Source organism: Labrus bergylta, chromosome 9, assembly GCF_963930695.1.
Source record: "Labrus bergylta chromosome 9, fLabBer1.1, whole genome shotgun sequence".
Taxonomy (NCBI): Eukaryota; Metazoa; Chordata; class Actinopteri; order Labriformes; family Labridae; genus Labrus; species Labrus bergylta.
The window spans coordinates 9129629-9272835 of record NC_089203.1 but is presented as its reverse complement, the minus strand read 5'-3'; the positions used below and the strand labels follow the sequence as shown (position 1 = coordinate 9272835).

Here is a 143207-nt window from a genome sequence, read left to right as displayed (position 1 = left end):
TTCTCTTTTTTGTATTATTTGACTACAATGGAGCTGAAACATGTGTATGACCAGGGCTATGAGAAGTAAAGAATCTCAGGTTGTCTCGTTTTAAAATGAATTATAGCTTTTTCAGTCTACCCCAACTGGCAGTAAAGTGCTAGTAACTTTGATCCCAAACTCTGTGATGCTTGTTCTTTTTTTCAAATCTTCTGACAAACAGGAAATACAAAGACCTCTAAAGAACAAAGCATAGATGAGATGAAACGATGAACAGTCATCTGAGAGCTTGTTGAACTGTAAGAACAATTTCTTTAAAGATGACAAACAGAGTGTTGCTCCTGGATTAGTCAATATTTTAGTTCAACACAATTCAAAAAGGGAAAAGTGTTGGTTTTGGAGGCAGAGAATAATTACTTCCTAACAGTGACAGACAAAAAGCTATTTAACAAATAACCTCCAGACCACAGGGGTGACTGTGGCTCAGTTGGTACTGGTAGAGTCGGTCGTGACCCTAACCGAAAGGTCGCAGGTTCAACCCCCAACTCCTGCAGTCACATGTCAGATGTGTCCTTGGACAAGACACTTAACCCCAAGTTGCTCCCACTGCTTTTTTGTATGATTGTGTAGGAATGGGACACATTACTTTTTTAGCTTTAATCTGAAAAGCATAAGATTTTCTGTTCTTTTTTGTCATTTGCATTTATTAGGTAAGACTGTGGAAGAAGATGGGATTTGGAAGGGGGCATGAGGATGACATGCAGTAAGAGCTGGGGGCTGCAGTTGGACCCTTAACCTTGCAAAGAGGACTCAGCCTCTGTACCAGGGGCAGAAGCGCTAAAAACTAAGCTACTAGAACCCAAGTATGAGCATTTATAGATCAAAGTAAACCTCTTAGTTTATGTCAATGTTGTGTGTGATTGGGAAGAAAGTGCAGCTTTGTCTTCTGCTTGAAAACAAACCAAGTCAGATTAAACACTATGTATAAGGATAGAAGTTTTCTTTGTGTGTTCATAGCAGTGACTGTATAAAATAATGGACTTGTCGTCTCTATCTCCTTCCATTGTTCAGCTTTGAGCTCAATTAGCCCCTAGTCGGGTACTGACATATTGATTCTTTTGTCGGTTTAAAACAGACACTCATGGTATTAGAAAGGGAATGACTCTATAGTTTTAGTTACTGTCCTCCTTTATGACCTACACCAGGGGTGCCCAAACAGTCGATCGCGATCGACAGGTAGATCGCTGACTGATTCTCAGTCGATCGCGAGATGTTTAGTCAATATAAAATACAATTGTAAAATAGAAAAGTGATTTCAATTTCATCTCATTGCACTGTTTCCCACACACGATACCTGTGTTGGGAGCCCAAGTATACTTCGGACCTGTTTGTATTTAATTTTTCATTTATTCATGAAATTGCTGCGTGCATGAGAGAGCGAGCGAGAGAGCGAGCGGGGGAGCGAGAGAGAGAGAGCGCGCGCAAGAGAGAGTGCAGGCATGCGCAAGGACGTGCAGGTAAAACCGGGGGGGTAAATGTTTTACCAAAAAGTCATATATAGAAACTATGCTACGAGTATTAAGCGCATTTGATGAAGCTGCAGCTACTTTTCTCTGCTCCTCTCTGCTGTCATGACTGTGAGCATCGATGAGACACACCAACAAACAGCGCAAACGCACACGCACACACACACGCACACACACACACACTTGCACTGGAGCGCCAGCCACCACGCGAACCTTTTTACTTTTTACTTTTAGTGCTACAGCACACAGTTGATCCGTGATCTTTACGGACCGAGGTGTGAACACACGTGACCCGGTCAAACAGTCGGTTGGACTTTACTCCGTTCACTCTCACCGTGTCTGCAGCTAATTTAACAAAAGCAAAATCATCTCACAGCAGCCTGCTGTAGTCTGTGAACATCTCCACGCAGATTAAAGTTGTTTGTTGTTAACAAAATTAAGGGAAAAACATATGTGATATAAATACAAACGTAATATTAAAATGTAGCCTACCCTAAAATAAGAATTTTTAAAAAAGTATGTCGATATTCATTATTTTTTACAGAACTCTCATTTATTATATCTGATATTATTTTCTGTTTGTTGTGTGAGTATTAAATGCGTTTGTAGGCTGTTGGTAAAGGCTATGGCTCACTATGTGGACTGGTAGATCTCGGCAGACTGGCAACTTTAAAAGTAGATCTTGGTTCAAGAAAGGTTGGGCACCCCTGACCTATACTGTATAGAGTCAGTAGGAATAGCTTTAAAGAAATTTGGCCTCATATTAAAGGGAATATTATTTTGTCTGTGGTCCATAAGAGAGACAAAGAAAATCCAGAGAATGCATTATAGGTAGCTCAATGAGCTATGACTATATATAACCTAACACACATTTTGATTCCAGATAATGCATCTGAATCAAAACACAATTCAACTTTTTGGTTAGTACAGTTTGCCAAATGACTGTTCACAGCTGAGAATTGTCTTAATGCAGGACATTGAAATACTGTTTTTCTAAGAAGCTGTCAAAACACAGTATACTTTTGTAGCTCATGACTAACCTTTGCAGGTATAACTCAGCCTTTTTAAAGCTCCAAATCACTTGTTTAAAAAAACCAAGGGGCGTGGCCACCCCAGGGGCCACCCCAAAAACCTAAACTGTGATTGGCTATTTGCCCTGTAACAGGTAAGATTTATGTTAAAACAAACTATTAAGTATTTTTTTTGCAGAAGGCTGCGAGTAGTTTGCATCAGTGTAGCATTTTTTTCTTTTGTTTGAACTTTAAGGTGTAAAAATAAACTTTGCACATCGATTTCATCACACAGGGGCATAGGAAAGTAATGCACACTGTCTTCAATGAACTAAGTGTCCACGTCTCGGGAGCTTTTACATTTAAAGTAAGACTGTGTAGGAGTTTGCATATATATTTGAAGTACTTTAAATTGTGTATTTTAACATACACCTCTGCTTACACTTTATAATAATAATCATCTAAAAAGGGTAAATTGATAGTTAATTAACTTAGTTAATAGTTACATTACTGTTAACAAACAATAAAATGATTGTTAATAATGTTTGCTAATTATTTGTAATACTATAATTGATGTTTTGTTAACAGTTTTTTGATGTTCACATTATAACATTTTATACTTTATATAAAGTGTTTGAAACAGACCAACATATGGAGCGATATATGAGTTGACCAGACCGGCATATGCCACTCATGTGCTGTGGCATATGCCATTCATATGAGGCATATGCCTTGGCCCATAAGTGGACCAGACTGGCATATGAGTGGACCAGACCGACATATGCTGTGGAACATGTGTGGACCAGAACAGCATATGCCACTCATATGCAGCATATGCCGCGGCCCATGAGTTGACCAGACCGGCATAAGCCACTCATAAACCACTCATGTGCCACGGCATATACCACTCATATGCAGCATATGCTGTGGCCAATGAGTGGACCAGAACAGCACTATACATATGGCATATGGCACTGATATGCCATTCATATGGCACTCGTGATGAGGTATATGACACTCATATGTGGCATATGCCGTGGCATATGCCGTGGCACATGCCGGTCTGTTGAAACTGACAATTATAAAATTTTATTCTAACTTTATAATAACCATCCAAATAATGTTTCTAGATGTGCTACACAGTATTTATTAACTATTTACAAAGTATTATAAACATCAGCTGCAAAATGATAATAATAATCCATATTGTAGATGGTTTATAAACCAATTATTAACCAATGATAAAGTATTAATTATCTATTTAAAACATGTTTATAGATGCTTAACAAAGGATTAACAATGTATTATAATCTTCAATTCTAACTTTATAGTAACCATTAAATAATGTTAATAGACGGTTTACAAATCATTTGGTAATCATTAACAAACAACACAATGTTGTGTGCAACAATAAACTGTTGACATAACATAAATTATAGCACTACAAATCATTAGCAAACATTATTAACTATCATTTAATTGTTTGTTTACAGTAAAATAACTATTAACTAAAGTTAATTAACTATTAATTTACCCTTTATAGATGACGGTTATTATACATGTAAAGTGTTACCCATCCTCTTTTTAAGTCATTAAAACATTAAGCTAATGTTGCCATTATCTTGTGTCAATAGATATTAATGGTGCAGTCAGGTAAAAAATATTTATTTATTTGTGTGTGTTTGTGCAACACAACACACTTCCACCCCTGCATAAGTCAGTGCCCTAGTTGGGTCACCCCAGTCCAAAAAGTCTGAAAAAGGCTCTTTGTGTGATTTTATTAATTGTCAAAAAATCATGCCGCTTATCCCTCTAATAACATGGTGTTGGATTAACTGTAACAAAAGGCAGACTGTTCATTAAGCAGGTCCTCTTTCATAACTGAACTTCATATGTCAATGAATTGGCCAAAGATATACATATAGTGATGTAATGGGATTTTCATGCAAAACAGTGTCTGAGGTCAGATGAGAATGATTTAATGTGAAGTAAATAACATAACACCAGTGCTGTGCAGAACTTCATTTCCGAACAATAAGCATGTTGAACCTTGATGTAATAACTTAAGCAGCAGAGTTCCACTACTGTCAGGTCAACACAAGAAACTGAGGCTCCCCAAAACTAGACATTGGAAGATTGGAAATAAAAATCCTGCCTCAGATTTGAGGTGATTTACTGAATAATGTCTTTGTATCCCTTTAAGCACCCAGTTTAGGCCCCCTTTGTCTAATGGCTACTTCCAACCAGATAAAGCCATGTCACATTGAGCACAACTCAAACTGTTTTCAACAACAACACAATGAGCCCATTGAACTATGATAGTCTCCACAGTCACAATATCCCAGCTCAACAAAACCTCTGGGATGTAGAAGAATGAGACATTTGCAGCATAAATTCAAACCACATAAATCTGCTGCTACTGTGAGATGTGATCATGTCAACATGAAGCAGAATATAAGAAGTATCTTGTTGCATCCAGGCTGTGAATACTTCTGACCCTTTTGACCACTGAGCGTATAAGATTTGAGAAACACAGGAGAAGATGTAGAAAATCCTTTATGTTCAAGCACCTGGTAAGAGTGTACCTGGCTGTGGAATGTAGAAACAGTGGGGTTTTCAAGTGGGCACCTTCCTTCCTCAATGTTTTGTTGATAAGCCCACAATGTCTTAGGAGGGCTCAACAGTGATTTCTGGCATCCCAGAAACACCCCCCTCTGTGCCAACCTGGACTGCTACCTTGGGGCCGAGCAGGAGTCCTGCCTCTTCATCATGAGCCACTGGTTGCTTCTCTCTGCTGCCTCCAAAATAGCTTTGGACTCCTAGGTCTCTGAGAAACCTCAGTGCGCTGCATCCCACCTCCACCGGACCAACTTCAATGCTCCAGCAAGAGATGTGCTTCTGCTGCTAACTCGGCATAGCTTAGCTGCTTCCGCTCATGTGCCTCGTCAGCTGAGTTCTTCCAGGGTACTGTGAGTTCGACAATGAAGGAATTTCTAAGAGAACGAGACCAGAGTACCAAGTAAGGCCTTAGGGAGGTGGTTTGCGACCTCCTGGGCAAATACAAGCTGCCGGCCAACATCAACTAGCATCTTCCAGTCATGGGCTAAGCAGAGCTGGCCTTGATCTATAAAGCAATGGTCACACTCTTCACCGTTGATCAAGTGTACTGCTGTTTAGTCTGCATTTGAAAACCTATGAACTTTTTTTTGTTTTTTTAAATCTCTGTAGACCTCTCTCATGCTTAAGAAAGGGCCACCATGAAGGCTACACATGGAACATAAACTATGCAATACCGTCTTTGCTGTATAGCCTAAAAGGATTAAACCTCAGACTTTCACAGTACTTTAAATCAGCCACTTTATAATTGTATAACACAAGAGGTACAATGAAACTGCATTAGTGTTTAAGTGATTTACCTTGTTTAAAATGTAATCATACAATTTTGATTGTATTGATGTAATGGGACAAAGGTAGGACGGTAATAGCCTTCACCTAAATCACTCAGATCAGGTATGCGTTTTGTTCTACGTAGTTGCTTTATGATGCACTGACATCATGTTTTCAGCAAACTGATGACTTGTATCCAAGGATGATGTCTGCTTGGATGTTTTCTGGATGGTCTCATGTCAGTAAAACAACAACCCTGAGACGACATCATGCACTAATGTTGACCGTCAGCAACATCTTGTCTAAAACTGTTGCACATCACTGCCTTCAAAAAAAGAAGCAACTCAGTGCCTGTAGCACAACCTGGCCCAAAGCTTTCATCACCAGCTCATGTGAGGGCTAAAGGGACGGTGGTTTGTATTTTTGTGAGTGTGTGCGTATGTGTGCGCACATGTGTGTATGTTGTATGCTGTCTTTCTGTCAGAACAGCTGAACACAAATGTTCTTCATCATCTAATCTCATCTGGTCTTGCTCTCTTTCTTTGTTTTCACACACATACACACACACTCACTTACACACCTCAACTCAGGTGTGATTAATCATTCAGTGGTTCAATTGCAGCAGTGGGTAGATGAACGTCACTGTAGCTGTGTGTGTGTGTGTGTGTGTGTGTCTGTGTGAGACAGAAAGTAAGGGGATATGACAGCTCTGTGTCAGGAGCTTTTGCCTCCAAGGCCAGATTTATTTTATTCAGAAGCATGTTAGTTGACTGGTTTGTAGCCTGCAGTCTGAATCAATATGAGACAAGATGCTCACGCAGGACACACACACACCACTACACACACACACACACACACACACGCACACACACACACCACTACACACACACACACACGCACACACACAGTGTGGAAAAGCCCAATATATAATATTGATGACTCTCATTTCCTCATAGTGAATGGATTGTGCAATTCAGCTAACAGTAGGCCACAGCTTATAAAGTAATCTATTTACATTTATGTACTGCATGTGGCTTTATGCATCTGCGCCCACTGTGGGCTCTTTTCTTTGTACAGGACACGTGTGCAGGAGAGGTTTTATTTCCTTTGTTTTTTCTGCCTGTGCATCCTCAACTTAAAAATATGTGCCATATGGATACCCATGAACCAAATTTGTCATATACAGAACATTGTTAGAATGAAATCACCCCAGGTATCATTAAAGTTTCATCTCAGCTGGTATAACACATTCAGGACTGCAGCCCTACTGTGACAGAACCAGGCTGTCCTGTGGGCGGGTCTTGACAGGGGGAGACGTCAAAGGTGTATTTATGGGTTGACAGCCAGCTGGTGAGGTTTGAGCTTGTCCTTCCATGTCTTCTCATCGCCTTAGAAAAGTGAAACTATGGAGTAGTTACAGAGCATTTCCCTTAATGTCGCAGCTAGGACACTCAGGACTTATTTTATGCTTGTCTCTACCAGCACAAAGGGTCACACATAGAGGTTACTGCCTGTGTGCATTTGACCAATTAAATTTTATTTTTGCACGGCTGCCATCGACAGTAACAACAGCCCAAGTTTTTGTAAGCCCTTAGTTTCTAGATACTTCTAAACGGATCTTTGGGGTAAAACTGCAATCCTTCAAGGCAGCAATAGGAAAAAGACAAAAAAGGCAAAGAGTATTGAAACTGAAACTTATCAAGAAACCATAATTACTCTTTGCTAATATCATTTTCTCTCTGTATTCAACACATTGTCACATTTCCCTTTTTATATTTTGAAGTTATTCATAATCTGGTCCCAAAAAGATGTTTGCCTCAAAACGACTTTGGGTAATCCTGAGGTAGAGCAGTGATCCGAGCTAATTTGTTACATTTAATTTCTTGTTTAATCACACATTGCCAACAAATAGGACATTGGTCAAACTGTAAAATCAGATAGCATGTCAAATACATATTTTTCAATCCCTGTATCTCCTTGATAGTAATTATCATACCATTCTGTGTCTGAGTCATCTTTTGTGTAGTAGTTTTTTTTATTTATTTAATTAGTTATTTGATGGCTTAAAACGATACAAGATGCTATGATTGGCAGCATGATGTTTATGAATGCTGCTCCTGCGGCACACTGTGTACGTGTACACTAGCAGAGTACAGCAGATGCAATGAGAGATAATGTAACCCACACCAACACAAGTTTCACTGAATTCCTATTACAATGATTGTCTGCTTTACACTCACACAGGAATCTGTTCTGCTGTGGACTGTATCAACATGAGGAATTTTGGACATTTTACTGGTCGGTAAAATGTGTGTTTTTGTTAGCAGAAGCGGTGTGATGTCAATACTGCAGCTCTTCCATCCAATCCCTACGCAAACTCTGGCTGCAAATTTGCAAGATGTCAGCGCCCGTCACAGAGATATTCTGCCGTCATTTTGTTCATCAAGATGAAACTGCGGCATGCTGTCTATTAGCATACACAGTCTCTGTAAGTGCTGCAGAAAAGCAATGAAGTACAGGGCGGAAAGAAAAAATCTCACCTGGTCAGAAGGCATTGTCATACCTGTGCCAAGATGCTAGCATTAGCAAGCAGCAACACAAGCAGAGACTCATATTAAAAATGTTTTCCAGCCATGACTAATGGGCAGTTATAGCCTGTAAAGTTTCCAACCTTCTTGTATAGTTCAAGGCCAATGGCAATTCTAGAGTCTGTTGGGGCTCTAGGCTCTTCATCACCATTAAGTCTGCCAGTGTTTCTTTTTTATCTCCTATAGACAACTGATTCCTCTGGCAGCACCTCTGACTGAGGCTGAGTCTTTAATCCCACCTTTACGGTCTCTCCTTCCTGTTATTGTCTAGAATAGAGATAAATGACCCAAAATTGCTGAAGTTATTTCATGAAAAAGAAGTAGAAAACGCCTGAACCTGCGACTCTGTCTCTCAAAGTAAACAAAGCAGATGAACTAGATATTTTGGTTAGGTTGTGTGTGCATTTTGGATGCATAACAAATGTCATACCTGGCTTTGACAGAACTGTAGAACTGTCACAATGATGAGTGATTCATAAAAAGTTAACACACTAAACACCATACACGGTGCCTGCAGGAATGTCAGTATATGATGCAGAGGTGAAGAACAGCATAGTTTGAAGAGAGCACTGCTGTTCTTAAAATAAGGAAAGGTGGTAAAAAAATGATATTTTCTTGGTTCCTCTCTACTAAATCCTGTCAAAACATTAAAGTCAAAAAGTGTACAAATAAACTTTATCTTTTTGTGTATACTCTCTGGGTTTTACTGATAAGATATACAGTAAATCAAAGTCATTTTTTAGTACATTGAACAACATTTCAAAGCATCTCCCTCAGAGGATAACAACTGCTTGTGTTGCAAGTCAGACCAAGCAACCAATAATTCAAATTCCAATCTATAGACTTAAATAAGATGTAATAATGTTGTTCCTATGATTCACTAAGTGTCATCAAGTCATTTGTGTATTAATGTCAAATTAGAATGGCAATAGGGCGACCACTGGATTCATGATTCAAACAGGAATGTCTTCTGACTTGACTATTTCAGTTCAGCTCCAGTCTTGGTGTCACTGCTGATGAGAAGAAGGGGGGGACTGTTACAAGGAAAAACCCTCTCGAGGAAGAGGAAGAAACCCTGGGAGGAAACTGGATCTTTAACTCTCTCATCCAGGTCTACACTCCCTCCCACCCACTACGCTCTGCCAATGAAAGGTTGCTGATCCAACCTTCACAACAGGGTCCTAAGACACTGACTAGACTCTTCTCCTCTGTCGCCCCCCGGTGGCGGAATGAACTTCCAAACTCCATTTGATCTGCAGAGTCCCTCTGCACCTTTAAGAAAAAGCTAAAGACCCAGCTCTTTCATGAATACCTACTAGCTTAATGATGATGGTCTCCATATTATTGATGATGATGATAGTAATGATGATGGTTTTTGTTTGATAACGACGACTTATAAGATGGTTTCTATACTGATTAGAGCTCTCAAGAACTGCTGTCAATGTTGTGCTTTGCCTCTGTGCAATGCCTGTCAGCACCTGTGTGTCCAATCAGACTCAAAGCTGATCGTTTGCTCTTACTGACATTGTTCCCTTTTTTCTAGATCCTTGCTTGTGTTGTTCTTACTCTCTGATGTACGTCGCTTTGGATAAAATCGTCTGCTAAGTGAATTGTAGAATTGTAGAATTGAGGTGGCCCTTTCTCCTGAGAGCTATGGGACGCCCTGCTCTCGCTGGTCACTAGGTATCTATTCTTTCCTTCTTTGATTTGTCACCCAAAGCGACTCTCCTTGTTCACCTTCTGCAGAAAGACAAATAGAAAACTGACTTATCTCTTCTCCCCCTGCTCTTCTATTCTCTTCTGGCCTAACCCTAAAAGACAAAATAACCAACACTGTAGCAGCAAATATTTTGCGAGGAAAGCTTGAGACAGCTTCGTCCTCTGGCCATTAAGAGCCTGCAAAATCAATTCTTCGTAAAATGCCCATGGATAACTCTGCAGACTTGAGGTCATGGAGGGCTGAACTTTGAACCTTTCAGTTACAGGGCCAACACTCTAATCACCACAGGTCAACATGCTGCCTCTTTGCCTCAGACGAACAGAACTTATGCCACCCAAGACAACCTGAGAACAAGAGTGTTAACATCGTGTGTGTGTGTGTGTGTGTGTGTGTGTGTGTGTGTGTGTGTGTGTGTGTGTGTGTCTGTGTGTGTAAATAAAGGATGCATGAAACCTAATTTGCCATCTGCTTTTTATGAAGACATGGTACAGAAAAAGGAAAGCAGCAGGAGTAATAACTTGTTTGTTTTTGCCACAGTGGGACTCTGAATAGAAAACAACATGCACACTTGTACACATCAATAAGACTGCACAAAGGCCCATGCTATGAACAAACAAATACTGTGCTTTTATTCCATATTGAAATGGCATTATGATAGATGTCAAATCACAGTTGTAAACTAAAACATTAATTAAGGTTATGGCGTCATTGCCTCATCTTGTAAAGAAATGTATAAACATGGTTGGGAACATTCCTCTGAAAATGGACTAAACGGTGAATTGACTTGAGCCTGTATAGCACTTTTCCAGTCACTGTCCTACTCAAAGTGCTTTTGCAGCGCAGGTCACACCTACACATTCACACACTGATGGTAGAGGCTGCTCTGTAAAGTGACCATCAGAAGTAACTAATCCCATTCACACACGTTCATATGCCACCGATGAAGCAGTAGGAGCAATTTGGGGTTAAGTGTCTTGCCCAAGAACACATAGGACATGTGGCTGCAGGAGCTGGGGATCAACCCCCTGCCTTCTGCTTGAGAGACGACCGACCAACGACCACCAATCACTTTAATGTGAAAGAATAACCTACACTGAGGCTGCTCTTAACGAATAATCTTGAGTATTGCTTAAACCCCGTTCATACATAATCCTGTCCACATATTTTTTTGTATCTTAGACTGCTCAAAGCTGCTTTTAAGCCACCATGTTACATTCACCCATTCACACCCCATTACACATTGATAATAGTGGATGCAACGTAAAACGCCCATCAGTAGGCCTATTACTAACCCCATTCCTACGTCTAGCTCATGCTTCCCCCCAAGTGGTAGATTTAGGAATATTTTAAAAGAAGACACACGGCCTAAACATTGCCAACTCCAGGATCACTCTGTTTTCTGTTGAATAGAAAAAAAACAACATGTTAACATCTGATGTCCATGAAGGGCTGTCTTGACCCTAAAGGTTGACAATGAGAGCTGCAGACCATAAGCCAACTCTAGTGGAATAACATTTCCACTCGAACCAGAACAGCAGAGTCTACGCCGTTTCTGTTTTGATGTACCTTTTCTAAAGTGGTGCACCTACCACTCCACTTTTCTGCTCTCTGTCTGATTGCTATGATCGTTCAGTCGCAGGAGTAATGTCTGCGCTCTGAGGGCAAGACTATTAGGCCCATTATTTTTGGTTTCTTGTAATGTTGGTGATGTTGAACTTTAAGCTCACACTGTGAATTACTCTTGGGAGAAAAATGACTTTTTCTTCTCCCTGTGTTCTGCAAGTTCTCTCACCTCTCATTCTCTCTCTCTTCTTTACTCTCCTTACTTTCTCCCTTGTCCTCATCTTTCCATCCACTTTCAGTGATTAATTATTTCTGGTTTGTGTCGGTTTCTTTTCATAATATATTAGCATATATTTTCCCCTCCCCTCATTGCTCCCTTCTAACCTCTTGCCCTTCCCTCCTTTTCCTCCTAACCTGTCATTTTCATGCCTTCCTCGCCGCCAGTTCCTCTCCTCTCTGGCCTTTTTCTTCCCCCCTCTATATCTCCTCTGCATCTCTTTTTTCTCTCTCACTCCATTCAATGTGATTAATTATTTCTGCCCTATGTGCTGTCCCCTCTGTCTTCTTTAAAAATCATTATCCAATCTTTTATTAACACCGTTTGAGCTTATCTGTGCTAAGCCATTAAAGGCTTGGCTTTTTCTTCGCTGGAAAAATTAGGGCAATTGCTCTCTTGGCTCAGTCGAGAATCACTTAGCTTGAATTTGAAAGTTGGAGAGTTGAATTTGTATTTCTTATGACCATCTAATCCCAAATGTTCTTGGAGAGTTTAAGCCTTAAATGTACTTGGATATAGATCAAAGTACTTTTACACAGAGGGAAATGGCAGTAGGTGCGAGGCCACAGGGGCAATACCTTCCTTATTAAAGTTAAATTAGGCAGGCAGATAGCTCCCTTCCAATCTTTCATACAGGTTCATTTTGTCTGTACTGAATGATGATAATTTGTTTCTCTATGCACAGATCTTCAAAGCTTTGCGACCGTTTCATTTGTTCCTAATGAAAAATAAGTGTTATTTTTAAAGAAGCTGCGTGTGGATGTCACGCGTGAAGAATATGCCGTGATGATGAAAGCTGGAGAAATGATTTGTCCTACAGGAAGTGACACTCCCATTTAAGTCCTCGAGGAGCCATGTTGGGATTCTTATAATTTAGACAACAACATGTTTATTTCTCCCTAGTTTGAATACTTACAGGGTCAAATTGACAGCATAGTTTACCTTAGGCATCTGAAATCAAAGCTTGATAGATATGTGCTTGTTATGGAACAACTTGTCATGAGCCAAGAAAGTCATCTATATCTGAGAATGTTACCTATAAAAAGATATGAATCTCAGCGTAAGTTCAATCAGGACATACATTCATTCATTCATTCATTTTTCTTTATTCAATTGTGTCACTCCTGTCACTCCCTCCCTCTGCCTGCTCTGGCTGATTTTGGGCGTATACTCTTTAACTACTGAATCAACCAGAATCTGCCTCCACCTCTCTAACCCAATCATCCTGCTTCTGTCAAATCTTAAAATATGTTTCAAGTATCTCTCTTTCACAGTCACACAGCTGACGGCTCCTCCTTACCTACACTCTCTCATCCAGGTCTACACTTCATCCCGCCCACTACGCTCTGCCGATGACAGGCGTCGGATCAAACTTTCACACCAGGGCCCTAAGTCTCTCACTCTTCTCCTCCATCCCATCCTCCCATATTGTCATCATGGGCACATTCTGTACAGGGGGCTCCGTTTTGATTTTATGAATGATAAGTGTTATCCATAGCTAGGTGTGTGGCTGACTTGATTGACAGGTGGGTGCGATGGAACAGTTTGACAGGAGGCTTAAAACCCGCCTCAGCTCCAGCTCTCAGCCTGTCGTTAGGTTGACTGAAAGTTAGGTTGACACAGGATTTCCAGCCTTTGGAGACTGCTGACGATGAGCCTCCGGAACCCCCTGCAGCGACAGATGGCTGAAGTCACTCAGGCTTCGTCCATTCATATTTTGAGTCTATGATACCTACGCACTTTGTGATATTATTGACGATGATAATTATGATGATGATGGAGGTTTTGTTTGTTAATGCCGATTTAAGGATGGTTTTGATGCTGATAGAAGTCTCAAGAACAGATGTCCTGTTGTGCTCTGCCTCTGGTCACCTCTATCAGTACTTGTGTCCGATCTCACTTAAAACTGTTTGTTTGCACTTACTGATGTTGTTTCCTCCTTTCTATCCTTGCTTGTGTTGTACTTACTCTCTGATGTATGTAACTTCATATGTTTAGAGTTGAACTCGTACTACAGCCTGTTGGCTTCACTAAGCCTGCTAACTCAGACTCTAAAATGTTTGATGACTAAACACTAGACTCCCGCTGAATATGAAGTAAATAAATGGCAAATTAGTTACTCTGTCCTATTTGTGATTTGATTTTTTTGATTTTTTGTAAGGAGGTGGCATTTTCTTTTCTGGATGTTATTTTCCACGATGCATAAAGTCCCCACTTGTCTGCCATGTCTCTTCAAAGTATTCTCTTCAAAATATCTAATTCCCAAAAAGGAAATTGTGGACTTCTACATCATTATACTAAAGAAAGAGGCAGCAAACCATCAAATCAGGAGACATTACAAAGTGGGTCTCCAAAAGGTCATGCATTTTATCCAGTAAAAACATTAATTAAACTAATGTGAGAAAATGGACTAAAATCATTCAGAAATTACACAAAATGTTCAAAAAGCCAAGGCTCTGAAGGCACACTGAGTTCCTGCTGTGGTTGATGATCATTTAAAATGGACTTTCAGACGACTCTCCGGCGTACAACAACATTTAGTCCAACACAGTAAATAGAGCTAGAGGCTGCTGAACAGATGGTTCATAGCTTAACAGAGTATTCCAAGATGAAGTCGATTTTTCTGCTTTGGATGTCAAGGCTGGATGACGTCACTTTTATGCAGCCTCTTTAACCTGGACTTAAATGCATAGATATTCACCATACAGTGCTAAATGGTATGGAGAACATGGACAGCTATGTGTTTATGCTTGGGTGTGAATTGCTATGTTATTTCTCGTAAACTCCAATGTGGCAGAAGCACGAGTCAATTGGGATAACACGTGTGTAATGTGTGCGTGTAAATGTGTGTGTGCAAGCTAACCTTGAAAAAGCACATGCACATCGCACTGACGTATCAAACTATTGCAGACTGCTTACAAAAAAGTAAATTTAACAAACCACCTCGAGCACAATCACTCTCCCATCCTCTCTTTCCTTGTGAATGTGGGTGTGTGAGCGTGTCCTAAGTGCCCTCTGTGCAGGACTTCCTCTAGTGTCCACAGCATAATTAGATGGAGCTGAGACCATCTGCAATACATCCATCACTGACACACACACACACATACCCCTGCACCTGCAATGAAGACAGAACGAGTGAGAGAGGCCACAGTCCACCTCTAATCAAGTTAACTCAGACATATCCAGGCTAAAGGAAATTAATATTTGCCGTATGCTGCTTTCACAGATTCCAATTCAGCAGCTCTCACCTGCCTGGGGACTTTACTCAAATGTCAAGACAATCAATCAATCTATAACAAATACATTGCATTAACATCATGAAAGTAGACGGTTCTTTCATAGATCAGCGGGAAGGGCAAGACCCAAACACAGCTGGGGTCAGGGCTTCATTTCCCTCAGGGACGTCGTGCACTGAAAGTGAATGTTGTCGCAGTGATGCAGGTTGCTAATTCACCATTAAATGGCAAATGCTTGCTGAAAGGCAAAACTGTTGACTGTTCACTGTCTGAACTGTTGTTAAGAAAACCTGTGAACAAGTTGTACCCCATAGTGAGCGGTGCTAGAAGTCGGTTTCTAGCACCGCTTGGTGCTAGAAACCAAGCGGTGGGTGTTGGGGGTGTTGAGAGAAGTCTTCCTTGAAGTATTGAATTTGAAGCGCTTATTGTCATTTTATAACAGGATACAATAACATCAAGTCATACTCTGTGCACACAAATTCATATTTCATAAAATCATTTTGAATGTTAAGTATTATAATACTTCTAACCCTAAGGGTGCAATTCTAAAAGCCTGCACAGGGGGTGAAATGCAAACTGCCCTGCCTAGCAGACAGTGTCCTGGTTGCCCCAGTCCAATATGCGTCTGTGAATTAGAAGAAAATTCTAAAATTTGGTGCAAAATTGTCCCCTTCCTGTGCATATAAGCTCAGTTGCCAGTACCCTGTAATTCACAAAGACCAGGGCTAACTGCCACAGGCAGATAAAGTGGTGCTTCTTAACTGCACTGAGAGCTGTGTATTAAATCATGGCAATTTCTTTATCTCTCTTTTTCTCTCTCTCCACTTGCTTAATTAAACACAAAAGGGCAGATTGTTCTCAGCTGGTGTTCACTGTGCAGGGTATTTATAAGGGATGTCACACAACTTGAACAGTGATCAGGAGAACAATACAGCCTTTGTTTGACTTCAAATAAATGATCTGTTAAAGTCTGTAATTATTATTTATTAAAAAAAACAGGCTTGGTGCATATGCGTGGAGTGGCACTGCAGGAACTTTCAAGAAACGGACCATGGCGTTTGCCTGAATATCATATGTGATTGGATGGCCAGCTACAATGCTGATGTTATGACAAGAATAATCAACTAAAACTCTAAATTCTAGAGAATCATTGAGTTATGCTGCTCTGTCTGACAGAATGATCAGACGTCTCTGATTATCATGTTGAAAACCTCAGAAACACCACGATGTGTGCGCAACAATGGCAAAGCGCTGACCTGCTGTGAGTTGTATCACTCTGCAGGAAGTATTATAAACAAGTTACAGACAATTAAAGTAAATGCACCACAAATAGAAATCACACATATTGTAGGGCTTTTACACTTGCACAAAGCTCCTGAAGTTTTCAGGGTGAGCTGCATGTGTGAACACAAACAGCCACATTTTTCAATCTGACTTTTTCTGCAGAGTGAGCTGATGTGAGAAATCAGCAGGACATAACAGGGAGAAGTCAGCGCAAGAGAGTGGGAGGGGGTGGTGATGTTTATTCCCTGCGATCGGTGCACTACTATTGACTGTATGCATGCGACCATTGAGATCTCCATGCATGGAATTAAACTGCAGCATTATATTTTCTGTTGATATTGTCATTTCCCCCCCCCCCCAAGGGTAGTTCTATTCTGTCCAGCTTGACGTGTGCCTACAGCGTACTCTGTTGTAAATAGACTCGCAGCATATTACAAACGGTGCAGAGTGTAATGGCGCTGCTGGCACACTCCAGAGACGGCATGGCGTCAGTTAGGCCATATTGTTTGTTACATACTATACCATAATGCTGACACAGAAACAAATTACAATGTGATTTAGCAATGCTCACATCAGTCTTTATAGCAGGGAGTTTGGTCAGAATTAGCCTAAATGCATCGTGAGGATATAGTTTTACTTTGCAGTTTGATATGTATAGCTTCCTTTAATAGCGCTGATTTGTAGGTAGCAGTAGAAAGTCTTTGACAAAGGGCAAGAGAGACATTATAGTCCAGAGACATTTAACGATGTCAGACGGACATGTCTACAAGGCGAGAGAGTGAGAGACCCTGCTGAAGTGACTCGCCTGCAGATCCTGGTTAGGAAGTTACTTTGCAGCCTTCACTGACTTGCACATGATCCTTAACTGACAGGATAGCTGACACAACTGGACACACACACAAAAATACAGCCAGGCGCACACACAGCTGGACAAGCTATGTCTCTTAAATGACACACATGTACACACAGGCCATGACAGTAAGGGGAGCTGACACGCTTTGTAGGCTGAAGTGGGGGTTAAGGACAGTATAGTGACAGGTGTCTAATGAAGGAGGAGAGAATTAAGTAGAGGAAAGTGGACTCTGAATAGAACCGAACAGAAGAAGACAACCTAAGCAGGGAGGAAGGATTGACTGAAGAAGGGGGAAAAAAGGAGGGGCACTGACAGGTGCCAAAGCAGTCAGGGAATCACAGCTGATCTACGTGCCACGACACATTTCCATCCTAACATTTCTACGTTCAGTGTGTGTGTATCTGTCGACTTACATCCCCTTCCCTGTGAATGACCGTGACTAAACGCAAAGACGACAGTTTGTATTTTCAGCTCAACTGAAATTCAGTCTTCACTTCACTGCAAAGAAGACTTTTCAGGTAACAGGAAATAACCAGCTGAATTTCCTAAATAGATAAGGCACCTGAAAGAGTTTAGAAATGATCCTCTCTGCTTGTTTTGTTTTTCAAATGATTTTGATAGTTCCAAAAGAAAACATCTGGTGATGTTTCTTTTTAAATAAAGCAAATTTAAAAAAAATGAAAAATGAATCCATCAAACTGTCAGTCAATTTCTTGACAGAACTATTACCACCTGACTCTGGCTGGTAACAAAGAAGGAGGCCACGCAGCCAGAAATGGATCCACTGGGGCAGGGGTCATGGAGTATGTGGGGTTTGGGGGTCAGTGTGTGAATGGTTGTGAATGGGTAGGTGTGACCTGTGGTGTAAAAGGGCTTTGTAGTTTCCTAGTAGGTACTGGTTGCATACAAAAGCAAAATGGAAGACTATCAGGACTGGAAAATCCAAAAAGAGGAAGCTTTAACAAAGGGTTCGTCAAGTTTGGATTATCATTTAAAAGTCAATTGCTTTAAGAAATACAACTTTGAGAGACTTCTTGTTCAGCTTTGCCAGCTCGCTAAAGCTGTTAAATTATGTTGGCAGCATCATCACTAAGCTAACAATAAATGTCTGAAATGAGAAGCCTCGGAGCAAGAATCCAGCAGGAGAACTTTACAGATCATTTAGTGGATAAAGACAGATACTTTATAGAGAGCAAACTGGAGTTTAAGGGGAGTTTTTATTATCTCAGTCAGGGGTTAACCCGGAGGGACTTATGTATTCATGTTTTTTTGATCGACCTATAGGCGCTTAAAAGGAGAGAAACTGGGTCCATAAAATTGTTCCATTTAAATCCAAGTAAAAAGAGAAGTTGAATTTCAATCTGTGCTTTTTCGTTTATAAAACATTCTGATAAGACGGTATAGTCAATATTTGTTACCCAGCAGCTTTAGAGCCAGGTACTTGTTATACATATCCCAAAGAGGTTGACAGTGCTTGGTTTTTTTATTGGTCCTCACCACACAGTATGTCAGCACAGTCTCAGTAACCCGATGTGTGCACAGGATTCAACTGGCTGCAACATGCAATAAAGCAGCATACATCCAGTGTTGGTTCTGGAATTAGAGCACATTGTCATCTGGTCTTTTTCCTGTACATATTTAGCATCACATTGCTAGAACAACAAACCTTTCCAAAACCATTTCCATCAGTCGCATCACGGTCAACCTGAACCTCAGCGTCTGAAGAATATAATTTTAAAAGATAACATTAATACAATGCTTTAAACATGATATAAGTTGACTTTTTCTTTGGACAATGGGTGTTGTTTGTTTTTTTCTTTCAGATATTATTTTGGGGCTTTTTGCCTTTGTTGGAAATGACAGAGGTTAGAGTAGGAAACCAGTGAGACAGAGTGAGTGGAGAATGCCTGAAAGGAGCCACCGGCGGGACTTGAGCCCATTCCGACTGCTTGGAGGACTATAACCTCTGTACACTCTGTATGGCCAGACCTGTTGTGAGGTTATTCACAATACACATGAGACAGACACATACTTCCTACAACAAAGATTTAAAACAGTATTTAAATCTTCTGAACAATAATTGAGGCCTGGCCTTGTGTTTTTCTGTCAGCTTGTAAAAACATTCAGCTCTTCATCTACTCCCACCAAATACACATTGGGTTCCATCCATTCATTATCTATACTGCTTTTTTCCATTTGGGGTTGCAGGGGGCTGGAGCTGATTGCAGCTGTCACTGGACGAGAGGTGGGTTACACCCTGAACTGTACACCAGTTAATCACAGGGCTGACATATAGACAGGCTGTTTTCAAAACCACATACTATACTACTAGTACATACTGATTTGGCCAAAATGCAGTATGCAAACAACTGCGAGATCTGCAGTATGCCAAAAATACCAGGATGTCATACTGATTCGGGAAAAATGTACAGTATGCATCAAACCAGTGTACCTCGCATACTGTTTCCCACAATGCAAAGTGTCAGGTCAGAGATCAAAATGACGGAGCGCAGCTGTTTGAACTCGTCGGTGGTGGTGACTGAATATCTTGCCACATTATGGGCATGCACCAATAACAAATATGACATGTTCATATATTTATAAGTCTTACCACCTCAGATTTTCCTGCTTTGTAGACTGTACAGTGCATGTGCCACAGCTGGACCAGCAGCTGCAGTTACAGGGTCTTTGGCTTGATCTATTACTACATATTATTAACAGCTGAGTAAAAGTTGAACCTGAATGTCTGAAGTATACTACAATTTTAATAGCATGCCAATCATATTTCAACCCAGGGCATTGTGTATAAATGACAGAAGATATGAGAGATTGTAGACTTGTTTTATTTTAATTATGTTAATTACCTCCAGATGGGCTGTTGTTTACTTCCGCATTCCAGGACCGGAAACCAGTTTAACCGTGCCGAGCATACTGCAAAATAACCGACGACTGGCAGTCATACTACATACTACTGTTGAACTCAGTATACAGTTTATACTGCATACTGACTTCAACAGTAGTATGTAGTACGCGGTTTCAAAAACAGCCACAGACAACCAGCCACCATCACATACGGGCAATTCAGAGTAACCAATTAACCTAATGAGCATGTCTTTGGGATGTTGGAGGAAGCCACAGTACTTGGAGAGATCATGCAAACTCCACACACAGAGGCCCTGTCAGACAGGGATTCAAACTAGGAACCTCCTTGTTGTGAGGCAACAGCACTAACCACTGCACCACCATGCAGCCTAAACATTAGATTCCCCGCACACATTTTCTTTTTAATGGTTGGCAGGTGGACAGTAACATTTTTGTGCAGTTGGAGTCAACAAAATAGTTCTACTCAACTGGATAACCACAGCTATGAATCCATTCGAAATATAGAGAGCAGCATGTATCCATGGCAACAATATTTGCTAATGTTTGAGCCTTCCATTTAGTACTTTCTGTTTGCTAAGTAGCATTAGTGTAATAATGCCTCTCTTGGCTCCACACAGGTCCATTTCTGACTATTGCATCCATTGTTTGTCAAAAACTAACCAATTATCTTATTAAGCGATGAAATACGCTGTGATAAAATGGAGCAGTGGTTGGTGCTTTGTGGCTTTTTGCAGGCAAAATGCATAATGTAATAGTGGAGGGCTTCATTATAATGTGTTCAACTGTGAAACACATTTATTTTGAGGCCGACTTTTATTACAGTTATTCTAATAAAACTGCAGCCTTGTGCATTTCAGAATGTGTCCCCCGGTAGAGTACATTATAGTATTTTCCAGTATTTTATCCTCTAATCACCCTGGGGGATCATTTTAGCCTGTTTCCAAACCACTGAGTTGTCAACTCCTCACAGCTAGCAGAAATACTGGGGCAGAGGAAAGAAACATGACTATTTTTTATAAATACCCCAAAGACGTGACTGTGTAAGGTAGCATCTGGGAGAGAGAGACAAAGAGGTCGTATTGTCACACATCTCCTCTCTGCCGTACGTGTAAAAAAAAAAAACAACGTCTGTCCTATTTTGGAGAACAAACATTCACATTTATTTTAGAAGAGAAGCTGATGAATAGGCAACTCTCAATCACATCCTCCCACATGTTCATTTAGATAGTACTAAGTTGTATTCATAAATCTGAAAATAGCTTTTGTTTTGTTTGCTTCACATCACACTAAATGTGATAAATATTTCACTCTCGGGTGGTTTGTTCCTACAGATGAGAGTATGTGTTTGCACTGTGTCATTGGCTTCCAGACTTGTTTTGGTAAAGGTTTTCATGTGTTGGATTTATTTACACGAGTGTTAAATATAATAAATTTTCTGGTCCAACAAATGTGATCATTTGCCACGATATTATTCTTTCCCATGAGTTCGATCCCAAGCTCCTGCAGCTACAAGTCCGATGTGTCCTTGGGCAAGACACCTAACCCAACCCTCCCGCTGATGTGATTAGTTACTGCTGATGGTCACTTTACATAGAAATCTCTACCATCTGTGTGTGAATAAGTAGAATATATGACATGTGGTGTAAAAGTGCTTTGAATAGTCAGAATGACTAGAAAAGCTCAAGTCCATTTACCATTTACCATGTAAGCTTGCCGGAGTGTCACTGCACCGTGCTCCTTTGAACGCCTCATGGTATCAGTTGCACTGCTTTTTCGCTAGAGTTGTCACAATCAACCTCTCCAGATTTCCCCGGTGTCCATGTGTTCCCTACCCCAAGCATTTGGTGACAAATCAGAGCTGCTTCAAATCTACACAACATGACTGAGTTGTCCTCTGTTGTCTGGAAAGAAGGGAGGCAACAAGACACATACACATGTGTGTGTGTCTGAGCTTTAAACAACTCTTATCCCAGTTGACGTTGTCCATAGATTCCCTGGGTAAGTAGGGGCGCCTTTAGCAGGCTAGAAGTAATAACTCTGAACTCTGAGTTGCTTTAAATCCTTTGACAATCAGTGTGCTACACCTCTGAAACATTTTGAAAAACTGTATTGCTGGTTCCGAGATGGGAGAACCTATTAAAATGATAAAAACTTTTTTAGAATGGTCCTGACTTATTGGATTTCATACCAAACTTTATTAAAGAAAAAAAAACATTTAGACTCTCACACTGTAGGAAACCTCTCAGGTTCTGTGTTCTCACATCAATTAAAAGCATAATGGCTTTTTTAATGACTTGAGGTGCACTCAATTTTCTTCCCTGCAGTGCCTGGTGAGATGCTGTTTTCTAAATGTAATTTTATAGACATTCATTCAGTTTGAACTTCTCTTCTGGCTCTTTTTCCAGGCTTTATGTCTTCACACCCTGGGGTTCCATATATTCAAATTACTACATATAAACACAATATAATAGGAGGTCTTGTTTGTTGTTCAAGCAAATCTTATGGAAGTTTGCATTAAGCCACAGGAAATGGAAAATTGCATTTATAGTTTATGAGCAAATAAGAGAAACAGAAGCTGGCCTCATGAGGGATATGGAGGGTGAAATTTGCTGAGCTACAGATTATGAATTCAAATGAACAAACAATGGAACAATTGTGTTTCTGTTTAAAGTCTACCCAATAAAAAGAGATTACAATAATGGTATGAAATGGACAGTAAGTGGAATGATGTTAAACCAGTTTGTGAAAAGTGCTTTGTAAGCACATTGGCAGAAGGGGGGGTCTTCACTGAGATACTTATTGCTAAAGATATGATGGCAGGCATTGGGGCGGTTTGCAGCAAAAAAAAGTGCAATGCGGCTGGGATGAGGGTCAGCACCACCAAATCAGAGGCCATGGTTCTCATAGATTGCCCCCTCCAGGTGAGTCTTTGCCCCAAGTGAAGGAGTTTAAGTGTCCCGGGGTCTTGTTCATAAGTTAGGGTAAGATGTACCGTGAGACTGACAGGCGCATTGATTCAGCGTCTGCATTAATGTGGGCATAGTATCAGACTGTCGTGGTGAAGAGGGAGCTGAGCCTGAAAGCAAAGCTCTCGATTTACCGTCAATTTTTATTCCCACCCTCACCTATAGTCGACAGTTTTGGGTAGTGACAGAAAAAAATACAATTGCAGATAAAAGAAATGAGTTCCCTCCAGAGGGTGGCCGGGGTCAGCCTAGGAGATAGGGTGAGGAAGTCAGAAATTCCTGGGGAGCTGGGAGTAGAGCCGCTACTCCTTCACATCCTAAAGGAGCTACTTGAGGTGGTTGGGGCATCTGATGAGGAGGCCTCCTGGATGCCTCTCTTCAGAGGTTTTCCAGGCACACCCGACTGGGAGGACTTCACGGGGTGGACCCAGAACAATAAAAAGTTATTATATATCCCACCTGGCCTGGGAAGGCCTGGAATCCCCCAGGTGGAGCGGTAAAACATTACTTGGGGAGAGGGAAGTCTGGGTTAACTTACTTTGGCTGCTTAGAGAGTTGGAAAATTTATATTGGACTAGTACAGTATCTCAAAAACCCCACTTAAAGGAAAATAAATAACCTTTTAATCAGGAACAATTATGTAAGAGCTGGGGGGGAGTTTTTCAGGGGCACCCAAATCACTAAGTCCACCCCTGACCAAGAATAAAATAGTTGTTAACTTATGGTGGAAGTGTCTTCCTTCTCTCCAGCTGTGATATTTGAACCCTTCATACTGTCCATGTCTCAAGAAGAAGCTCCAAAGGCCTTACTCCGAAAAATAGCAAGTACACGTCGTTGAAAAGTAGGCCTGTTCCCAACTAAGGACTTTGTCAGGTTTTGCCCATCTGATTTGGCCATCTCATTTTGCCCACCTCATTTGGCAAATGACAACCTTCAATACACCATATACAGTCTTTAACAGAGAACGAGAGCCTGAGTTGATAGAAGGTGTCTGACCCTGTTCTGACAGCCAATTGCAAATGATCTGTCACAATGACTGAAATTTCTAGTCAGTTGACTGACGCTCGCTTGTCGAAGATTAAACTATATGGGGTCACCCCTATTGAATAGCCTAAAACTTTGACCACACGTGCGTGCAGACAGGATGCCCACATGATGAACGTGTCACTTGAACCTGGATAACCTTTTGCACCAATTAGCGTCACATCCCTTCTGAAACCAAAGGTGTCCCTGCACACACACACACACACACACACACACACACACACACACTAACGCAGAGGGACATTAGCACACCTAGGTAACGATGCAGACACACAAACACACACTTTCATTTCTCAACCTCCATCCCCATCTGTTGCATGGCCCCTGTCAACTAAATGTCAGCCGATGACATCATAAGCCTGCCAACCTTTCCCCTCGTCTCTCACAAACACACACGCACACACACTTGGTGCTCACACTTGGCCTGACACAAACAAAAACCCTGCATGTGACACGTCCTGCCTTGTCCTTTTTATTTTGTCCCCTTCACCCACCTTTACTCATCTTTCTTCCACATGTCCTCAATTCGTCTTCTCCCCCCCTCATCACCTTTCCTTACACTCAGGTAACTTTCTGGTTACCACTCCTCCTTAACCCTCCTCTCCTCTACTCATCCTCGCTTCTGATTTTACTTTTTCCCCTAACTTCCATAGTCTTCCCAGCAGACTTGTCCCGTCCTGTCCACCCCCTCTTTTTCAAACCCCTCTTCTGACTCCCCCTGCCCCCTTTGTTTCACTTAACTCCCATACTCTCCTCGTCTTCCCTTCCTTCATCTTCTGTGCAAGTTTACTTGGCAAGTCTGCACAGAGGATTTTGACTGTTTAGTTGAAGTGACACAGAGGGGTTATTCACACTGCTGCCTGTCTTTTCTCTCCTCCATCACCTTGCCAACATACACACATGCGCACACACACACACACACACACACAACAAGCTCAACACTAGCAGACACACGATTGTTGTAACATGTTGACACCTCAGTGGAAATCAGACATGCAAGAATAATTTATAGGATGGTATAAATGTGGGTTAACATATGGGCACAATATGCATGCATGCACACATTCACAAAAAAAAACAACCTTTACCCCCCCACACACACACACACACACACACACACACACACGCACGCGCACGCGCGTATACTCAGGGCTGTCTGGCTGTGTTGCATTAGTCATATAGTCAAATTTCTTGCAGAAATATAACTTTCTCCTCACAGGGAACAACTTGGGATTTGATCAAATGGAGTTTCCTTTAAAGTCAAGTAGTCGTCAACAGTTAACTATTTAAGATTTTGGTCTGAAGATTGTTGTTGATAATAGATAAATGAGGCTTAAGTTATGGTGGCTGGGAAGTTCTAACCAAAATTAAAAAGTGTGAAACACTTTTGCAAAGCTGGAGACAAATGTACACTTTTTAAAATATTTTCACATTTTATAAAACAAAATGAAAATAGTAAGACACATTTACCAAGGACCGAAAAAATGTACAAGATGGCCGGAAGTGATTGAGTGAGCTGTCTATTAGTTTGTTTTGGCATAAAGACTGTGCTAAATGTGTTGTAAAGAGTGTATGGTGGTTGAATGATGTTTTTCTGTTTTATAGACCCCACCAGTGACATTTAACGCACAGTCTTTCCAGCAAATCAAATTTATTGACTGCTCACTCAATTACTTCCAGCCAGGTAACTTCCAACATTTGGTACAGTCTCTTTCCGGCAAGATTCTGTGGTTTGTACATTTGTTTGGGGACTGGTAAAAGTGTTTTGCATCTTGTAATTTTTTTTTTACAAAATGTAAACTTGTCTCAAACTTTGTAAAAGTGTTTCACACCTTTTAATTTTTTTACTTTTGGTTTTCACTTCCCAGCCATCGTATTAAATACACCACATTTGGATCAAACATGAACAAAATGATCAAAAATCCTTCAAATCAAAGTAAAATCCAGAGTCAGCATTACACTGGTCTTACATGTTGAAGAAGGGAAAGCAGACAATCTGCATTTCAAAGGACGTGTTAATGTCATTATATCTGCCACATTATCAAATGTAAATAAGTAGGAATAGTAAGAGGCTGTTGTGTATTGTTTGTATATTTCATGAAATGTATTTATTGCACTGTTTTATTATTGATTTGTATTTAGTTTGCTAATTAGTTCATGTGCACTGGCAGAGACCTTGTTTGTGTGCACAGAACACACTCTGCTAGATGGGGTGGTTGTGGCTCAGGTGGTAGAGTTGGTCGTCTCTCAACTGGAAGTTCGAGGGTTCGATCCCCAGGTCCTGCAGCAACATGTCCAATGTGCAAGACGCTTAACCCCAAATTGCTCCTGTAGCTTTGCTGGCGGTGCATGAATGTGTAAATGGGATTAGTTACTTCAGATGGTCTCACTACACAGCAGTCTCTGCCATCAGTGTGTGAATGGTTAGGTGTGACATGCGGTGTAAAAGCAGTCAGAAGGCTAGAAAAGCGCAATATAAGCTCAAGTCTATTGAGATGAACCTGGACTTATATGGGAGTTTAGCATAAAATATGTGTCTGAGTCTGTTTGTCTTCATGTGTCTTAATGTCAAATTTTGACATCTATCAGGTAAAAGTTAGTTTTCAAAATGTGTTTTTCTACACAAATAGGTTGACCAATGGCTCATGTTTGGTCTAATCAGACACCTTTCAGTTGCACAAATATGCATCATTAAGTTTTTGACGGTGAGCCTGCACAAACCTGGGCGCAATATAAACGTTTAGTGTCTAGTTTTTTGTAAAAGCTGGGAAAATCCAAGACTCAAAGATGAACCAAGAAACTGGCACATTAAAATAGAACAGAGGACTGATTTACGTGGCAGTTCCAGTGTGAGTTAACAGGGATATGAACACATATTTGTTGAACGGTCTTCAGAAGCAGTACAAAACAGAGCTTCTTTGTACCACATGTAAAATATCTCTTTCACTGTTGGTGAAACAGTTCTTCACAGATCACAGAGGCTGTTATTAAAGTATGAATCCACCAAAAAATAACTGAAGATGCATCTTTCAAATGTGTGAGGATTTTGGTGTGTGTTTTTATTGAAGTCCCAGAGCGATCATCTACATTGCCTTTTTATTAAAACATCTCTGCTCAAGCATCAAACAGTAAACAACAACAAAGAGTTTGCATCTAGCTGGTGAGGTTATTCATCAGCAACCGAGTCAAATCATTTCCTGAGAAGTTAGTGGGTTAAAGGAGAGTGAATATTGGCCTTACAGTTGGTAAGGTTTCAGTTCGATGGACTCGTAACAGAAATACCAAAGTTTTAGCTGGTTACAGATTTGATCACTATAACATGCTCAATGTTGTAAAGCTTCTCATTGCAGAAGCTTGGCCAACAAAAAGCTACAAATGCTGCCCAAACAACCGTACCCAGACCATTTCAAAAGGCTGAAGTCTTTCCACGGATTCAAAGATTTTTTTAACTTCACAACTCCAAAATTACAGTATTTATTTTAATACCAGTATAATACATAGACACATATAGACATATAACAAATGTCACTCACAGCGTTTTCACACCTATAGTTTGTTCGCTCTGGTTTGAATCATTGACCAATTTGTTACATTGTTGCATAATTACCTTAACTCTGGTCTGTGTTCACGCCAAGTGGCAACCGGTGTTGAAAAATGAAGCCAATGCAGAAGTGAAAAATCCTGCAGTTCGTCGAGTGTCTGTTTCAGGCTGGCTCCAGGAACACCTAAAGTCACATAAGTAGACATGTTTACATCCTAGTTCAAAAAACTAAATATGTCTGATTAGTTATTGTCATCATGGACACACATTGTACAGGGGGTGAATTCTTTTTAGACGGCTCTGATTTGATTTTATCAACGATAGGTGTAATCCTTAACACTGCTGAAATAGCTCCTACCATTGGACAAAAGCAGCTGTCAGTAAAATCACATTGGACATTTTCCATTTCAGTGAGTCTCACCGGTGTTCAAAGTCTTGAAACAAATCCTCCACAGCAGCAGCAGCACATCGGCTCATCTAGCTCGAAGTCTCTGGTAAGTGAGTGTAGAGGACAGCTTGTTAGCATAAGCTTCACTTAGAATGAATGCTAATTGATAGGGAGATTTGACTCACCAGGTAATGGAAAATGTTAAGCTTTGTTTCCAGGGTTCCAAATAAGTTCTAACTTCCAGAATTCCACAATGACTGTTTGGGAGATGATTGCGTTCTGCTACCTGCTGACTGACTGCATGTGAATGGGTTCAATTAGGTAATTAGTTCACTTGGGGAAAGGGGGCCGATGCAGGTTGGCTGCAAACTGCATCCAATTGATTCAGGTGATTTTACTGACAGCTGCTTTTGTCCAATGGTCGGGACTATTTCAGCAGTGTTATACATAGTTAGGCTCGTAGCTTACATGATTGACAGGTAGGTGTTATGTAACGGTTTGTCAAGAAGCTTAAAACCTGCCTCAGCTCCAGCCTGTTGTTTGGTTGACTGAAAGTTAGGTTGAGACTAGGTTTCCAGCATGGCGACTGCTGCTGATAAGACTCCGGAGCCCCCTGCAGTAACAGATGGCTGACTTCACTCTGGCTTCTTCCATTGATATTTACAGTCAATGGTTCAGACCGCATGTTAATGCTCTCTATGAGCAACAGCACCTCCCTACGAGTCCACATCCGTTCAAGACTAATCGTGATGCTGTTGTGGTATTGAAAGTCATACAACCCTACCCATAATGCATTGTGCGACTGGCTACGGTAGTTAGTTTAATCTAAAGAAATGCATTGCTTTATGCAGTTAGGTTGGATCAGTTTATGTTCTTACTACAAAAGAATCAGTCCGAAAAAAGTGGGCCAACACCCACCTTTTGAAATGGTCTCGATACGGTTGTTTGGTCCGCACCAGCTTTCATACCAGCACATACTATACTTTATATATATACCTATATCAGTACTATATCATGTTTGAAAGGATAAATATTCAGTCATTGTTTTAAAATCCAATCGATGATTCACAGTGACTTTCAATTCAACATAAAATAATATGAAAAATAATAAAATATACCCTCATGGTAAGTCCAATTTCATTTCAAAAGGAATTTAAATTTCTCTCATTTTTATCTCTGCTGCCATGGCAATGTCTGTCCTCTGTCCAGTGTTACTATGTTCTGATGAAATATTAGAATGCTGATAGAAATGCAATCTCCACAAATCAAAAACCAAAGTGCAACAAATTCTGACAGGAGATTCAACCTAAAAGGAAAACTGCAAGGTAACAGTATCATCAACACCCAGCAGCCCACAGGAGAAGATTCCAGTCAAAACAGAACTGAGAGTTTCACTTAGAAAGCTTTTCTTTTTCAGGAGACTCATGAGAAGTTCACACTGCTGTTATAGGAGACCAAAAAAACCCTGATCAGGCACATCATTGGGCGGCTGTGGGTCAGTGGTAGAGTCTGTTGTTTCTCAACCGGAAGGTCCAGATCCAGCTCCTTCAGCCACAAGTCTGATGAATCCTTTGGCAAGACATTTTAACCAAAGTTGATCCAGCTGGATAGAGTCGGAAATCTGGAAGAGTGAGTGTGAGGAGTGACATGCAGGAAAGGAGTCACAGATTGGATTCGAACTCTGGCCCCTTGCTTGAAGAACTATAGCTTCAGTACATGGGGCGTGCGAACAAACCACTAGGTCACCGGCGCCCCGTGTGAATTCAGATATGACTGTCAATAACAACATCAACGACCCAAAGCAAAATAGAGCCCAAGTTCCAGGGGAAAGTTGTGTAATGCAACATAACTTCATGTGCTTTTCTTTCCTTCTTTGTCTTTTTCTTTGCTTCTAATCAAAACATAAACAACTTGGATGACTAGCATTGGACAGACTCACATTTTTGGACGAGAAAACTCCTGTCCCTTTCATAGTCTTCTGTTTTTCTGTCCTGTCACAACTCATCATATGTGTTTACGTCATTTGGAGAACAGAAATACTTTTTAGGGGGGGTTACTCATGGTGAAGTGTATAATTTATGAACCCCTTTGCTGCTCACTTGTGTAAATTGCAAAGTAAAACTAATTCAGTATAACTCATTATAAGACGATCTTGTAATGTGATACATACAGCCATTTCATTTTGAAAGTTATATAATATGTCGGTGCTCTGGCTGAGCACCCAGCTTTCTTGCTTTACACTCAGACACACTTTCACAGCTGGAGTCACAGCCTGCTGCAATCACAGTGTGCTACCGCTGGCCCTCTAACAACTCTACAATCCCAAAACCATCAACATACAAGTGCTTTTCAAAATGAAATCACTGCCTTTCTGAAAATAGATGACATTATTCATCAGACAAGACTGGTAATCACAGTTAAACTGCATGTGTTTGCATGGCTTGTAGCCAAGCGGCAACCTCCGGTGTTGAAAAATTAAGCCAATGAGGACGTCAAAAAAAACATGCATCGAGTGTCCACTTGAGGCAGGCTGCAGAAGCCACAGAAGTCACATACTGTACACAACCATTAGAAAATGCCGATTATTGCAGCAGAATTAAAATGTTTACAGCCTGGTTCAAAATAGGAAACTGGTCTGATTAGCTCATGTCTCTATCATCACACACTGTGCATGGGGGGGGGATTTTTTTCATAACTCACACCTTTTAATTTTATGAAGGATAATAGTAATGCATAATTAGGCGATGGGTGGCCGAGTTGAAGCTGTCGACAGGAGGTTCAAGACCCCCTCAGCTCCAGCTTGCAGCCTGGCGTTAGGTTGCGACAGCATTTCCAGCACAGCGACCACCTTGGACTGGCTCCAAAGCCCTCTTCAGTAACCAATAGGTGATGTCATTCAGGCTTGTAGAAAAGGTTGGATGGGGGGAAAAAAACTGCAGCTGAACATCAGTATGGAATGATCCAAAGAGGACTTTTAAACTCTTTATGAAACCCCCTCAATGGTTTCATCTCCTTCTACAGTGTATGAGCTACAAAATCAGCCAATGGTTGACTATATCTGTATAGTTATTCCTTCTCTGCTGTAACTAGATTTGATGCAGATGAAGTGATTTATAGCATGCAGAACAAAAGGACGTTTGTTTAAATGATTAGCTTGTTTCACAGTGAGTAGCCAGAATTGACAAAAATGAATGTTCCCCATAGTTGCTATAAGAATATCCCAGCCTGTTATACTCCTGCTTCTTCACAAGCTCTCACTGGCTACAGTACAGCACCTCACAGCTCTCAGAACTTTGGCCTTATGTCCCTTCACCACAAAACATTGATGCAAGTAAAAATCAAACATAGTTAATAGAATTGGATCACTACGGTTGCTAATTTGCTTTGGGAAAAAAAGGCTGTTGTCCCTCACCGACTTGCGTAGGATTTTGCGTAGGATAAAATATGACAGCGGTGGGAGGAGGCATGGCAGCAACAACACGTTATGGGCATTATGAAAATCCTTGAGGAAACATGGGGCTGACGGAAAATAGTGATGACACCGGCAGCAGGAACTAGTAGTTTTTCAAGTAGTCTTGAAAAATTAAGCCAATGCAGAAGTGCAAAATCCTGCAGTTTGTCGATTTTCCGTTTGAGGCTTGCATGGGCACACACTGTGCGGGGGGTGTATTTTTTGTTAACAGCTCCATTTTGATTCCTTTGATAGTTGCTATCAATAGTTAGGCATGTAGCTGACCTGATTGACAGATGGGTGCAATGTAACGGTTTGTCAGGAGGTTTAAAACCCTCCTCAGCTCCAGCTCAAAGTTAAGCTGAGACAGGATTTCCAGCATGGCCGTGGCTGCTGATGAGCCTCCAGAGCCCCCTGCCGTAATAGGTGGCTGACGTCACTCAGGCTTCATTCAGTCTGTCTATGGTTAAAACAGACTAAACTGAAGAAAAAAAAGACGATAAAGTGATTGATAATATTAAAAAGACATTTGGTGTAAGGGCTGGAGAAAAGGAAGGAAAGAGATTGAGTGGACCCAGAGGCATAAAGACATGACCCGAACGCAGACAGTATGTGTTCTTTTATTTCCTCATATTAAATTATCTCTCTCTCTCTCTCAGTATGGGAGACACCAATATGTGAGTGTCTGATAGATAGAGTTAATTAGTTTGGAGAAAAAGAAAAGAAAAAGTATGAGGGCGAAGGAGGGATAGAAGGACAAAGATTAAAAAGAGTTAGAAAATGAGAGGAAGGAGACAGAAAAAATAGTGAGGAGAGGTAATAGGGATGACAGAAAACGAGGCATAGCGCATTTTTTTCTGATTTTAATTGGGCAGAAAATCATCACTCTGTGACTGTGAGTTGGAGAATCAACATGGCAACTGAGCACTTTCAGCAGACTCTGCTTTTAAAAAAAATGTGTTCTTTGTCTTTAATTTTTTGTTTCAAGCAATGATTGCTGTGGTGTTTGTGAGCTGCACTATCATCGATCAAAAAGCGTGCCCAGTGCTATGTTGTCTCTTTAGTTGGCCTCTCTGATGAAGTTTGAATTTCTAAATCCACAAAGACTGCTGTTAGCTGCTGATATAAACTTTGAAACCCTCTACTTCCTCTTTAGCAGTGGACTATCCCTGCAGGGACACTGAGCCTATAGCGCAGCTCATATTAACTTTAAAGATATTATACTGATGTGGTGGACCAGCAAAATAGAATGGAAGGAGTAGGTGGCAGAATTGCAAAAATGAAAATGAGTGGCTAGATATGTGAAGAAAAGGACTTAACACGTAAATTCACAGGGATTTCATATCAGGGACCCCACCCCTGGTCCGACTACACTTGTCCCCAAAGTCCGGTTCATTTGTTCAGTGTGAACACAAGTGTACCGCAGTCGGGCACTGTGTCCAAGTTCGCTTGAAGAAGTGGTTTCGGGCATGATTCATGTATAATCGAGCACGGTCCACGGAAAATGTAAACGCAACCATGCAAACAACAAGGTGGGCTACAGATGACCACAAGTTGCAGTCAGCGAGTTTGTGAAGGTAATTCTAAACGTCTCCTGTCTCTTCAAAAACCGCCGTATCCATGTAGCACGGGCCATTTCATCCTCACAGTAGATGTCAAACATCCACATCAGCAACAAATATCAAACAGTTGATGACAGGAGTTGTTGCCATGCTGCAAACCAACTATGTGCATAGCGCAGAATGTGTACATATGCAAGTGTGCCCAATGTTACTAATGTGAAGCAGACCAGCGAGGGAAGGGGGGAGCAATCATGTTCGGGCAAGGTATGAAACAATTGTTCCTAAGGGAAAACACCCTGTGACTCAGTTTGGACCCAGTAGCTTTGATTTACAGCCACTTCCTGTTTCATAGTTAGGCATCAAATTTGGCGAGCTGCCACGACTGTATATTAATCCACACCTGATAACAGGTGGTGCTCCAGAAGCTTGGAAAACACATTTACAAGCAATCTTCTGCACCTATGTTCCTGTTTAACACCCACAGCTTCAGCTATCTGTCCTATTATTTTTTATTTCTAGCATTATCAATTGCATTGTAAACTGTATGTGTTAATGTGTTCATTATTTTTTTCATTCAATGTGTACTTTGTTGTTCCCCTGTCTGTCTCTCCCTGCCTGTGTGTTTCCATCTGGGTGTGGCACTTCTGCTGCCATCACATGGTTGCTCCTTCAAGAAGGTTCAGCACACCTGAAACTCATCTACTCACCAAGCTCTTAAGTTTGGGTCCAAAAGTAACAAACAATAGATAATATCTCTCTATGGTTTGCTAATTCTTTCCTGTCCTTGTGCAAGAAGTGCATTTATTTGAGGAGCAAAGATGAGTTATTTTGAACAAGCAGTTGTTCTGGCCTCTGATCAACAGTAGACCTATGAAGAGAGAGATTTAATGACATAAGGAAGGACAGCCAAGCATAAGTTGGCACGAAAATAGAGTGACAGTTTTTGTGGCAGCAGGGTGTCACCCAGACGCCAGAACCTCAGTGAAGAAGATGCAGCTGGATTCACTATCTCATAACAGAGTGGAAGGTGTGAGGGGGAGAGGTCAGCATTTCTGGTATTAAACAGCAAACTGTTTTTTTACTGCTTATACCAGTCACATGCTAAAGGTGATCTGATGCTGAAATTTATTTTGTAGAGAGGAGAAAGTGTTAGTTTACATTGATAACCCTAAACACCATCATTCATCAGTTTTTTTCTGAATAGGGAGAAGAGGAGCGAGAGAGAAGAGAGTTCTGACAGGTAACAGCAAGCAGCCCTTTCTAAATCTATCAATCACACATGCAATTTGGTACTCTCCCTGGGGGATCATGTCACCCCGCCTAAATGCTGTTTCACAATTGAGGTTATGAGATGAAATGCTGTTTCCATATTTTCAAACTTGATCTTGTTTTTTTAGCTGTGTGCACACAGGAAACTAAGGAGACCTCTGAATCATGCTCAGAGTGCTCAAAGGTTTCCGTGATAAGTAAAGTGATGAAAGAGGAGCTAACTGTTGCTATGGTGCTTTGATGTGCTGTCTTTAAATAGCCATTCAGACACTTTTCTTCAGACTACCTAAACACTTTTCCTGTTCTGAAACACAGTTTGATAGATGACAAAGTGAGTGGACAAAAAGTTCACACTGATTCTTTGATTGGTTTCTGATAGTGGCAGGGACATTTTGGACAAATGATTTTCCTCTTTGCAGTTTTTAATAAAATTGACTCTTAATACTGCTTTCATTTTTGGTCGTTAGAGGATGTATGAAGAGGTAAATGGACTTGGTTAACGTTAAATGGACTTGAATAGTTCTTTTCTAGTCTTCTGACTCCCTCAAAGCACTTTTACACCGCAGGTCACACCTACACATTCAAACCCATTCACACACTGATAGCATAGGCTGCTATGTAAAGTCTCCATCAGTATTAACTACTCCATTCATAACATTCACACGCCACAAACGAAGCAGGAGGAGCAACTTGGGGTTAAGTGTCTTGCCCAAGGACACATCAGACATGTGGCTGCAGGAGCTGGGAATCAAACTCCGGACCTTCCGGTTGAGAAACAACCGACTCTACCAACTGAGCCACAGCCGACCAGGTAAGGAAATCATACAATCAAGTCAAAGGCAGCATTTTGCAGTCTCTCTGGCTTAAAGCTTTCAGCCATTTTCCCCTCTGATGTTGAGTCAGACACATTCTCTGTTGCATCTGAAACATGCCCAACAATAATTATCTGTCTTAGCTTTGTTTCGACTATTACAAAAAACTTTGACTATTACAAAACACTTCTGTCTCCAAAGCGCCTCCCCAGCTGGCATTTACAAAGTTCATATTGTCAGGGAAAACAGAACACATATAACATTTACAAACCCAAATATCATTCATGGAATTATAGGGACTGCTTTAAGTGAAGCTTGAATCCTAGTTATCAGATCATTCTCAGTTTGTACATGTTAATGATAAGTCCTCTATGCACATCTGTTATGATAATGCGTTAGGAGGATTCACTTCAGTGTCTTTAGCGGTAGGCGTGGTTGGTAGGAGGAGAAGCAGGGTCAGTACTGATGACACACCTGAGAGGGGTGTGGTGGCTCTGTCTCTGTAATCTTCATTAGCAGCACCTGCGGAGGAGCCGGCGGAAATTGGTTTCGAGTCGAAGAGACGCCACGAGGAAGACACGAGGACGCAAGACACCTGAGAGACTGAATCTGAAGTAACATTTGTTTTTGTTTCAACACTTCACATTTTACACATGAACTAAACTGATATGAAAGAGAGGGCTGGCGGAGGAGATCGTACCCCGAGTGACTCAGTGGATCGGGCTGTCCGAGTGAGCTGGTCGCGGCACGTACAAGGACCTTTGAGGTGAGTCACCTACACGCACCCCTCAAACAGACAGGACAGTTGCACACACATTCAAGTAAGGCAGGATACACATTCATGTTTATGCAACACGTAGGGAGAGGCATTCAGTTACGGGCTCACTGGCCTTAGCGTTAGGCGCAAGGATAGCATTTAGCTGTGGGGTTGTGTTAGCCCCGTTACAATATCAAAGTTAGCCATGGAGTGCCACAAGGTTCAGTGCTTGGACGATTCTCTTTACATTATATATGCTTCCTCTGGGAGGAGATTATGAGGAAACACTTCGTAAATGTCCATTGCTATGCAGATGATGCTATATGTATCAATGGCGCCTGATGACACCAACCAGTTATGAAAATGAGAAGCATGCCTTAAGGACATTAGGATCTGGATGACCAGAAATGTCATTGTGCTTGGCACTAAAAACCTCAGAGAGACTTTATGTAATGATATAACTGTCATATATGGCATCAGCCTGGCATCTAAGAATAGACTTAAAATATTCCTTTCTGCTAAAGCTTATAGTTAGGGCTGGCTCCTAGTTATACTGCTATAGGCTTAGACTACTATATTACTGCATGTCGCTATCTGCAAATCTTAGTTACCAATCACATCTTTTCCTGGGAGCTCCAAATTATGATTGATTGATTGATTGATTGATTGATTGATTGATTGATTGATTGATTGATTGATTGATTGATTGATTGATTGATTGATGTCAAGCACATTTTTTTCATTTTCTTCTACTGTTCATCTCTTTCTTCTCCGTGTCATTCTCTAACCATCTCCCCCTACACTGCTGGTCAAACACTATGGTATCATTTTGTGCTACCAACTCAGACCACACACACACAAACACACACACAAACTTTTCCACTTCTTCTTTTCATGCCTGGCTGGGAATATTTTAGATCTCACAGCATCAGAGAGAAACCCATGAGAATGCACTCCCTGCATCTCCTGTCCCTCCTTAGGTGTCGAGCACTTTGTTAATACACTGTTCTGCTAATCGGGATGATTGCTACCCTCTTTTTCCCTCCCTTATGCCCAGCACGCCGCCACGGATTAAACACATCCAGAATGCTGATGATTCAGGTTGGTGTCGGTTTGAAGCTGGTAAGAGTGCCTTCATCTCCGTAGCTGTTGTTGGTTGGGCTGTGTGTCTGAGTGTGTGTCTGAGTGTGTGTCTGTGTAATATGTGGGTGTTTGCATCTATGCTATTATCTACACTTGGGTGAATGCCAGTGTTACAGTATTTATACATCTGTGTGTGTGTGTGTGTGTGCGTGCATGCGTGCGCTAGTAATAACATATTTCTAACATGTGTGAAAGCAAAGCAGTGTGCGTAAAGCCCCTGATGCAGAAGCATCAGGATACAGTTGGACTGAAATCACAATGTCTTTTTCTTATCTCCAACAAACCAGTCCAAGTCAGTGTTTGATCATAATCTTGTGTTTGAAACTTCTTCATCTGTTTCATGATATTGAAGTCAGTGATTTCATCAAACAATTAGTTTCTTTACATTTTATTTAAATTGCCTGTGTTAAAATTGAATTCATTTTATTTTGTAAATGGTAAATTGACTTGAACTTGTATAGCGCTTTTTTAGTCTTCTGACTACTCAAAGCGTTTTTACAGTGCAGGGCTACACATTCACACACTGATGGCAGAGGCTGCTATGTAAAGTGACCATCAGAAGTAACTAATCACATTCATACACATTCACACTCCGCTGACGAAGCAGCTGGAGCAACTTGCGGTTGAGTGACTTGTTCAAGGACACATTGGAAATGTGGCTGCAGGAGCTGGGGATCAAACCCCAGACCCTTAAAATTATCTATTTAGAAGTTTCAGTATTTTATAGCTGATGTTTTTAATTTGTGTTGTGGTACCAGAAATCTCGAGAGCACTTAAAGAAGGTCTCGATCTCGTCTCGGAATCAAAAGCACTTTTACTTGGTCTTGTCTCGGTCTCAGAATGAGTGTACTCAGGATTTCAAATCAAGACCATTCAAGACCGACACTGAAAGGCTATTCTTTCTCGTCATTACTGTGATTAAAAAGGAAAACGCCCCTTTTTAAAAGAACAAATAACTGCAATTCATTCATAATTTGACGGACACAACCTTCCCGCTGTTACGGTCTAAGTGAGCACACATGGTCTTGGTCTTGACTCGGCCTTGGCCTTGACTTGGTCTTGAACCCTAAATGTCTTCGTCTTGTCTAGGCCTCAAAGCACCCTGGTCTCAGGTATTTCTTGGTCTCGATTAGTGTGGTCTTAAATACAACACTAGTTTTAATTGGGCCTGATGGAGGGTATAAGGAGGTCCTGGAGAGGAAGTGTATAGAAAGTTATGAAAGATATTCTCTTAAAAACAGTTGCCTGCTGTGGCTGGAAGCTAAAAGAAGCTAAAACATTCTACACACAGAGATCTCTTTGGATTCCTCTGAAAAACCTACCTTTGACATCCCTCTAGTCTTTTGATCCATGGTGGATATAACACAGCTTTAACACTGCAAACAACCTCAAATTAAACACTGTCTTAACGTTTCAGGCTCATTCAAACAGGCTTCAGCTGTGACTACAAAAATATCTCGACCTGAAAATAATTTCAGCAAGCACTCACTATATCAAACAAATGTCCATGTCTTATTATTGATGTACAGAGCACACAGGTTAATGGTCTAAAGGTTTTTGTGTAACTTTAAGAAACTCATTAAGAAGCGTAGGACTTCAAGAGCCAGTATCAACTTTAATTAAATTTGTCAGGGATAACAGGTAGCCCATCCAGGCTGTCCAGCGGAGGAAGAGACAGGCGTTGCCATAATGAAGTTGAAATGCTGCGCAAATGTCAAAAAGCTGAAATATCACAGGCAGAGTTGAATTGGAGTTAATTATGAAAACAAACAGCCTTGTGATCAAAGATGGAGTGTGATCTATTAGGTATTGGTCCCTGGAGTGCGCCGGGAGACCTGCAGTTCATTAATATGGATGAGGCTTGTTCTCCCTCTAAGGTTCTAATTCAGCCTCATTTACACACACACACACACACACACACACACACACACACACACACACACACACACAGAGAGAGAGACACAGACACACACACACACACACACACACACACACAGAGAGAGAGACACACACACACACACACACACACACACACACACACACACACACACACACAGAGAGACACAGACACACAGACACACACACAAACACACACACACACACACACAGAGACACAGACACACAGACACACACACAAACACACACACACACACAGAGAGAGAGACACAGACACACACACACACACACACACACACAGAGAGACACAGACACACAGACACACACACACACACACACACACACACACACACACACACACACACACACAGAGAGAGAGACACAGACACACACACAAACACACACACAGGCTCTCTCATCACGGTGTCAGTTCAGTTTTTTTCAAAGATTATTTTCCTTCCTCTTCGTCTCTCTGTGTTTTCCCACGAGGAGCCTCTGCACAGCTGTAAAACAGTTTATTATATCAACGATGAAGACATTAATTTGCTCAAAGAGACAGATTGGGTAAGAGAGCTGGAGGAGGGGTGACAGATAGCGAGATTTTGTTAATGATCATGTAATGAATCATCCTTTCATCACCCCATCCTTTCTCTTGTCATCCTTTGATCCTTTCTCTATGTAGACCTATCTCCTCTCATTTTTCCTATTACATACATTAAATAATAAAACGCTTCTTTTTACCATCTTAATGAGTTTTTAAAAACTCATGTTAAAGTACAATATGTAGAATGATTACATTAAAATATGTAAATTGATAAAAAATGGACTAAACCTATGTTACATCTTTATGTTTTTTGTTGTCAGCTCAGATATATCAAAGCCAAAAGTAACCCTTCATTTACTATTCGTAACGTCATCATTTGTCATTGTTTTAATTGAGATTCCCCTGGTGGGGAAATTTACATACTGTGCCTTTAAAAACAAACATTTATGAATATGAAATAAGTTATTGAAAAAAGACATTAAGGCTGTCAAAATAACGTGTTATCTAACAAGGAGTCACGGAACAGACAACAGGTTAAAATGATGAATTGCTCTCTGCTATTATACATCACTGATCATACAGCTATCCAGCATTTCTTAATATAATGAGCTACGCTAGAAAGGCTTTGAGCGTTAATATTTGATCCATCTACGAGGAAAACACCAGCTGAGATCCTTCTGTAGGCTATGTACTATTATAAGAATGTCCAATTTTCTGAATCTTAGATGTTATAAGTATAAAAAAGTAGATGTTCTTCACAACAGATATTTTGCCCTGCTTGCAGAAGTAACACCGGCAACGTTGCTAGTATTAAAAAGGACTTGTTTCTGCTCAAGCGACCCAGTGAGCCAGCACGCACACATCTAGCTCAGCTCTCCTACTGTGGCAAGTATTAAGTCTTTTTTCAAAATGTTAATGTGTTTTGTGGATTTAGAGAAGGCTTTTGACCGTGTGCCTCAGGGGATCATTTGGGGGGTACTGCGGGACTATGGGGTCCCCGGGCTGTTGGTATGAGCCATCCGGTCCCTGTATGACCAAAGTGGGAGCTGTGTCCGCATCCTCGGCACAAAGTCAGACACGTTCCCGGTGCGTGTTGGCCTCCGCCAGGGTTGCCCTTTGTCACCGGTCCTTTTTGTGATTTTCATGGACAGGATTTCAAGGAGCAGCCGGGGGGAGTAGGGTGTCCAGTTTTGGGACCTCAATCTTGTCTCTGCTTTTTGCAGATGACATGGTTTTGTTGGCTTCCTCATGCTGGGACCTCCAGCAGGCACTGGGGCGGTTTGCAGCGCGTGAAGCGGCTGGGATGAGGGTTAGCACCTCCAAGTCCGAGGCCATGGTTCTCTGCCGGAAAAGAGTGAATTGCTCTCTCCGGGTGGGGAGTGAGTCTCTGCCCCAAGTGAAGGAGTTCAAGTATCTCTGGGTCTTGAGGGTAGGATGGCGCATGAGATTGACAGATGGGTTGGCTCTGCGTCAGCAGTAATGCAGGCGTTGTGCCGGACCATTGTGGCAAAGAGGGAGCTGATCCTGAAGGCAAAGCTCTCGATTTACCGGTCGACCTTCGTTCCAAACCTCACCTATGGTCATGAGCTATGGGTAGTGACCTCAAGAATAAGATCGCGGATACAAGTGGCCAGAAAGGAGCTAGTTGAGGTGGTTTGGGCATCTGTCAAGGATGCCTCCTGGACGCCTCCCTTTAGAGGTTTTTCAGGCCCGCCCAACTGGTAGGAGACCCTCACACATGGGCGTGCCGATGATGTGCACTGGTGTGTGGGAAATGAATAGATTATATCACAGGTGATGGTCTATCGTAGTAGTGATGGTAGAACGGTTCAACAGCACATTTCAGAGCAGACTATCCAATGTGTTGTGTAACCATGACATATGGCTCGATTTCCCTTTGGGTTTTCAAGATTTATTATACTGTAAGTGCTGATCAATTGGGAGGAAGATAATTAGTGTAGACTTCCTATGGCCATCTAGTACGGCTAGACTTATTTTGGTTTGATAAGCCTGAAGATATGGCTGCATTTTAAAAAACAATGTGCTTTACTGTAATCATTAAGAAGAGTTTGCCTTGTAGCACATAGATATAGAGCCTATATATGCACACCCACACACTTTGTCCCACAGAGCAGAGTTGAGGGAGACAAATCACCTCTATGGCCCCTCACAGCAGGAGACAGCTCTTTGACAGAGGAACACACACTGTCCCACAGCAGTGATCTGACACACACACACACACACACACACACACACACACACACACACACACACACACACACACACACACACACACACACACACACACACACAGAGAAACACACACACACACACAGATATACATCCACAGGCACTTCACGAGACTCTTGAGAAGGGAGACAAGCGACAAGCTGTCATTGTGCCCATGTGTGAGTGTGTCACTATGAAAGAAACTGTTCTTAATTAGCAAGCTATCCTGATGACAACAGACTAGGGTCAAACTGTGCTCTGCTGTGCCGTGTGTGTGTGGGTGTTAAGCAGCGTCATTTGACTTCTCTCCTTCATGACATGTCTGAGAGCTGAAAACACTCCCTAATCACTTCAGAGGCACACAATCCACCATCACCGGGACACGCACGCAAGCACATACACACACAGTTCAAGATGCGTGTTGATGGATTACACCCAGGCCAGGAAGAGTATAGCTGCTCCTCTCTTTGTTTCTTGTTTGTTGAACAGATGCTTCACAATGACAAACAGACAACACCTGGAGCTGCTCCATTTAAAATCAACAGGAAGCAGCCTTGGTGGGTTCTTTGCATGTTCTTTTACATAATGACTTGTTTGAGAAGGGATTTAATAATGGGAGGGTTTGTTTCTTGAATTTAAAACAGATGACTGATTGGATGGTTTTATTTTACCAGAACTTACCCCATGTTGACACAGTAGCTCTGTCATGTCAGCTGTCTTGCATATTTTCCATCTTGCTGTCCCATCTGTAGCTTCCACACTCGGCCTTGGAAGCTGGAGATTTGAGAAACGCGAAGAGAATGATCTTTTAAGGACGCACTTCTACAATTCTACAATTCTACAATTCACTTAGCAGACTGAGATTTTATCCAAAGCGACGTACATCAGAGAGTAAGTACAACACAAGCAGGGATCTAGAAAAAAGGGAACGATGTCAGTAAGAGCAAACGATCAGCTTTGAGTCTGATTGGACACACAGGTGCTGACAGGAAGTGACCAGAGGCAAAGCACAACATTGACGGCAGTTCTTGAGAGCTCTAATCAGTATAGAAACCATCTTATAAGTCGTCGTTATCAGACAAAAACAATCGTCACAACCATCATCATCATCAATAATATCGAGACCATCATCATTAAGTTAGTTAGCACTTACACCAGGCAAAGTTCCTATGTACCGGGCTGCAGCACAATTGACCCCCCCCTCCCAATTCCCCCCGCTGGCCTGAACTCACATTGCTCGAGGACTAATCCGGGCACGGTTACCTCTTGTACATAATGTCGCAAGCATGGGTCGGAGCACTCACACTAGTCCAACGAACTGGACTTTGGGGGTCAAACATGCGTGGCATTGCCTAGTGTGAGTGCGCCATAAGTGTTCCTCATAAGGTTGAAAGCTTCACAGGAGGCCATTTCAGGCTGTGCATTACGTTTAAGGTGGTGTCGTACTTTTTATGACACAGAAAGTTGGTGTCTTCAGTGGTTGTGACTTTAGAAGGGGTCAGTTCACTGAGGTGTTCGCATTGATAAGGGACTGTAGCTGAAAATGTTGCAGCTGGAAGCAAAAGCACATTTGAATTATATTTCTTTGAGATTAACTTTGCCTATGGGCTGGTTGTGTTGGGATACTTCTTAAATCAAATGCAGAGTATGAAAGCATCTACTGCTTTGTAGGATTTGGGCTCTGAAAGGTTTATGCTCTTGTGTTGGATGACATATTTATAGAGTGTGCTTTGACAAGACTCAGTGGCCAATTCATTAAATCATTTAGCAGCTTTGGCACCTCCTATTAAACCCTCTATGGGAGAAATACACCCCAAACTGTGCAGCCAAGCACATTACATCTATAGTGAGTGTGCTAGTGCTGTTTGCACATATTCTAATTAAATGATGTGAATGCATTTGTGGGAAAATTGGCCGTTTCCACAAACAAATGAGCCTCATTGCAAGAAGACATCAACGACACAAGCAGCCCTTAAAGATGATAAGCAACACACAGTTAGAGGGAATTTAAATATGTCTTCTATGAGTTGACAATGTCACTATATATCACACCCAGACTTCCCAGCAATCATGGCCAGGCAGACATGTTGTCATGCCTGGCGTGCAAAGGAGCAGATGATTTTATTAGATGTAGAAATAGTAGACGATCACAAAGTCGACTACTTTTTGATTTCTGAGAGAAATCCTTTTCAGATAATGGTTGCCCGGTCAACAGATTTTTGTTTCCCCCCCAGGCTATCACAACTACTAAATAGCAGAGACAGGTTGGATGTTGTATTCCTTGAAGAGAGCTGAGATACAGAACACTTCAGAAAAAAATGGCTTTCCAAAGGCTGTGGGTGTTAATGACTGTGCAGAAATCATTTTCAGAAATGGAAGGGCATGTGGTGAGTCAACATCCATGTTGTTAGCAACACCTCGTGGAGGATCTGCATCAACTGGGAGTGATGTGGGATTTTAAGTGGATGTACCACAAAGAAGGCTGATGACCTTTGCAGACATTTTATAAGTACAAATGCATTCTTCTTTACAACATATTCATTTGATTTACAGTCACAGAACTAATGCAGGTGACAAAATGACTTTGAGCAAGCTGTTTAAGACACCACTTAAAGTCACAATTTAAACCAATTACAAACATTTACAAAACTTCTTGCAGCATGTTGCAAAAAAAACAAAACGAATGGCTTCACCTCTGACACAGACAATAGTCAATCAGAGTTTAAGATTTTTGGGGAGGCAACTGGGGTGGGCCAATGTCACCGCTGGCCACCCTTCTAGACACACCCCTGGTTATTTGCCTTCAAGAGGGCATTGGATTGAATTGACACTGAAAAGCAATGCTGACAAAACCTGTGGCTGAAGCTGACTCTCACCCTTCACAACCAAGGCATTTGGCCCACAGCGCAGCAGTCATTTAACCCATTTCCCCCTCATTTTGCTTCAGCAAAGCTGCGTTTTGGATCTCTGGCCTCAGGGTTTTCTCTCTGAGCCTGCCTGAAAATTGACAAGCTGACAGAAGCTTCAGGCTATTTTACGTTCCTGATGCCATACCCCTACTGCTGTTCAACCCATGAACTATAGGAAGCATATTTTTTTTCCTGTGATGGCCGGTTGTAGTTTACTGTTGGACAAAGAGGATTTGGTAATTTTCTTATAATACACAGTCACAGGCAGTGATGAAGAAAGACGTCTTGACCTGGAACCGAGATGAGTGGCTGGATATGTAATAGTTAGGTGCCCTCCAGACGTTGGGTGACCATGATCAGGTGAATATCTAAATTTTCTGATCTTAAAAATTAGAGGAATATCTCAGCCCCAAGTAGGTAAGGACCTGGAGTAAATATTCAGAAAATGTAGCTTTCACTCTCTTTGACATTGAACTGCCAACTGTGATCCTGGCACAAAGCCACCTTATATACTTTGTTGCAAGGATAATGCTTGCAGATGCACATCAATGATAAATTGCTCTCTTTGCATAACTTTATGGGTGTGTTTGCATTTGAATATCATTAAAACAATATCCTCACTGAATCAGACCTTGAGACAGGCAGATAGGATGGCAATGATTTGCAATTCATCATGCTATCAGCAGCTGCAAAACATTCTTGGTGGATTCCTTCCTCATTCTTGGATCATTTAAAATGTGCAACTTCAGACTGTCTCCTCGACATCAGAAACGACACAACCCATCAACATACTTTTTTACTAGGTTTTTACTGGATGTGGTTCAGTGATAGAGTGGGTTGAAAGGTTAAAAGCTTTGTGTTTCAATTCCCCAGCTCCTGGAGTGCACATGTCAAAGTGTCCTTGGGCAAGACACTGAAACCCAAGTTGCTCCCAAAGTCATCACTGTGTGTGTGTGTGTGTGTGTGTGTGTGTGTGTGTGTGTGTGTGTGTGTGTGTGTGTGTGTGTGTGTGTGTGTGTGTGTGTGTTTAAGTTAACGGAGCAGCCTCTGTATGAATGTGTGAGTGAATTCTGCTAATTTATATACTGCATACTACGTTTGATGGTAGTATGTAGGTGGTTTCTAAAACAGCCAGTGACATTACAAGGCCACGTGGTGACCTTTTACCTCAGTGTTGTTCAGACAAACATGTTTCCTTGGATGTGCATGACTTTCTGCAGAAGTTTCAGGACTTTAAAGGCAGAGTTGATAATTTTCTAAAACGATCATGATTTTGAAAGTAGCATTCCCTCTGTGCTCGCTCAAAAGCCACGCCCCTCACTTACATGCACATTGCTTACATTGTGTAGAAACTACGTCGTCTCATGTCTCATTCAGCGGTAAGTAAACACTAAACTTTATTCTAATACACATTAAAAAAACCTGACTATTTCACTACTAACATCGGCCAACGACAAACTCACAGTATAAACTCCATCATCGGTGACACGCTTTGAGTGTGGACTATTGACGCAAGTGGTAGAGTACAAGCGGAGAGACAGGGAGATAATTTTTAGTTCATGAAATTGGAACCTTGTGGCAGACATTTTCAACTAAACTCCACACTAAAAGTGTGCCTAAAGAAAAAAAACAACCCTACCTTTGAAGTGAACTATCTTTTATCTGTTAATAGATTTTCAGTGACCTAAGATATTCCCTTTAATGATGCCTGGTCCTAGTAAAACAAATAAATTATCTTGGGTTTTAAAAGTAATTTTAACTGCCACTTAATGCCTGTTTTGTTGAATGTTGTATAAAAAATAACTTTGTAAACTTTATAGCATTCCTTTCACTTAAATGTAAAATAAACTAAAATAACCTGACTGCATTCTGCTGTTGAGATCATTATTACTCTATCATGTCCTTTCTTTTCTTCCATATACCAGACTCTATAGGTGAAAAGTGGTCCTTGTGCTCGCTGTCTGTTAAGTTGTCATACTGGATGCATGTCCGACTAAGTGTTTTTTCTCGTCTTTTGACAGCATGAAAAATGAGCAACACAAGCTGTCACAGGGAATGAAAACAACTTGACCAATACTAAGCAAATTCTTAAAAGATTTTTCTATTTTCTGTCAGCCGTGCCGTATTTCAGACAGCTTATTTATCTGCATCTAGCAAATGGATGGAAACAAACCTAATTCAGACGTTTCAAAAGTTTGAGGTTGGACAGCTTGACAGTTGGGTGGGAACGCAGCTCGAGTGTTGGCTGCCGGCCTTGTGTCTTTGAGTGTGCTGCGGCTCTGCTGATACTGATGCCCCTTCTGCTATCATTATTTAGCTACTTAACACCGTAAAGAGATACAGAATAAACAGAGGCGAATGGGGCCATAAGGCTGAAGTAATGGTCTTGTAATGGACTATAAAACAGCAGTAAAATCCACACACTTACCCTCGCAGGCCTAATGAGCCACACGTACACACACAAGCTTCAGACCTTAACACTGTCTGCAGATGAAATGATAGTGATTGTTACAAACATGTAGCTGGCAAAGACAATCGCTCTCAAATAAATTACAGGGCGAACATCTCAAGTTTGTTTTCTATTACATCTGCCATCGTGTAAAAAGTGTTTCAGAATTGATTTTCAGTCGGCTGGAAAATGTCAATAACAATAAAACAGAAAAATAGAAGAATACAAATAGGAGCAGATGCTGAAGCTGCACGCACACACATACACGATAACGGTTCTCCAGCCTTGACTAGAGTCCTTGAGACTGTAGCCTGAGGATCAGATTTGAGTATTGCCCTGGGTCATTTCTTCTCCTGCCCTGTTCACTATCCTGTAATGCCTCTCGAAGACATATAATATGTACAGTTTGATGTTATCAAGACTCCTCTTTACGACACCTAGTCATTTAGTCACATGTTGAAGAACTCTTGGGAAAGACACTACAGCTGCGTGTGAATGAGTATAAATGGGATGGACACATTACACAATAGCCTCTGGCGTCAGTGTGTGAATGCGACATAAGTCGGTTGTGAAAAGTTGTAGAAGTTGTAAAAAGCTATTTGAGCAGTCAGAAGGCTAGAAAAGTCTTATACAAGCTCAAGTCCATTAACCACTGGAAATACCATGGGCACATCGCATCGAGACATGAGCTAATCAGCCCTTTTACATGTTTTGTACCAGGCTGTAAACATGTGTTTCGCTGTTTGTAAAAGCTGGCTTTTTTGAATGGGAGCCAGCTTCATGCCGACCCTCAAAGAACTGCAGGATTTTGCACTTCCACATTGGCTTCGTTTTTTCAAGAAAATGAAATCTCCTGCAGTTAACAGCCAAAGAAAAAAAACATGAACATTTACCAAAGAGTTGAAAAACAACAGCAGCGGGACCAAGACACAATTAATGTATTCAGTATTTCCTACATTGAGTTTGTTAAAGGTCTCTGAATTGATCTCAGTAAAGTGAAGTCAGACAGCTGCTCCAAACCTGCACAGTATAAATAAGCTGTACATCAAACACATCCTGTATGGATAATGACATAGGTATATTTGTAGCTGTCATCTACTGTCTACTTACATTAAGCATTTAAATGTCAGAATACCCAAGAAAATGATGTCACTATCTTTAAGTATGACTCCCCTCCCCTGTTTATTTGTCTATTTTTAAGTCTTAAGTTAACACTTTGTTTAATAATCTAGGGACAGTATATATTTAACATGTCACAGCCACAACAAAATGAGAATGTCTTTCTTTCAGAAGCTTAATACACTTTTATTTACAACTATAGCGACTTTTCAGAGACTATGCAGTTAAACCAGGACAATAAAGACAACACCTGATGTCATGTCTATTTTTTGTGTTGAAAATTGTTAGCTGTCCACGTTTTGGTCCCATGATGCCTCGTGTTGAGCCTGATGACAAATAAGAGCTCCTAAAGACAACAAGGTCACACGATCTGTCAAGTGAAGTAAGGTCATGTTTTTGTTTTAGTATTATCACTTTGTGTTTTATTTTTGTACTTACCTTTGTCTTCGTCTTCTAGATCCTGTTACTTGTGTTTACCCGCCCTGATTGTGCTCACCTGTGCCTCGTTACCCTTTGAATCACAATCAGCTTTAATGACCATGTATGCTTAGACACACTCAAGTAATTGTCTTCAGTAACTGTGCTCTCGATGTTCAAAAGAGTAACATTAGATATAAACAAAATATAAGCCAAAAAAGGGTATCAGACAGATACTCAGAACAGTTCCCCTTGTGTACTGCTTCCCACAATGCAAAGCGCCAGGTCAGAGATCAAAAATGAAGGACAGCAACAGCCGTCATAACAGAGGAAATTATTAAATTCAGACCAAGTCACACAAAGTAATATCACCAGTTATCTCTTTTGACTCTTAAAATCATTGAAATCAAAGTTAATCACTTGTCAGCTTTTTTCAATAAGTAGATGCTCCAGTGTAGCGTTGTTTACTGACGAATTCCAAGATCGGAAACCAGACCAGGTCAAGCTTAGCCTGGCCTGGCAGACAGCCTGGCAGTCTTACTACTTCGTTTGATAGCTCAAAAGACGTCCTACCAAACACTGGTTTACTCATTTTAGCCTCTGCCTGACTGATTTGTTTCAGCTGCTGTCTCTTTAAGCCCCCCACCCCCCACCACGTGCCCACTTTCTCTGATTGGTGGTCAGCTCTCTGGAACGCTTCCTGAGGCAGAACGCTGCAGCGCTTGCCGGGGGAGTGCAGCTTTGTCCTTCTGGGAGAAAAGAGAGTTTTCAACAGCTTACGTAGAGGCTTGAAGCCGTCTTGTGAAATTCTTGGTTTCATATTGGGAAACTATCGTGTGATTTATCGCCCTCTGCAGACTTATCCTGCGATTACTCCAACATGCGTTTACTTCATGATCTGAAACTTTGCCCACGTTTAGTTTGGCGAACTCAGCATTGGGGGGGGTCAGCATTATAGGTCACCTTTAAGGAGCCTCCATATTGGCTTTACAAAGAGGCTACTTCCACTTCTTAAATTCTGTCCCGTCCACGATGAGCCATATTTAGTAAGATAGTTCCTGTTATCATAACTGAATCAGATATCAATCCTGAATCACCCAAGACTAAATTTCACCATAATTTTTCACTGAAATGAATTTTTTTTTTTCACACTGAGCTGCACAAGTTCAGAGGGACATGGCATAAAATAACAGTTGGAGTAAAATTGGACATCACGGCAAATTGGTTTTCTTTTTGCCCACAGGAAAAGGAAGCTAAATTATCTGGAAAGTTGAAAAACACAGAACAACAACCAATCAGAAAGGGCAGTGGGGATTGATGTAACAAAGTTTAATGACTCACAGCTACCTGGATCCACAAATCTTTGACTTCCTGTCGCCCTGTCTCTTGTCTCTGGGCAACAGGCTCAGCAGACGGAAATGTTTCACACATCATCCTGTCAGATAATTGTCCCATCAGTCTCTTTTTTTCCTACCTTAATAATCTTAAATCAACCCTTGGCTTGCAGTGAAGTAGAAAGGGGAAAAAAACTGTTTGGTGATTCAGGCCGCAGGGAAGACATCAGAAACTAGACACTCAATTTCAGTTTGACAGTAATCTCTGTTCTTCTACCTGTAATCTGTACAGTGAGACAGGCTTGAAACTAAAGCGCTCTCTTGTTTCTGGAGGCCAGAAAGCAATTTGAATTCCTTGGAATAACATGCCCTTATTTTAAAGGCATAGACTTTCAAATTCCTTACTTGTGTTTATGTGTGTGTTTGTGTGTGTGTGTGTGTGTGTGTGTGTGTGTGTGTGCGCGCGCCTGTGTGTGCGCCTGTGTGTTTGGAGCTAATAAGGCTAATTGCTCTTTAAGCTTCTGGTTTGTTTAAAGGGAGTTATGTCTTGTGTGTCTCTACTACCTGAATCGTCCAGCTATTTTTCTCTTCTCCACTCTCTCTCCACTGTGAACACTCAGGAAGAAAGGATGAGAGAGGAAAGACTGGGAACGGAGGAGAGAGGGAGAGATGAAGGTGGCTGGTTGTTAACCTTTATAGAGATGCCACTTTGTTGATTTGCCTCCGTGTTTCATCTTACTCTTCAACTAATTAAAGCCATCAAACACACACACACACACACACACATGGTCTCTCGCTCTCTCTCTCTCTCTCTCTCTCTCTCTCTCTCTCTCTCTCTCACACACACACACACACACACACACACACACACACACACACACACACACACACACACACACACACACACACACACACACACAGCTATGGGCATTTCTCTGCCTGCTAATTAAAGCATCTGTTTCTTCCTGATCTCTGCTGCAGTTGCCTTGACTTCTCTCCTCTTTCACCCCATTCCTCCATAGCTACAGACTTTATTAAGATGGCATTTACAAGTCCACACCGCTTGATGCTTGTCATTTTCTATGAAGATGCACATTTATTCAGGTTTCTAGACGCATTGATTTAGTCCCTCACCTCTCCCTCTCAATTTGTCATCCTTCCTCTACTTCTCTTCTTTCCCCACCGTCACCTCACCTCACTTCTCGCCCTCGGCCCCTCCTCCTCCCGTTTCTGCAGAGACTCCACCACCGCTTGTGACCCCGGCACTACCTCGCCGAAATTAAGCAGACCCTTTAGGGAGTTTGGACTTCGTACTTCCACCGACCAGAATTTCATTTTTGCAAGCGAGGTGAATCTCAGTTCAGCAGAAAAAGAATCTCTTGTGATGATAGAAGAGGCTCTCCAGACGTTTGAATAAAGAGATATTAACAGGTGATAAGTGACAAGCTCGCCACAGCTGATAAATATACTTCAGAGTAAAAAATGATATCAACAATAATAAGGGGTTTCCCAGAATTCAATGACTTGACAGTCAGCTGCTGAGAAGCATCCACCAGGGTTTTATATTTTATGGCAAATGAAACGAGCAAAATTAAGAAATTAGACTATCAAATGTCAATGAAGACAAAATGTTATATCTTTCTTTTTCGATACAAAAGAGGAGTCATATTTTCCAACTGTGGCTTTCTCAGTATTATGAAAGGATCATATTCTAAATTATTTTGTTTGAACCTACTATACTCAGTTCTTAACTAGTTATCCATCCATCTGTCACTGAGTGAGAGGTGGGGTACACCCTGGACTGGGCCAATCACAGGGCCAACAGACAACCAGCAACACTCACATTCACACCTACAGGCCATTTAGAGTCACCAATTAACCTAAAGAGCATGTCTTTGGACTGTGATTACCCAGACAGAGAGAACCCACACATGCACGGAAACAACATACAAACTCCACACAGAGAGGCTCCTGTCCGACAGGGATTCAAACCAGGAACCTCCTCACTATGAGGCAACAGCACTAACCACTGCTAAACCATGCAGCCCAACTAGTTACTAAAGACTTGCAATTGAATACTGTTGCCTTTATATGACCAAAACAGTAATCAACAATGCAAAGAGAGATGTCAAAGTTTCACTGCCAGGAGTACTTTTAGACCATCTCACAGCATGAGGATATTTTTTCTTCATGCATTTGTAGGACAGGATCAGCAACGAGAAAGAAAAATGGAGATTTGACAGACGTGTAAAGGAAGCTCAAAATGGATAGTGATAGAATACCATCAGAAAAATCAGTGAAACTTGGTAATTCACAGCCCCCTTTATCCTGACAGGTGGGTAATAACGTTTGATATCACCGCAAAACAACTGGCTTATGACGAACATTGCCGCTATATCGTTGTTAGTGTTTTCATTATGAAGACACAACATTACTGGAGAACGTCCATATTTTCAGCTTCATCGCAAATTGCTTATGCCTACCGAACAACTGAATCTGTTAGCTGGAAGAAAACTAGTAGATTATTTAATTCACTTCCAACAAAAGCCAGATCAGCATCCACCTGGCATCATTCACACAGTATCTGTCCATTAAGACCAGTGGTGGAGTGAAGGGTATTGTTTCAGTCTCCATAGGGTATACCCACTTCTTAATCCCCTGTGATTAACACCATTGATTGATTGACAATATTCAGTATGCTTCAATTTTTGTTGCTCGGATGGTGAAGGGATGACCCTCCCTTCTCTGTCTCTATTGGCTAGTACACCCTAACTTAATAGAGGAGTCTTACATGTCACTGTTTTTAACAGAGGCTGATTTGACCCCGCTAGAAGGGCCACTTAAGAAAAACATTTTGGGTCAAATTTGGATTAAGACCCCCAAAATGACAGATAATGTAAGTTGGTCATGGTGGCCATAAGCAGCAACTGTTCATTTTGTGAAGTGTAGAAGACAGTTTCTGTGCATAAAGAATGTTAAGCAAGGCTTGAATTATACTCCTACAGAAAGATACACTGGATGGTATGGGAAAACGCAGCAACGGGCTTTATACAGCAGAAATGAACATGTCAAAAAACAAAGTTGGTCGTATTAGCTCATGTCTTGATCGGCACACATTGTACAGGGGGGTGAATTTTTTTGATAACTCATTCGTTTTGCTTTAAAGGATAAGGCGTGTAGCTTAATACAGCATGAAGAAACATATCATTTTTAGTATCTTGATGAGGTTGGCAACTTGCATGAGAGCCTCTGCCATCAGTCTCTGAATGGGTGTGAATGGGTGATATGGGGGTGAGTGGAGTCTTTTTCAAGATTAACACAAGATCCTAAGTGGGATTGGTGCCACATCCAGTAAACAGCCAGGATTTTTGAATGTGTACTGGATTTTCATGATGAAGAGGTCATTGAGATTGATGGAGAAAATTGCCATTTACCAGTTGCTCAACCAACCCCTCTTCTTCTGCTGTTTTTTTGTTCTGCTGTTTTCCTCTGCTCCTGTCCCCACTGTGAAAAATCCATACATGGCCAAATAACCGATATTACCAGCAAAAATATTCAGTTTGTACTTTGGACAGAAGGAAAAAATGTGGTTTTTCATAGTCTGCTGAACAAAACGGTCGAAACAAACTCTCTTTTCTTACAAAATCCATAACTCTGCAGGATATTCACTTCAACCAATCAGGAAGCAAAAAATCCTGCCAATTCTCCCCTCCATCTCCCCGTGTCCCTCAATGATTTTTTTTCGAACACAATACACACACACACACACACACACACACACGCACACACACGCACACAAGCAAACACACCACATCCTGCCGAGCAAAGAGTCGGGGTTGGCAGACGAGCATCGCTGTCATTTGTCAGCTACATCCCAGAGGTAACATAAGGGATAGGCAGCACAAGTGCGTATCTGTGTGTGTGTGTGTGTGTGTGTGTGTGTGTGTGTGTGTGTGTGTGTGTGTGTGTGTGTGTGTGTGTGTGTGTGTGTGTGTGTGTGTGTGTGTGTGTGTGTGTGTGTGTGTGTGTGTGTGTGTGTGTGTGTGTGTGTGTGTGTGTGATTTTGTGTGTCAGCTAAATTGGGCGTAGCAGTGATGTTGTACGGAGTGATGAAACAGTTGATCCAAAATATAGTTTGATGCTTCCTGGCTCGAAGTTGAGGAGGAGACGAGAAAGGAGAGGTGTAAAATATGAGGGGAGGGGGAGGGGGGGTGGAGGGAGTGAGACGGGGCATCAAGGAAACAAAGGAGTACTGAGTTTTGGAATTTCTGAAGGAGACCAGCGTGATACACTGCAAGCAGAGTTCATAGTCTCATCCTGAATGCATTTAAATAAATTATTTCTCCTCTTTTTAATCATACTCACTGTGGCTACTGAAACGAGCCCAGTCTGCCTCGTGTGTCTGAATATGTTATCTCACAGCGTGAAGTCTATTGTTTGCAGAGAGACTTTTGAATGACTGTAGTTTAGGTTTATATGCTACACTACAGCCACCCAGTGGTGAGACAGAGGAATTACTCATTCCCACTGGCCTCCTTACAAGCAGTACAAGCAGTGTCACAAACTCCTCGATGACAGAGGACGTCATTAAAAGGATTTTATTTCATTTTATTTTAGTTTTTTATGTGAACTTTGGACATTTCATACTTAATTAGAACCACTCTCAGTGAAAACACTCACAAATAACTGCACAAACACACTCAACACATTTTCGGAAGTCATAAACACAACCTCATTCTTGCATACACTCACACACACACACACACACAAGCCATAGTGGGCAGTGCGGACCCCACTGCCATCCATTACAGACTGAGCTCCACTAATAGGCGACTCCAGTGGCAGGCTAATTCAAGAGACTGATTAGCATAAGTGAGCTATGGCGTTCATTAGCCTTATCAAGGATTCATAACTCTGATCAAAATGGGATTCTCTGCACGCTGTCCCACACAGGCGCCAAAGTCAATTAAACGGAATGTGTTTCCTCTCGGCTGGTACTGTGACACACGTGTAAACACTCACATGTAGCACAGCTGTATTCTGGGGTTATACTTTATGCAATTGAGGGCAATGTCGCAGAGGAACATTTGAAGAGAGGGATTGTAATGTTGGCCTATCGCTCTGCTAAAGAAAAAAATGCAGCCGGTGTAGGTACCAGATGTGCTCGGGTGGTCCCATCTGCTCGGGGTCCTTCCCCTGCATTTGTATGATGATGTAGCACATTGTGATTGGCTGTACATCAGAGAGTAGAAGAGAGAGCCCAATGTCTCCTCGTGAAAGATGAAGAACACAAACACACAGCGTCCAAACTGCCTCAAATGTTACACGTTCCATGTCTGAACATATTTACATGCCAATATTCAATGTTTGAAATGACGCCACCTACTGGTAACAGGCAGTAAGCCTCGTGTAACTTGTTTTACTCCTTTGACATCAAATGTGCTCTAACATCTTGTGTCCAAAACACACAACAGTTTACAACAGTTTTGACCACTCTTGTGTTTTGTGGTAAAAAAAAAATCTCCATAAATGTATAGCATTGATCCATATTCCTCATCCGAAGACCAACAAAAACTACATTTGTAAATTCAGTGTGCTATATCATCATACAAGCGTACAGTCAATTACGTTGTGTAACGTCACTAGCAGATGTAACCATCAGACCAGCATGGTGGGCGAGTGTGTTGGTTTATTAGGAAGTTATATATAAAATTAAGCATAGCATGCTAAAAGAAACTTAAATACGTTTGTAATGCACAAAGTTGTGAGAAAATAAGGAGGCTGGCAGTTTCAGTAAAAACAAGGCTCATGCCCTCTTTTTGTTTGGAAAGATATATTTTTGTTGACTTCATTTTCAGCTCGTGGGCCTAAAAACTAATTTAATCACTACACCAATGAGGCACTAATTAATATTTGTATATTAACAGTGGGAAATGACTATGTGTGATATGAAGGCGTCACTGGAAGGGATGAATATACAGAGAATTAGCAAACAGCTCTGCAGCTTCCCTTTAGCTCCACTCAGCATTTCAGCATCTTATAGTTCATTGCTTTGCTTTCACAGCCAGCAACTTCACCACCTTTGGTTCCACTACTACCAGCTGTATTAAGCGAAAAAATCTCAGATCAGCTTCTTACCCAGGACCAAAGTGTGAAAGTATTTCATGTATTGTACAGACAGGAACATGTAGCAGCTAGATATAGGAGTTGACCAAACTGAAGATAATGAAGAATGAATGTTGGACTCAAAGGGATGTTGTTGGCTATAAAAACTCAAAATTTAGCGAGTGTTTTTTTTTCTTCAATTTCCAGTCAAAAATGTAATTTCAAGCCACATCTCCTGGAGTTTGGTGTGAATGTGAAGGTGGCTGGTTGTCTGTCTCTATCTGTCCTCTGGTGGACTAGCAACCAATTCAGGGAGTACCCTGCCTCTCGCCCATTGTCAGCTGGGATAGGCTCCACAGTCCATTTGCTTTTAAAGCTACAAAAACATAAACAGCCTGTTCTGAGCAGGGCTGAAAGAGAGGGGTTTATAGGTGTGATCAAATACAGGTTCAAAGTGGATTTCTAACAAGAAACTACACAGACATGAGCTCTGAGACGTGCTCAAATGCTCCCAAGTGATTGAAAAATCTGATTCTTTTTGGGCCCGTGTCACTGATGTGCTTACACAAATAGAGGACTTGGATGACTTTTTTGGAACATTTTTAAAATCATATCAAAAGACATGTTGTCATAGGATTAATATTTCATAGCTAGTTAACTGACCCTGGTGTTAACAATGGTGCAGTTCCTCTTTAACAAAGATTGAACCAGACAACTAGAACAACTTTTCACTTCATTTAAGCTTCATGAAAGAGCGGGCACCTGACACTGACTGCGCCAGGCTAGATACTGTAAAAGAAAGGTGAGGCAGAAGGCGTCTTGGTCCCCTCTTGTGTTTTAGGATTAGGTTTCTCAAAAGTTCACACCATTAAATGAGTTTAAAGCAATCATTTAACCAGCTGAGGTGATTTTTGCCTGGGCAATCAATTTCTGGATGAAGTTGCTAGCCATGCGATGCTGCTGTGGCCATCCTGAGTCAGTGTAATGCTGAGTGGGATTTAGAGTGTGTGTGTGTGTGTGTGTGTGTGTGTGTGTGAGTGGGTGTGTGTAGGTATATTGACACTGGGGTGTCTGGTTGAGTAATGGGGGCGTAGCAGAGTTTAGATGGCTTCTATCCTCCTTCCTATCCAATGCTGGAGAAGGTCATCACTCATACAGGCAGAGGGAGACAGAGCCAGAGAGAGAGAGAGAGGAAAGCAAGCGACAGGGCTCATCCAGGCAGGAAAGAGAGAGTGCAAACAGGGTGTGCGTGTGTGTGTGTGTGTGTGTGTGTGTGTGTGTGTGTGTGTCTACACAAGCATGAATGAGAAGAGAACAGAGAGATAGTACTAGGAGGGACAAAGCAACAGAAGGAGGATGTGAGATGATTGGTTTGGACAGAGGTGGAGAGTGTGTGTGTGTGTGTGTGTGTGTGTGTGCGTGTGTGTGCGTGTGTCCACCATTTAAGACAGATGCTATCATCATGGCCTTAACTTAATATGGATATTATTGTTAATGAAATGTATATGCTGACCTGTTTCCCTGTACGTAAAATAATGTAGTAAAATGTTGTAGCTGTTCGCTGCCTGTCTCACACAGTGCAGAGCTCTGAAGCCTCATGAATCACAACAAACAGTCTAATCTCTGAATCATCACTACTTCAAAGCCTGGCTTGTCAAGAACAAACAAGTGAGACAATAAATAAGTCCCAAACGGGTTGGAGTTGGTAGAAGGATCATCAGAAATTCTCACATTGAGGTTTGTACACGTTTTGGATTTTTGCCATTCCTCTTGTTTAGCTTTATTTGTCAGGCTTCATTCATGTTGTCGAGGGAGAATCCAGCATCAGAAACTGACTGGTAAACATCTCGCTTTCATGTACTATTTTGTTCAGAAACTCAAACCCGGAGGATAAAAGATAAACAACTACAGGCTTTGCAGCTTTTCGATGTCTTGTTTTTTTTAGTTTGTTCAGGTTTAGTGGAGGAAGCAGACGGGCTCTCATGGGCTCTCTAAAGAGACAAAAAAGAAAATCAACCTTAAATGGTTTCACATTTCCTGTTTCTTCATCTTTAATGAGTCTGTGACATTTTATTTCTGTATTTCATTTTATACAATTTAGAACAGCCGTTAGAGTTGGATCTATTTTAATAATTTGAGTCATAAGTAAAAGATAAGAAAATGAGCAATGTGATTCAAAGATAAATGACATACAAGGGACTTAGTTTTCTGCCTTGTTGGATAACTCATTATCTAAACTATTCCCAATTTGTAAAGGAATAAATATATTAGTAATAATACATTTCATTTAACGACGCCTTTCAAGAACTCAAGGTCCCATTACGAAGCAGAGATTAAAAAAAATTAAAAAAAGTAAAAATACATCGATAAAATTAAAAAGATTAATTTAAAGATTATAAAATCATTGTGAAGAGGATTTTTGAGACAGGATGGAAAATGATCAGACTGAATACGCCAGTTTGAAAAGTTGTGTTTTGAGATGAGATTTAAGAAATGGAGAGAGTCGATGTTACGGATGTCAGGTTTGGAGCGGCTGAAGGCTCTGGACCACACGGTGAACAGGCGGGCGGGTGGTGCAGTAAGTTGAATGGAAGAAAAAGACCCAAGAGTGCAGGTGGGTGTGTTGATGTGCGCACCCACAGGAGGAATAGCTCAACATTTAAGGTAAGATTTCTCTATTTCTTTCATGGCTTTTTCTTTTTTCACAGTCACAGTTCTCACCCTTCAATCACTTCACTGTTGCACTGAAGTACATACACTCTTTGAAACTATTAAAATGCTTGAAGAAATGAGCTCATGGCCTGTAATTTAGAAGCAACAGTCTTTTAGCTAATCTGAACCCACGGGGACAAATGGTATGTAATTATTAATTAATGTAATAATGGACAGACATGAAAGTGGTTTTGATCTTTTCAGGTGAGTCTTAGCACACAGAAAGTGCAAGAAATCTTGAGCCATTATTATGAATCAACATATACCTTTTTGTCAACTTGACTATAATGGTTAAAAGTACAGCAATAAGTCAAATAAGGGGCACTGGTGGTCTAGTGGTTAGGTCGCGCCCCATGAATGGAGGCTATAGTCCTCCAAGCAGGCAGCCCAGAATCAAGTCCAACATGTGGCTCCTTCCCCTCATGCCATTCCCCTCCCACACTCTCTCTCCCGACATCCCGCTACATCCATCCTGTCTGAATCCAGACAAAAAGCTTGAAAATAAATCAAATACATTTGAGGCTTAATGCCTTGTCAAACCTTGAAATGAATCCATAAACACAGTTTATATAATTAAAATATAATTTATTTGTGACATAATTTAATAATTCATGAACAGAAAATGCCCAGAAACACTTCTGTGTCAGTTTTCTCTGTGGCATGTCAGACTGAGGGTCTGGCAATATCCTGATATTTTGAAATCTCAGAATCCAGATTTACATTCACAGAAGTCAAAGATGAAAAAAAAAAAGTAAGATTATCTCATGGTTGAAAGACAGGGCTGTCCTCTGTGTTAAGACGAGCTGTCTGAAGAAGAAGACCCCTCCCATGGCGCTATGTCATCAACCGCTCTGTGTCCGATGTTCCTGGCCTCATCCAGGGATCCGTGGCAAGAGTCTCTACTGAGCTTTGATGGTTGAGTTTTTGACGGGAAAATCTGGGAGGGGAGGAGTTGTCATCAGACAGATCGAATTGTTCTGGATCACAGGAGCAGTAACAGAGAGAGAAAACAAAGAGTTAAAAACTAAACAGTGGGAAACTTGAACACTGCATGGACAGTTAGAGAACTCACTGTTTTTGAAATGTTTCATATTTGTGGCAGAAAAAATGGCAATCCATGAGCCGACTGAAACCAACTGTTTCCATGGTTATTATAATGCAGGCTGAATTTAATGACCCCTGGGTTTTGGGAAGCCGTTAAAGCCCTAATGGAGCACATTAGATCAGACATCCATGAAAAACACGACTTTATTCCTAATTAATACTTTGCTTATAATTAAATTCACCAAACAAAAGTGAAACAACAACCAACAACATTTTTACCAGCTGTGTTGCCACGACGACTGAGAGCTCTCAGGCCACCTGTCCTGTTCCGACTCCTCCCCTCAGCGCTGGTCTCGGCTTCCTGTTTCCATCTCCTGCCTCTGTAGTCATCATGTTGTCCAAAGGGCTGACTGGACGCAGCTCTATCCTGAACCAGCCAAAAAAACAACAAAAAATAAGACATACTGTATATCTATAAAAAAGTTGAAACCGCCTGATTTAATTGAAGTGTTGGAGCTAACAGGCCAGTCATGTCGGAAACATGAAAGGTATGTGTGCTGTCAGGTGTGTACCTGAGGGTGCTGTGACTCTCTTGCCACCCTCCTCCTCTCCCTGGCTGACAGAGGAGATTTTTCTAGCTCTGGTGTGCGTGGTACTGGAAAAGCATCTCCTAGGGGGTCTGAACACACCACACACAAACACAGAAGAACAAGAACATCTAACTCTCAACTACACAAAGTTAAAGAAGAAACAGAACACTGTGTTTTAGAAGCTCCAAGATGTTTTGGTTTTAATGTGTTGTGCCCACAAATTATTGTCAAATGTCTGCACCTGATGATGTTGCAAGTACCGTAAAATGTGGACTATAAGTTGCAGTGTGTTTTGGGGGGCTTCCTAGAGAGAAAAAGGTTTAAACTGCCTACCTGCAAGACAATTTGTGTTGGGTTCAGCAAAGTCTGTTTTCACTTTGAAGAGTGTTCAACCCTACTTGTTACAGTACGGTAGTTGAGCACTCAGTCTACGGTGAAAGTTGTGAAGGATCGACAGCCCCTGAGTCGTGTTGCCCACTTTCACTGGTCACCCGTTAACTTTAATATAGGAGTCTTTCAATAAAAACAAGTTAATTTAATCAACAATGTACCAGTGTTTTCCTCAGATGAAGGATTATGACCTTGTGAGGGAGATGAGATGTTAAAAAGTTACGCAGCAATCCTGGTCTGCGTCAACATGTAGCCAGGCACAGCATGCACTACACCATGAGTAGGGGGCACATTTTCAATTTCATCAGGTGTCTTTCAGAGAGTGATGGTGGCGGCTGTACTTATATTGGTCACACTGTAAACAGGACGTGGCCAACTTTTTAGATTTAATGAAAATTGCGTCTTATACACCAGATTTTACAGTACTTATGCCTTCATTAAAATCCCTGCATCATGGTGGTTATGGTGTTGGTGGCTTACCAATGAAAGCACTCTCTGACTCCAGCAAAGAACCTCTTGCACTCCTCTGCGACAGAGATGTGTTAATTAGTGTGTTGTTACAATAAATACAGTTAGAGAAGCTTCATGGCTCAAGAACAGAGGAAAACAAATAGTTCTTTTTAACTTACCACATAGTCATGTTGCAGTGGTGGGGACAGATCATAATAATCTAAAAAAAAAAAAAGGAGGAAGAAAAATCTAAAGCAATGGACTCCACATATAATGAGGTTTCATGTGAAACATGGATATTCAAAACCTCTCGCTTCCCCTTAGTGTACAAATAGTTAAGATGTGTGCATGTGTGCGTGTCTGCATAGTGATTGTGATGCGACTTGACACAGCAAGACAGCAGTCACAGACGCCCAGGCTAAAACTAAACTTCTTACTGGCTGTCGTTTTTTATTTCAGATCTTTGATAGGCTGATGTTTGTTCACATTTAGATTATTTAGTTGCACTACTCTAGATCAGGTTTCCTAATCTAGAAACAGATCACAAGTTAATATCAGGTGTAAGGGGGACATGTAGAAGACATTCCTCCTAAAAGGTCCATATTACAAACTTTAAACAGAATAAACAGGACTTCAAACAGTGCCGTGAGCTCTTACCGCCTTGGACCGTAGACCTCTGGCTGCTGAACTGCTGATAAGGATCCCTGTAGTCCCGCCTCCTCCTATTGGCTGTACCCACTGCCTCCAGCTTAGGAACGTCACTAAACCCCAGCCTGGATTCATCGTCTGACTCACAGGAACACAAACAAACCGGTCACATCTGATATTTGATGTGCAATGGAGTCCACCAGAGATTGTAGGACTTGTGTTTTACCTGTGTATTTGAGCTGAAGGGAGTCATGGATTCTCATCAGGTTTCTGGGCTCCGCATTTCTGGAAGTCGGCCTTCGGACGGGCGCCTGGAGCCTCAGCCTGGCCATATCAAAGACGTCAACAGGGGGACGCTCCCGAAGTCTGGAAAAATATTGACCATACTCACGCTTTCAAACAAAACTCAGCACAGAAGAATCCAGACACTCATTATTTATATCTCTACACTGTCTGTGCTTATTCATGTTTGCCATTTTCTCTCAGAGATGTAGGAGAAGACAGCTCCTGTCAGTGTGGAGAAAGGGGTGATAGAGTTATTGGTTATCTTTCATTCAACCATTACTTATTATTTGAACTGTTTCCTAATGACCTGAAGTGTATTTTGCATAATATGTGACCTTTAATGATCTGGATAACTCACTGTATAATGCACTGGGTCAGCTAGCTGCAGCGCTGACAACATCATCTGTAAACTGACTTAGTGTTTGTAAATGTAAAGCAGTTAGTGTTTAAACAATTCAAACACTGCACAAAGCTAACACGAGTAAACTGATATTCTATTTGTGTATGATATGACTGATATTCAGGAAAATCTTATTCAAGTATAATGTTTTTAAATTAGTGTAGTCACTTCACAATCTTTAAATGTAACTTCAAACAATTAGAGGAGTACCCTCAGAGTACAAGTACAAGTTGAGAATCAAAAATTAGATAATGTTTATTAGGATGCTATTAGTATTTTTTGTACTTTGATGTAATAATACTGAAGATAATGAATCCATGTGTGTAAATGTGTCCACCAAATACTGCATTATATTTTATAAATTAGAAGTAACATCATTGGGCTACAATGATGCATCTGTCAGGTCTGACCTGTCACGTGGAGGAGAGTCCAATTCCTCCCAGTCGCCCTGTTGAAGACAATCCTCCAGTCGCTTCTGTTCACTGCGGAGCTGTCGACGAAGCGCCGACAGTTCACTGAACACATGGCGCTGATCTCCTGAAAACACAAATCCACTCATGATACTTAGTAACAAGTTGGTCAGGAGTTATGGAAATAGTTCTAATGCCTGTTGGAACATTAAAACAAAGCTGCATAGTTAACACAATACCTGCAGCTCGGAGCTGATTCCTACAAGCAGGGACAGGAGGGGACTGGAGACCAGACAGAGAGCGCTCCTAAAAGAGACAGAGAGAAAAAAAGGTCAAACGTGTGAAATAAAAAAAAGGCCCCAGAGGCTGAGAGATTACATCATTAACCATGAAAGAGAAAGAATACTCTCTCTTTTAGAGAAGAGACTCACAGACAGGGGGGCAGTAGAATGCAGGCTGTCCGCAGTGGGGGGCCTCGGGGTGTACTGGTGTTGCCCATGTTTTCTCTGCAGAGTAGGGATTGGAGGCGAGGGCTCCCTGCAAACCTGAGAACACATCCACCCAATTACCACATGGAGGTTTGAAAAGCTGTGATTTAACCAACTCGTAATTCATTGTTGTCGCACATTTTGTGTGCTTTGGTATAAATCCCAAGAGATCAGCACTTCACATCAGACCCCCAACAAACATTTAAGAACTGTTTGATTTTATTTGTAAACCATGATGTAGTTGTAAGATGATATAGAGACATTATGATTCAAGTTTTTACAACTCTGGATTTCCTATTCTATATCCACTGTCCTCTGAAAAAAAGGCAAGAGCCCAAAAATAAATCTTAAAATAATGAACTAATTAAAATACAGTAACCTGCCTTAAAACATTTAAACAAAATAGTCAGAATGTTTGCCTTCAGTTAGGAGAATTGTAATTTAAGTATAGCAGGTACAACATGAACACCACATCTGAGTGATGGATAAAGAATGTCAGAGCAGAAGAAATGTTTCTTCCTACTAACCTCCTCCACTCGAGCCTGTCTCTCCCTCTCGTACTGCCTCCTCATTTCTGCGTTCTCCTTCTCTTCTTCTTCGCTCTTCTTCCTCTCCGCTTCCCTTTTCTTCAGTTCAGCCAGCTGAATCAGCTCTTCATTCTTCGCCTTTTGCTGAGAGACAAAAAGCAAGACAGCAGTAGATGGAGAGAGGCACGAGAAGGGTAGAAGGGTGTAAACATTTGAAGAGTCAGTCTTAACATCTTGCAATATCATTTCCCTGCCGTCCAAAGGTTTCAAATCATTGAAAGATCAAGTGCAGTTATGAAACCCAAGAGTAACCCATGCCCATATCTTAGTGTGGTGGATGCTCACCTCCATTTCCTTCCGTTTCTTCCTCTCTTGTTCTTCGTCAAACTCCCTTTGGATGCGAGCCCTCTGCTCTGCCAGCCTCCTCTCCTCTTTCTCTTCCTCTAATCTTGTCCGTTCACTCTCCTCCGCCTTTTTACGCATTTTCTCTTCAATCTAAACACAATCCCAAAAAACACGTTTAACTTCAGGCTGTAGAGCTGGCACACATATCTAGGGAGGTACAAATAAAAACCCTTTATTTCTTACTGGTGGTATTCTACAACAACTAGCTACATTTCTTTAGAGAGAGATGGCTGGCAGTTTAAGGGTGGTTTCACATCAGGGACCTGGGAACAGATCTGAGTACGCTTGACCCTAAAGTCTGCTTCATTTGATCAGTGTGAAAACAAATGTACTGTACTCATAATGTACTTAGGACTGTTTCGAGTCCTCTTGAAGAGGTGGTCTCGGGCACGATTCATTAGTACTTGAGTATGGTCCACGGGAGATGTGAACGCAACCTAGCTCAAACAAGGAAGTGGACGTAATTCTAAATGGCTCATGTCGTTTCAGAAACAGTCATTTCCACACAGCACGGGCCCATTCCATCCTCTGAGCTAAACGGTACATGTGGAAGTAGGAAGAGGGTCGTTGTTGGCATCTCAGAAATAACAAAACATCCAGTTAGCAGGATGGACTCAGCCAGTGATTGATCGCCATGGTTGCTTCTTCTTCTTTCTGCTTTTGGCGGATTTTCAAACCAATGTGCATACTGCCACCTGCTGTATCGGACTGTGTACATATGAAAGTGTACGCGGGTACGAAGCGATGTTACTAATGTGAACGCAGACCAGCAATCATGCTCGGGCAGGGTACCAAACAATCATACCTATTGTGAAAACGCCCTGAATTTATGATCAACAAAAACACAGCTGGCAACAGATGTACCTGCTGTTTGAGGTAGGCTTTGTACTTGTCCTGCTCCTGGACCTGTTGTTGGCTCGGCTGGTTGGGAAAAATGTTGCCTCTTGCAAACTGGGGGGTTTGAACACTGGCGAAACCTAGAACAGGAGGAACAAAAATAAATCCTTGGATGAATTGGACCAAATGGCTTTTTCTTAATACTTCGTCCTTCTTCCCTCTGTTTCTTAAATCATCATGAGGAAAAATCCATAATCAAAGTTACAGCCGTAAATTAAAAACAATGATGCCTGTGTGTTTAATATTGTTTTAGTGAAAGCTGTATATAACAATATATTTAGCAGAAAAATAGTTACCGATCCTGTTACTAGTGTCATGGGTGCTGCACCCAGATACAGTACCAGAGACCCTCTCATTAGGGTTGGGGAGCTCTGGCCGGCGGGATGCTGCTGCTATGGCCGTCGCTCTCCTCTGCCACTGCTCCGGGTTGATGTAAGCCTCTTCGTTGAATTTGTGCATCTGGTTTAAGTCAGCTGGGAAAAATAAACAGGTCTTTAAAACATCCACTATGAGCTGCGTAAAGAAAGGACCAGAGATTCTGGGGCCTACCAATGAGATTTCCAGTGCTGTCTCGGAGTGGGGCTCCTCCTCCTCCCCGACCCCAGGGCTGGTGGTTCTTCATGTCCACCTCCAGTTGGGCTTCGTAACGTTCTGTCTCCACCCTCTCCTGACACCTCCGCTCCTGTTGCTCCTGGATCTGAGGTGAAGTTATATGAGCCAATATTAGAACCCTTAAATCACAATAACGATTTATTTTAAACAAAGAAAATCTCCCGAACTTGCTTTTGTATATTTATAAATACCTCTTACTGGAGGAGTACGACCTTTGGTAAGCCCTTGGGATCACTACATATTGCATCGCTTTCGAATGAACTTTCACTCTCTTAACTAGATATTATTGAGATACTAATAATATTAAACCATACTCATAATAAAAAACTCAGCAAAAATGATAACACAAAAATGCATTTCGATAATGCAGGATAATCATGACACAAAACAATAAGCAGTTTTTGAATTTTGAGGTTACATTCCAATTTAATATGTATATACAGTATATATATACCTATATGTTTATACTGTATATCACACATTGCAGATGCAACTCATGAGGCATCAGTAGTGTTGTAGTACTCCAAATCGGTCTTGGTCTGAAAACCGGTCTTGAGACCAATTTTCGAAGGTTTTTCGGTCTTGTCTTGGAATCGAAAGCGCTTTCACACCGTCTTGTCTCGGTCTCAGAACTGAAGTAACCCAGATTTTAAATCAAGACCGGTCAAGACCAACACTGACAGGCTGTTTTTCCACTTCATCACTGTGAGAAGAAGAAAAGCGTCCCTCTCTAAATGAACAAATGACTTCAGTTCATATGTAGTTAGATTTTATCCCCCGGTTACGGCTGCAACCTTCCTGGTGTTATGTTCTAAGTGAGTGACACGCCCCCCTGCACAAATAATGATGATTGATTTTTTAATGGTATTTATGGTCTTGGTTTTGACTTGTTCTCAAACTCGATCTCTACATGTCTTGGTCTTGGAGCACTCAGTCGTGACTATACCACTAGACATCAGTTCTAAAACAAATGTAAGTATGTATCCTATAAGAGTAAAACAGAGTTTCAGGCACCACAACACATGACTTTGGGATGGATCAGGTATTTTGTTCACTAAAAGGGAGCAGTAAAGCAGATTTCTGTAGCCTTTGGTTTCACAAAGCAACTAGAGGATTGAGGTGAAGGACTTGCACAGGACTGAGGTGAAACAGGAACTTTGACACTAAACTTCATGAGGATAGAAGGTTTTTTTTTTTTCTTACACTATCTTTTTTCTCTTAACTAGAATAATTTTACCTTGTTGTAAAGCTCGCCGCTCACTCTCCCGGAAGCGTCCTGCCAAGATATCACAGGCTATGCAGTGAAAAGTTGCCTGGCACCACTTTATTTTATTTTTTCCACATGGCCCACAAATGTTTCTACAAATATGATGTGAACCAAGTGACACTGTTCATGCACAGCTGTTTTCTGTGAGTTTAGTCCTTGAACAATGAACAAAGTTAAAGTTATTAACAGAATGAACAAACCTTTTGCCTTCTTACACTGTCAATAATTATGCTGCTAATGTTTGAATTAACTATTAACACAGACTTCACTCCTAATTGTCTCAATAGTAATCAGTGCAGGGACGTGTCAAAATTTGGGGGCATTGGCCACCCTTGAAATTTGATTGGCCACCCAAGGTGCCACTCTAAAAATCCCGAACTGTATTTGGCTGTCAGAGGTAGGACTTGTATAAAAAAATGTCTATGCTGGCTTTTTTTTGTAAAAGACCAAAACTTTGCCAATCAATGTATTTTTGGGAGTGAGACAGTGAGCAGGAGTTTGCATGCAATTTGCACACACTTCTGCATAAGTCAGTGCCACAGATGAGCCACCCCAGTCAAAAAAAAGTCTGGACACGCCCCTGATCAGTAGTACCCTATGAGGTTGTTAAAATGTAAATTATGAAGTATTTTGTTTTTTAAAAACAGTTGTATATGCTTTAAGCAACTATCAATGCTGATGTAATTCCCTTCCCTGTACATTTTGCCTGCCTGCCTCTTGCCTGCTTGTACATTTCTAGGGGAATAAATAGTTATTGCTCAATCCTTGTTGGATACATCATCATAATAGAGCTTTTTGAACTAAATCGTTTTCGTTTCAGAAGTAGATTTTCATTTTATGGATTATGTTTGAAGAAAAAAGGTTGAACTGTAGAAGACAGTCCTTTTACATTTAGAAGAAAAAGAGTTTCACCTACCTGTTGTTTTAAAGCGTCCCTGTAGCTCACAGCTCTGTCCCTAATTGATCTGGGTTTATCTGAATGGAGAACCCTGACATGAGAGTCCGCAGCAGCAGCAGCAGCAGCAGCCCCGATGCTAGACCTGTCAGAAGAGTTGAAGAGTCTCATCATTAAGATCTGAATATTAAGCATTTCATCAAAGACACAAATCAATTCTTTAATTTAATAGGACATTATAAACATACTTTAAATGCACTGCACAACCAGATGCTGATGTTGTGTGAATTCTGTTAGGTTAGAAATGATGAGGTATTTAACACTACGTTACTTCAGTTTACATTTTTTACTTCTAAGTTCACAGAGAAGGTTGTTTCATTGGAAAGAGTTGACAGTGGCCAAAGGTGTAGAGAAGATATTTACTGTATTGGAGGCTCTGGAAAGCTACTTCCGCTGTGCTGGCTGTGAGGGCTGTGGCTACCAAACCGGCTGGGCACAGCTCCCCCTGGTGGTACGTTCCAGTAGGATATGGGGAGGCCAGCAGCAGTAACAGGCAGATGACCATCTAAACAGAAAAAAGCATCTCAGCATTACAATAATCCTGAATGTAGGGTTGTGTATAGTCTACTTCCGATATGTACGTTAAATCCTTTGATGTGAAAGTTGTTTTACTGTCATGTAGTTGAGGAGACCGTTGCTTACAGTAGGCCATGTTTGGGTCAAGCTGATTTCTGGTGCCACAGTAGTGATAAGGCTCTCCGTACGGGCTCCTGTAGGCTTCACTGACGGTCGAAGGAGGATGAGGAGCGAACAAGGGGAGTCTGGACATACAAAGAAGAATATTAAATAATCAACCATGTTAAATAACAGCGTCTCACTTACACAGCTCAAACTTTCCGATGCCATTATTTTTCTGTTTAAGTTTGAAGATTGAGATGTCTGTTGGAAAAATAGGATGCAAAAATAAAGAGTTTTAAGGTTCTTTACTAAAAAGGCAAATATACTATCTTTAAAGAGTTTAAAGTTTAAATCTAAAGTTATTCCATTGTAGGTGGCTGATTTTTCCACTCCTGTAAAGAGTTTAAGTTGCATGTACACAAGTAAGTGATACATACATGCAATTAAACTTTGTATGTCTAATTTCCATGGATGGCTGGATGGATGGATGTCTCATTTAATGAAACCGTCACTGCTCCCACGGAGAAATGACTTAATGTAAAAAATAAGAATAAACTGAAGTTAACGGTATACCTGGGAGTGTCCATGGCTCTGGGAAAGGAGGGGGCTGCAGGTTGACTGTTGGGGGACAGACCTCCAGCCCCCAGGCCCAGAGCAGAGCTGTAATCCAGCAGAGGGGACTGAAAGGCCACATGGGGCTGCTCAGGGGGAGACGTCTCTCTGTCTCTTGCATATGTCCTTTCACGATAAGACAGACCTCCGGATGATGTTTTGTTCTCTCCTGTTGCTAATGGCTCCAAAACCTGATGATCCTTCCTCCTGCTCACCCCAAACTGTCTGATTCGGTCCGGCTGGTTTGTGAGCAGAGGAAATGTTTAAAGGTTAACAAACAGTACGGACATTTTGTGGCATGTAATACAACCTTTTCAACGAAAATGTTTTTCACATGCTGACCTGTTTCTCAGGATCATTTGCACCAGTTGCAGCAACTTTCAGCTCCAGATCTTTCTCCCTGCAACAAGGACACATATATGGTTGTTTTCAGAGTTTAACACATTGTGCATTAAATAGCATAAATCCAGAGAGATGCTTAACAAGTGAGCAAGTAGAGGTTCAAGGTTTTGCTCAATGACACTTTGAGGAAAAATAAAGCACTTGAAAAGATAGGTGATGCAAGGATGGTAGCTGTCAATATCTTTAAAAGGGTGAGCTAAATGCTTGCAGTACTCGTCTTTTATAATACATGCCATCTGACTGCATAAAGAGATCACTGACAGAGTACCTCTTCTTGTTCCTGTGTTGTTCAGCTATCTGCTCCTGCAGTTGCTGTCTGTAGCACTCCTTCTTTCTCTGTAAGGCATCTTTTGTGTCAGCTAATCCTAAAAGAAGGGAAATAACCAAAAACAGGTCATTGGCTATGTGTAGTAGTTGAGTTTGAGTCCTTGGAATGAGTCAAGGGGTTTAGCGTTCCATCATACCAGAAAATGAATAGATTTATTTAACACATGGTCGAACTTATTCTGCTTACTTAATTAATTTTCATCAAACACTGAAGCTTTGATTTAAACACAATTACTCAGTTCATACAGTTGTACCTATTATAAGGCCAGTGGCAAACTCAGCGTCCTCTTTCTTGTTCAGTGCTCTCGATCTCCAGCCTTCTCTTGCAACACCTGCTGGAAACTCCCCCTCCTCCCTGGGAATAGCCAAAGAAAGACAAAATTTATAGACAACAGGGAACGGGGACGAAAAAATAAGTCACCCTCCTATAAAAAGCTTTGAACACAAACACATTAAAAAAGAAAATTTCCTCCAGGGTACCTGACATCAGTCTTTTTTGATCTCCTCTCATAAATGTCCTCAAACCCCGTATGTCTGCCTCCGATCAGCTCCAACTCCTCCTTGAAGTATTCCTCCTCCTCTGAATCCCTATCCACTGGCTTTCTGAGCCTTTCAAGACGCCTTGGGGGAATTGAAGAATGCTCTTCATCCTCCTCAGTGTAGAGGTGCTGGACCTCTGCAGGACGCAAAGCCCTTTGCAACCGCCAACTGTCCTCTGTAAGAAGAGCGGCGGCATCCCTGTGTATGCGAGCTCCCTGACTGGGAAGAACAGCAGCCTGGTCTCCAAGCAAGGTTTTCTAAAAGAAACGTGAAGAGGCAACTTTTGTTAAAAAAAGATAAATAAAATAGTCTACTCTTTACTATGTCTTCTACATTCACCACGTTACAAAAGCAGAGATATCGTTTACACCATACACATGTGCCTTGTTAGTTGTCAATTTATTATGACTCCCTCTCCTCCTACACACACTCACACAAACACACACCTCTGCTCTCCTAATGCACAAAGCAGCTTGACACCCTCTGTCTGTCTGTCTTCTCTGTATGTGTTAGTCCTGCTGGCTTACCTTATCAGCCGTATGTTTTATAAAACCTCCCCAAACGCGTTGTGAATGTGTGAAGGGTAGGACTGTTGTTAATTACAGCTTATTAAAGCCATCATTGTGTGAATGACACTGACACCAAAAGACGATTAACTCTAATAAAAGAGTTCCGTATAATGACGAGACATCGCACCTCAATAATACAATTGAAGGTAAAGCGTCTCTCCCGTCCTCTGGGAGGAAGATGTAGAGACATGCTTGCGAGGGGATTCTGTTTATCGATCGCGGATGTCAATCTTAAACAGACGAAAGAAGAAAAAAGCTCAAATTAGGCAGCAAATATACTGAAGTGTCCATAAAAATACCTGTGAGGTCCCACCAGGTATAGTCTATGTGAAGGAAACTTGAATATCAATCAATCAATCTCTTGTCCACACTTGCTGCTGAGGTGGAAGTCGGAGCAGGCCGTGCATGAATAGTCTGTAGCAACGGTTCATTATGCATCGTTTGTTTAGTTTTAAACATGTAATTCAACTTATTGTTTATATTGTTAGTGTCAGTATTCGATGGGTGTTGTTTATGCATATACACGTCATGTTATCAACTTTCCCTTTCTCAGTAAGCTAAATTCATCAGTTTCAACAGTCATTATGCAAAGATATTTACCTTGACAGACCTCCTGGTGTTGGAGTGCATTAATGGTCCAGACTGCCCCAGGTCCAAGTTCTTCTTCTGCAACATACATTTTATTATCATGACATCATCACTGCACACTTCTTCTTTGGGAGAACACAGATAGATCAAAAAGGGCTTTTTTTAGATATTCGACTAGATCATACTAAGGCTCCCCGTCCACTTAGCATCTTTTTTCAATTTTTTTCAATGAGTAGAGAAGGTTTGCAGCAGCAGGCGGCCCGCCCGGAGAAAAAGCGCCGTTGATATTTAAAAATCACTGAACATGTCAGATGTTTATTCTTTGCAGCTACAGCGTAAGGCAAGCTTTATTCTCCCTGACTGTTCTCAGTCTTTAACGGGGAGTTTCAGTTTGTTGCTGCTAAGAGGAGAACAAAACGCTACAGGAAGACTTTTAAACCTGCAGCCATAGCACTACTTAACAAAGCTAGCACAAGACAATGCACTTTAACCATGTGAGGATATTTTAAACCTTTGACACCTCCCACCCCCACCAAGGACTGTTTTCGCTGCTGGACTCTGGAAAGAGGTTCCGCAGCCTCCTAAGCAGAACTTCTAGGTTCTGTAACAGCTTCTTCCCACAGGCCATAAGACTTTTGAACAGGAAAATAATCCCTCCATTCCCCCTCAAACCCCGCACAGGACTACCTCACTGGACTGTAAAATACAATATAACGTGCAATATATTTATCTGTATAGTATTTTTACTCAAAGTTTTTCCTTTTATATCTATTTATATCTGCACCTTATTTTTATTTTTCTATGTAAATACATGCTGCTGTTTTTATCCTGCACTACAACGGGCCAAATGCAACGAAATTTCGTTCTTGTCTGCACTGTAAAGTACAAGTTTGAATGACAATAAAGAAAGTCTAAGTCTAAGTCTAAGTGTGTACATAAGGACTTTCCCATGACCTGATGCAATCGACAATGTTTGTTTTAATGTGCTCTGTCTGGTCTTTATATCCTTGAATTCATATGATATGTATGTTTCGAACGCTAAATCTCCTGTCTGCACAAACAAAGTGACCTTTTTAGGTACTAATAATGAAAACCTATACCTTGAACTTTGATGTCAACTCAATACAACAATTTGTAGTCTACAAAATGATGCCTTGAAGGGTCCTATGACTCGGTTACAGATAGCAAAACAACAAACAACAGCTCTTCAGCAGTCGTAACTAAAGTAAAGGAAAAATGGCCAAATGTAAAACTTTGAAAAATGACCATCAGGTTCATCTACAGCCAAACACAAGCAACCAGGTATGTCTGTGGAAGTCACCTGAGCCATGTAGCGTCTGTAGTCCAAACGGAGCTCATGCTGCAGCCTCTGTTTCTTCCTCTCGTACTCCACACCAAGTGGTAGCCCGACACTGTAATTCTCCTCTGACAAGACACATCCATCCATTTTTAAAATGCACACATGGTGAAGAGTTTCACGCAAAAACAACTTCTACTTTAAGCAGAGAAAAAACTATCATGATGCACATTGCTCACATGACATGGGTTGCTTGTAGATTCTATTTATTGGCTGTTTTATCCAAAAAAATAAAATAGCATAACAAGTATTAAAGGATGTTTATGTTGAAATGTATTTTACCTTTCCCTTGTGCTATTGAGTAGGGAGGTATGTTCTCCTTAACAGTAGAGCCATACACTTTCTGGGGTTTTGCCTGTTAGTCAAAATAAATACACGATAGGATCACTGCAAAAGGGTGCGTTATTTGCAAACACATGGGTCAGGTTTGCATGACAATTTGACAAAATGATCATCTGTATAAACACTAAGAGCTCAACCCTGAGGCCACAGCGGGATCTGAGATAACAAGTCGAGAACTAATAACTTAATAATCATCAATGCAACAAACCTTCATTTCCATGTAAGGAGGATCTTGTTCTAAACTGGCTTTATCCTCAGCCACTCTCGCCTTTCGCTCCCTGATGAAGTTTCCAAATTCATCATCCATCTCTTTTAGGCAAAGTCACACAGTCCAGCTGGGAACAGAAAATGCCATGCCTACAGCGCAGACGAGAGGCAGCAAGCGTGATGACTGGCAGTGGCAGCTTGGGGGGAATCTAAGGCAGCTGCGTGGCTCTTGTTCTGCAGTTGAGAAACAACTCGCTCCACCTGTTGTCAACTGGGACAGGGCAAGATGATCCTGGAAAAACAGACAGGATATATGAAGGCATGGTGTTTTGTCAGGCCAGGTGAAGCGCTGTATATCAGTTCTAGGATGGTTTAGGGCTGCTTAAATGTGTTTGGTGATTAGCTCCTGTGGCCAAAACATTACAACAAACCCTTTGAAATTTACCTCACATAAATGGTGACTGAGGAAGCATGTTTCAATGTGTAAAAACAAGAGTTATCTATTGAAATAATACTTGTAAATGTATCTAATATTAATATAGATCTAGCGCGTTTATTTATCACTACTTTAAAACATCCCAGCAGCCACATGAAATTAAAAGGCGCTCCTCAATGCAGAAGATAAAAACTTAACAGCATGATAAAATAATGTTTTTTTAATTTTGTGCAATAGATGGACAGAAACGTCTGTATGTCAGGCAGTGAAGCAGGTAAATACAAATGATGGAGGGCAAAGCTGATCCTTGTGAATAAACTCAATAACAACATCAAATCGCATCTATAGAGATTGACAGCGTGTAGTTAAAACACACAGATAAACAGCTTACCGTAATTACTGATGTTGCGGTCTCTTTAATTGTGCCGTTGTCAGGCAACCACATCGAACACGGTGGCGTCACATTCCAGATGGCGTTTACCGCTTAACAATACAACAAGTTACAGTCAGCTATCGTTACCATTACACAAATGGTTTGATATTATATTGAATATCAAAATGTTAACATTGTTTACAGTAATATAGCTTACGCTTGCTAGCTTGTTAGCTTTAACTATGGGAACGGCAAACTATAAAAGCTAAACGAAGCTAATAACAAGCGTCTCAACCAGCCACCGTCAGCTCTCCATTATAATTGTCGTTTCGATCAATAAAACCTTCTACTGAGTTTGTCGTTTCTGGAAATGGCAGTGTTTCTTAGCTTCAAAATGTTGGCGGCTCCGGTCCTTGGTCATCTTCCTTTAGCCCAACACCAGCAAGTTTATCCCAATACTACTTCCGCTGTCGACTTTCAAAATAAAATCTGGTGTTTGAAGTCCTGCAAACACCGTTATGCTCTCGGTAGTAGGCAACACTGCATATACATATATTTTATCTGTAATTTGAATAAAACGTCTACGTATTTTTTATAGAGTAAATTGTAAATACTGATAAATAAAATAAACTACTATTGCTACTACTACTAGAATACAGACACGACCATTTGTGTGGTCACTAATGGCCCATTTTATAATCGCATTTTGAGGCCAGGGTGCTTCACGTCAAGCTACTTTGAAGCTACTCTCCCTCCTGAGGCTTCACACATCTTGGCTCAGCTGAGTATAGTAGCATTGCTTGTTTTGGGTTAGGGGGGTAAGGAAGCAATGTTTACACCCCCTCCCCTTGAGACTCAACCCAACCTTTGGGAAACACATGTGCATTCATGGCCAATGGCGAGGGGAAAACATACAGCCTAAACCTTCCACCCTTCTACACACAGAGTACTCTGTGTTTTGTAAGGGGGATAAAAACAAATGCAGTCCTTGCATTTTACTCATCGCATTTCAATATTTAGTTTAAGTATTAATATGTAAAGAATAATGCTGGAAATGGGCTTCCTTAAAACAGTGCAATTGCTTATATAAACAGTGATTTCTTAACATACTATAACTTCACATTAACAGCAATAAATGTTCTCCTAATAATCCTTGTTATTACAGGGTAATTTCATAAATTCAAGACTTCATATCACTTTTTCCTTGCAATTTATTGCTTATATAAACGCTCTCTAAACAATTTTTGGTAAAAATAAAATCTATCAATAATAATCATAAATAAAATCATCACAATGACTTTTACATGACATTATATTGCACAATTATAAGCCTCAACAAGAATCACAGAACACATGTGTTGTTGCTCAGGTTGTGTGTAGGAGGAATGTTCAGAGGTCCGTGGGCAATCACACACACACTTGTTGCCTTCAAAGACAAAAGAAAATGTGAACTGTGTCTGTGCTGAACTGAACTGAATCAGGGTCTTGAAATCATCAGGTCCAAAAACTGATGACCACCAATCAATTGGTTTTCTTTTTCACATTCCTACCCTTCTTAGCAATCTATACACCGCCATGATTAACACAGGAACATAGGTGTTGTTTCAATTGTGTTGTGGTACAGATCTGGTGTTGAAATAAGAAAAAAAAAAAAAAAAGGACATAGGTCCCATAATGTCAAAATCCTATGTGGACATTCAGATACAAATGTTATCAGTATATTTTGACCGCTGATTAAAAAGGAAGACTCCCTGTGGTGTCTCCCTGCTCAGTCAGACAGGAACTGATCTGTACCACAACAAAGTCTAACGGCGGCCGCTTTCAGTCTGGTGTCACAGCTTTTCATCATATCACAGCAAACTTTTACCATCTGCTGTCTGTCTGAGGTTAAACCAAAAGGCTGTCTCACTGTCTAGCTTGGCAGTTTGATTGATCAGCTACAGAAAGGCCAAAAGGATCCAAAGACTCCGTGTGTGTGTGTGTGTGTGTGTGTGTGTGTGTTGATGTGAGTTCAGATGTTGTCCACCTCCGCGCTGAGTTCAGGACACACTTCCTTGAGTAACATCTCCATCAACACCTAGTGGGACACGGGAGAGGAAAATAATTCAGTTCATCAGTCGTACATATTTAAACATGAATTCAGTTCAATTGAATTTCAAATCAAAGTTGTTGTTATACATAATCGGTGTCATTCTTACGTAGAGAAGATGTTTGTTGGCACTAGCCTCCTGTAGGGCATTAAAGATCTTGATGATTCCATAGCGGGCATTCTGCTGGCCAACTAAATTTGTTAGTGCATCTGTTGGAAAAGATCACAATGAAGCAACGTAAACAATCTACACCTCGGATATCAATTAAGACAAGTACAGGGAATGTCCTTCAATTGCTAACCTGGGATATTTTCAAGTAGTTTCTGTTGAGCCCGCTCCTTAGTTTCACTGCGTTCAGAGTCAGTACGGACTTTGACATGTGGTGCCAACTTCCCATTTGGCCAGAAGGTGTCCCTGAACACACCGATATAACACACCAACATCTGCTCACAGAAGATCCAGTTAACCGTGTCCCGGATCTGTCTGAAATAAGGCATAGCAGATATTAGGCTCATAGGTGATCTGAGAGAGAGAAACAGTTAAGAACAAGTGATGGTGTGAGGGTTGTACCCTATCTCACTATAGACCAGCTCAATAAAACACACACACATGCTCAATGGAGATCTGCTATATCACTCTCTCTAGTCCTACACATTTAGCCTATTTGTTATGATTTATTATAAATATTACACATATGAAAATATACGTTTTCGGACCGCAGGAACTTTTTCATAGTTCTAGGAACTGTTGGAACCCTCCCTCTTTTTTATTGGTTATGCACCGCAGGAACTCAGGGACCTCCCTAGCACCTAATGTGCCAAAATTAACCAGAAGGCTACTTCTCAGCATACCACAGACATAATAACAATTCTTTAGTATGAAGCAATAACAAGGATGAGAACATAAGTAAGCAGAACACAAAGTTGGGCAGAACTGAAGAAAACCATGTGAAATAATCCTTGAATAGGCCTCATAAATGTAGTATTTTCCAATGAAGACATGCACATTCATAATTCTGAACTTCATTGGGAGCTTAATGCGCTGGGGTAAATTTTAGTATACATGGCTCCACCTATAGAGAGGCATATGTAAAAAGCCATGTACAAAAAGCAAAGTGTGATGATTTCTTTTAGAGGATAAAGGCCACATCAGAGTATTGTCTGCATGAAAAACATGCAGATCAAGGTCATTATAAAGTTACTGTTTAGTCTCACAGGGAAGACAAACCGTTGCTAAACGAGTGACTTCAGGGAAGCAGGAGGATTTTCCAGTTCCACTGAACATATTTCAGTCTTTTTTCTCTGTAGTCACTGTCTCAGGCAGTGAGCCAAGTGTCTCCAATAGTGCAGTTATATTCTGCTGGTTCTGTAAGCTATGCTTTGTCATCTTATTCCTTTTTTCCTTCAATAAGAAAGGGTGTAATTATGACTTAAATTAACAAAACTGAAAGCTTATTCCAATAGATGTTCAGTTCCCTACTCTTTCACTCTTTTCTGTATGTCTTTATTTTAATGAAACAGACCCTGAAGGCACATTTCCTTTAATGTCAACTTGCTTGAACTTACTTGTTGATAGTTCGTCCAAATGTCACCTGGACTAGTGCAATAAGAGTCTTCCTCACCCACTTAAACACTGAGAAGGAAGACAGACAGACATGGATAGAGGGAGACCGATCAGAGAAAATGCACTCACAAAGGTGTGAAGATGTAACATTAATGTGAGTCTTTGAGGGAGGTTTCTTAAATCTTCATGGAGGCCTCTGTCTTTGTCATGATTAAAAAAAAAAAAGAAAAAAAAAAGGATAAAACAGTAATAAACAACAACCACTCACTTCCTCTGAGTTCAAAGATCTCTCCTATGAGCATGAAGCAGGGTTCAGCCAGGGCATCCTTCCTTCCATCTCCTTCGTCCCCGTAGTCTGACAAGTCACTGTCTTCATCAGCCTCTTCCTGTTAAAGGCACAGCAAGTATACAACTCACCCACCGTCCAAACAAGAATGCTAAACAGCTTTGGTGCCATTTTAATGATGCTTAAAACAAGAAAGAAGGAATGTGTACCTCAGTGTGGGAGAAGAAATCTCCAGGGAGCCTCTCCAGGAAGGAGGCCAAAGAGAAGGAGGATTTCTTCTGAATTGACATCACCTTCAAAAAAGACAACCAACAACATCACTATAAAATACACTGTAGGCACTGGAAGACAGATCAACATTTTCAGGCGTCATCACGCCTCATATTAAAAGGTTAAATAGATGAATACAAGCTTGGAGGAACTTTATAACTTCTCCAAGTTATTGCTTTACATGCAGTTATTTTGTATCATTCAGTTTAATGACATAATAATAAAGCTAACACTAGCACGTGCATCTCACACCAAAACAAACGGGCTGAGCCATCAGAATCCAGAAATACAAGTTTTATCTACGAATAATTCAGAAGCCACTTCCTTCAACTTGACAGACACAAAAATAAAAACAATCAATAGATGCTCTGTAAGTACATTTTAACAGCACATTTTCAGTTGTGTTCTGCAGGGCTTCAAAGAGTGTTATGTGGGAAGGACCGGGTGTAGCAGAGATACAGAGCTGCTGATAACAGACAGCTGCTGAGCACAACGGAAGTTCAGGAGGAAAGAAGTGGTGACATAATGAGGGCTTCTGGGAGAATTCTGCTCCGATTTACAGCCCATTAATTGGTTGGAGGAGAGCAGAGTTCAAACTTGAATAACTGACATAATGACACCTGAAAATTGAACATTAATCCACATATTATCATACATTTCTTGATCTGCTGAGTGTAATCCATGGTAGCTTGTTGCTAGCTTTCTTTATGCTAGCTTCCTAATCATACAGTAAAGTTCACTATGGATGGGCAAGTTCGATGGTTTCAACTGATATTGAATGCCTCCAGCTGAACACTTCATGCCACACTCTGTCAACTTGCTTTCACAATGCTGAGTCTTTGTAAACACAGAGAGAGACTTACATGAACTTATATACAAACACTGTTGCTAGGATACCAAAACAAATAAACCTTTTAAAGCCTTTACTACTTATACTGAACTGAACAAACAGAGAGTGTTATTGAAGTAAATTGTAATGATTACAGGGCAAACATAGGACAGTAAACAATATGAATTGACTTTTTTTTATTGGTAAAAATATATATTTTTTAATAGAATATATTTTTCTACTTATGTTACATTAAAATATTTGCATCCCTGTCTTATGTTACTTGCAGGTTTAAGGACAAAGTTACCTTGAGATGCTCTGGCGATGGGCTGAGGAACGCATAGAGAGCCTCTGACTGGCACAATCGCTCATCTGTCAGCAGACGCTGCAGACACACACACACACACACACACACACACACAATCATGGACATGGTTTAGCTCCCACATATACACATACAAATATATAAAAAGACATTGTTAGCATAGAGATGGGTTTTTATCTGGTGTTTTGGGTTCTAATCTTTCAACCTTTTTCAACTATTTCTTCATCACTTCAATCTGTTTCAATCAAGTCCCCTGGAATATCTGCTCTTGAGTATTTAGATTTGTTCTGCATAGTTCTCTACCCACTAAATTAAGGTTGATGCTTCAAATAAGTTACCTTCTTGTAAAGTTAGGCCCCGTGTCCACCTAGCGTTTGTTCAAGGCAGAAAAGCGCTGGCTGTGCGCTCGGGGAGCTCTGGTATCAAAGCGTTTGTGCGCTGAGAATAAAAGCGCTGCACGTCCGCCCTGTCTCTATGACAACAGTCTGTTAACAACGGGCGCTGTATGACCGACACTGCTCCGTTGCTGTTTGTTTTATATTGTCATGTTTTTACTCCAGCAGACACAGAGCAAAGATGATGTGGGTACCAGACATGATCCAGAAACAGTGAAAATAAAGGGAATATCATACATTTGGAAAAGAGCGCAGGTAACGTCAACAGCGCCTGAAAGATTTTCAACTTGAGCGCTCTGAGCAGCAGAACAAAAAAGACACTGGGCGCTGAGCTATATCTGCTGCAGCAAACGCACTCTACTCATTGAAAACAATGGAAAAAATATGCTGGGCGGACATGGGACCTTAGAAGTCTGAACAGTGTAGCACAGCTTCACAGTATGTTGTGTTCACATGTTTACCTGGAGAAAAGCATTGAGTTGCGTTTTGCTCTTGTCTAAGAATTTCTGATCGATCGACTTGAAGGGAAGTTTACTGATTGATGGCAGCTGGAGTTTCTTCAACAATGGAAAACACTGAGAGAAGACAACACACACAGAGAGAGGTTGAAATGTGGTTTCAAAACAAATGAGAGAAAAACCACATTAATGTCAAAATGAAGTATTTTGAATTACATTTCCATATTCATTCTAGAGAGTATGATATTTAAAAGGAGATAATGTATTGACCTCAGCACTTGAGGCACCAATCAAGATCTCCATGATTACAAACAGCATTTGATCGTGTGCAACCTGAATTAATCCATTATCAAATCAATGAAAGACAGTTTTAGGCTGTTTTAGTTTGTGTTAATTTCATGATGGCTGCTAGTTTATGTTCCTAAAATAAATGATGTCCGTACGGGTGCAGGTCTGCTGTTACCTCAGTGAGTTTGCGATGCAGCATCTGGAACTCGGTGAGTTTCCTCTGGACGCTCCAGCGACTGTTACCCGTCTCCTCTCCCTCTATCAGGCTTACACACACATTGTAACAAGCAACTGTCTCACCACCTTCTTCTGTGGCCTGGAATAGACACGAACAACGTTTCCCATAAAGACATGATTAAAATAAGCTTCTTATCCTCAGAGCTACCTACAATTACTATGAAAGAATATTTATAAAATACCCTCCACATCCAGTGAAGTGAATTACATCTGATTCTTGAGACATCTAAAGAGGAATTAGGTTGTTTTTTTTTACCTGGGCGCTACTTTTAGATATTTTTGACTTAAATCAGTGGTGCAAAAAGTCTGTGGTGTGTCTCAGATAACTGATCAGCAGGGGTGATACAACACAGTGAAAGGGATTGTTACTTAAAGTATCTGACGACATAACAGAAAGCTTTTTGTTAAAGTTCACATATTATAATTATTTTCAGCCAGTTTAAATTAGTCTCAGAGCTCCACAAAATATGTCTGTGAAGTGTCCGATCTGATCCTGTATTTGATCATGTCTATAAACCCCTCTATTTCAGTCCTGCTCAGAACAGGCTGTTTCTGTGTCTGTAGCTTTAAATGCAAATTAGCTGCGTTTGAACACGCCCCTCTCTAGAAGGGCTTGGGTGGCTTGGGCTTTCTTGCACCATGCCTTATTGTTTATGGTGAGAAGGCAGACAATACTCCATAATCCATAATATGGAAGTTGGTCTGGTAGCTGGAGAGGTGTCGGGTTACTTCCCAAGTACTGCTGAGGTGCCCTGTGTGCAGCAGCACCACTCTGACATCTCTCCACTAATGCATGTCCACCGTTCCTGTTTGTGCATGTGTGGGATTTTAGGCCCATGCTTCTCACATGTCTGTCAATGACAAGGTATGAAACTAGAATTTCCCTCAGGGATTACTAAAGTGTGTACAATTTTAAAATTTTGAAAATGTTATTTTCCTTTCAGCTGACTTGAGACTTTCCTGAAATGATACTGTTTTAAGCTATGTTTTGACATGATTTGATTGGTGAGTCACATGAGTCAGAGTAGTCGAAATCTTCAGGCTTTCACCCTGACACCAGCCACTTATTGATGGCTGGTTCTTTCGCATTTTTAAATCAGCTATTTTTTTTTCCATTAGGAAAATAAAACTATAAGGTTAACCGTTACCTCAGCGGCAGTGATAATTGCCCTCCAGTGTCCAAGGTTCTCACACCACCAGTCAGTCCTTGTGATATGTTGCTGGAGTTCACCGTGTTCTTTTTCCATGGCTCCGATCTCTTCCTTTAGTTTGCTCACAATCTATAAACATACACAAGAAACAGATTCAAACCAGCAAGCAAAGAATAATGAAATGATTAAATTACATATGAATAAAAACCTTACAAACATTCAGCGCAAACCAAGGTTGACTTTATTACAAAAGTGTCTTGAACACTTCCAATATTTTTAAGTGTAGTTACTGATTTTATGTTAGACAGAGTCTAAAACACAAAGTAAACAAATTAACAGATGTGAGCCTGTGCTTTTTAAAAATTGTATCTCCTCCAATGAGTGAGCAGCTTGACACTGATGGAGAGGACATGTACTTTCACTTTTGTTGCCCTTGTGTTTGTATGTTTTATGCTACAAGCTGGGAGCCTTTAGGTGACAGCTAATTTGACCCCGAGTATGTTTTGTCACATCTGCTTGTAGTTTTTACCTTTTTGTCAGGTTTGGGTGCATTCTGGATGGAGCCCAGGGCCTGCCGCTTGTACTCCAGTTTGTCATAAAGTTGGCGGAGTTTAGTGGCAGCATAACTGGCCTGCTCGTTGATTCCTTTACTTCCTTCGTCACACACATCCTCTCCTACATCTAGACCCTGGCACTACAGAGAAAAGATACACATTAAATGATTCAGATATGCAGGCATACAAATGTAAAGATTACTTATTGAGAATCTTATATCGTTGTTTGTCTGACCCCTTCCTCCTTTTCCTCAGTGCTACATTGTGATTGGCTGTGCTGCTCGTCTCGTCTGATCAGCCTCTCGTAGAGGTCAGACACCAGGAAGGAGGGGTAGTAACGCTCTCTCATCGTCTCAGCCACCTAGAAGATAAACAGAAATGCTTTATACTAATGGTCGACATTTTGACACAATGAAACATAGGCATACCATTGTTACTTGCACTGCTGATGAAGCTTCAAGTGTCTTCTTTTCAACATTTTTGACATTTCTTAGTGGGGAATTGTTCACTGTGGCTTGAGTTAAGCCGTTTTCACTCTCACTTTCACTCTGTCTCTGTTTCAGGCAGATTTCCCCTCAAATCTTCCTGATTTGCTTGTTCACACAGCACCTCACAGACTATCCCTATCGGGAAGGGAAGAGGGGGGGGTCTTAGGATACAAGACACAACATAAAAAGAACGACGCCAGCTGCTGCAACAGTCTGATGCTAAAATGACAAGTTAAGCCTCTGTATCAAATCCATGTGTAGTTCAACAGATTTACAATATCAACAGAACATACTGTCGAGTAGCAGTTTCATTTGGTGCTGGGAGGTTGCAACAGTTCAGTACATACAGTCTTTGGTCCTGAATATTTCCTGCTGAGCTATACATCAGCTCACTCTGAAATATTTTCAGGAGTTTTACGCAACTGTGAAATCACTCTTAGTAAAAGCTTGTTATTTACAAACACAGCAGTTACCTGTTCCTGTAGTCTAACAAACACTTGTGTTCCTCTGTTTCCCACCAAACTCTGTTGGATCTCCTTCAGAAGAGACTTTTCCACTGGAATCTCCCTGCACTCCACAAAGAACTTCTGGTAGATTTCCCCTACGATTTGGGGCACTTCGTTCTGTCACACACATGAACAAACAAACACCAGTTACTGATATGTTTGACTACACCACTGACATCACAGAAAACAGATATAGTATTCCCTTGGTAATACCGCAAGTACAGTTGATATAATAAGTATTGTAGTGTAGAGGAATGTAAACACTCTGGAGCATGTGTACACAATACCTTGTTGGCAGTTTTAAGGGTTTCCACCAGTTCCCAGAAGCCTATCAGAGCTCTCTTATCAACTCTTTCCATGTAAACTCTGAAATGCTCCCTGTAACCTGGATTACACATGATGTCATCAAACTGGAGAATCTGCATGAGAGGGAAAATGAGAAAACATCAGGTTTGTTCAGCACATTCTCCATATTACAAACCTTCCCAGAAAGTGCTGAGAGGTCATACTCTTTTATAGGCATTCATTCAAGATATAAATAAAAATCTTCAAAATAAAAAGTTATTTTGGGTTCAGAAAAGGCCTATTTTCGATCAAACTCCAGACCATCTGTGATAGAATCCAAATGATTTCTTACCTTTTGACTTTGAGGCTCATCTCCATCGTCAGCACCCCCTTCCTCATTGTTCTCATAGTTTGGTCCGCCCAGGAGGCGAATCCGTTTCTCACATTGTTTCTTAGCTACAGTCAGCTGATTGATGTATCGTTTCATGTCTCGGGCCCTGAGCAGGTCTGCCTTCATGGCTGCTGACTCTTTACCTTTACCTTGCAAAAGCAATGAATTAAAAGAAAAATGTGAGCCAGCTTTGGTGAAACAGGACAGCAGATGATGACTGTGTGAAGCCAATAATACATCACAATGATAGAAATCCTGATTTATCATCTACTGCTCTCTAGGTCAGTTTAATTTGATCCTTTGTGCTGGTTTATAAATCATATATATCAAACAAATGAAACTTCCATCTACTGCAGAGTATTTATGTCTATAAACAAATGTTATAATGCTAATATAATTATCTAAGATGGTGAACATGTACAACACTATAGAAGCTTAAAATCACTTTGATGACCTAAATATGGCCTCAGAGAGTAACAGACATCCCTGCAGAGCCTACATCTTGTTGCATGTCACATCCTCTCAGGTTTAGTTTGCACTGTCAGTTCGTGTCTTTAAACTACTTTGACATGAGAGTGGACTCGATGCCTGAAGGCAACCCTACAAGTTAATAAAAAAGCTAAAAGGTCACATGAGACCTGACCTTCCAGATCACCGTCAGAGTTGTTGCAGATACATGAAATATTTGAGAATTAAACTCTGTTGAAGTCAATATAAGGATTACATCCTTACATGCTACACGTTAGATCAGTTTAAAAGCTTGGTGTAAGACTGCAGAGGTTCTGAAATTGGTTTAGCTAACCAATGCTACAGTTACTTTTTTGTATTTTGTTTATCATTTTTCTGGCTTTTCTATCTTGAGGTGAACAGTAGTGTGTATGTACCTTTCTGCTTTTTGAGCTGAGGCAGACTGCTGATGGTTGTGGCATGAATAATCTCTACCACAATCTGATACCTAAAAAGAGACGAGACACAGAGATGTCAAATGTCAATCAGTTGTTTGAATCCAGATATAAAAAGCAATTGTCTAAGGATTATTTTACCCGAATACTACCAGAGTAAATGAGATATAAATACAGGTGTTTTTTTATACCAAGGTAAATTTTACATGTGCCGTAACTCAAAAGCAAGTACAACAAACACAGTAATGCACGTAGAAATGGAGAGTCTATGTTTTAAGTATTGCTTAGATTTATGAGCATTTCAGTAGGGTGCGACTTTTCCTCAAATTCAGATGACAACACACCAGTATCACATCAACCCTACATTTAGATCCAGTACATTGCTACACAGACACTGTCTGTTCCCATGGTAACAGCAGAGCAGCAAAAAGATTGGTTAGTAACACTGTCTGCTCATCATTGTACTGTATGCTTCATCTATATATGCAGGTGAGTACAGGGGGTGCAGGTGAATATCTGTTTTAATATCATGCCTGAGTTGTTTGAGGAAATTGACATCAGCAGAAGTTGATATCAGTTTGATGAAGTCTTCATAGGAGGCAGCGTAGGTGTAGGCTTTCTTCTGCTGCTCAGCCTGCTGCTCCCTCTGCTCCAGCTGAGACAACAGCATCCGGTTTATGGAGTCTGGGTCGCTCAGCACTTCTACCAAAGGCTTCAACACTTGAGCGCACAAACACACAGAAAATATCTATAAATGAATGGAGAAATAATCTGAGTGTGTGATATTTGTGTCTGATCCACTGAGGACTTCTAGGATATATGTTAAGGTCACAATGTGAAATAAGATAAATAGATATCAAATGAACCAAGCGAGGCCAACTAGGGACATGGAAATAAAATGTTGTCTCAGAGCTGAGGGCCTTTGTCAATAAATCCACTTAAGTGCTGTAAAAACCATCGTCCTCAATTTATGTGAGGGTGACTGTATGCTGTCATTGCAGTTTGATAGCTACAGTTCTGGAATTTGTCTATTTAGTTTTCCTTCATACTCTGATGAGGGATGTTTACACTACTGTAGTTTTAGTGGGTCATTAAAGAGCTCTTAGTTCTATATTTCCCACTAGAACTCTTTGTTGACAGAATGCAGATCTTTTGGTTTTTTATTAAAGACAGTTATCTAATACTGGCATCAGTAAAAACTCATTTCAGCTGCAGTCATTTTAAGGCCCAATATCCCCACATGCCCACTTTCTTCTGATTGGCCAGCTCTCCAGAAGCCTTCCAGAGGGGCAGACTGCAGGGCTGCTAAGGGAGGGCTACTTGCCAGTTCTGGGAAAAGACAGCCTATGTAAGAGGTTTCAAGGGCTTACGTAGAGGCTTGAAGCCGTCTCGAGAAATAGCGTGATCTGCAGAACAAGTCGTGTAGCGCCCTCTGCAGACTTGTGCTGGGATTACTCCAACATGCATGATCTAAAACTTTGCCCTTGTTTAGGATGGGCATCCAACATTGTAACACTATGTACGTTTTAAAATGGGGGTGAGCAGAATAGGTCAACTCTTATGTTTCTTTATGTCAAATTCAAGACAAAGCCTGCAGCTACTAAGATCCTCTATAGGTAATAGTTAGGACAACATGTTTTATTGATTGAACTTGTTCTCTACTGCCTTCATGTCAAAATATCTGCCATAAGAAAAGGTTAACTAACTTGGAAAGTCCTGGGCAGCAATTCTTTTTTATTATTTTAATTTTAAGTCAAATTAAGTCTGAGTTGAAGATGTCCATAGTAAAAGTTTGTTTTCACCTGTCGTTCCAAACCTGAGAAAGTTTATTGTCATACCGAGAAACACACTCAAAGTACCTTTAGTAGTGATAACTTCTGTGAGGCAGCAGCGTAGTGTATGTGACTTGGCATCCTTTTGTGGCAGCAGACATAGCAGCAGTATTCTGGCTACACAGCGGAGAAAGGCCAGCTCTGATTCTGGACTGACCAAACAGGGATGGAGAGGAAATGGTCGAGCGCACTCCTCTGGTCTGCTTAACACCGTACAAGAGACACAGATTAAGACTGAGTTATAAACAGAAAAAGAGCTCATTTCAAACGTTTGTCTGTCAAAGCTAGATGTCAGAAGATATGTTTTTAGAAACAACTCCCACGGCAAAGATAACACTGACATTGTTATTTCAGCATCAGCTTTGTCACATCTCAAGGTCTTTACTCTTGAAATCTGACTGAACAAGGACACTGCTGCTACACTGCTCACTAACTGTAAAGGTTGGGTTGGAGTTCCTTGCACAAAAGCTACCATTTTTTTTTAGATATAGGACTGTGTTTAGTTTTCTCCTCAGAATTTAAAAATTCAAAAGTGTGAAAATTCTATTTCTTTAAATGAAGATTGAGTGACATTTTACGCACAGATAGAGCAGAAATCCAGTATATCCTCTGTAAATGTCTCTCTGAGTCATGACTGTCTTCAATGAGTGAGAAGAGTGAGTCCCGCTGGCTGTACTGCTGTCAGAGTCGTGTTTACATCATGTTTACATGTAAAGGACGGCTTTGCGTATAAAGTTGTTTTCGTCAAGGACTATCAAAAAGAAGAATAACATACTCACTGCTTATTTGGATGTCATGCTGTGGCAAAAGAATAAAGGACTTTGACAGTCTGGATTTTTTTTTTGATTAGTTTAAACTTGATCATACAAACAACAATCCACAGCAGGTCAGCCATTTCCTAATGTTAACTAAGGTGGTGCATCCTAACCTCTTTAAATTTACATAAGTGTGTATGTGAGTGTGTGTGTGTGTGTGTGTGTGTGTGTGTGTGTGTGTGTGTGTGTGTGTGTGTAAGTGTGTTTGTGTACCTTGCAGATGCAGCCTTGAGGTCAGTGAAGTGAGTGTGTAGGATTCGGATGGTGTCATAACACACCACATTGACAAGGTCAAAATTAGCAAGCCTGGATCTTAATTGTCCAATCATCTGCCACCAGTCCTCTGAAAGCATAGAGTACAACTGGCCCTCATCATGGCTCAAAGGGATGTACCACGACAGGATGTAATCTCTGTAGGCATAGTCAAACACTGCGAAAAGACAGAGAAAAAGAGAGAAATGTAATAATAGATTTGATAGAGACAAAACAGCTGCAGCAAAGAATAAGTTTCATTACAAAGCTGGAAAAAAAAACCTCTTTACATCAAAAAATAATTAGCTGAAAGAGGAGATCATTGACCTTTGAATGACACATAAAGACACTGAGACTGACTAACATTCAGACAATGTGAGTTGAGCGACCAGAAAATACACACGCAAGTGCATGAGCAAGTAAGGCAAACCACATCGGTCTAAATCTAAAATCATGCAACACTAAATCTTTCTCCAATAAGACCTGTTTTTTACATGTTCAAGTCGCTGAAAACTTCTAAATAACAACAAAGTCTGAGAAGGTAGAATTTACTTTTGTCACAACTCGAGAGTCCAACCTATTAATGTTGGCCGATATAAGCCTATCCAGCAACTATAGGTATCGGCTAATTTTATCTCTGCTATGCACTGATATTATGAGATTTATTCACCAGTCAAACAGCATTTCATCTGAGCATTTTTATATTACACTAGCAGTTCTCTTTCTGCAGAATGTGCTTTATGGATTACAGCAATCATCATCACTCTCCAGAGTGTTGAGAGGTGATCTAAATCTATCTCAACAGATTGAACAAAGATCTAAGAAAGATATCGACCGATGTATCGGTATCGTGAGTTTTTTTTCTACCCCATATTAATATCGGTATTGGCCCAAAAAATATAATATCGGTAGGGCCCTAGACATGTCTGATGGGTTGTATTGAGCAGTCAAATGCAATAAAAAAAAAAACTATTTTTGTAAATGAACTTTTAGATGCAAGACAGTTAATACTCAGTTTTTACCGTGACATTAGGTTAACCTTTCTGAAAAAGTTTTAGTTTTACATGGCTGCCAGAAAACACAACTTGAAAAATTAAACAATAACAAAAACACTGAGTGTCTGGGAAGATGTTTGGCCATCAAATGCTACCAGACCAGCTTCAGCATGCCTCTGGGTTTGTTCGTTTGTTTTCCTTTTATTTTACAGACTGGCCATGAAACACAAACATTGTGTGTACAGTGCATACAAAAATGACATAATACACGCAGAACAAAACTGTACGTAACAGCAAACCAAAGACTGCAAGAAAAAGGAAGTCAATAAGAACTTTATTCAGCCATAGTTTAAGCAATGGTCAGTGTTGTTTGGAATGCCTGTGTTTATGTGTGAGTGTTTGTTTTCTTGGTTTTTTTTAGGAGAGATTGTTAATCAACACTTGTTGCAGCTCATTATTTTACACCAATTAGGCATAATCCTAAAAGGAGTTCAAACATGACCTTCTTTTATCCCTTAATGCCTCTAGGCCTCAATCAAAGAGCATTATAGTGCCGGCAGCTCTTTCAATCCTTATTAAGTCTGTTACTTTTTCACAAAACTTTTTTTGATGCCAACAACATGTTTCAAAAAAGTTGGGACTGTGGCAACAAAAGACTAGAAAATTAGATTCAGTCCTGATTTGTCACCCATTGAAAATAAACAGCTGACATTCTACATTAAGCAAGAATGGTAGAAAATGCTACGATTAAAATGAACGACCAATATGGGATTTTTGTTCTCTGTTTTTTGGGTAATATTAAGATGATTTTGATATGGATATATCGACCGATATCTTTCTTAAATCTATCTGCGATCTTTAGACATCGATAGATTTAGATATTATACACACTCATTTACTGAGTTGTTATCAACACTTGTGGAAAAGATTTACTATAAGGACAAGATTTGATTTACAGTTGAACAAAAGCTCAGACAGAATAACAGTGCACTGAAACACAGTTTTACTTAAAAAAAAAAAAAAAAAAACTATATCAAATCAAAATAAACTAATTTAACTTTAACATTATGATTTTATTTACATTTTACACAAAGTCCCAACCATGTTTAGGAATTGAGTTTGTACGAGAGGCCTATCCTGTCAACATCTTCTCATCATTAGTTCTCTCACCATTAGCACCCTTTAACTCAAATCATATTTAATTATTTGGTATATTTGATGGCAGGGCAGAAGGAGCCATCATGCCGGTTATACTGTTCCAACTGATAACTATGAACATTTGAACATTTTTACTATAGTTGTTTTATACTTTCATAACACTTCATAAAGAACTGGATCACGGCATGTCTCTTTTCCTCTTCATATATTCATAAAAATCCATATCAGCCTGTTCAGCATTTAAAAATGCTCCACTGAGCTAAACATGCTATGCTAACTCTGGCATTCATAATGTTACTCCCTTTATTGCTGCAGGTTTTTCATCTCATTGTTGTCTTGTATGTACAACTCAACTAGAAAGCAAAATGATCAATGGAAAAAGGTGAATGCATTTTTAGAAGTATACGACTTAATTGCTTGAGTATTTTTAAACAGCATCTTTATGCATTAACTGTGAAATTTAAGAGTATAAGTCACATCAATGCTCACATAATTACAAAATGATGCTACTAATTCAGATTTGCTTTGAAGCAGAGTGGTATGTCCCCCTCTTTGAATCATCATCATTACATTAATGATGTGAAACTAATCCTTCTTTCCTTCTGTGACCTACTGACTGAAGGGAATGTGTCTCAGCCTTTAGACTGAACAGACTTCAACAGATGTTATACTCTTTACAAGGAGAGCTGATGAGTGGACAGTGAGATTGCACATGACTAAGGTCACAGCTAGGACGGTTAGTTATGTTTAAAGTGATCTGATCATGAACCTATGACCCACGTGTAAATGTCAGTATTTCTTTAATATATTTTATGTTTCAGATGCATGAAGTCTTAAGAAGTGTCAGCTTTAGCAGTTATATTATTGAGTTCTGCACAAAATGTTCCAGTTTACAGTGTTGTTATTAAAAGTTATTTTAACTAGTGAAAGTTTCTGAGATCGTATTCCTAGTAATAACAATAAGCCAATCATGACAGGGCCCAGGTGAAGCTAATAAACTGAACTTTGAGTGCTTGATTTAAAGGAAGAATGTGCAACATTTTACACATAATCAAATATACCAGAAGTCAATTATATCCTCTGTAAATGTCTCTCTGAGCCATGATTGTCTACAAGTCCCGCTGACTATCTATCAGTCCCACTGTCTTTAATGTTGTCTGAGCCATATTTACATTGTGTTTACATGGGCGGGATGGCAGACCAGCTTATCCCCTTGCATATAAAAGCTGTTTAAGTGAGGGGCTAGCTAACTAAAGAGCTCTACCATTAGCCTGCTAACACAACAAAGCAGCTCCAGACAAGGGCATTTTTTTCTGCCACTTGCACTTAGTGCTTAGTTTAGCATGCATTGGAGGTGTGCCGCTGGATGAGAGCGGAGGCTTCAGTGTAGCGAAGGCGTCGCCAAACAGTAGTTTGTTTTGGTTTCCATGCTGGTGCTCAAGGGCGACAACTACTGAATCAAAAAGTTGCAAATTCTTACTTTTAAAATACATATAATTAACCAAGCAGGTCTTGACTGTGATCCTCAAACTGTCAATATAAGTGTCTACCACAGGGTTGGAAGTTCATTTTTTCGCTTCCCACCACTGTGACTGGTGGATTAAAACATCTACAAGTCACTTGTTTTTTTTACCCTCCACTTTATTTTAACCGGCAGCAAAATGTAATGACTTATAATATCAAGTCAAAGCTTACAGCATTCAAGTACTAGTTTTTATGAAGGGAGAGGTTTTAACTATTAAAGAAAAATACTGACATGCTCGTTGTCTCACGGTTTACAGTTGCTCCTTTGACCACCAATCACAGCCACTGCCCGCTTCTTCAGCAGATAGACTCGCTGAAGTGGAGATGCTAATCTGTGCTGCGCTTGACTAAAGAGACACCGAGTCAAACCATTTCAGCACATAGCCTATCATCGTCTGTGTAGGTTCTCAGTCTCATAGCCTGTCACTGTAAACACTGACACCAGGAGGAGACAAGGCCCTGTGGGCCTCATGTTGGACTGCCTGACTCTGCGAATAAAGTCAGATCAGAACAAGCATGGGACCAGGATTCAATTTACGTTGTTTGTTGTCACAAATCACTCTGTTACGTTAGGCCTACTCTAATTTACCCGCCACTGTGACGGGTAGGTTGAGCAAAGTCACCTGCTCCGTAAAAAAAAAAAAAACACCCGTATTTGGCAGCTGACTGGTGTTAATTTCCAACCCTGGTCTACCACACTATGATCCAATGACCTTTTAAAAAACAAACACGGAAGATTGTGCAAATACACACCCCTGGTGTAAATCCTGGAGCCATCTGTTACTTGGCAGACAGGCACACTGTTCCACTGACTGAGCTTCTGTGTGTCAACATGTAAACGGGATGTGATGACCACAAATGTCTAGGTCATCGTGTCGTAAAGACATCATCAGTCAGCACTTTTCACAAAAACAGAAGTTGAAAACTTTTTCCAATTTTGTCTGGAACATTTCATGGAGAGTCTTAAAAATCAGTCATCCAGCCACCTATTGAAATGGATCCTGATACCGGAGGGATCAGCAAACTCCATTGTGATTTGAAAGTGAAGATCATTCTCATGACTGGGTGATCTGTATTGACAAGAAAGCTGGGATCTTGAACAGCTGAATGGCATCATTGTTTATCGCCGACCCACATTTGTCAACCTAGAGGCATTGAACTGTTGGACTTTGAGCAAATATTAATGTGGGAGTCCAGTGAGCAGATGCATCATAGTGTGCATGAAAAAACTGGGGTATTTTATATGAGATGAAATCTGGACATGATATGACATTAATACCAACTATTTGGCATGTTTAATTATATGTGTCAAACTGCAGCAAAAAAAATAACTGAAAACAAAAGCAACAGTGTGCTTAAAAAAACCTTTTTTTAAGATTTAGTAGCTTTGGTGATATACAATATATAGGTCAAGCATAATTTTTACCGGCCAAAATTATAAATTGCTTTTTTTTGTTTCACGTGCACATTTGCTACAGTACATTTCATAAAGTTAATAAGGTATTATGTTCCCTTGAGTTAAGTCACTGATTGAATCATTTTATCAGATCAGGAAATTCAGAAATGATCAAATATATTTGCTCGCCCTTATTTTTATTTTTTTAAAGGTAAAAGTGCCCCGCCGCCCTGCTGACCTCTGCACTACAATATTACAAACTCAAAACAAGAATCCATCTGTGAATAATTAATTTACTTTAATCTTCAAGAACTAGATTTTCTCTCGATTTAGCTTTGAACACATAACATGAGCAGGCTGTTCATTTATGGACATGTAATTATCTCTGAGTGCACCTGCGGCGCGAGTTTGAAGTGAAAAGGTGGAGTGTGCATTTAGTATGCAATATGTCCTAAGCGTTGGGAAATAACACTGCGCTGTTTAATAGAGTCTGTGTGGAGTCATTTACAGACTACAGCAGGCTGTTGGACGACGTTATATTCCTGAACGTACTGCTGTTGACTAATGCAGACATGGTGAGAGCGAACAGAGAAAAGTCAAAGCAATTGTTTGATGAGATCACATGTGTTACCAACCGGGTCTGTACGGATCACGGATCAACTGTTTTTCGTTGCACTAATAGTAAGAAGATACGCGTAGTGGCTAGTGTTCTGGTGTGTTTGTGCAGCAATGTATGTTGGTGTGTCTTAGTGTGCCCACACAAAGCTCCGTCATGCAGACAACGGAGGAGCAGGTAAAAGTAGCTGCAGTTACATCAAACGTGCTCAATGTATACATGACTGTTGGCCCGCCAGTCCTGTAAAGAAAATACTCGCCAAACAGGAAATCTAACCACATTGGGCTCAGGTTGTTTATTTTGGACCCTGTATACACCAGAGAAAATAAAGTTGAAAATTGTTTTGTTTTTGTCTCATAGTTCAAAATGTAGTCTTTTAAAGCAGAGCGGTGAAGGTAAAGCTTTTAGAAAAAGTTACGGCTGACGTCATTGGATCAAATTTAGAAATCCTGACTTGCTGGTGCACTCACTGCTTTCCTCTATAAATAACAAAAAGCTCTGCAAACAGCAAAAAGCATCTTAGCAGTAAGGATAAAACTGCTACATTTGAGGGGATCCATTGGTTTTCATACGGTATTAGTGTTTAAATGTTCCTTTATAGTCCTGTCAAAATGCCTGGTATGTAATCAGTTTCCATATTAATTCACTGATGTGTGGTCATTAGATGGTCCTTAAACACTTTAGAAAATCTGGCAATGATTTCTTACCTTCCTTCAGAGATTTGTCCACATTGTGTGACACCACCACCCTCCTGTTCTGACTTGATTCAGGAAGTGGCACCAAAAAACGAGCCTGAAAGACAACAACAGTCTCAGTTCACTGACATTCAATACACATTCACATTACAACAGCATAAAATCAGGAAATATTGGGCAACCACAGGGAAAAAAGGAAGAGAAGGTTTGTAAGCTGTTGTGAGTCATGGGGCAAACAATTCTGATGAACAAAGCAGCCCGGATTCATCCAAACTCATTTAACATGAAACCAGATGAAATACCTCCACTATCAGTCACCAGAACTAGACAGTAGTAAAGAAATAAACACAGCTCAAAGGCAGCTGCTGCCAAGCACAAAGTTGTAAGATGTAAGGACAACATAATCAACTCATATGTAGGAAGTGAAACCCTTGAGGCTGAAAAATGCAATTGAAGATGTTGTCAAAAGTCACAATAATATTGCACAAAAAAATCCATGTTTAGATATTCTGAGCATTTGTATATTGTGATAATGTACCATTCTTTAACTGCAAGTTGTGTGCCTAAAAATAAAATCCTGTTAATATCTGCTCAATCTTTTAGGATCAAGTTATCTGTCTACTATTCTCGCTTCAAAAAATGTCTTCCAGCCAAACAGGATTTACCAAGAGGCAGGCTCACCAACACTGACGTACATGCTGCACTCACCTGACAAACTGAACACGTAATGTAGTCTACATACTCCAACTATGAAAGGTAATTTCAATCATGAGACTTGAAGAATTATTTTTTTCTAACTGAATTTGCAATATCACCATAACAATTACTATTGCTGTACAAGCAAATAGGCAATACTGTGTTATTGTGTTACTGTGTCATGCTTTTGTTCCACAACCCAACATATTTGTTTGCACTCATGTCTGTGTGTGTTTAAGTTTGTCTAAATCCAGGAGTATTGCTCTAGGTCATCTATAATAGAACAAAGTGAGACGATGAGAGAAATAGAGAGAACAGGAGTCTACTGAGGGATGAGAGTGAAGCAGCTAAAGGGTGCCAAAGACAATAGTTAAACTGTTAATAAAAATGTACACATCTGATTAGGGCTGGGAAATTAATCGAAAATTGATGGAAACCATCACTCAGAACCTCTGAGCAACGTAATTTTGCCCATGTCAGTTATTTAGATTATTTTCAGAGTCGTGTGACGACACGTCCAATCTGATTCATGGAAGCAATTTGGGTCGTTTGGACACATTTTGTATTTAGGGAAGACGACACCGAACAAAAAGAAGTCAAATGTAAATACTGCGGAAAAACTGTATGCAAGAAATACAAGTTATTTATTTTCTACTTTTCTATAAGTTAATTTGTACTTTAAAACTAAACTGTGTCGTTGTCATTTCAAGCGATGCTTTGATTTCAGTTCGAAACATTAAATAAATAATCACACAACAGTTCACCAGATATGCACTCTTTCATTAGAATAAATATTCCAGCTTTACTAGTTGAGCATATTTACAGTAGAGACCATGTCAGTGAATGCTGGGGGAAAAAACTAAAACTAAAAAATCCTTCATTAATCCTAATAGAGGCAAAATGTTCAATTAATCGTGATATTGATTTGAGGTCATATCGCTCAGCACTACATCTGATGTTTCTTTTCCTTTTTTTAATTGAGATTTGTTTGCTACATGTAACCTGCTGTTAGAGTACAGCTTGAGTGTTACACTGTGTGTGGTCATAATCAGTGACATGAAGGAGTTGGTTTTCATTTAAAATGTATTACTATAAGAATATCATATTGGGACTGGTGGGGACTCTGTGTACTTACCATAAGCTTGTTGAAGAAGTCCAGTCGTACAGCTGACTGCCTCCGGTTTCTCTGAAAGCAGCTGACTTTGAGAGGACTCTTCCTCACCAGCAGAACAAAGCTTCCGGCCAGGAAACACAGGAGGGCAAATGATACATAGATGAACAACTTCAAGAAGAAAGAGGTGAGAGTCAGGCCTCCCCAGGCCAGCTGAAACACTACTGCTGCCACCACGCCCAGACAGAAAGCCGGGATAAACCGGAAAGAGGAGCCGAGAGTAGAGGTGGAGGCGGCAGACATGGGCTCCTCTTCCCCTCCAGTACTGCTACTCCCTCCAGCCAGTGGTGTAATGGTAGTTGAGGGGGTGGGCATACTGCGACCCCACCATCCATAAATGTGTCACCACAAGTTAGGCTCAAAAGTTGGTCCGCTCGTCGGTTTTCCAAGTCAGAGAGGTACGTACACTGTGTACACTCGGGTATACCATCGACTACAACACAGTCTCTAAGACGAGGCATCCCCGCTCTGACATCTCATCACCGACCCGCACCACTATGTTTCCCTCGCTCCTAGCATCGGCCCGCCCGGCAGCCACAGGCACGGAGCCCCGTCAGCTTAGGCATCCAAACCCCGGGTCTCCCGACAGCACGACAGGATACCCAACTCGTTTTGAAACAGGCGGCTGGAGAAGATAGTCCTCCAGAGGGCAGACAGAGGGGCACTTGGGCTGAGGGGATGGATGTAGCAACATCCACTGTCACCTTGGAGACAAATAGGTGGAAGGGTAGCTTAGTGACTGTTGCTAACCAACAAGGCTAGTACAAGCTGAACAAGGAAGCCGATATAAGTAACTGTAACCTACTTTCAAAACTGAAAACACACCACATTAAAGTAAGCTGTCACATATATTGGAACTACAATGCGGTCTTGCAACTAAGTTATGGAATCAGTGATAGCGACAGCTGGCTAACTAGCTTGCTTGCTTGCTAAATATCCAATTTAACAACAGCTAATGTTAGCGTACTTACCTATCGATAAAGGAGGTTTACGATGACAACACTATATTATCGCTTTCCTTTCTGTCTGAGGATGTATTGGATGCTTTGCGTTCATGGGGTTAATAGTAGAAAAACGCTGTGACAGAAAATGTCTGGTCAACAATCGCCGACTGATAAAAACAAGCTGTTATTTTCCTCGAGCTCCTGCTGACTGACAATCTGTGTGAACGTGAAGGCTGTCCGCCAATCAGCGCCTGAGTTAACCACGGAGGGTTTGTGTGTTTTAAACAACAGGCCAGTCCGAGTGAACGGGGCGTCAATTTTAAACCCCTTCGTGGATGCACTGTGAGAAGCACCGCCCACCTTAACTGCTACGAGTTTAAATCAAGCATACAACCAAACAAGGATCATGCCTTCTTTGAAGATTGTTTTTTTTTTTTTTTTTTTTTTTTAAATCTCAGATTGCTGCCGTACAAAACGAGACTTTGAAGTTTAAATTTTGGATGCACAGAATCTTTTGTTGGCCTACATTAATTTGTTATTGCTCAACTGTCAATTACAATGTTACAATTCACTTAGCAGAGGCTTTTATCCAAAGCGATGTACATCAGAGAGTAAATACAACATTAATTCATTCATACACCGCCACCGAAGCAGCGGGAGCAATTCAGGGTTAAGTGTCTTGCCCAAGAACACATTGGACATGTTGCCCATCTGGGGATTGGACCCTCGACCTTTCGTTTGAAAGGCGATGACTCTACCAACTGAGCCACAGCCACCAATTATTGCGTGAAAAGGTTGTATTATTTTAATGACGTGTATTATTTGCCACAATAACAAACATAGCCTATTTGTATTAAAACACTGAAGCATATCAGGACAAAAAAAGATTAAAAAAAAACTACTTCTACGTCTCGTTTAAGCATTATCATTGGCAGGTGGTGGTTAATATGCTATTTTAAATTGACTTGTATGTGGTTTGAGATACTGTATTTGCTATGAGGACAATCATCCATACACATGATGTGGACTCTTTGCTATTAGAAAGAAAGTTATCATGAATTATTTGGTGAGACTCTCTGAGCATATATGAGCCTATCAGTTAGGATGACATCATCACTCTTACATATATTGTGGAGAAGATTGGTGTACAGTATAGTTAGCCCTGACTTTGAAAAACAACAGTTCAGAGTTAATGGTGCACATGCAAAACAAGAATTAATTTGATAGACATTAAGACGTTTTTTTTTTGAATCATTTTATTCTATGAATCATGATTATATTGCAAATGGGTGCGATATAGAAGTTAGTGTATGTTCTGAATCTATTAATGATAACCTGTAAGTAAGTGTGATATGAAGTATGAAGAACTGTTTGTGATATACAGTGTAGGCAATTTCTGCTGTTCTTTATGAAATTAGGTCAAACTCCCAGTATAACTGCATCAAATGCTTCTTTTATCACACCCAGTTGTTTGAAGAAAACTTTCAGTTTTTGTTACAGCCATTTTCAGCTGTCTTACTAATGCTTCTGTCTGTGCCTGGCACACCCACTGACATCAGATTTCCTTTTCTCCACCAAAATAGACATCTGTGCATGCAGGCTGCTTCCTCTTGCACTCATTTTCTAAAACAGACAGTCAGTTAAACTAGACCTCTTTGAAACTATGCTAAATAACCTACTTGTCTTTAAAGTTTTAACTTAAGTGTGCCGCTCTATTAGTATTTGGTGTGCAAATGTGCTTGTATATGAGACAAATATAACTCCAGTTCTGTGTATCAGTGTGTTTTTAAACTTCAAATCTGATTTCACACCGATTAAGATGACAATTATCAAGCCAAGAGGACTAAATCTTAGGCAAATGTCCATTCTAGGAAAGTTATCTGTGATGAACAGCATTGGGGTCATCAAGGGGATCCATTTCGAAGTTTGTTGGACGTAGTTTCATGATGGTGGTCTTCAGCGAGTACCACCATCCTCTCCAAGGGTACCAAACCACACCATCATCTGTCTTTGCACTGTAGTGGCCATTCTGGTAGTAATTACCATTGAGATGAGCAGAGTGGCACCTGGAGAGAGAGAGAGACAGAGAAAGAAGAGAAGGGAGTTTTCTAGACTGTAAAGAATGACAACCATAACATTTCAGAGACTAGCCTGAACTTTAATTTACTTTAGTCTGTGAAATGACCCTGCCTTTATTTTGGGTCAGGCATAAGTATGAAATGGGCCTTTATTTATATTTAGCCAAGATAGGAAAGAGTATAAAATAAGAAAGACTATTTAACTGTGTACAAAATTAGGTTATCAATGACATGTTTAATTACAATCACTAATTAAATCCTGCTTTGTAAGACAACCCATCTCTGCCAATCCTCTGCACTGTGGTGGAGAGATGGAGAGCCCCCTTTTAATTTCATCACTAGCAAGCGCTGTGCTGGCCTTTGGAGCTTTTTAATGATTCAGAGTGTCTTAAGATTGGCTTATATTTTATAGTATTTCAAATGCTGTATGAGTGATGGCAAAAATAAACTTTTGTTTCCATAATTTCAACATGTATTTCCATCTCTAAAGCCAGCTCAAGCAGCAGAGTCCCTCCTGTCACTCACTGAGGTTTATTTATTTATTTTATTCTTTTCCATAATCATCATGCATTAGACTCTGAGGCAGTGATTGCATTGTGGATTCACAGGCACAGGTATGCATGTTAGCATCATTCTGACTTTCTTGTAGAGATGTCTGCTTTGTCTCCTTATATTTTTGATCCGCATGCACAGGCGCCTCTAATTTTGACCTACCGTTGTTTGTCAAAATGTACAGCAACACCAGGCTTACAATTGGACTGGGCCTTATGACCTTTTATTTGAAGTTTAGCATTTTGCTGTGTATGTTTGCATCGACAGTAAGTCACTTTTTTAATCACAAAACCCATACTTATTGAACCACCAGCCTCCTTTGTCCTCCTGGGCACAGTTTCCTTTGTAGTCATCGTTGTCCTGGTCAAAAGTGCTGAATTTAATTCCCTGGTGACTGGCCCACTCTGACACACCAACCTGAAAGCTTCCAGACAGAGCATCCCCTGCTGTACCTACATAAGTCCCAAAGTAAAGGCGGTAATGATCCTGTAAAGGGAGACGAGCATAGTTGGTCAACTTGTATCAATGTAAAGTTGAAACGATAGGTTTGAAGCTTTTTAGGATTCCTTACAAAGGTTAATGGACTTGTTAGATGAGAAAATCATTAACAAATTCATGTCTGCATACTAAATTGTTCACTGCACCTCAACATGCTCTGCAGTTTTTGTTTGTGTTTAGCAGCTCTTGTTCCAAGTCTATCATATATGAGACCCAAGGTCACTTTCCTCAGTAATTATACATTTTAGTTGTCAGGCAGTGTCAACACCTTTTCATTGGCCACTTTGAAGTCCTTGTACTCCGCATAGCGCTGGTTACCGTCAAAGTCTTCCATGTTAATCTTCAGAGTATAATTCCCTGTAACAGATAAACAATCAGGTGGTGGAAGTTCAGGGGGAGTTAAGTATATAACCAAACATGTAAGCAAATAGTTAATACAACAGACACCGACTCACATTCATCATTTAGATGAACGTCAGGCCAATGTTTTACTCTTCACCTCATCTCAAAGAAAGTCTATTTGTCACTCTTTCAGACCCCATTCTGCTCCTCTGCTTGCTAAAACCAGCACAACATAAAATTCAAATTTGATTTTAAAAAAAATGGCCCTGGCTGTGATCCTTGTGTATTTCCTGTGTTTCCCTGTTACTCTCATGTCCCCCCCCCTCCCCCTTCACCCTTTATCCTTGTGTTTTCCTATACATTTTTCAATATGTTTAGATTACTCTCCACCTGCAAACAATGAAACAACAAGTCAACCTAAGAAACTAATTCGGTGTCAAAATTCTTCAGACTACTTCTCTCAGCTACAACCAGCCAATCAGCCTTCTGCCAGCCCTCTGCCCTAAAATAAATTTCCTTCAGAACTTCCAATTGCATCCGCTTCTGGGTTCCTTTCTAACAGCAAGTTTTAGCATTGTATTGTACTTTTGTTGGTTAAAGTCAACTTCTTTTAATACAACTATGTTGTTGTCATTTAGAAGCCTCACTTACCTTGTGTTGTGATGAAATGCAAGTTGTCATTTCCGAGCCAAAACTCTCCCAGTTCTGTATCCATGTCTCCAAAACCTTCTTTATACTCTGCCCATGACCTGACAGATAGATAGAGAGAGATATATATAGATAGATACATACATACATACATACATACATACATAGAAAGAAGTGATACCTTTTGATATATTTTCATCCTTTTCCCCACAGTTATCAGAAGTCACATACAGTCACACACCTGTTAAAGCACTCTGCTCCATTGATTCGTCTCTGAATAACGATCCATCCACCTCCATCACTCATATCACAGTGCACTCTGACGGGAGACGTGCTCCCATGAGGTTTGATTCTGTAAATGCCGCTGGACTTGGAACCAGAACTGAAGAGCTGGGAACAGTCTGACACAAATGCACACTCATATTTGGTAAACAGTCTTTTCTGGATGCTGATGGCACACTGACATGTCATGTTAGCCCAAACCATGATACCATCTTTACCCAATAGATGGTTTTGGTGCTTAAATAATAAAATACAGTGATAGATTAAGTTCACTTCTGGTTGAAAACAACAGATACTTAGTTGATTTAAGAAAAGCTCATGGTCAAGGTCATGTAAAGCTTTGTATCACCTAGTGGTTTGTACCTGTCATGTTTTCCTGTCCTCCTGCTACTGTCATTCCCCACCTCTCCACCAGATGCCCTCAGACCTGTATTTCTTTACTCATTTACATACCTGCTCTTTTCTGATATTAGTCCTCATCAGTCCTGAAGTTACCTGAGCTTCACTGCCCAGCTGCTCACTTGCCTACACATCTCTCATGAGATTTATTCCAAATGTGGAACATGCTCTGTCCTCCATTGCCGGGTTGTCTTCCTCGCCATTATCTCTGTGTTTTGCTTTTGGAGGTTTTTGGAACCTGGAACTTTCTGTTTGCTTATCTGTCTGTAGCCTGTTACCAGCTGCCTGTATGCTTACTGGGGGGGGCCAAATGGGTGGCCAAGGGTGGCATGCCCCCCCCCCCCTTAAATCCTTGTGTGCTAATACTAGTTTTCAAAAATAACCAACCCTGCCTTTAAGGTGTGATTTTGGTCCTCAAAGAATTAAGCTATGAAGGTTTATATGTTAACCTTCTCTTTTGTTACTTAAAAGTCGGTATGAGTAGTGAAGATAGAAAGAGTATATAAATTAAATTGATTGCCCCTTCTTACTAGTGCAGACAAACTTCATGCCTTCCCTGACGTCAGTAGCCTAGCCATTGGGCCACCGCAGCCAATAAAGTCTGGACACAGGCCCATGATGCCTTTCTGCCAATACCTGTCTTTGAGCTGTCTAATAAATCTGCACCAGTCTGCCTCTTGTCATCTGGCACCTGTGTGCTGCCTACCCCAAACCCCCAACCCACAAACCCTGACCAGCTCCCTCAGTAGACTTCATTGCTTTTCAAACCACATTAAACTATAAAAGTGTTTAAAATTAATAAACCCATTTAAATTAAGATAGCCGTCTAGCACGTATCATTGGAAACATTATCTGGTTCCTACAATGTAACACTTAAAACAGGATAGGATATTTTATGATGTAGTTTTGTTCTGCAGTCCTGAGGCAGTGGTCCTGACCTGTGTGCTGGGTGTCCTGGCTCTGGTCAGATATGGCTCTGTCTTTGGTGTCAGGTTGGTTCAGCAGTTGTAATCTCTGTAGGAGGAGCTCTTGTGTCTGAAGCTGGCCTCTCAGATTCTTTTCCTGTTCTCGCAGTCGAGCCACCTCCCCACTGCAAATGTCTGATGCCTATACAGACATTTGGATCACTACGTATTTGAGTTTTTTTTTTTACATTCATTCCATAAATCTAAGATAACATGAGCACAGAGTTTAAAAACTGCATTAATGATTGTATAGTCTGTTGAAAAACTGAAAGAACTGATAGGCTGTCTCACAAAGTATAACCTTTAACCTTTCCGCAGCATGCCTAACTGTCAGCCTTAAAACATTACGGTAGCCTTAACAAACCCATAGTCTAAACCCAAGACCTGATCCTGGAACTGTACAACCAGCAGCTTGTTAGCCTATCATGCAGACTTTGATAGGGGGGAGCTGCTTACCCGACTCTGTCCGAAGTTGACAAAATCAGCTCTCCAACATCTCTTTCACTAAAGTGTAAATTATACAGTCCCAGTTTTATGGGAATTATGCAACTCGTTAATTCTGGCTTGAAGCTGCAACTCCTGTGTTATAACAACACATTTAAATAACATAAAACATGTAATTGAATATAGCAAAGTAGTCACTACATGTCATGTCAGTTTGTGAGCTTTAGGCGTGCTGCACAAAGCCAGGCCAGTTGTTTCAGTCTTTATGATGCTAAGATACGTTAACTGTCAGGGGGCTGTAGGTTCATTTTCAGTGTAAATATATGAGTTCCAATAATCTTGTTGCAAGAAAGTATAAAGGCGTGTTAGAGCCACATTATGGGTAAAAAAATCAGAGATTTCGAGATTAAAGTCATAAATTTACAAAAATAAACTCATCTTTGCATCTCGTAAAGATATACTTCAGTAAAGGTTTCAATCATAAGGAAATACTGCACATCAGCATCGCATTGTCAGAAGTATCAGGACCCTGAAAGGATACTGCGAGAAACAGGGGCTTTTCTGGAGAAAGAACCACACTGACTTCTCTCTTCTCACAACCTCTTAGAATTAGAATTTTAACCATAGTCTAATTTTAATCAAGTATGAATTAAATACCGTAAATGAACAACTTTATTTTAGGAAATATACAGCTTTAATCTTAACATTTCAGAACATTTTCTTTCTATAACTCACCCTAATACTCCAACATAAGAGAGAAAAAACCATATGTAAGCCCACAGAAAAAATGTAACTATTCCTTTGAATTAACAACAACCAGCCAACATGTCCTCTTTTAAAAGTTTTTCATGACTTGCAAATGAGTTTTCACAGTTTAAAAGAACAAGAACACCCTGAAAAAAATAATAATAATACCGGCAATTGTCATTAAAAAAAAAACAAATCTGTTAGACCACAGTGAATATTTAAATAGAAACTTCAGTTTTGGACTTCAGATAGTGTGAAAAGTAACAAATTCAGTGTATCACAGTAACTGGAAGCAGTCCAATGAAACTGAGAGAGGTTTGGACTCATAATTCTGAGAACAAGAACCACCTCGTAAAATGAGTGTGACAATTTTAAAAAGTGTATATTTTTAAAGCATCCATAGTTTTTTTGTCCGCAGAGTACTTACACAGAGAGCTTGAATGCAAGCTGTGATGATGATCAATCCTTTGAGCTGCAGCTGCTGGCCTACCATCGTGCTCGTCTTTAAAAACTAAACCAAAGTAAAAGATCAGACCTTAAGAAAGGAGATGTCTACTTCTCAGAGTTTAGTTGAATCTTGTTTATTTTCCCAGCAAGCACTTTCCTCACACCTGGATCCACACAAAGCTGTGCCACAAAAACAAAATGAAAAACTGATGGAATACCTGATTCTCTACAGTCATAAATATTCAAAATATGCAGGGAGTGTCAAGAACATGTGCACATTTGCCAAAAGCAGACACACTTTCCAAAAACTCTTTCATCCTCGAAAATAGAGAATGAAAAAAATATAGAAAACAGAAGTTTGCATGAAAAAAGATACAAGATAATCCTCCTATTATTTTTAAATGATTATAAATGAAGCCTGAAGGCCAAAGTCAAGTGTTGTTCCACTTTCACAAATCTTCCTTTTCCTTTTCTTCATTACTATCCTATTAACAGCTCTTCACGTTTAGCCATTCACTTACCCGGCTAGTGAGTCAAATATGGACAATGCAGTCTGAGAGCAAAAGGAGACAGTTACAGTATAGTTGGAAATTAGCTTTTAGCATAAATATATGATATGTTAATGCAACACCTGATTTCATGACATGATTTTTACACATTCTACTTCTTCATTCTCTGCAGATTAAATTAACAAGATTAGTAATTAGTGTTGATCAGAAATTAGTCATCGTCTTTAAAGGCGCTGGAAGATTTTGGTAGTCTCAACTTTAGACAAAGCCAAGCTAGCTGTTTTTCCCATTTTTCTGTCTTTTGGCAAGGCTAAGCTAACTAGCTTTGCTGTAACCACATATATGAGAAAAAAATGGTCTTAAGTTCTGTAAGAACCTATAAAACTATGTGCTCTTTAATGTAAAAAAGTGAATGTTTTGTGTTAAAGGTTGCATATTCCAATTGTTTACGGTGAGAAGGCAGACTCAGAGGGCAGAACAAACACCTAGCTGTGGGAGTGTCACCCACCTGGGGGAGGGGTTACTGCCCCTTGTGATGTCATGAAGGGAAAATCTCCAAACGGCCTGTTTCATCACACATTTTCTGAAAAGCGGAGCAGGCAAAAGATGGAGATGATGGACTTTTCTCATCATTGGGGGGTTTGTAGACAGACTATAGGGGCACATATTACATGGTAAAGGGTATTTGCATAATGATATGTGCTGGTATTGCTATGTCAAGTTTGTATGTCTGTCCATCGTCTTGTGTCAATAATGATTTCCTCTGGGGACATTCAAGCAGAACTGATGTCCCATGTGTGCTAATTCCTCCGTAGTTATTTTCGACTAGTTTTGGGTTTGCATGAATCGCTGTGAAAATAGTCTCTGCTTACATAATGAGAATAAATATATTTTACACTATGTCTAACCACAGTTGTCCTTAAATAAACAACCCTCAAGTTTAATGTTAACTCTATGGTATGGGATTAATATACTATCTTTATTCAAGAGCATGTTATTTTTCTGAAGAACGGGTTTTTAAGTTTTGAGAGCAGTACTTTAGTAGTTCTTTCTCTCAAAAACCTCTCTTTGTACTCAAATAGTTGCTGCTTGTGCTTAAATTTTCTCTGTTTGTGCTCGAAATGTTTGCTTGTTCTCAGATTCTCATGCTCAAACTTCTCCTCTCACTTCAGACCGCAGCTGCTCGCAGCTCAAACTTCTGCTCTCCTACTTTGTTTCTGTGCCCGCTCGGGTCTTTGTCTGCTCTTGGATTTCTTCTGCGCTCTCGGATTGTCTGACGAATCAACCAATAGAAAACGGGTACAGGATCGGCCAATCACGTCCACGACGCCCTATTGCTGAGGAGTTCGCTGTACTGATGAGAGCGTCCCGTATGGGCGGCTACTCTTTAACCGCAAATACTCCGTAGCTCCCGCGGCTTCTGACGTAGCCTATCGCCTATGGAATAATTATGGACCACCAACTTCAAAGACATGAAGTAAGTTTTTATTTGAATGATAATGGTGCTAATTGTTTCTAAAAAATGTAATTGATAAAGTAATATTTGAAAGAAGAACGCTATGGCAAGCCCTTTTAACATTTAAGTATTAGCGGTAATAGCAATTGTAGATATCAATAATTGCTTTTGGACATGTTAGAATTCCAAGCTGACATATCCACAATGTAATTTTCACTAGTAACAATTCTAATTAAAGATATCTACAATTCATTTTTCACTAGTGGAAATGGTCATTGTAGATATCTGTAACTTAATTACAACTAGTCAACTTGTGCCATTGACTTCTATTCAAATTGAATTACAGATATCTGTAATTCAATTTGTACATGTTGTAATTCAAAGTCGACATATCCATAATGACATTTTGACATGTCACAATTCTAATTCATGATATCTACAACTCAATTCTCACTAGTAAAAATGTTAATTCTTGATATCAACAATTCTATTCTTACTAGTGACAAAGTTCATTTATGATATCTACAATTGTTCTAACATTACAGATATCATAAATTAATTCTAGATATCTAAAATGCAATTCTTACTAGTCGAACTTACATTATTGATGTCTTGATCTGGAATTATTATATGTAAGAATGTAATTATATATATCTTGGATTAACATTTGAAATGTAATTTCCACTACAGTGAAAACTAAATTGCTACTTGTCAGCCAGACTGTTTTAATGTTAACAGGGCTTACCACATGAACACTGAACACTGTGGCAGCTTGTGAAAACGGACTTCACCGTGTTTTTTAGGCTTCTTTAGTTTTAATTAAAAATTAGGCTAGAGCTCTTATAGGCTATTACGATAGTAGAAAATTAAATTAACTACACAATTTGAATGTTAGTACACTGTCCTCTTTTCAGTTGCGCCAACAGGACTTAGGATACTCCTGTCAGCTTCAACAGCTTCAACAGTTTATACGGGTCATAAACCAACTTCACAGCTGTTTGCGTAGCCTAATGTCAGACAGAAAACTTTATTGTGAGCACATTTACAATGTTTTAAAAGGCAATAACGTAAATTTCGTTCGAAAAAACTATGTTGTTAATTTAGCAAATGAAAAAAATCAATCTTGTTTCAATGCATTTCGACTTTCTGACTTTTCAATGATGAAGTTCATTAGAATATTTCTCAGCAGCTGTAAAGGACACTCAGTGTTATCAGCTTAAAGTCACTCTTATAGGCTCATTTTTAGATTAATGTTGTTTTTCAGCAGATGTCTTAGTTATGACTTTATTAATCTAGCTAAGCATTTGTGTTTTTTATTCAGTAGCCCAGTGCAGGCTCTGGGTATCCAGCGCGCACATCCAGTGTGCACATCCAGCGCTTTTCTACTCGGACAAAATACTTGGTGGACACAGAGGCTTCGTAGTTCAGCCCTGTTGGTGCAATCGGTCCGATATGGCCTACTATAGGCTATCTTTACTGTGTCATAGTCTGTACTTTATTTTATCCTAATGGTTTCACAACTATTTTCATTGATAGATACTTAGGCCTATTGCCTATACGTGAATAGCCTATGCCATAAAAATGATTTCCCTTTATGATTTAATGTTGACATTTGAAGTGTAGGTCTATCTATCTTTTGCCTTCTTTCCTTCAGAACCTGCTAAAACGTCAAATCTTGGAGAGATTGCGAAGCAAGATGCAATATGTGGTTAGCTGTCCTGGCTTGGATCTTGATTATCTTCATTTCATGTGCACCCATGAATTATTACTCCTCGATTCATTGGCAGAGCAGATGGAGTTGCCATTAGATATAGTCAATGTCATTAGAGAACTCACAAACCAGGTCAGAAGTCAGGTAGACAGTGAGCAACATTTTATTTCTCCCAATATACAGACAGTGCAAGGGGCAAGGGGACGACCAAAATGAATAATTGAGCAAGAAGAGTTACAGGCCTTGATAGATACTCAGTTGTCTATACCAACAATTTCAAAACTGTTGGGAGTCAGTCAAGCTACATTATTCCGGCGAATGGCAGAATTTGGGATTTCTGTGACAGAGTCCTATAGCACAATGTCAGACCAGGAGCCTGACACCTTAGTGTCTAACATTAAAGCTGAAATGCCAAATATTGGCTACAGATTGGTAATGGGAAGACTGAGATCCTTAGTCCACAGGGTACAGTGGAACAGAATGAAAGCAGCTGTGCATAGAGTAGATGCAGCTGGGATTCTTGCTCGCTTGACACAGTTAGGCTGTGTTGTGAGAAGAAGCTACTCTGTAAGAGCCCCCCTATCTCTTGTGCATGTGGATACTAACCACAAACTCATAAGGTAAGTTGCTTTCACATGAAGTTGTCAAATGAATGAATCATCTGTAACAAACGCATACAATATACTAAATTTGACTTTCTCCTATATAGATACAGCAAAGTCATTTTTGGGGGCATAGATGGCTTTTCCAGAAAGGTATTGATTCAAATAATATACAGTATTTTGTGACGCACAGGTTTATGGATAATTTCTCTATGGTTGCATGTAAAACTATTAAATGAAGCCGTTTCAACAAATGATGCTTAGACTTAAGTCATAGTATTATTAAAGTGATAATTTTATGATCTTTGTCCAGGTCATGTACCGAGAACCTGCCAACAATAATAGGGCATCTACTGGCCTCGCTTTCTTCCTGACCTCCTGTGATTAGAACGGTTTGCCCTCAAGGTATGTAAAAGACATAGTGCAGTCTGATTTGCACACACACAAGTCAATTTGGATGTACTGAATAATAACTGAATATAGAATTTTGCATCTTTTAATACCTCTTCACATACTTCAGGATCAGAGGTGATCAGGGTGTGGAAAACATCGATATTACCCGATTCATGTTTGCTGTGCGAGGAACTGACAGGGGAAGTTACATTTCTGGAAAAAGCGTCCACAACCAGAAGTAAATTACATCAAATGTTGAGCAAGAAAGCCTGAACCTTGACTCAGCATAATTTATCACTGTGTGCAGTTATCAAGACTACAGATATGATGCACTTAATTAATTTAACAACACCGCAGATCATCTTCAGGAAATGCTTCTGAGATGAACTCTGACTCATGTACTGATTAACTTTTTACTACACAAAGTGCAATATACAAACAGCCCGAAAACAGTGCCATGGACCGATCCTCCTTTAATATTTATCTGTCTTGTATGTATTTACGGCTTTAAACCTGCAGTCGGTGTGGATCCTGACTGGTGTGCTCTTACCTATCACCTGAGCTGCTACTGACCCGCTGCACACTCTTAAGCTATTTGCTCGAGGTTCCAGGCTCTTTGCTCTAAGGCCTGTTGCTAAGAGCCACAAACATGGCATGGATGAAATTTATATTTCTGCCCTTAAAATGTTGTCCGTCAATGTTACTGTTCATTAAGCGCCTTAAACTGTGTCTAAACCTTCCCAAGTTGGGTTCTATTTTTGTGTCCCATCAATTAATAAGCGAGAGTTTAAAGTATAGAAATGTTTGTGTTTAAGAGACAAGAATTGAAGCTGGCCTTTAATTGATGTCTGCCAATTAGTTTTTTCCAAAATAAGCGATTGAGGGACAAAGATAAATCACTCAACGTGCTGACTATATAATCAAATATCAAATATATATTTACACAAAGATGTAAACACAGTTGGTGTAACAGTTTGATCTTAATGTGTGCGACATGGTGCAAGTTGGATTTTGAATGATTTGGATCAGAGCAGCTGTGCAGTGTTCACAATCTAAAATATTGGATAGAAACACCATTAAATGATCTTAAAATGGATTATTAAGACCACTTTTCTCAAACTTTTTTCTGGAATTTACGTTCCATTTTTTTCCCTTAAATATCAAGAAAATGTTTGTTTGTAATGTTATGTCTTTTTCCCCCTCACACGTATCATAACATTACAGCTTTAGAAGATGTTTGCACATTATAGGAACATTTTTAATTTCTTGCAGATGAGATAAAGTGGTTCCCTCTTTTGGTTAAAGATCATTGTACATGCAAGTTTGCTGTTTCTGCAGAAGTGTGAACAGGTGGGGAGAGACGTGTTGATTTGTGGGATATGAAGTTTGTTCACTAGTAAACATGCAGCTGAGTCATGGTAAATTTACTGGTTATTTTCCAGCTGAAGAGCCCTTTGGTCAGCATGTCTTCTGTTGTGTTCATGGTGTAAGATGTGAAGTGCGGTATTTGAGTGCTAATACGTCTCATGTCTGTAGAATAAGCAGATGAAGTTGATGCTACTGCTGCAGGAACAGTTTGTGTTTGAAGTGTCATTTTTTTCTATTTGAGTGATGTGTCTTATAAATGATTTCCTGAGTTTTGTTTAGAATTGTTAAAAGTTGTGTGCATGTTTTTTTTTCTCTTTCACAGTAGTGGTCATTACTTGTGAAGGGCGTTGCCAAATCTGCTGAATTTATCTCTTTACCATGAAACCTCGAAGAACCTTTAAGCCAACCTGTATATAAATATTAAGTTTACTTTTTGAATGTGGAGTTTTTGCATTGAATTATTTTGTTTGCATGTTTTTCTGCATGTTTTCCTCTGTGTGCTTGCTCGTCTTTGCATTTTGCTTTTTAAAAGGCAAAGGAGGGTTGTCATGTGACCTAAAGCTCAGCTCTGAAGTGGGAATCACCATTAAATGTGACTGTAGTGTTTTCAGTCAGAGCCTCGTGTAAAGGCCAGGATGAACAGCTCAGTCTGCCTCGTTTACTGGCTTCATTTGAAAGAAACCGTCTTCTTTGTCCCCTAAATGTACTGCGACAGTCTGGACTGAGTCTTGCAACTTTTCACCCAAACCATGCTATGTATGTGATGTCTGTTTTTATAATAAATATTTTAATCATCACTCTTTTGTGTTGTCACTCATTCTTCAAAGACCTAAAAAATAGTGCGGTTAATACAGACAATTATTTTCTGAGTAATTCAATGTGTTGTAATCTTAGCAGGAAATAAAAGGTGAACACTCCAGAAACTAGGGAATTTCTACTCTCCTGTTACATGCTTTTTATAGATTGGAACAATAAAGCATCAAACACAGTTTTAAAGTCTCTTGCTGCTCTCCAAATTAAATACAAAGTCCTGTTTTCAAAACCCCATGTTTTTTTCTTTAAATCATCTTACAATATTAGTGTCTTGATGATAATCACTTTCTTTTTACGAGGTTAAATTATGGTCTTAACCTTCGATACACCAAAAGGTCTTTATATTTATTTCAAAATAAAAGCAGTCAAACAGCAAGTGAAGATCTCTCAGTTTAAGACAATGTATAATAATGTGTCTAATTTTATTTTTGAATCTATAGATTTATATACGGTACATACACTGTATATATATTATAGCACTTAATTAAAACCCAAGTTATAAGTAGGCTACATAAAAACTATTAAATCGTCATGAATCAAAAAAAGTTATCACAGTCAAGTCAAAGTGAAAAATGAATGAATACAGTTTAAGATATAAAGACATATTTTCACTATAGATGTACATTTTTTATTTGATAAATGGTTCTGTTCTTTTTAGCTGTTAAATATTTTTTAATATCTAGTAGACCAACAGTGTGTTTGTGTTTTAAATATTTAAAATTGACTCTACGTTTTATAATTAGATACAGTCAAAATAGTTTATTAAGATTAGCTGATTGATGAGTTTCATTTTCTTTTAACACGCTTGCATGCGGCTGTGAAATTAATTAAATCTGTTGTCATGTCGCATTTCTCTTCCGCCATCATGAGGGACGTAGGCCAACGTCACGGCCAACGTCGACAGGTAGTCATACGTTTGACACGAATGTGATTGACAGACACACTGGACCAATAGTGGAGAAGACAGGGACGATTTCATTGGTCTAAATCTGTTCGTGTACATTAAGTGTAAAGAAATGAGCCAACCAACGTTCGAGCTGAGGGGTAGGGGGCGGGGCTCAGTTATAGTATAAAAAAGATGGTTGCGCCATTGTTACACGCTAACAGACACTTTAAGTCATTTCTTGAATCAGGCAGAGTCCACTAAACAAAAACATAATGAGGGAAATTGTGCATCTCCAGGCCGGCCAGTGCGGAAACCAGATTGGTGCCAAGGTTAGTACAGCTTTTTATGTTTTTTGTGCGGTTGAAGTCGATGTATTTTAGAAAAGATGCGCCGCGTCCAAACCTAAAATCTCAAGAGCTGCTCTTATGGGTTATGATGCGTCGAATTGATTTTACCTAATTTATAAATCTGATAAATTGTGTTAATGATTTGTACGCCGGTTGTTTGAAGATATCAGTTAACCACTGCGGATGATTAAAATCATTATTTAAATCTTATTCGGTGACGTAATCGTTCCCGCCGTGTGTAATATAGGAAGTGAGTGTTTTCTCTCGTCTTGAGCTGAAATGTTGTAAACTGAACAAAGTTCTGCGTGTTTATGATTAAAACAGTCGTGACCATGTTGGCGGAACAATGACGTATGAGCGATGAAGCCGCGCGCGGACTACTGAACGGCGGGAAATTGAGAGCAACCCATCCGGGTACTTTGCCCAAACGATGCCGACCCCGCCCCTTTCTGGGTGAAATCAGTCCCTCTGAATGAATGGCGGATAATGGACAAGCTGGGGTCATTACCGATTTAAAGTTTCTTAAACGAAAACCATACTTAAAAAAAAAAACAAAAAAAAACGGCAAGTATGAGTCTAAATCTGATGAGCAGTGATGTAAACATTTAAAATGACATTTCTGAACAGAGATCTGCGTCATAACGGTATAAACTTAACTATGTGAGTGTTTAATCTCTCTCCGTCTAACTGCTCAAACGAGTCATGAGAGGAAACTGACTTTAAACACCTGATGAGTATTTATTAACCGTGTTACCTGAGAGGGATCTTTATTTTTAAATAATGGAGTGGTTTCAGATGTTTATTTTAGAGAAAAGGGGACAAACTGAGTTATCAGCTGATTTAGTAAAGAATAACATGTAAAGTCACCTGGATGATATTAAAACATTTTGTATTCATACGTGAGTGTAAATAATGACGAGTGGGGCGAGACGAGGTGTTATATCGAGCTAGCTAACTTTTTATTTTGACATTTATTTTTCAGTAAGAGGATTTGATGTAGTGTTCCTTCATTTAGAGACATTTTCACAAACATTTATGTGACGTGACAGTTGAAATGTTGTTAATACGTTAGTGAGTGAATGTGTGAAGAATCTGTTAATAGACTTCTCTTCTGTCACAGAGCGATCACCGCTTTAAAGCAGGAACACCACAGCGGTCCCACAGTTTCCCACTTTAATCCTCTCTAGTTTCAGTCCAAACAAACAGAGCTCTTTTACCCTCCGGTGTCCTTTGGAAATGAAAACCTGATACTGAATTGTGTTTTTAAAATAGTTTGAAGTACAAAAAGCTTCTCGATTGCGTTTAAACGCACGGTTTCCAGTGTTTTCTAATCTACCGCCGAAACATTCTCAGGGCTGGTTTTCACCCAAACGGGGGCGTGGTCACTCTGGCGAGCCGTAAGTGACGTTCAACTGCGTCTATGAATCAACCTCTATAGAACTGCTACGTCAGCTTTAAAAATGAAAGAAACCGATACATAATGACCTGCATCCACTTGAACATTACTGCCTACTCATTCCCCTGTCACTTGTTTATGTTCTATCAGCCAACAATGTCTTAATTTTTTTAATTATATTTCAGTTTTGGGAGGTGATCAGTGATGAGCATGGCATTGACCCAACTGGCACATACCACGGTGACAGTGATCTGCAGCTTGACAGGATCAATGTCTATTACAATGAAGTCACAGGTAAGGTTGAATTGGATGTTTTAATAGGCATAAACTTTTTGGCTTTTTTTTTTTGTGAACATTACTCTCACGTCCTATATGCTTCTTGAAGGTGGTAAATATGTTCCCCGTGCTGTGCTGGTGGATCTGGAGCCAGGAACCATGGACTCTGTGAGATCCGGACCCTTGGGCCAGGTCTTCAGGCCAGACAACTTTGTTTTTGGTAATTGTTCATTTGTCCTTGCATTCCTTCTCTACTAGCTACTTCTCATTTTGCATTTAATTACTGTTAAGCTTAATTTCCCCCCCCCCCCCCCCCCCCCCCCCTTTCTTTTTTTCTTTCCTCTTCTAGGCCAGAGTGGTGCTGGCAACAACTGGGCCAAAGGTCACTACACGGAGGGTGCAGAGCTGGTGGACTCTGTCCTGGATGTAGTGAGGAAGGAGGCAGAGAACTGTAACTGCCTGCAGGGCTTCCAGCTCACGCACTCTCTTGGTGGCGGTACTGGCTCTGGGATGGGCACACTGCTCATCAGCAAAATCCGTGAAGAGTACCCCGACCGTATCATGAACACCTACAGCGTGGTGCCCTCACCCAAAGTATCAGACACAGTCGTTGAGCCCTACAACGCCACGCTGTCAGTCCACCAGCTTGTAGAAAACACAGACGAAACCTTCTGTATTGACAACGAGGCTCTGTATGACATCTGTTTCCGCACCCTTAAACTTACAACCCCCTCATACGGTGACCTCAACCACCTCGTCTCTGCCACCATGAGCGGCGTTACCACCTGCCTCAGGTTCCCCGGACAGCTCAATGCCGACCTGAGGAAGCTGGCTGTAAACATGGTGCCATTCCCTCGTCTGCACTTTTTCATTCCAGGCTTCGCTCCCCTCACGAGCCGAGGCAGCCAGCAGTACAGGTCCCTCAGTGTACCAGAGCTCACCCAGCAGATGTTCGACGCAAAGAACATGATGGCTGCCTGCGACCCACGTCACGGCCGCTACCTGACCGTGGCTGCTATCTTCCGTGGCCGCATGTCCATGAAGGAGGTGGACGAACAGATGCTGAACGTGCAGAACAAAAACAGCAGCTACTTCGTTGAATGGATCCCCAACAACGTGAAGACGGCTGTCTGTGACATTCCTCCCCGTGGCCTCAAGATGGCTGCCACATTCATCGGCAACAGCACAGCCATCCAGGAGCTGTTCAAGCGCATCTCTGAGCAGTTCACAGCCATGTTCAGGCGCAAAGCTTTCCTCCATTGGTACACCGGCGAGGGTATGGATGAAATGGAGTTCACAGAGGCTGAGAGCAACATGAACGACCTGGTGTCAGAGTACCAGCAGTACCAGGACGCCACCGCCGACGAGGAGGGAGAATTTGAGGAGGAAGGCGAGGAGGAGCTTGCCTAAACCTTAAAATCTGCCATGAAAATGTGACATTAAAAGTGTTTTCAGTGTTCTGTCTGCTGTTCATGTGAATAAAAGTTTGTCCTGCATTTTTCAAGTCTTAATGTGTTTAATAGTATTCACAGGCTACTTTAAAATTAAAGTAATTATTAGAGTAGAGGCTCTACACTGTAGATAAGGTGTAGTTGCATGGCTGGTGTTTTGCCGGAAATACAGAAGTAAACAAACATTTCAAATCTATTATAATGTGACTTAAATGAATAGTAGGATCATGATGGAGATTCTGGAAATAAATGGTTCAATGTTTTGTTCTTATTTTTATTCATTGTATATAAAGGTGCTGCCAAAATTTAGACAAAGCACATGTATAATTACACTAAAATTTAATAAAATGATTCAATTACAAGCTGAAAGGAAAGTGCATCAGACATCACATGCAGTGTTTGGTGTTTGAATTCTACTGATAGTTTGAAGGTAACATACTGATTATTCAGCTTCGTACTAATAAACTGATGCATCTTAAATCACCTCTGCAGACATTTCCATACTGTCGCTCAGTCTCTGACAATTCCTGGTTGTGGTCGGTAGGTGGCAGTGTTGGCTAAACCAGTCTCTACCAAACGCAGTAGGTCAGGATGTTCACAGCCAAGGCCAGCAGAGTCCAACAGCACACCTTCACCTGGCTCTCCAAGCCCTGCTTCGCTCCAAAGCGGGACACAAAGCCGCTCTGTCAACAACAAACAAGTAGATTGAACTCTCAATGAACAGAGACATGTACTGTAATCATTCAGATTTCTAAGGAACACATTTTAACCTGAATTCTCACTTTAAATCAGAAAGATTGTTGATACAACTCGGATTAAAAAGTCTCAAGAAACCTGTATTTTACAGTTATGATTTTACCCAATTAGTTTGTAGATCTCTAAACACAATTTGGACAGCTGTTCGTGTTGTTACTTAATATACGAAAAACACTGCAATACTAATACTGCGCTGCAGTATAGGTTCTCTCCTTGTTTGACAAACTGCATTTCAAATTTGAGCTTATTTATTTTGTTAGTGTTATTTCTTTATTCCTTTAAGATCTTATTTGTCATCATATTTTCATATTTAATCTCTTCTGATTGTTGTGGTTGTTTCAGTGAATTTAAAACAGTCTATTTTAGTCTCTCCTTTTCCCTTTGTCCTGATGCTTTTGATGTCTAAATATAGGCTACATCCCTTCTACTAACCAGTCTGGCATGTGTGGAGAACATTAAAACTCAATTTATAAACAGTTTATTTATATTTATCATATATACTGATGATATACTGTATTTAATACATGCATTGGTTTGTCCTGTTTGCATTTTGTCAGGTGAAAGCTGTGGTGCTGGACCCTAGAAATGGCTATAATGTGGACCGGATACTGACCAAACAAGATGTGCAGAAACTCGAAAAGGTGAGTTCACAACAGTGTTCAATTATTTTTTCACCTTATAACACTTCTTCTTGCATTACCATAGACTCAAACAACCTGATTCTCTATTTAATACAAAACCACTTTAATTTGTATAAAACTCACTCAAATCCCTGCGACATGCTGCAAGTGAAGTTTATTTATAGAGCACATTTCAGCAACAAGGCGATTCACACAAGACATCAAAAGCATCAGGACAAAGGGAGAGCCAGGTGAAGGTGTGCTGTTGGACTCTGCTGGCCTTGGCTGTGAACATCCTGACCTACTGCGTTTGGTAGAGACTGGTTTAGCCAACACTGCCACCTACCGACCACAACCAGGAATTGTCAGAGACTGAGCGACAGTATGGAAATGTCTGCAGAGGTGGTTTAAGATGCATCAGTTTATTAGTACGAAGCTGAATAATCAGTATGTTACCTTCAAACTATCAGTAGAATTCAAACACCAAACACTGCATGTGATGTCTGATGCACTTTCCTTTCAGCTTGTAATTGAATCATTTTATTAAATTTTAGTGTAATTATACATGTGCTTTGTCTAAATTTTGGCAGCACCTTTATATACAATGAATAAAAATAAGAACAAAACATTGAACCATTTATTTCCAGAATCTCCATCATGATCCTACTATTCATTTAAGTCACATTATAATAGATTTGAAATGTTTGTTTACTTCTGTATTTCCGGCAAAACACCAGCCATGCAACTACACCTTATCTACAGTGTAGAGCCTCTACTCTAATAATTACTTTAATTTTAAAGTAGCCTGTGAATACTATTAAACACATTAAGACTTGAAAAATGCAGGACAAACTTTTATTCACATGAACAGCAGACAGAACACTGAAAACACTTTTAATGTCACATTTTCATGGCAGATTTTAAGGTTTAGGCAAGCTCCTCCTCGCCTTCCTCCTCAAATTCTCCCTCCTCGTCGGCGGTGGCGTCCTGGTACTGCTGGTACTCTGACACCAGGTCGTTCATGTTGCTCTCAGCCTCTGTGAACTCCATTTCATCCATACCCTCGCCGGTGTACCAATGGAGGAAAGCTTTGCGCCTGAACATGGCTGTGAACTGCTCAGAGATGCGCTTGAACAGCTCCTGGATGGCTGTGCTGTTGCCGATGAATGTGGCAGCCATCTTGAGGCCACGGGGAGGAATGTCACAGACAGCCGTCTTCACGTTGTTGGGGATCCATTCAACGAAGTAGCTGCTGTTTTTGTTCTGCACGTTCAGCATCTGTTCGTCCACCTCCTTCATGGACATGCGGCCACGGAAGATAGCAGCCACGGTCAGGTAGCGGCCGTGACGTGGGTCGCAGGCAGCCATCATGTTCTTTGCGTCGAACATCTGCTGGGTGAGCTCTGGTACACTGAGGGACCTGTACTGCTGGCTGCCTCGGCTCGTGAGGGGAGCGAAGCCTGGAATGAAAAAGTGCAGACGAGGGAATGGCACCATGTTCACAGCCAGCTTCCTCAGGTCAGCATTGAGCTGTCCGGGGAACCTGAGGCAGGTGGTAACGCCGCTCATGGTGGCAGAGACGAGGTGGTTGAGGTCACCGTATGAGGGGGTTGTAAGTTTAAGGGTGCGGAAACAGATGTCATACAGAGCCTCGTTGTCAATACAGAAGGTTTCGTCTGTGTTTTCTACAAGCTGGTGGACTGACAGCGTGGCGTTGTAGGGCTCAACGACTGTGTCTGATACTTTGGGTGAGGGCACCACGCTGTAGGTGTTCATGATACGGTCGGGGTACTCTTCACGGATTTTGCTGATGAGCAGTGTGCCCATCCCAGAGCCAGTACCGCCACCAAGAGAGTGCGTGAGCTGGAAGCCCTGCAGGCAGTTACAGTTCTCTGCCTCCTTCCTCACTACATCCAGGACAGAGTCCACCAGCTCTGCACCCTCCGTGTAGTGACCTTTGGCCCAGTTGTTGCCAGCACCACTCTGGCCTAGAAGAGGAAAGAAAAAAAGAAAGGGGGGGGGGGGGAATTAAGCTTAACAGTAATTAAATGCAAAATGAGAAGTAGCTAGTCGAGAAGGAATGCAAGGACAAATGAACAATTACCAAAAACAAAGTTGTCTGGCCTGAAGACCTGGCCCAAGGGTCCGGATCTCACAGAGTCCATGGTTCCTGGCTCCAGATCCACCAGCACAGCACGGGGAACATATTTACCACCTTCAAGAAGCATATAGGACGTGAGGGTAATGTTCACAAAAAAAAAAAGCCAAAAAGTTTATGCCTATTAAAACATCCAATTCAACCTTACCTGTGACTTCATTGTAGTAGACATTGATCCTGTCAAGCTGCAGATCACTGTCACCGTGGTATGTGCCAGTTGGGTCAATGCCATGCTCATCACTGATCACCTCCCAAAACTGAAATATAATTAAAAAAAATAAGACATTGTTGGCTGATAGAACATAAACAAGTGACAGGGGAATGAGTAGGCAGTAATGTTCAAGTGGATGCAGGTCATTATGTATCAGTTTCTTTCATTTTTAAAGCTGACGTCGCAGTTCTATAGAGGTTGAGTCATAGACGCAGTTGAACGTCACTTCTGGCTCGCCAAAGTGACCACGCCCCCGTTTGGGTGAAAACAAGCCCCGAGAATGTTTCGGCGGTAGATTAGAAAACACTGGAAACCGTGCGTTTAAACGCAATCGAGAAGCTTTTTGTACTTCAAACTATTTTAAAAACACAATTTAGTATCAGGTTCTCATTTCCAAAGGACACCGGAGGGTAAAAGAGCTCTGTTTGTTTGGACTGAAACTAGAGAGGATTAAAGTGGTAAACTGTGGGACCGCTGTGGTGTTCCTGCTAGCTTTAAAGCGGTGATCGCTCTGTGACAGAAGAGAAGTCTGTTAACAGATTCTTCACACATTCATTCACTAACGTATTAACAACATTTCAACTGTCACGTCACAAATGTTTGTGAAAATGTCTCTAAATGAAGGAACACTACATGAAATCCTCTTACTGAAAAATAAATGTCAAAATAAAAAGTTAGCTAGCTCGATATAACACCTCGTCTCGCCCCACTCGTCATTATTTACACTCACGTATGAATAGAAAATGTTTTAATATCATCCAGGTGACTTTACATGTTATTCTTTACTAAATCAGCTGATAACTCAGTTTGTCCCCTTTTCTCTAAAATAAACATCTGAAACCACTCCATTATTTAAAAATAAAGATCCCTCTCAGGTAACACGGTTAATAAATACTCATCAGGTGTTTAAAGTCAGTTTCCTCTCATGACTCGTTTGAGGAGTTAGACGGAGAGAGATTAAACACTCACATAGTTAAGTTTATACCGTTATGATGCAGATCTCTGTTCAGAAATGTTTACATCACTGCTCATCAGATTTAGACTCATACTTGCCGTTTTGTTTTATTGCAAGTATGGTTTTCATTTAAGAAACTTTAAATCGGTAATGACCCCAGCTTGTCCATTATCCGCCATTCATTCAGAGGGACTGATTTCACCCAGAAAGGGGCGGGGCCGGCATCGTTTGGGCAAAGTACCCGGATGGGTTGCTCTCAACTTCCCGCCGTTCAGCAGTCCGCGCGCGGCTTCATCGCTCATACGTCATTGTTCCGCCAACATGGTCACGACTGTTTTAATTACAGTCTATGTCATAAACACGCAGAACTTTGTTCAGGTTACAACATTTCAGCTCAAGACGAGAGAAAACACTCACTTCCTATATTACACGGCGGGAACGATTACGTCACCGAATAAGATTTAAATAATGATTTTAATCATCCGCAGTGGTTAACTGATATCTTCAAACAACCGGCGTACAAATCATTAACACAATTTATCAGATTTATAAATGAGGTAAAATCGATTTATATTAGTTACAATTGGACGCATCATAACCCATAAGAGCAGCTCTTGAGAGTTTAGGTTTGGATTACACGTTCACAAAAGCACAGAGGACGTGGCGCATCTTTTCTAAAATACATCGACTTCAACCGCACAAAAAACATAAAAAGCTGTACTAACCTTGGCACCAATCTGGTTTCCGCACTGGCCGGCCTGGAGATGCACAATTTCCCTCATTTTGTTTTTGTTTAGTGGACTCTGCCTGATTCAAGAAATGACTTAAAGTGTCTGTTAGCGTGTAGCAATGGCGCAACCATCTTTTTTATACTATAACTGAGCCCCGCCCCCTACCCCTCAGCTCGAACGTTGGTTGGCTCATTTCTTTACGCTTGACGTACACGAACAGATTTAGACCAATGAAATCGTCCCTGTCTTCTCCACTATTGGTCCAGTGTGTCTGTCAATCACATTCGTGTCAAACCTATGACTACCGTCTAATCTGTCGACGTTGGCCGTGGCGTTGGCCTACGTCCCTCATGATGGCGGAAGAGAAATGCGACACGACAACAGATTTAATTCATTTCACAGCCGCATGCAAGCGTGTTAAAAGAACAGAACCATTTATTAAATAAAAAATGTACATCTATAGTGAAAATATATCTTTATATCTTAAACTGTATTCATTAATTTTTCACTTTGACGTGACTGTGATAACTTTTTTTTGATTCATGACGATTTTATAGTTTTTATGTAGCCTACTTATAACTTGGGTTTTAATTAAGTGCTATAATATATATACAGTGTATGTACTGTATATAAATCTATAGATTCAAAAATAAAATTAGACACATTATTATACATTGTCTTAAACTGAGAGATCTTCACTTGCTGTTTGACTGCTTTTATTTTGAAATAAATATAAAGACCTTTTGGTGTATCGAAGGTTAAGACCATAACTTAACCTCGTAAAAAGAAAGTGATTATCATCAAGACACTAATATTGTAAGATGATTTAAAGAAAAAAAACATGGGGTTTTGAAAACAGGACTTTGTATTTAATTTGGAGAGCAGCAAGAGACTTTAAAACTGTGTTTGATGCTTTATTGTTCCAATCTATAAAAAGCATGTAACAGGAGAGTAGAAATTCCCTAGTTTCTGGAGTATTCACCTTTTATTTCCTGCTAAGATTACAACACATTGAATTACTCAGAAAATAATTGTCTGTATTAACCCCACTATTTTTGATGTCTTTCAAGAATGAGTGACAACACAAAAGAGTGATGATTCAAATATTTATTATAAAAACAGACATCACATACATAGCATGGTTTGGGTGAAAAGTTGCAAGACTCAGTCCAGACTGTCGCAGTACATTTAGGGGACAAAGAAGACGGTTTCTTTCAAATGAAGCCAGTAAACGAGGCAGACTGAGCTGTTCATCCTGGCCTTTACACGAGGCTCTGACTGAAAACACTACAGTCACATTTAATGGTGATTCCCACTTCAGAGCTGAGCTTTAGGTCACATGACAACCCTCCTTTGCCTTTTAAAAAGCAAAATGCAAAGACGAGCAAGCACACAGAGGAAAACATGCAGAAAAACATGCAAACAAAATAATTCAATGCAAAAACTCCACATTCAAAAAGTAAACTTAATATTTATATACAGGTTGGCTTAAAGGTTCCTCAAGGTTTCATGGTAAAGAGATAAATACAGCAGATTTGGCAACGCCCTTCACAAGTAATGACCACTACTGTGAAAGAGAAAAAAAAACATGCACACAACTTTTAACAATTCTAAACAAAACTCAGGAAATCATTTATAAGACACATCACTCAAATAGAAAAAAATGACACATCAAACACAAACTGTTCCTGCAGCAGTAGCATCAACTTCATCTGCTTATTCTACAGACATGAGACGTATTAGCACTCAAATACCGCACTTCACATCTTACACCATGAACACAACAGAAGACATGCTGACCAAAGGGCTCTTCAGCTGGAAAATAACCAGTAAATTTACCATGACTCAGCTGCATGTTTACTAGTAAACAAACTTCATATCCCACAAATCAACACGTCTCTCCCCACCGGTTCACACTTCTGCAGAAACAGCAAACTTGCATGTACAATGATCTTTAACCAAAAGAGGGAACCACTTTATCTCATCTGCAAGAAATTAAAAATGTTCCTATAATGTGCAAACATCTTCTAAAGCTGTAATGTTATGATACGTGTGAGGGGAAAAAAGACATAACATTACAAACAAACATTTTCTTGATATTTAAGGGAAAAAAATGGAACATAAAATCCAGAAAAAAGTTTGAGAAAAGTGGTCTTAATAATCCATCTTAAGATCATTTAATGGTGTTTCTATCCAATATTTTAGATTGTGAACACTGCACAGCTGCTCTGATCCAAATCATTCAAAATCCAACTTGCACCATGTCACACTCATTAAGATCAAACTGTTACACCAACTGTGTTTACATCTTTGTGTAAATATATATTTGATATTTGATTATATAGTCAGCACGTTGAGTGATTTATCTTTGTCCCTCAATCGCTTATTTTGGAAAAAACTAATTGGCAGACATCAATTAAAGGCCAGCTTCAATTCTTGTCTCTTAAACACAAACATTTCTATACTTTAAACTCTCGCTTATTAATTGATGGGACACAAAAATAGAACCCAACTTGGGAAGGTTTAGACACAGTTTAAGGCGCTTAATGAACAGTAACATTGACGGACAACATTTTAAGGGCAGAAATATAAATTTCATCCATGCCATGTTTGTGGCTCTTATCAACAGGCCTTAGAGCAAAGAGCCTGGAACCTCGAGCAAATAGCTTAAGAGTGTGCAGCGGGTCAGTAGCAGCTCAGGTGATAGGTAAGAGCACACCAGTCAGGATCCACACCGACTGCAGGTTTAAAGCCGTAAATACATACAAGACAGATAAATATTAAAGGAGGATCGGTCCATGGCACTGTTTTCGGGCTGTTTGTATATTGCACTTTGTGTAGTAAAAAGTTAATCAGTACATTAGTCAGAGTTCATCTCAGAAGCATTTCCTGAAGATGATCTGCGGTGTTGTTAAATTAATTAAGTGCATCATATCTGTAGTCTTGATAACTGCACACAGTGATAAATTATGCTGAGTCAAGGTTCAGGCTTTCTTGCTCAACATTTGATGTAATTTACTTCTGGTTGTGGACGCTTTTTCCAGAAATGTAACTTCCCCTGTCAGTTCCTCGCACAGCAAACATGAATCGGGTAATATCGTTGTTCTCCACACCCTGATCACCTCTGATCCTGAAGTATGTGAAGAGGTATTAAAAGATGCAAAATTCTATATTCAGTTATTATTCAGTACATCCAAATTGACTTGTGTGTGTGCAAATCAGACTGCACTATGACTTTTACATACCTTGAGGGCAAACCGTTCTTATCACAGGAGGTCAGGAAGAAAGCGAGGCCAGTAGATGCCCTATTATTGTTGGCAGGTTCTCGGTACATGACCTGGACAAAGATCATAAAAGTACCACGTTAATAATACTATGACTTAAGTCTAAGCATCATTTGTTGAAACGGCTTCATTTAATAGTTTTACATGCAACCATAGAGAAATTATCAATAAACCCGTGCGTCACAAAATACTGTATATTATTTGAATCAATACCTTTCTGGAAAAGCCATCTATGCCCCCAAAAATGACTTTGCTGTATCTATATAGGAGAAAGTCAAATTTAGTATATTGTATGCGTTTGTTACAGATGATTCATTCATTTGACAACTTCATGTGAAAGCAACTTACCTTATGAGTTTGTGGTTAGTGTCCACATGCACAAGAGATAGGGGGGCTCTTACAGAGTAGCTTCTTCTCACAACACAGCCTAACTGTGTCAAGCGAGCAAGAATCCCAGCTGCATCTACTCTATGCACAGCTGCTTTCATTCTGTTCCACTGTACCCTGTGGACTAAGGATCTCAGTCTTCCCATTACCAATCTGTAGCCAATATTTGGCATTTCAGCTTTAATGTTAGACACTAAGGTGTCAGGCTCCTGGTCTGACATTGTGCTATAGGACTCTGTCACAGAAATCCCAAATTCTGCCATTCGCCGGAATAATGTAGCTTGACTGACTCCCAACAGTTTTGAAATTGTTGGTATAGACAACTGAGTATCTATCAAGGCCTGTAACTCTTCTTGCTCAATTATTCATTTTGGTCGTCCCCTTGCCCCTTGCACTGTCTGTATATTGAGAGAAATAAAATGTTGCTCACTGTCTACCTGACTTCTGACCTGGTTTGTGAGTTCTCTAATGACATTGACTATATCTAATGGCAACTCCATCTGCTCTGCCAATGAATCGAGGAGTAATAATTCATGGGTGCACATGAAATGAAGATAATCAAGATCCAAGCCAGGACAGCTAACCACATGTTGCATCTTGCTTCGCAATCTCTCCAAGATTTGACGTTTTAGCAGGTTCTGAAAGAAAGAAGGCAAAAGATAGATAGACCTACACTTCAAATGTCAACATTAAATCATAAAGGGAAATCATTTTTATGGCATAGGCTATTCACGTATAGGCAATAGGCCTAAGTATCTATCAATGAAAATAGTTGTGAAACCATTAGGATATAATAAAGTACAGACTATGACACAGTAAAGATAGCCTACAGTAGGCTATATCGGACCTATTGCACCAACAGGGCTGAACTACGAAGCCTCTGTGTCCACCAAGTATTTTGTCCGAGTAGAAAAGCGCTGGATGTGCACACTGGATGTGCGCACTGGATACCCAGAGCCTGCACTGGGCTACTGAATAAAAAACACAAATGCTTAGCTAGATTAATAAAGTCATAACTAAGACATCTGCTGAAAAACAATATTAATCTAAAAATGAGCCTATAAGTTCTACTTCCATAAGAGTGACTTTAAGCTGATAACACTGAGTGTCCTTTACAGCTGCTGAGAAATATTCTAATGAACTTCATCATTGAAAAGTCAGAAAGTCGAAATGCATTGAAACAAGATTGATTTTTTTCATTTGCTAAATTAACAACACAGTTTTTTCTAACGAAATTTACGTTATTGCCTTTTAAAACATTGTAAATGTGCTCACAATAAAGTTTTCTGTCTGACATTAGGCTACGCAAACAGCTGTGAAGTTGGTTTATGACCCGTATAAACTGTTGAAGCTGTTGAAGCTGACAGGAGTATCCTAAGTCCTGTTGGCGCAACTGAAAAGAGGACAGTGTACTAACATTCAAATTGTGTAGTTAATTTAATTTTCTACTATCATAATAGCCTATAAGAGCTCTAGCCTAATTTTTAATTAAAACTAAAGAAGCCTAAAAAACACGGTGAAGTCCGTTTTCACAAGCTGCCACAGTGTTCAGTGTTCATGTGGTAAGCCCTGTTAACATTAAAACAGTCTGGCTGACAAGTAGCAATTTAGTTTTCACTGTAGTGGAAATTACATTTCAACATGTCAAAATTAAATGTTGACATGTTGAAATGTTAATTCAAGATATATATAATTACATTCTTACATGTAATAATTCCAGGTCAAGATATCAATAATGTAAGTTCGACTAGTAAGAATTGCATTTTAGATATCTAGAATTAATTTATGATATCTGTAATGTTAGAACAATTGTAGATATCATAAATGAACTTTGTCACTAGTAAGAATAGAATTGTTGATATCAAGAATTAACATTTTTACTAGTGAGAATTGAGTTGTAGATATCATGAATTAGAACTGTGACATGTCAAAATGTCATTATGGATATGTCGACTTTGAATTACAACATGTACAAATTGAATTACAGATATCTGTAATTCAATTTGAATAGAAGTCAATGGCACGTTGACTAGTTGTAATTAAGTTACAGATATCTACAATGACCATTTCCACTAGTGAAAAATGAATTATAGATATCTTTAATTAGAATTGTTACTAGTGAAAATTACATTGTGGATATGTCAGCCTGGAATTCTAACATGTCCAAAAGGAATTATTGATATCTACAATTGCTATTACCGCTAATACTTAAATGTTAAAAGGGCTTGCCATAGCGTTCTTCTTTCAAATATTACTTTATCAATTACATTTTTTAGAAACAATTAGCACCATTATCATTCAAATAAAAACTTACTTCATGTCTTTGAAGTTGGTGGTCCATAATTCTTCCATAGGCGATAGGCTACGTCAGAAGCTGCGGAAGCTACGGAGTATTTGCGGTTAAAGAGTAGCCGCCCATACGGGACGCTCTCATCAGTACAGCGAACTCCTCAGCAATAGGGCGGCGTGGACGTGATTGGCCGATCCTGTACCCGTTTTCTATTGGTTGATTCGTCATAAAATCCGAGAGCGCAGAAGAAATCCAAGAGCAGACAAAGACCCGAGCGGGCAGAGAAACAAAGTAGGAGAGCAGAAGTTTGAGCTGCGAGCAGCTGCGGTCTGAAGTGAGAGGAGAAGTTTGAGCATGAGAATCTGAGAGCAAGCAAACATTTCGAGCACAAACAGAGAAAATTTAAGCACAAGCAGCAACTATTTGAGTACAAAGAGAGGTTTTTGAGAGAAAGAATGCAAACATCTGAATGTAAAATTCAACAAGTACTGCTTATAAAAACTTAAAAACCTGTTCTTCAGAAAAATAACATGCTCTTGAATAAAGATAGTATATTAATCCCATACCATAGATTTAACATTAAACTTGAGGGTTGTTTATTTAAGGACAACTGTGGTTAGACATAGTGTAGAATATATTTATTCTCATTATGTAAGCAGAGACTATTTTCACAGCGATTCATGCAAACCCAAAACTAGTCGAAAATAACTACGGAGGAATTAGCACACATGGGACATCAGTTTTGCTTGAATCTCCCCAGAGGAAATCATTATTGACACAAGACGATGGACAGACATACAAACTTGACATAGCAATACCAGCGCATATCATTATGCAAATACCCTTTACCATGTAATATGTGCCCCTATAGTCTGTCTACAAACCCCCCAATGATGAGAAAAGTCCATCATCTCCATCTTTAGCCTTCTCCGCTTTTCAGAAAATGTGTGATGAAACAGGCTGTTTGGGGATTTTCCCTTCATGACATCACAAGGGGCAGTAACCCCTCCCCCAGGTGGGTGACACTCCCACAGCTAGGTGTTTGTTCTGCCCTCTGAGTCTGCCTTCTCACCGTAAACAACTGGAATATTCAACCTTTAACACAAAACATTCACTTTTTTACATTAAAGAGCACATAGTTTTATAGGTTCTTACAGAACTTAAGACCATTTTTTTCTCATATATGTGGTTACAGCAAAGCTAGTTAGCTTAGCCTTGCCAAAAGACAGAAAAATGGGAAAAACAGCTAGCTTGGCTTTGTCTAAAGTTGAGACTACCAAAATATTTCAGCGCCTTTAAAGACGATGACTAATTTCTGATCAACACTAATTACTAATCTTGTTAATTTAATCTGCAGAGAATGAGGAAGTAGAATGTGTAAAAATCATGTCATGAAATCAGGTGTTGCATTAACATATCATATATTTATGCTAAAAGCAAATTTCCAACTATACTGTAACTGTGTCCTTTTGCTCTCAGACTGCATTGTCCATATTTGACTCACTCGCCGGGTAAGTGAATGGATAAACGTAAAGAGCTGTTAATAGGATAGTAATGAAGAAAAGGAAAAGGAAGATTTGAGAAAGTGGAACAACACTTGACTTTGGCCTTCAGGCTTCATTTATAATCATTTAAAAATAATAGGAGGATTATCTTGTATCTTTTTTCATGCAAACTTCTGTTTTCTATATTTTTTTCATTCTCTATTTTCGAGGATGAAAGAGTTTTTGGAAAGTGTGTCTGCTTTTGGCAAATGTGCACATGTTCTTGACACTCCCTGCATATTTTGAATATTTATGACTGTAGAGAATCAGGTATTCCATCAGTTTTTCATTTTGTTTTTGTGGCACAGCTTTGTGTGGATCCAGGTGTGAGGAAAGTGCTTGCTGGGAAAATAAACAAGATTCAACTAAACTCTGAGAAGTAGACATCTCCTTTCTTAAGGTCTGATCTTTTACTTTGGTTTAGTTTTTAAAGATGAACACGATGGTAGGCCAGCAGATGCAGCTCAAAGGATTGATCATCATCACAGCTTGCAGAATCTGAGAGCAAGCAAACATTTCGAGCACAAACAGAGAAAATTTAAGCACAAGCAGCAACTATTTGAGTACAAAGAGAGGTTTTTGAGAGAAAGAATGAAAACATCTGAATGTAAAATCAATAAGTACTGCTCTCAAAACTTAAAAACATGCTCTTGAATAAAGATAGTATATTAATCCCATATATGGATGTGTTATTTATTTTATAGCAATGTAAAATCAAACAACCAACTGACCTGATGACACGGTCGCTAGAAAAGCTGAAGCATGGTTCTAAGTCCAAATGAAATATATCATAATCATAAGCTAATATGATTTTGTTAGTTAAGCTAAACCATGTTAAAGTCCCTGCTCAGACTGTGTTGTGTTTTTCAGTCTGTGGTTTCTTCCAGCCATCATCTCAACGGGCCAAAGATGTGTTCGGTCCGTGGACAATGCTCCCTCTTGCGTGATGGTTGAGCATTCCTCTCCCGAGGTCATTGCACCGATCAATGATCCTATACAAAAGTGCGCACACACACACACACACACGCACGCACACACACACACACACACACACACACACAAACACAAACACAAACACAAACAAGTTGACAGTTATCCACAGTTTCGAGGACCTGCTCAAGGGCACTGAGATAAAATAGTCTTTGTAAATCACTGGTAGAGTTATATATTTAAAATCCTTGAAAATCAGGAAAGGTCCTCATGGCTCCAGCAGAACATTCAATACTCTCTTTTGATAAGGCAGCTAGGCAACCCACTGTTTCTAGCAGGTATTTCAAAAATAGCGAGCAAAAATAGCAACAGCAAAAAAAAAAAAAGAACAACCTTAGATCTGCCCTTTGCCTGGATTATGTTATTTCCAAATGTTATTTTCTCAGAAAAGCACAGAGCCAGACAATTTTCACAGTGTTGTCATGGAAAAAGCTGACAATACTGGAAAATATCTTTGGATATCTATGGATATCTTTTCTATGTGCCATATATATTGAGATATGAAAAAATTGAGAAAAAAAAGATATAGGATATATCTGATATATATATCAGATATATGCAATCTGCTTTTTTATGTACACATGAGGCTGGCATGGTATCAGAAAAATGTGCGATGTGTGACTGCTGTGTGCAGTTATTCCACAACAAAATGAAGTGTGGTAAATATACACATTTTAAAGAGTGCATATGATGTTTAACTCAGTTTTTATTTATATCTTCTGTTCTTCATGCTTCACTGAATGGCTGAGAACATACTTACTTGTCTTATTGTGTCAGTCAAGGTTAGTCTCTAAACAGAACGATCCTGACCTGCTCTGTTTGTTAAGTGTGGTGAGGTAACCTTTGTTTTGATTTATTGCTAAATACTTGAAATTTACTTTATTGATTGATTGTGATGCATTAACATCTTCAAATACTCTAATAAATATCATTATAAAACACATTATCATAAGTATTCCCTGCACTTTATTGAATCTCACCTTCTGGTTTAAGTCAGACTTCCTCTGATTACCATGAGTGTCTCTTCTTCTTGTTACAGCTCCATCAGCCTTTTCTTCTAAAGAAGAAAGGGAAGAGATGAAAAAACAAACAGGTGAAGAAAAAGGTAGAGAAGAATGCTGCTGAAACATTCTTGATACTATATTCATTAATACCTAATACCTAAAGGTCACATCTTATCCTCCTTTTTATCAAGTTTAAATATGACTCAGAAGTCCACAAAACATGTCCATGAAGTTTCTTGTTATAAATCCTATCTGATCCTGTATTTGATCATGTCTATAAACCCCTCTAAGCCCTGATCAGAACAGGCTGTTTCTGTGTCTGTAGCTTTAAATGCAAATGAGCTGTGTCTGACCACGCCCCTCTCTGGAAGAGCTTGGGTGGCTCGGGCTTTCTTGCACCATGCCTCATTGTTTACAGTGAGAAGGCAGACTCAGAGGGCAGAACAAACAACTAGCTGTGGGAGTGTCACCCACCTGGGGGAGGGGTTACTGCCCTTTGTGATGTCATGAAGGGGAAATCTTTAAACCGCCCATTTGAGCAGACATTTTCTGAAAAGTGGAGCAGGCAAAAGACGGAGAGAGGATGGACTTTTCTCAATATTGGGGGGTTTGTAGACAGATTATTATATTATTAATTAAAATTGGGGTTAAGGTGTCAGATTAAGGGAATAACAGCACACTGCAGAAACAGCTTTTTATTATATCTAAGACCCACATGTCTTCAAAAGAGCTTTAAAGGTAGAGTCACTTTTCCCTAAATAAATTTGACTTAAAAAGTAATTCTGCTCAGTCATAACTTGTGGGCCTTCATACATGTCTTGGTTTGTTTTGTTAACTTGGGGCGTTTCTTGGCTGGGAGCTTGTGTGTTTTCCCCAGCTTATGACAGTGTGCAGGTGAGTTATAGGATTGGACACAATTCAGCGATAGGATGATTTAAACAGCAAAATATACCACATGCAGAAATAGTGCTAAAAAAGAGAAAATATAATAGTAGTTAGTGGATAAAGCTTGTTCAAACCAGAGTAAACCCTCTTCTTGTTTTTATGCGGGGCGTGGGGAGTTGGTCTCCTTTCTGTTGGACAGGCAGGTAACAATCACAGAGAGTTAGCTTGTGCTAGTGCACAGTAACATTTCTGCTGACTCCACCTTTATAATGACTATTCTATCATAAAATATATACCTTTGGTGTTGATGGACTGTGTCCGCAGTGAGACCTCAGGATCATCTTGTTGAACATCATCAGACTTCTTATAGTAATATGGCTGATCAGGGGGTCCAAACCGCTACATGCAAACACACACATTAGAAAAGGGACTTCTTTAAGCTGAGCAATCAACCTTCCTTTTGTATTAATTCTGACACACACAAATCTCCATGCACACTTGCATTAACAAGCATACTGTACCTTGTCGGGCCACATGAAGCTAATGAAAAGAATGAGAGGAAGACCAACACAGAAGACATAGAGGCCCCAGAGCCAGGGACGCTGGTGGGTCGCCAATAGGAGGCTCTCTATGAAACCCGGCTAGATACACACACACACACACACACACACACACACACACACACACACACACACATGCACGTCGAAACATCTGTGGTTTGTTTTTGTTTTTTCATTTTGTGGCTGCACACCTGCCTTTAACTGAACAGTATAGCTTCTCAGTTCTCCATCCACTCAGTGTCAGATTGTTGTGTAAACTATAACAATTTGACTATTTTATCAGAGTAATTACAGACTTAGTTAACTAAAATTGCAATAAAGGCAGGTCTTACCTGTGCTGCTGCAGACACCGGTGTCACATTTGCTACCAGCATAATGCACAGCAACACAAATCTCCAGTAGATCTCCATGTCTGAAACACACACCTACTGACACATGTGTTCATAAGAGTTTGTGAATCCAGATCACGCATAAAGATGTACTGGTTAACGCAACCAAAGACAACAAAGTGAATGCTGATCTGCACACTATATACATACACATTCAGGTACGAACACACTGAGTGGAACTACAATGATCACGTTTTCATTTGACTTTGAGGTTCAAAAAGTCAGAAATATAGAAGCGAAAGAGGAGGAAAGCTTAACTAGATACATGCACAGAACAAGGCAAAGCAGAGTGGGACAAAAAAACCACAGACGATTAAAGAAAAGAAAGAGAAAGAAGTGTGAGGAAACAGAGGAGAACAGAGGAAGCGATAGAGGACAAAACTATATGTGAATACCTTTCTATAAAACGCAGTGATTCTCCAGAGCTCCTCAGGTTCCACTTCCTGATATCTTGAAGTCATGTGGTGTTGGACTTTGGTCCAAAGGCACTTGTTGACATGGCAGCAGGCATGCAGTTTACACATTAAAGGGTTAAGTCCTGCTTATTAACACACATACTGCACACTGGTAAGGCATTTCATGGTCAGATAGCCGCTGTGTCAAAGGGTGTCATTTATCATGGTGGAAATAAATGCTCAGCATTAGCACAGTATTTAACAGTGTTTTTAATAGTAAACCTTCATAAGAATGTCAAGACTGTGAGTGCTGTTGAAGTCAAAAGCATACAAAAAAGAAACAATTAATGAAACAGACTTTTTTTTAATCAACATTACTGTAAATACACACTGAAAATCCATTTGCAATTGTTATGGCTTTAATAACACATGCAACCATTAGAGGTCAGAGATCTGGAAACAATGACAATAGGTCCACTGGAGGATAGTGTTGTGACTAGACTGGTCTAAAGACCACTTTTTGAAGGTCTTGCCTTGGAAATCCGAAACATTTTATTCAATCTTGTCTCGGCCTTAGACTGTACGGACTCCAGATTGTAAAACAAGACTAATGTAGATCCCCGCTGATTTTCTTTCCGCAACCTTCCCAATGTTACAGTCCAAGTAAGTGACTCACCTGCTGCACACAAGATGATGATTTTTCAGTGATAATTATGGTCTTGGTCTCGGTCTTGTCTCTGTCTCGCCCTGCCTTGGTCTTGGCCTTGACTCAGTCTCAATCTCTAAATGTCTTGGTCTTGGTTTTGGTTAGTGTTGTCTTGAGTACAACACTACACTGGATTAGCACGCAGTCACAGTGGATTACACGTGAGAGGCATGAGAGAACCAATAACCTCTTTACACCCTCAGCCTCCTAAAAGAATACTTTGACTTTAAGAGTTTGCAGAGTCTGAAGTTCCAAAACTGAACAACTTCTCATAGCTAGAAACTTGTGTGACATTTTAGAGTGTCATTCATGAGAGAAGACGTATATGAGCGCACGTTTATTTAGACGCTGCAGATACCACAGAAAAAAGTCCATTGGAAATGTGTTGTGAAATTAGAGAGGCTCGATGCATTTAAGCGCAGTCAGTACAAACAGAAGGTTGGTAATCACTGGTATTTTAAGGAGTCTTATACCCCCTTCTGGAAAAATACATCATTGATTACATGGCAGTCAAGTGCAAGGGTTAAGATTTTCTGTAAGAATCAGAGTTTAACCGCCACTTGCCCTTAATGGTGCTTAATTATGGTGTGTTCTAATTGATAACTCCTTCGTGTGGACGCGAGTGGAGATGTGTTGGAGGTGTATCCGAGGCTTCAGAATAGCGGAGGTGTCGCCAAACGCCAAGCAGCAGTTTGTTTTGGTTTCATGCTGGTGCTTAAGGGGCGACATCTACTGGATCAACATTGCACATTCTTCCTTTACAGAATGAAAAATAATGAATTATTCAAACTCAAAGCAACACAGTAGCTTTGTTGTGACAATAACAATGCTCTATGCTTCTCCAGATATTTCCATATTCAGAATATGTCCTTCAGAGCCGGATGTTGATTTCACTGCGAACACCGTCACCACCAGAAACACTCTCGTTGCCATCGGCGTCTGACAGGAAGCCACTTCCTGTCACTGCTGTGGTGGTACTGTGTTCCAGGGTTGTGAGTCGCTGTTTCAGACGAAGCTGGGAAGAATTAAACTCACTCTGCAGACGGGCCAAACATGTCTAAAAAACAAAAGGTTCACATTGGTTTTTAATATTAATAATGTAATTATTTTATGACAAATAGCAGTAGTACCAACAGCATCAGTAGTAGCAGACTTATAATATGACCTGTAGCCGGTCCAGACTGGTTTCCAGCCTCTCCACCTTCTCTTCCAGCTCCTCCCCTGCAGACACGTTTATTTCCTCCAGAAGCCCCTCCTTCTGCAGGATGTCCCGCCCCCTTTGTTCCAGCTGGGCCCTGGCGTGGGGGAACTCCTGAAGCGCTTCCATCAGGTCTTGTTTGGAAAGGCAGAAAAGGTCTGAATATCCCAGGCTGCGGATATTGGCCGTACGTCGGTTCCCCATCTTACTGCCACTGATGTTCAGGATGCTGATTTCTCCAAAGCAGCTGCCTGAAGTCAGAACTGCAAACTGGGTGACTCCATCCTCCCCCACCACTGCCAGCTGGCCATCTTTGATTATGTACATCTCCTTCCCCACATCTCCCTTTAAAAAAAAAGAGGGAAAAAGTATATATAAACAAGATTTCATAAATCTAACCCTTCAGACAGCAACAACTATGGCTTGTTATCCTCAGGACCAAGGGTTCCCAAGCTTAACCATGCCAAGGACCCGATATAACATTAGTGTTGGGGGCGCTGGTGGCGCTGTGGATGGTGCACGCGCCCCATGTGTGGAGGCTGTGGTCCGGGTGGGCAGGCGGGCGGCCAGCCCAGTTTCGAGTCCGGCCTGTGGCTCCTTTCCCGCATGTCGTTCCCTACTCTCTCTCCCTGACATCCGGCTCTGTCCACTGTCCTATCCCTCCATTTAAGGTACAAAATGCCCAAAAACAAATCTTAAAAAAAACACACCAAAAAAACAAAAACATTAGTGCTGGCCCCTCTTGAAAAAATTCTTAAAAATCCTTTTACATTACAATGGCAAATGTTTTGTGCATCCCTGTTACTATCCCTCTCTGCTCCTCTGGTCTCCTTCCTCCCTCTGCCTGTTTCGCACCTGAGAGCAATCAGGGAGGAGGAGGAGGAGAATTTAAAGGAGCCAGTTGGGAGAGACTGTGCCAGTCACACACAACTCTGAGCAGACTGGTAAGCTTTTTGCTCTCCCATGTTTATTTCCCTTTTTTCCCCCGTTAAGATATTGGATTCACCACACATAAAAACTTTGAATTACTTCTTCTTCTTCGTCTTACAATTACATGTAATAAAATAAAATTGTGTGCAGTGGATCCTTTTATTTTCTTTCAAGCTGAGGTTTCCTGGCATTACCTGTCCCAAACAGGGCATCCACTTCTAAAAGTATTTGTCACAAACAATGTCACTTGTTCATTTTTATTTTATCTTATCTTCCCCGATCTTCCTTCAAAGTTTTCGCGACCCCCTTAGCGCACCCTGGTGGACCCCTGGAGGGATGGGACGACCACTTTGTAAGCACTGCTCTAGACTTAGCTGTAGTACTGCTGTTGATAAAAGACTAATATTAATGTAGTTTAGAAGCGTTTGTAAATACACTGTTAAAAATTACAGGAGAGGCAGGTTGGGGGAAAAACATGACAGTTACAACATTTCTTGAAATGAATCTCCATCTCCTTAAACTCTAGACAAATCTGCATAACTGCAAACTCATCAGTGCAAATCAGCCTAAGCCACACTGCCAAGTGCAGGTAGGGATCAAGTTTATCTCTCTACCTGACTAACAATCAAGACCAAAGTTCAAAGCAGGAACAAGTATTTGGTGTATGTGCTGACCCTCCAGAATTAGAGGTGGATAATATGTGCTTACAGTACCATTAAAAGTAACACTGACCTTTCGACAGATGTAGTCTCCAGGACTGAAGACTTGTGGTCGAAGTTTTAACACCAGTTCTACAAGGAGGCCTGCCTCACAGTCCTGGAAAATACGTACCTATGTCCACACACACACAGACACAGACACAGACACACACACACACACACACACACACACACACACACACACACACACACGCACACATAGAAAGAGTTTGACCATTTGACAATACCCTATAGAATATATTAATGCAGTTCAGAGGCTCAAAGATACTGATGGAATGATGTCTTTACCTTCTTCAGTGTGTCCAGGTGAACATTTATAGCGATCTCGGCTCTCAGTTTATTTGGCAGACTCCTCAGCACTTCCTGTTCATCTATTGTCTTCTGATTGGTCCAGAGGTAGTCGAACCAGCGGATGACGCGCTGCTCCAGACCCTTGCTTACATGTCTGAAGTGCATGTAGTGTTTCAGGGTGTCTACACGGCTCTGAAAGGTTACTCTAGTGGCGTTCATATTGGAAATCATGGATCCAACATTTCCAACAATGGAGGCAAAAATCAGAACACCAACCTAGGACAGAAATAATTGTGTCAGCCTGATGATAGAGTAGAACAATCAACACACTGCTGAGGAACTTACCAGGAAGTCAAATATCAGGAACAAATATTCCTCATCTCTAACAGGGGGAGGTGTCTCTCCAATGGTGGTCAGCGTGAGGGTGGACCAGTACAGACAGTATATGTAACTTCTGGTCAGGGAGCCAAACTCAGGATCTGATGCATTGGGATAAACCCAAGAGTCTGAGCCCAGTCCCAGCGCCTTGGAGAAGCTGTAATATACGCAGGCATTCCAGTGGATGATGACTAGGATGTACAGAACCAGTTTACAGATGCGGAAAGCGTTGGGGTAGCCCGTCCGCGTCTCAGTACGTTCAAACAACTCAAACAGGCGAGGCAGGCGCAGGAGCCGGTTGAATCGAAGCAGAGGAGTGTAGCTGATTCCCACAGTCAGGTACAGGAGGTCAGTTGGAAGGATGGAGCAAATGTCAAACTTACACTGAAAGGTTCGAACATAGGTTTCTCTCAGGCGCCGCACATCTTTCACCATCAACCCTTGATCCAAGAAACCTTAAAAGAAGTAAAAAGCAGAGTTGATGTCTCTAACAGTAGTTGATAAGTACTAGTTACATCAAGAAAGGTGGTTACATTGTGATCTTGATTCCCTGAGTAAACCATCTTTCAAATTTGGTACTGACCCCACTATAACAGTAGATGTGGATAACCAAAGCGGCAACCTAAAAAATGAAGCCAATAGGAACCAACTAAAGAAAAATAGTAGCATTTCCCTTTCCCTCCATGCTATCCTCAAATCAACAGCAGTAGACCTTTTGACCCCAAAGACCCGGCTGCAGTCCATTACCCCACAATATCAGCATTACACAAACTCTCAGCTTTCACACAACAACATGTTCATGTTAATGCTTAGAAGGTCAAAATTTAAACAACGTTTTCTTTCACATGGAGAATTCATATGGCAACTATCACAGTGGAAGCCCCCCCCCCCCCCTTTAAGACCCATTATCCTGGTATGAGTTGTTGCTCATGGAGGAACACTGTCAATGAATAAAATGCAGTGACCTTAACTGAATTATTCCAATGCTGATTTGTTATGTGCAAATGAAGGTTTTCAATTGCTACGAATGGCATGACAAACAGAAGCAAAAGTTTCATGGGAAACATCAGTGAAGTATTTTAAAAAAAATCCAATCTTAATAATAAGTTAATTGTTTTCACCTGTGTGAAGACGGACCGCTATATCGAGAATATAGACTCCATCACAGAGGTAATCCAGAACCAACCACACCAACACGTTCTCCATCTGGAGTTCATCAAAACAGGCTCTGCAGAACATGGGAGAAAAACTTGACATGTGAAGTGACGTTTTATGTTTAATTTCGCACAGCATTGTGGGTGTTCAAATACAACTCAATTCCTGAAAGGATGCATCCAAACCATACTGCACAAAACCCGGAAGTTAGTATCCATGCTGACATGTTCAGTCTACTGAGGTGGACCTAAGAAATGCCTACTGAAAGACCACGAGGGTACAGTCTACTGAAGCCCCCTACTGAAAAGTCTGCACTCCATACTGAACTCTGGCTTTTCTGAAAGGGACTTTTACCTTAGTAAGATTTTGTTTTTGTCTTTTGAACTTTTGTTAGATGTAATCCTTTTTGATCTGCAATTGGGTCCAAATCCTAGTATTTTCCTCATTTGTGACAAATAACTTATTCTTCATTCATCCTTTTCCGTCTCCAGCTGCTTTTTTGTTCATGTAGCGTGTTCTCTGTTTCATGTTGCATCTCAGCTGTGTGGAGCTGTAGTGGTTGTTGTTTTGACATTTCTATTTAGTACCAAAATTATCTAAAGAAAATGGATCCATGGTGATAAAAGAAGTAGAAGGAATAGAACTACCACATTTTTTTAATATTAGAACAATAATAGATCCTAACCTGACGACTAGTAGGGTCCAGTTATAGAAGACTGCAGAACCGATCACCATCAACCAGTGGTAGTATGCATCATCAGAAGGGGACAAGACCACGACGTTAAACTTCTTCCTCCTGAAAGAGTCAGGCAAGCACACATATTTATGAGCAAGTGTCAGTCAGACTATTCATGTGTTCATATTTAGCCTGTTTTTTCTGATGTTCTCACTTGTATCTGGAGCGCCTGATTTCATGATCTACATCAGAGCCAGTGTGGCTGAACCTGCTGGGCGGGGCTTGTTGGTCCGCGTTGGCGGGGCCTCTGAAACGCTCCAAGAAGGAATCAGGCCGCTCCGTCTCCTCTGCCAAACTCTTCTGTGCCCATTCTCTGAGAGTCATCACCATGTTGACGATCCTGAGGACCGGTAGACAGACAAATGGCAATGAGACCTAAAGTCATACTTATATAATAATTAACAAAGTTCTACATTCAAATGGAGGTTAAGTTATATTATTAGCTGTCATACCTGGAGAGAGCACCACGTCCATTCTGGGAGTTAATATCCCTTCTGTCATTGGCCACCATCCTCTGGAGCTCTGATGAAGTGTCATCACACATGGACTGTGCTCTACTCACACACACACACACACACACACACACACACACAAAATCATAAATACATGAGGAGAAATAATAAGCACAGCTGTAAATACAGCACTGACAGAGTATATCTTTGTAATGTGAACTCTATTTAAAGTCATGTTTCTGTACACATGATGAATCCAAAACTAAATATGTTCTCTTCTGTTTTGCCCTCTAATAATAACTTCTTCTTATCTTTAATAGCTAAATACCACTTGAATGTTTATTAGAAAACAGAAAGCAGAAATATCTGGCGTTGAAAAATTAAACTGATGTGGAAGAGGAAAATGCTGCAGTTCGTCGAGTGTCCACTAGAGGCTGACTGCTGAAGCACAGGAAGTCACATACACACCCCATTCAAAAAAGCCAGTTTTTACAGCAGAAATGAACACATTTACAACCTGGCAAAAAAATAAAATAGGTCTGATTAGCTCATGTCTCGATCGGCACACACCGCATGGGGGGAATTTTTGATAACTCTTCCATTTTGATTTTATGAAAGACTAGAGTTATTCACAATAAAGCGTGTAGCTCACCTAATTGACAGGCGGGTGCAATATAACGTTTTTACAGCAGACTTAAAACCAGGATGACTGAAAGTTACATTGAGACAGGCTTGGCATCCACCATCTATGGGACTCCAGAGCTCCCTGTAGTAACAGATGGGTGATGCCACTCAGTCGTCCATAAATACTTGCAGTCAATAGAAACCAGTTTGCTTTGTTTCTTTGTCAATGAGTACCAGGTGAAATATAAAGTGATTTATCTGAGCTTTCTTTGCTGAAAATGCTTCCTACTACGACTGCTGCTATTTGTTAAGAGATGTGAGATTCAACTCATATGAAGGTGCTGCTTTTAAACCAATAGATTTGGTTGTCAGAAGCTGAAATTCCTCATGTTTCTGCTGGGGGAACTGTAGTTTAGTCATTTAGTAATTTTACTGATTTGTGTAGCTTTATATAAAAAATGGATTTGATGTTGTCAACAGCAAATACATTTATTTAAGTCAAGGATTCACAAAACATTAAAGCTCATTTGGGGAGTTTTTAGCTGGTTATGAAACAGGCTGAAATGAATGCTGATGCCTCCGAATGAGCCACAAGAGAAAACAAGAACATCAGCGGCAACGTTTACATTTTCCACAATGTGATTTTAATTTCTGAAAACGCTGCCTGGTTGGGGTCAGAAAAGGAGATTAACAGCAACGGGAATATGCTTCTAAACACGATTCTCGATGAGTGAACACTACTTACAGGTTGAGAATAAAATCTGCAAAAAGATCAGAGGTGTCACTTTGTCCACAAGGGGGCGCCATAATCGACACAAGCAGGACGTTTCTCACAGGAGCTTTAATCTTAACATGTAAACAATACCTCTAATCCAATCTCAAAAACCTTACTCTTTACTTTCTGGCAGCCTTACCGTCAAATATCTGACAGATAGACAATAACTGTTACTGCTAAAGCGCTCTCTGATTGGATAAGAGGGTCACAGCACCTTGAGACAGGTTAACATGCAGGTAATGTTGTATGGTTTATGACTAATTGAAAGTGCTATCTTTACTGTTATCTTAAATAAGAACAATTAGGCAAATATCATGCAAATGTTCATATAGAAGATATGCATTAGGGAGCAACGATATAGCTTAGAGGTTATGTCCCGCACCCCAGATGCTATAGTCCTCGTCACAGTGTGTGACGAGGGGCCATTGCTGCATGTCATCCCACACTCTCTCCTCCTTACATTTCCTGTCTTTCTTCAACTGTCCGATCCATTAAAGGCAAAAGGCCCCACAAATAACTTTAAAAGAAAAGATGTATGAAATATGTGTGTGTGTGTGTGTGTGTGTGTGTGTGTGTGTGTGTGTGTGTGTGTGTGTGTGTGTGTGTGTGTGTACCTGCTTGGTGTGCTGTCAGCTCGGTCGCTCTCCTCCTCTGTCCATGTTTTCACAGACAGCCTGTGGGAATCCTGCACTGGACCTGTCATACTAAACACACACACACACACACACACACTAGCAAGATTAGCAGCTTACTTTGTTCATCACAGACAGAACCAAAAGGCAGAACAGCTGGACGATCACAAACAGTTATATAAGAACTAAAACTCACTTTAAAGACACATGCAGACATGGGCTCAGACTGCCAGTCTCACATATAAATGAAAAAAAAAGGACTGATGGGCACACAGTCAGATGTTGGAAGGTCGAGAATGAGGTCGTCCTTTTTCAGGCATCTCCACGGAAACCAGATGAAATGGCAACAAGCTGTACAGTAGTTATGACAACAGCTCATGATAGGCAGAGAAAGAGATTTAAAGCCAACAAACCTGATAAATGTCCTCAAATCTTATTTCATCAATCCAGATCAGTGTGCGTCTTCAGTCGAGCAGCACACCATCTCCGTCAGGTGATCTGGATCCACAACACAGAGGACAAAGACTCGTATGAGGGGACAGATGGACGGTTGGATGGAGTGATCAAATGTAAAAGATGAAAGGGCTCATCACACAGTACTCAACAAAAGCATCATTTCAATTGCAAATCATTTGTGCATGTGCACCTTTTCACCACCACGCTCATCTGAATTCAAGAGCCCTATTTGAAGTGGCCTCAGAGCTGTCTTTGTGAGCTTATTTTCTCCTGATTACTGGAGAGAGAAGTGTTTTGATACACACACCTGCATGTGTGAACCAAGACGTCACAGGACACACTAACACACACAATGATATAATGATGATGCAGATGGTGGTGGTGATCGTCTGTCCATTATTGCTTTGGTTTTATGGCCAACAACTGGATTGATTTTGATTGATTGAGCTCTGACAAACCTTCTTCACAAAGCGTGTTCATTTAGTGACTGGCTGGTGAGCACAGCTGCGCTTGTTAGCTGCTTAAAGGTCAAAGGTTTTCAAGCATGTGTGGTTCAGAGATATAACTGAATTATTTGACTTA

At 40.4% G+C, this 143207-nt stretch overlaps 7 protein-coding genes and 2 long non-coding RNA genes across 25 annotated transcripts; 2 read left to right on the top strand and 7 right to left on the bottom strand.

Moving 5' to 3' along the window:
- Positions 1–59517: 59517 nt before the first annotated feature.
- On the bottom strand, positions 59518–75154 carry LOC109984294 (centrosome and spindle pole-associated protein 1-like). Of its 6 annotated transcripts, none has more exons than XM_065958440.1 (29): positions 74895–75152; positions 74711–74802; positions 73885–74175; positions 73617–73689; positions 73299–73402; positions 71990–72055; positions 70761–71077; positions 70535–70635; positions 70222–70318; positions 69894–69951; positions 69513–69790; positions 68964–69082; positions 68685–68826; positions 68283–68406; positions 66037–66184; positions 65784–65960; positions 65455–65567; positions 64531–64680; positions 64186–64329; positions 63602–63715; positions 63410–63476; positions 63171–63297; positions 62302–62441; positions 62085–62213; positions 61607–61647; positions 61458–61503; positions 60570–60676; positions 60277–60424; positions 59518–59930 (listed from the first exon to the last, which is right to left on the bottom strand). In XM_065958440.1, exons 3-29 carry the CDS (start codon positions 73981–73983, stop codon positions 59788–59790), a joined length of 3372 nt encoding a protein of 1123 aa, XP_065814512.1. In that variant the 5' UTR covers positions 73984–74175; positions 74711–74802; positions 74895–75152; the 3' UTR covers positions 59518–59787. The 6 variants fall into 6 exon arrangements, 5 of the variants coding, with proteins under 5 accessions (XP_065814512.1, XP_065814511.1, XP_065814510.1 ...); XM_065958439.1 differs by having other exon boundaries at positions 74910–75152; XM_065958438.1 differs by having other exon boundaries at positions 74711–75152.
- A 731-nt stretch (positions 75155–75885) lies between these two features.
- Positions 75886–98022, bottom strand: snx25 (sorting nexin 25). Of its 2 annotated transcripts, none has more exons than XM_029277452.2 (22): positions 97832–98022; positions 96825–97564; positions 95006–95090; positions 88571–88787; positions 87570–87745; positions 86244–86430; positions 85693–85763; positions 84770–84957; positions 84420–84551; positions 84100–84249; positions 83374–83499; positions 83114–83278; positions 82582–82713; positions 81372–81512; positions 80912–81025; positions 80038–80115; positions 78841–78924; positions 78614–78731; positions 78348–78414; positions 77084–77265; positions 76891–76991; positions 75886–76769 (listed from the first exon to the last, which is right to left on the bottom strand). In XM_029277452.2, exons 2-22 carry the CDS (start codon positions 97173–97175, stop codon positions 76704–76706), a joined length of 2931 nt encoding a protein of 976 aa, XP_029133285.2. In that variant the 5' UTR covers positions 97176–97564; positions 97832–98022; the 3' UTR covers positions 75886–76703. The 2 variants fall into 2 exon arrangements, with proteins under 2 accessions (XP_029133285.2, XP_020490043.2); XM_020634387.3 differs by having other exon boundaries at positions 87570–87742.
- Positions 98023–99046: 1024 nt separating this feature from the next.
- On the bottom strand, positions 99047–105357 carry fgl1 (fibrinogen-like 1). The gene is made up of 7 exons (XM_020634394.3): positions 105187–105357; positions 103542–103710; positions 102164–102323; positions 101926–102023; positions 101201–101289; positions 100733–100920; positions 99047–99870 (listed from the first exon to the last, which is right to left on the bottom strand). The coding sequence occupies exons 1-7, from the start codon at positions 105250–105252 to the stop codon at positions 99681–99683; spliced, it is 960 nt and encodes a 319-aa protein (XP_020490050.2). The 5' UTR covers positions 105253–105357; the 3' UTR covers positions 99047–99680.
- Positions 105207–112042, top strand: LOC136179918 (uncharacterized). Its single transcript, XR_010666840.1, has 5 exons — positions 105207–107192; positions 108826–109502; positions 109592–109637; positions 109798–109889; positions 110005–112042. It is a non-coding gene; the product is annotated as an uncharacterized lncRNA (long non-coding RNA).
- A 1124-nt stretch (positions 112043–113166) lies between these two features.
- LOC109984283 (tubulin beta-1 chain-like) lies at positions 113167–116459 on the top strand. The gene is made up of 4 exons (XM_065959050.1): positions 113167–113273; positions 114873–114981; positions 115073–115183; positions 115313–116459. Exons 1-4 carry the CDS (start codon positions 113217–113219, stop codon positions 116371–116373), a joined length of 1338 nt encoding a protein of 445 aa, XP_065815122.1. The 5' UTR covers positions 113167–113216; the 3' UTR covers positions 116374–116459.
- A 2172-nt stretch (positions 116460–118631) lies between these two features.
- On the bottom strand, positions 118632–121988 carry LOC109984282 (tubulin beta-1 chain-like). Its single transcript, XM_020634374.3, has 4 exons — positions 121840–121988; positions 120097–120205; positions 119895–120005; positions 118632–119778 (listed from the first exon to the last, which is right to left on the bottom strand). The coding sequence occupies exons 1-4, from the start codon at positions 121894–121896 to the stop codon at positions 118718–118720; spliced, it is 1338 nt and encodes a 445-aa protein (XP_020490030.1). The 5' UTR covers positions 121897–121988; the 3' UTR covers positions 118632–118717.
- Positions 121989–122937: 949 nt separating this feature from the next.
- On the bottom strand, positions 122938–127807 carry LOC136179974 (uncharacterized). The gene is made up of 4 exons (XR_010666889.1): positions 125478–127807; positions 125343–125388; positions 125091–125182; positions 122938–124975 (listed from the first exon to the last, which is right to left on the bottom strand). It is a non-coding gene; the product is annotated as an uncharacterized lncRNA (long non-coding RNA).
- Positions 127808–128429: 622 nt separating this feature from the next.
- On the bottom strand, positions 128430–133691 carry LOC114920324 (calnexin). 11 transcript variants are annotated; one of them, XM_065958928.1, is made up of 7 exons: positions 133574–133688; positions 133122–133214; positions 132751–132870; positions 132526–132628; positions 132364–132417; positions 131321–131394; positions 128430–130342 (listed from the first exon to the last, which is right to left on the bottom strand). In XM_065958928.1, exons 1-7 carry the CDS (start codon positions 133637–133639, stop codon positions 130334–130336), a joined length of 519 nt encoding a protein of 172 aa, XP_065815000.1. In that variant the 5' UTR covers positions 133640–133688; the 3' UTR covers positions 128430–130333. The 11 variants fall into 11 exon arrangements, with proteins under 11 accessions (XP_065815000.1, XP_029133290.2, XP_065815004.1 ...); XM_029277453.2 differs by having other exon boundaries at positions 130030–130342; positions 131321–131397; positions 133574–133687; XM_029277456.2 differs by having other exon boundaries at positions 130030–130342; positions 131321–131397; positions 133122–133217; positions 133574–133677.
- Positions 133692–133838: 147 nt separating this feature from the next.
- Positions 133839–142712, bottom strand: LOC109984297 (cyclic nucleotide-gated cation channel-like). The gene is made up of 11 exons (XM_065959075.1): positions 142583–142712; positions 142152–142241; positions 140139–140240; positions 139841–140026; positions 139636–139746; positions 138917–139023; positions 137763–138250; positions 137415–137693; positions 137140–137238; positions 135445–135822; positions 133839–135336 (listed from the first exon to the last, which is right to left on the bottom strand). The coding sequence occupies exons 2-11, from the start codon at positions 142238–142240 to the stop codon at positions 135151–135153; spliced, it is 2025 nt and encodes a 674-aa protein (XP_065815147.1). The 5' UTR covers position 142241; positions 142583–142712; the 3' UTR covers positions 133839–135150.
- Between the last annotated feature and the right edge of the window lie 495 nt (positions 142713–143207).

What these genes read in the sequence shown, in the direction of transcription:
- LOC109984294 (XM_065958438.1), bottom strand. Translation starts at nt 73,983, where the DNA reads ATGGATGATGAATTTGGAAACTTCATCAGGGAGCGAAAGGCGAGAGTG. An exon ending in CTCAATAGCACAAGGGAAAG is followed by an intron (nt 73,403 to 73,616) that starts GTAAAATACATT and finishes GTGTCTTGTCAG; the next exon opens with AGGAGAATTACAGTGTCGGG. An exon ending in AAGCCTACCTCAAACAGCAG is followed by an intron (nt 64,681 to 65,454) that starts GTACATCTGTTG and finishes GATTGTGTTTAG; the next exon opens with ATTGAAGAGAAAATGCGTAA.
- snx25 (XM_029277452.2), bottom strand. Translation starts at nt 97,175, where the DNA reads ATGCCCACCCCCTCAACTACCATTACACCACTGGCTGGAGGGAGTAGC. An exon ending in CTCAAGGCTGCATCTGCAAG is followed by an intron (nt 87,746 to 88,570) that starts GTACACAAACAC and finishes TACGGTGTTAAG; the next exon opens with CAGACCAGAGGAGTGCGCTC. An exon ending in CCCTTAAAACTGCCAACAAG is followed by an intron (nt 84,250 to 84,419) that starts GTATTGTGTACA and finishes TGTGTGTGACAG; the next exon opens with AACGAAGTGCCCCAAATCGT.
- fgl1 (XM_020634394.3), bottom strand. Translation starts at nt 105,252, where the DNA reads ATGGTAGGCCAGCAGCTGCAGCTCAAAGGATTGATCATCATCACAGCT. An exon ending in CCAGGACACCCAGCACACAG is followed by an intron (nt 102,324 to 103,541) that starts GTCAGGACCACT and finishes CATTTGTGTCAG; the next exon opens with ACTGTTCCCAGCTCTTCAGT. An exon ending in TCAAAGTGGCCAATGAAAAG is followed by an intron (nt 100,921 to 101,200) that starts GTGTTGACACTG and finishes CTCCCTTTACAG; the next exon opens with GATCATTACCGCCTTTACTT.
- LOC109984283 (XM_065959050.1), top strand. Translation starts at nt 113,217, where the DNA reads ATGAGGGAAATTGTGCATCTCCAGGCCGGCCAGTGCGGAAACCAGATT. An exon ending in GAAACCAGATTGGTGCCAAG is followed by an intron (nt 113,274 to 114,872) that starts GTTAGTACAGCT and finishes ATTATATTTCAG; the next exon opens with TTTTGGGAGGTGATCAGTGA. An exon ending in CTATTACAATGAAGTCACAG is followed by an intron (nt 114,982 to 115,072) that starts GTAAGGTTGAAT and finishes TGCTTCTTGAAG; the next exon opens with GTGGTAAATATGTTCCCCGT.
- LOC109984282 (XM_020634374.3), bottom strand. Translation starts at nt 121,896, where the DNA reads ATGAGGGAAATTGTGCATCTCCAGGCCGGCCAGTGCGGAAACCAGATT. An exon ending in GAAACCAGATTGGTGCCAAG is followed by an intron (nt 120,206 to 121,839) that starts GTTAGTACAGCT and finishes ATTATATTTCAG; the next exon opens with TTTTGGGAGGTGATCAGTGA. An exon ending in GCCAGACAACTTTGTTTTTG is followed by an intron (nt 119,779 to 119,894) that starts GTAATTGTTCAT and finishes TTCCTCTTCTAG; the next exon opens with GCCAGAGTGGTGCTGGCAAC.
- LOC114920324 (XM_029277453.2), bottom strand. Translation starts at nt 133,639, where the DNA reads ATGACTTCAAGATATCAGGAAGTGGAACCTGAGGAGCTCTGGAGAATC. An exon ending in TCACTGCGTTTTATAGAAAG is followed by an intron (nt 133,215 to 133,573) that starts GTATTCACATAT and finishes ATGTGTCAGTAG; the next exon opens with GTGTGTGTTTCAGACATGGA. An exon ending in ACAGTCCATCAACACCAAAG is followed by an intron (nt 132,418 to 132,525) that starts GTATATATTTTA and finishes CCTGTCCAACAG; the next exon opens with AAAGGAGACCAACTCCCCAC.
- LOC109984297 (XM_065959075.1), bottom strand. Translation starts at nt 142,240, where the DNA reads ATGACAGGTCCAGTGCAGGATTCCCACAGGCTGTCTGTGAAAACATGG. An exon ending in TGGACCCTACTAGTCGTCAG is followed by an intron (nt 139,024 to 139,635) that starts GTTAGGATCTAT and finishes CATGTTCTGCAG; the next exon opens with AGCCTGTTTTGATGAACTCC. An exon ending in GAGACTACATCTGTCGAAAG is followed by an intron (nt 135,823 to 137,139) that starts GTCAGTGTTACT and finishes TTTTTTTTAAAG; the next exon opens with GGAGATGTGGGGAAGGAGAT.